This window comes from Anomaloglossus baeobatrachus, chromosome 6 (genome assembly GCF_048569485.1).
Source record: "Anomaloglossus baeobatrachus isolate aAnoBae1 chromosome 6, aAnoBae1.hap1, whole genome shotgun sequence".
Lineage (NCBI taxonomy): Eukaryota > Metazoa > Chordata > Amphibia > Anura > Aromobatidae > Anomaloglossus > Anomaloglossus baeobatrachus.
In genome coordinates, this window is record NC_134358.1 from 561,408,348 (window position 1) to 561,552,526 (window position 144,179).

Genomic DNA, 144,179 nt, shown 5'->3' on the forward strand with positions numbered 1-144,179 from the left:
GAATTAGAAATGGGGCATTTCTCAACATTTTGTCCCATTCTTCCAGTACATCTGTTTATTGTACAAAACCATTGCAGCTGCAACAGTCATCTGGAGCATATTATATTATTACCTTTATATATAGAAGGATTTATTATAACACTGCTCCCTATGTACAAGACTATAACTACTATAATACTGCCCCTATATACAAGAATATAACTACTATAATACTGCTCCCTATATACAAGAATATAACTACTATAATACTGCCCCCTATGTACAAGAATATAACTACTATAATACTGCCCCCTATATACAAGAATATAACTACTATAATACTGCTTCCTATGTACAAGAATATAACTACTATAATACTGCTCCCCATGTACAAGAATATAACTACTATAATACTGCTCCCTATGTACAAGAATATAACTACTATAATACTGCTCCCTATGTACAGGAATATAACTACTATAATACTGCCTCCTGTGTACAAGAATATAACTACTATAATACTGCCCCCTATATACAAGAATATAACTACCATAATACTGCCCCCTATATACAAGAATATAACTACTATAATACTGCTTCCTATGTACAAGAATATAACTACTATAATACTGCCCCCTATATACAAGAATATAACTACTATAATACTGACCCCTATATACAAGAATATAACTACTATAATACTGTCCCTATGTACAGGAATATAACTACTATAATACTGCTTCCTATGTACAAGAATATAACTACCATAATACTGCCCCCTATATACAAGAATATAACTACCATAATACTGCCCCCTATAGTAGTTATATTCTTGTACATAGGAGCAGTATTATAGTAGTTATATTCTTGTACATAGGGAGCAGTATTATAGTAGTTATATTCTTGTACATAGGAGCAGTATTATAGTAGTTCTTGTATATAGGGGTCAGTATTATAGTAGTTATAGTCTTGTACATAGGAGCAGTATTATAGTAGTTGTATTCTTGTATATAGGAGTCAGTATTATAGTAGTTATATTCTTGTACATAGGAGCAGTATTATAGTAGTTATATTCTTGTACATAGGGAGCAGTATTATAGTAGTTATATTCTTGTACATAGGAGCAGTATTATAGTAGTTCTTGTATATAGGGGTCAGTATTATAGTAGTTATAGTCTTGTACATAGGAGCAGTATTATAGTAGTTATATTCTTGTATATAGGGGTCAGTATTATAGTAGTTATATTCTTGTATATAGGGAGCAGCATTATTGTAGTTATATTCTTGTACATAGGAGCAGTAATATAGTAGTTATATTCTTGTACATAGGAGCAGTATTATAGTAGTTATATCCTTGTATATAGGGGTCAGTATTATAGTAGTTATATTCTTGTATATAGGGGGCAGTATTATAGTAGTTATATTCTTGTACATAGGGAGCAGTATTATAGTAGTTATATTCTTGTACATAGGAGCAGTATTATAGTACTATGTACAAGAATATAACTACTATAATACTGCTCCCTATGTACAAGAATATAACTACTATAATACTGCCCCCTATATACAAGAATATAACTACTATAATACTGACCCCTATATACAAGAATATAACTACTATAATACTGTCCCTATGTACAAGAATAGAACTACTATAATACTGCCCCTATATACAAGAATATAACTACTATAATACTGCTTCCTATGTACAAGAATATAACTACTATAATACTGCTCCCTATGTACAAGAATATAACTACTATAATACTGTCCCTATGTACAGGAATATAACTACTATAATACTGCTTCCTATGTACAAGAATATAACTACTATAATACTGCCCCCTATATACAAGAATATAACTACCATAATACTGCCCCCTATGTACAAGAATATAACTACTATAATACTGCCCCCTATGTACAAGAATATAACTACTATAATACTGGTTCCTTGGGAAGCTTCTTTATCCACATATTCTTATTCATAGCTCCTATTGTCTTCAGGCCTTCTTTCTTGCAGTAGGATCATTGTGTAATGTCCTCGGATATAATTGTGCAGTTTGCGCAGTGTTTTTTATTAGTGTAATATGGTACTGTTCTCTTACATTTCCCGTCCAGCAGACGTTATGTGGGAATTATTCTGCAGCCGGTTTTGTCTCTAGAGATGGAGTCGGAGCAGTCACGTCCTTGTCACAATCAGATAAAACCGCAAAATGCGGTTCTGCTAACTTAAGGGGGGGGGGGTGGAGGTGACCTGTCCGCGGGGAGCTGTAATATCGTCTGGTGTGTAATGGGAAGCCCGACACGGCCCGGAGATGGTTTTCACACTATTTCTGAGCTGTAAGTTACAAATCCACCGCTCCCTCCCCCGGGACAGAGGAAATAAGACTCTTAAATTACATTTATCCGTGAGTGTTGCGACAGGTTTATTTATGAAATCCAAGACCTTCTCGTCTTTGGGGCTCATTGTAAATTTATATGGAGCTTTTTTTTTTTTTTTAATTGGAAACTTTAAGCAGAACATTTTTTTTACATATAGTTCCAAAAGACTTTTTGATATGTATAAACTGGTGTTCATAAATATACATTATTTCTCCAAAAAGGTCATAAATGATCTACCTCGGTATATACAACATAGTATACTTCTGTTTCCAAAGTACAGGGTCAGAAGTTAAAATTTATAAAACCAACCATAACAAAAGAATATAATAACCTACAGCTCCCGACTGTATATAACCTTCTCTGATTTATATATGTATCCTCAATTGTAAAAGACCATAGACTCCCCTGAGCTCCATGTGTCCCCATCTTATTGAACGTCCGAGGGCGTCCTCCATTGCTGTTTTGCCAAAAGGAGATAATAATAATGGGACTCGTCCACACCATGTGCCATACATCCGTGTTTTAGGTGCGGCATCATGGGCTGTGTGTTTTTTGGTGCAGGGCACAGCTTTTCTTCTCCCAGCAAAGTCTATGAGAAGTTAGAAATGGCGTGTGCTTCTTTTTTTGTCCTTGCAGTTTTGGGTGCAGAAAAAGGAAGCGGCACGTCACTTCTTTGTGCGTTTTTAGCCCTTCCTGCCATTTGTTTTAAAGATAAAAAAGGGTCCGGCTTATAATCCGGTGGTGCCTTACCAAAGGGGGGGCAGTAGCAGTGGTGGTGGATCGGGGGTCACAGGAGGCAGGGGCGGTGGTAGAGCACGGTGATACTGCGAGCGGTGCAGCAGGCGGGTGTGCCAGATGCTGTTCCAGAAACTGTCGGCGGTGACGGCTGGGCTTGGGCTGTGGTGGCGATTTGGCTGGGACCCGCAGGAGCTTCAAATAATGGCGCCCGGAGCTGGCACGTGCGCAGATTGAGTTCTTGGCTCGATGACAAGCCGAGATCTCATCTGCACACACGCCACCTCCAGGCGCCATGTTCCTAAAGTCCGCTGCTTGGGAGATTAATGGGCCGGAGGTGGCACATGCACAGATGAGATCTTGAGCCGGGAGATCTATCTGCGCACACGGCGGCTCTGGGCGGCATTATTTGAAACCCTCACTGCCTGCAGCTGCCGCCGCAGACCCTGCACGGCTGCTGCGGATTCCCCCTGCACGGCTGCTGCGGATTCCCCCTGCACGGCTGCTGCGGATTCCCCCTGCACGGCTGCTGCGGATTCCCCCTGCTACGGAACTTTGGACCAAATCCAAACTTTTGAAGGCATGCCTCCAGGAATGGCCATTCCCCCAAGGCATAAGCATTCATGGCGTCTTAGGAAGCCAGTTACTAGGTTGTAAGGAGCTATACTGGATTGTCCCCTTCTAATATTAACGGAAGTGCTTTTGCCTGGCTAAATCCCGTCTGGTCACTTCTCATGTGTGTATTGTGTAGTTCACAGGACTTCCAATTTGCGTCTTCTGTCCTTGTCCACATTTGGTGGGACCATTCAGTTGTGTATACCGGAGCACAGGGAGGGTGTGAGACTTAGGCACTTTGGCGTAGTACCGGGCATCTCCACGTCCAAAATAGCCAACATTTGCCTCTTTAAAGGTTTGTAAGTAGAATATCTGTGGGATAAACAAGGAAAACAGAGAATGTAGTGAAAAAGCAAGAGGAGAACATCTAGACTCCATGATGTTATCCATGGGAGGATCTTTATCAATGGTCTACTGTAAGTGGACTAGTTTTTGCCACAATTATGTGTTTAATCTGGTGTAAATACCGCTTTTTTTTATTGAATCTGGTGTTGCTTTTATTTTGTTTTTGCGCTTCTCTATTCCTGAGATATGGCCCCCTTTTATATAAATATGGTCTTTTAGCCAACTGGGTGTGCACCTCAAGAGGTCACCCATAAAGAACTTTTTTTGTTGACCACGCCCACTTGTCTAGAAAAACTAGATTTTTAATACAGGGAGGAGGGCACTGTATCTCAGAAAACACTGATTTATAGGGAGTTGTGTAAAAAAAAAAAAAAAAAAAAAAAAAATCTTCCTAACAAAAACATTGCCACACAGATCTACAGGTTTGTTTGCAGAATTTCATATCTGTCCCATTAATTTTAACCAATCTGAATTGCAATACCAGACACAACCTGTGCACTGGGGTGGCGCTGTTTTTGCATAACAGTAGTTTTAATAATTTTGATAACCCTGTGGCCATAGAAGGCGAGATACCACCTCCAATTATTGTCTACCTGATGGAATTTTCTTTTAATTCTCCATTTATTCTTCTTAGCTCCAGGAGGCACTCGAATCGATGATGGAGACAAAACCAAGGTGACCGTTCACTGTGTGTTTGGAGCAAATGAGGACTATGAGACCTTGCGAAATTATGCCCAGGTAAAGGCTGTGTGTCGGGAGGGCCTGCCACCCCAGGACAGCCATGACCCAATGTTTTATTTTATATTATTTATTTTTATTTCTTTTATAATAATATTATTATTATTATTATTATTATTATTATTATTATTATTATTATTATTATTATTATTATTATTATTATATTTTCCTTATTTTTTTTATTTTATTTTTTTTCCTTATTTTTCCTTTTACTTTATTATTTTTAATTATTGTAATTAATATTATTGTTATATTTTTTATTTATTTTTGTTACGATGTGCCCCCTATGTTTACGCTCGAGCTGAATACATACAATACCGCAGCTGAGTTTCCTATTTATAGCAGGTCAGAGGACTGGTTCTTGTCCTGCTAATGTGGTATTGAATTATTATTTATTTATTTTTTAAGGTTTTTGTTTTGTTTTGTTTTTGTTGTTTTTTGTTGTTGTTTTTTTTTAGATTTAAAAAAAAAAAAAAAAAAGTTATAAATTATTTGCCAGATTAATGTAAGTTCACTTTATCTTGTGTATGAATGAACTCAAGATGCTCTTTACTGGGCACGTCACGTGGACACCTCTGGACGGTTTGGTAATTTTCCCAGGGTTTTGTACAACAGAATGCACCTTAGTTGTATTCGACGTAATTCCTTTGCACCCTACAACTCGCCTGTCCTCTTTTTTTTAATTTCATTTATTTTTCTAGGTCTTTAGCAAACTGATCAGAAGATATAAATATCTGGAAAAAGCGTTTGAAGATGAAATAAAAAAGGTATGGAGGGACCTAAATCCTTAAAGGGATGGATTGTAAAAAGATTGGAAGCAATAATTTAGAGTGAGTTGCAGTACCAAATACAGCCACTAGGAGGTGTGGAAAAAAAAATGAATGGATGAGGTCATCAATTCGGACCAACCTGATATTTGCGGCCCATCCTAAGGATAAATTGTCACTATTCTATTTCTGGAAAACCCTATTTAGTCGCTGGTTCTCATTTACAATTTTCCTCTACAACGCTGTCTGCCAGTCCCCCTTTGGAGCAGAGCTGGGCTGGCCCTCCACCCCTTCGTGCATGTTTCGGATTTGCTTTCCATAAACCATGCACACCAGAATGGGATAACGTTTTTTTTTGTCTCGTTACAGCTTCTGCTTTTTCTCAAAGCGTTTTCCGAAGCGGAGCAAACCAAGTTAGCCGTGCTCACCGGCATCCTGCTGGCCAGTGGAACGCTGCCGGCCACCATATTAACAAGCCTGTTTACCGAAAATATAGTCAAAGAAGGTACGAAGTATATACCATGAACATCTGCACCTTTTTTGCTTTAGGTTTCTTGGATATATTTCAGCTGTTATACTCCAGTCACCACCAAAGCTGCAGGGAGAATTCTTCTTACTGTCAAGCACCATGTGCCGATCATGTTATACATTTTACAATAATAGAGCAACAATTGGCCCACGCCCATGACTCCTTATGTATTGTCCTGTCAGTACAGAGATCCTGGGACTGGAAGTGGCCGTCACATTGGGACTAATTTGTATGTGTATGTCATACACTTACTGTATAGAACTCTTCATGGTGGGAAGATTCAGGCGCAGAACCTTTTACTCCATGAATATCAGTCTGGTATCAGCATTCCATGTCCAGTACATGCTAACATAGTATAAGAAAGACTCGTCCACAGCCTCTTATTGTTTCTTCTTGCTTATTTAGGTATTTCTGCTTCTTTTGCTGTAAAACTCTTCAAGGCATGGATGTCTGAGAAGGATGCGAATTCTGTGACATCGTCTTTAAGAAAAGCCAATCTGGATAAAAGACTACTAGTGAGTATAAATCTGTAAATTTAATGTAGCTAAATGTCCACTACTATAATATTGCTCCCTATATACAAGACTATAACTACTATAATACTGCCCCTATATACAAGAATATAATTACTATAAAACTGCCCCCTATGTACAAGAATATAGCTACTATAATACTTCCCCCCCCCCCTATATACAAGAATATAACTACTATAATACTGCCCCTATATACAAGAATATAATTACTATAATACTGCCCCCTATATACAAGAATATAATTACTATAATACTGCCCCTATGTACAAGAATATAACTACTATAATACTGCCCCCTATATACAAGAATATAGTTACTGTAATACTGCTCCTATGTATAAGAATATAACTACTATAATACTGCTCCCTATGTACAAGAATAGAACTACTATAATACTGCCCCTATGTACAAGAATATAACTACTATAATACTGCCCCTATGTACAAGAATATAACTACTATAATACTGCCCCTATGTACAAGAATATAACTACTATAATACTGCCCCCTATATACAAGAATATAGTTACTGTAATACTGCTCCTATGTATAAGAATATAACTACTATAATACTGCTCCCTATGTACAAGAATATAACTACTATAATACTGCCCCTATGTACAAGAATATAACTACTATAATACTGCCCCTATGTACAAGAATATAACTACTATAATACTGTCCCCTATATACAAGAATATAACTACTATAATACTGCCCCTATGTACAAGAATATAACTACTATAATACTGCCCCTATATACAAGAATATAATTGCTATAATACTGCCCCCTATATACAAGAATATAACTACTATAATACTGCCCCCTATGTGCAAGGATATTACTATAGTACTGCTAACCCACCTGTTTCATCATGACATTCTTATGAAGATGCAGAAATATGTTATATACACAAATATAATATATATTGTACGGTCACACCAGTATATGCCTTCCTCTGATCATTGCCTTATTGATGCCTTAGGAGCTGTTTCCAGCCAATCGGCAGACAGTTGAACATTTCTCTAAGTATTTCACTGATGCCGACCTGAAGGAGCTGTCTGATTTTCTGAGGGTCCAGCAATCTCTGGGAACACGGAAGGAGCTGCAGAAGGAGCTGCAAGAACGTTTGTCTCAAGAATGTCCAATCAAAGAGGTAACATTGTTACTAGTATCTACACACACAGTGACTTGGCGGTATGCACATAATACTGCCGTGTAGTGTACAAATAATATATTACTATACAGAGCTGTAGTAACTGCCAACATTTAAGCAGCATACAAGGCTCTAGCCACCATACAAGTGCCCTCAGGATACCGCCATACCAGGCCCTTGTTTTCTGTAATAATTGTGCTAATATGCACATATCACATAATAATTTCTTTTTATATACCCTCATAATACTACCTTACGGTGCTTCTTCAAATAATGTGACTGTTCCAGTGTCTGTACAGTAGACTCCGATGTACTACCAAAACGTGGCAAGGTGTAATGTGCAATACATGGTATACCACCATATAGTGCTCTACTAAACTGATATTTATGCTACTGATTCTAAAACTGCCACATGGTGCGGTAATTACTCTGCTGGCGCCCAATTAATGCCTCAATCCACTGCCCATGTAGTATCCTCATATAAAGCCCTTTTTCGAGTCTCCCAGTACTAGCATAAAACCGCCATAGTGTGCAATATTTATTACATACGTGCCCATATAGTGCCATAGATCAGTGCCCACATAGCAGTGAAGTTGTAGATTCCGTATTTTTCGGTGACTTTGTGAACAGAGAAGAATTTGTTTAGAAAAGTTTCACTTTTGTCATCTGATCTATATTAGATAGTGATGTACCTAAAAGAGGAGATGAAACGTAGCGATATCCCCGAGCCGGCCGTGATCGGGCTCCTGTGGACCTGTGTGATGAACGCCGTGGAATGGAACAAGAAAGAAGAGCTGGTGGCGGAGCAGGCGCTGAAGCATCTGAAGGTGGGGAATTAAGGGAGGATCCACCCCTCGGGGTGCGTGTATGTATGTATGTATGTATATAATATAATGTATGTGTGTGTGTGTATATATGTATATGTATGTATATGTATATGTATTATGTATTTATATTTATAATCTCTATTCTTGTCACACCCACCCTGTCGGCAGAACACCCATCACTCTGACCACAGAAGAGGAGAAGTGAGAGGTTAAGGATATATGTTTGCCCCATATTTGACTAGTTTATTTATTGTTTTGTAAATTCCTTTTTAATTTTTCAGTATCAAGGCTGTAGGAAATAATTCATGACATTAACTTCATGCACCATTGCACAGCCCTTAGAGACAATGCAGGAACCTTTCCTCGTGTTATCATTCCCTCTAATTCAAAGCAATTCAATGTCCTCTCTTCATAGTACATCCTATAGGGACCCCAGGGGATTTATCAAAAATTATTTTCCTCTTGTTATCATCCATCTTTCCAATACCAAACTTTCTCTCCTTGAGAGCCTCCAGGGATTTTGGGGGAATACAGGAACCTTTCCTTTTGTTATCACCCTTCTTACAGGCATTTCTTCCCTTAAGAGCCTTCAGTGACCCAGAGGGACTAGAGAAACATTTCCTTTTGTTATCTTCCTTAAGCAGATATTTATCCCGTGCAAGCCTTCAATGACCCAGAGGGAATACAGGAACTTCTTCCTTTTATCACTCTTAAAGGGAATTTGTCAGCATGTTTTTGCTATAGAAGCTGAAGCTAGCATGCTGTAAGGGTTGAGACAGAAAGCTCAAGCATGCCTGTGTTGTCACAGTCAGATCTTTTGTTTATTTGCTGTGTTTGTATTGGCAGCCAAACCTTTTATCATTGTTGTGACTAGCTGGCTCCTGCCATGCTGCCCGGCATGCCGCCTCAATTTATTGACACCTCAGTCAATGTACAATCTCTATAGAAAGCCTTGTGTGTGCAGAGACAGCTCTCTGGGCTCTGCTACATGACTACAGCTAAAAATACACATTGTGTCAGAAGGGCTACAGCAAGTAATCTAAGTGATACATCATCGGATTCAGAATCTCTTTGCTTAAATTATGCTGCTCTCAGATGAGGTTGCAAAAACCTGCTGACAGATTCCCTTTAAATAGATATTTAGCCCTTGAGAGCCTTCAGTGACAAAGAGGAAATACAGGAACTCTTCCCCTTGTTATCATCCTTTAAATCGATATTTAGCCCTTGAGAGGTTTCAGTAACCCAGAGGGAATGCAAGAACTTTTCCTCTTATCACCCTTTGAGCAGATATTTATTCCTCGAGTGCCTCCAGAGACCCTCTTGTTATCATCCTTAAGCAGATATGTATCCCTTGAGAGTCTTCAATGACAGAGAGGGAATACGGGAACTTTTCCTTTTGTTGTCACCCTTCTTACAGGAATGTCTCCCCTTTAAAAGCCTCCAGGGGAAATACAGCAGCTTTTCTTCATGTTGCCAGATATGGGGTACATATGTTCCTTGAGTGTCACATTTAGGAAGGGAGGGGAATTCAATTCATTTTTACTAAAGTGAGAACATCATCAGTTGCACGTGTATTCACTCTCTGCATCTAATCAGGACATTTCTTACATTTCTGCGATCCTATACATCCGAGGGACAGTGGAGTTTTCATGATTTTTGTTTTTGAAGATTTATGTGCACAAACATTATGCAAAGCTTGAACTTTTATAAGGACATCATTTGTATTTTTGGGGGGAATAAAAGGCATGAATAATGTGCTGCGGAATTGCATGAAGTTAAAGTAGTGTAAGGCTATGTGCCCATGGGACTATGTAGCTGCGGATTTTTCTGCATCAAAATCCGCAGCTTTCTCGCAAAATCCGCAGGAGCGGATTTGCTGCGGATTTTGCGTTGGTTTTGTTTTTTTTTTTTTTTCCTCCTCCAATTTTAAAGGCAAAATCCGGATGATCCGCAACAATAATTGACATGCTGCAGATTTTTCCGCACGCACGAAAATCCGCTCGATTTCCGCTGCGGAGAAATCCGCAGCGTGGACACAGCATTTCCAAAATGCCATAGAAATGGCTGTGGAGTAGCTGTGCTGCAGATTTCTTTTTCGCTCCTAATTGGGAGACCCAGACAATTGGGTGTATAGCTATTGCCTCCGGAGGCCACACAAAGTATTACACTTAAAAGTGTAAGGCCCCTCCCCTTCTGGCTATACACCCCCAGTGGGATCACTGGCTCACCAGTTTTGTGCTTTGTGCGAAGGAGGCAACACATCCACGCATAGCTCCACTGTTTAGTCAGCAGCAGCTGCTGACTATGTCGGATGGAAGAAAAGAGGGCCCATACTAGGGCCCCCAGCATGCTCCCTTCTCACCCCACTTCATGTCGGAGGTGTTTGTTAAGGTTGAGGTACCCATTGCGGGTACGGAGGCTGGAGCCCACATGCTGCTTCCTTCCCCATCCCTTTTTACAGGGCTCTGGGTGAAGTGGGATTCTATCGGTCTCCAGGCACTGAGACCGTGCTCCATCCACAGCCCCTGGTATCTGCTGGACATGGAGCGGAGTATCTTCAGGGACATGGCCCTGCTACATGGAGGTACTCTGTGTCCCTGTGGGGACCGCGCAGACACACGGCAGCACTGCTGGGTGTGTTAGTGCGCCAGGGACAGCGGCGCTGTCCGCACTAGTGCCATCGCACACCACAGCGTTGCTGGGTGTGTTAGTGTATTGGGTGACTACTGCGCTAACCGCCGCTGCCACTTTTATTTAAGGCGCCGCTGGGATTTGTGGTGCGCCGGGGACTTCCGCGCCGGCCAGCACTGATATGCCGGCCGCGCTTATTAACTCGAGTCCCCGGCTTCTGGGCCTAGTCTCCCTTCGTTACCGCCCACAGGCCTGACAGTCAGGGTAGGGGCGTGACGCTGCATAGCACAGCAGCGCTGAGAGCTGGAGTATGTTTTGCATACTCCACCCCTCTCACTGTGTGCACTGTGAAACCGGATTCCCGCACTTTCTCAGGCACGCCCACGGCTTCCTTCTCTACAAGGACGCCGGCAGCCATTAGTGTCAGTTTCTGTACGATACAGAGACAAGTGTGGAAGACCCTGGCATTCTGATAGTCACACAATCGCTGCAACAGGCGTTAAGCAGCACCTGTGGTGCTAACCCCACTAGTGCAGAAGTGCACTTATAGATATGCTTGTACTATATACATTGCACTGTTTGGTCGCACGTTGTATATACCCTCCTGGATTGTGCGGAGGAGTTATCAGCATATTCTCTGTGTAAAACAAAGGTGCAGAACCACATGTTTTTCTATGCAGCCGGTACAGCATGTACGGCTATACGGCCGGCAGGTTACATAGACCCCCATTATGTCTAACTCAGCCGGAGTCTCTGCTAATGGCCAGAGGATGAGGACGGTGTCTGCAGTATTTACTGACAGATTTTCTGAGACTATGGCTATGATACTAGAAGCCTAGCAGTCCGGTCATGTCTCTCACAACATGGGCACTGTTGAATCATTGATCCATGGCCCCCCTCAGTGTGAACAACTAACAGCTCCGGGAATGTCACACGCATCCCAGAGTCACGGCTCTGCACAGACGTCAGTCCCAGACAGCCTAAGCGGGCTCACTATGAGCGGCCCTCGGTTTCTTCAGGGTCCTAGCAGAAGGACTCTCTGTGTAATGAGGCGGAAGTAGCGGCTCAGGATTCTGATCCTGAGACCGCTCTCAATCTGGATACACCTAATGGTGACGCCATAGTGAATAATCTTATAGCGTCCATCAATAGAATGTTGGTTATTTCTCACCCAGCTCCTCCAGTGGAGGAGTCAGCTTCACGTATTTTTCTGGACCACTCCCTTCAGAGAGGCAGTCCAGGAACACCACACTTATCCAGATATGCGCTTCTCCAAACGGCTTAGGATACACGTTATCCCTGCCCCCTGACGTGGTCAAGGACTGGACCCAGTGTCCCAAGCGGCATCCTCCAATCTCCAGGCTTGTAGCTAGATCCATAGTTGCAGTGGGAGATGGAGCTGCACTTAAAGATGCCACTGACAGACAGATGGATCTCTGGTCTAAATCCATCTATGAGACTGTCGGCGCACCGTTGGCCCCAGCATTCTCATCCTTGGGGCACTCCAAGCTATTTCAGCTTGTCTTACACAGATTGACACGGTTACACGTACATCTGTGCCGCAGGTGGCATCCTTAACCTCTCAAATGTCTGCATTTGTTTCTTACGCGATTCAGGTTGCCCTAGACTCTGCGAACCGTACGGCAGTAGCCTACGCTGCTCCGTGTTTTTAAGCAGAGCCTGGTCTGCTCGTTAAGTGAATGGAAGGCAGATTCTGCTTCCAAAAAAGGTTGCTTAACCAGTTGCCTTTTTCTGCTGACCGACTGTTTGGTGAGCGTTTGGATGTAACCATTAAACAGTCCAGGGGTAAGGATTCATCCTTTCCTCAGCCCGGACACAACAAACCCCAACAGAGCAGGAGGCAGTCGTGGTTTCGGTCTTTTCGAGGCTCGGGCAGGTCCCATTTTTCCTCGTCCAATGTGGACTCAAGAGGATCAGAGGAGCTCAGATTCTTGGCGGGCTCAGTCACGCCCAAAAAAGAGACAGTCTGAAAACCCGCTTCCAAGGCGGCTTCCTCATGACTTGCGGCCTCCTCTCTCCGCATCCTCGGTCGGTAGCAGGCTCACCCGCCTTGGCGATATTTAGCTGCCATAGGTCAATGACCGTTGGGTGTGAGACATTCTGTCTCACGGGTACAGGATAGAGCTCACTTCTCGTCCTCCAACTCGATTCTTCAGAACTTCTCCACCTCCCGGCCGAGCCGCTGCTCTTCTGCAAACAGGGTGCACTCTATAGGCAGAAAGAGTGATGACCCCCGTTCCTCTTCAGGAACAAGGTCACGGTTTCTACCCCAAATTATTTGCGGTGCCTATAAGACCGGGCCGTTCCGTCCCGTTCTGGATCTAAAACTGCTCAGCAAGCTCGTGGACACCAGGCGGTTCCGGATGGAATCCCTCCGCCATGTCATCGCCTCAATGTCCCAAGGAGATTTCCTAGCATCATTAGGCATCAAGGATGCTTATCCACACGTGCCGATTGATCCAGAGCACTAGCGTTTCTACGCTTCGTTATAGCAGACGAACACCTTCTGTTCGTAGCTCTACCTTCCGGCTAGCGACAGTCCAACTGGTCTTCGCCAAGGTCAGGGCAGCAGTAGTCACAGTCCTGCACTCTCAGGGTCACTCTGTGATCCCATATTTAGACGATCTACTTGTCAAGGCACTCTCTTAGGAAACATGCCGACACTGCCCGAACGTTGCGCTGGAGACTCTCTAGAGTTTTGGGTGGATCATCAACTTTTTGAAGTCAGATCCGACCCCGACCCTATCGCTAACATATCTAGGCATGGAGTTTCATACTCTCTCAGCGATAGTGAAGCTTCCGCTAGACAAACAGCATTCACTACGGGCTGCAATCTCTTCTTTAAGAACCAGTCGCACACATTGAGACGCCTCATGCACTTCCTACGTAAGATGGTAGCAATGGAGGCAGTTCTTTTCGCGCAGTTTCATCTGCGTCCACTACAATGTGACATTCTCCGCCAATGGGACGGGGAGTCGACCTCCCTCAACAGAGTCGTCTTTCTTTCTCAGGCGGCCAAGGAATCTCTACGGTGGTGGCTTCTTCCCACCTCATGGTCAAAAAGAAGGTCCTTCCTATCCCCATCCTGGGCGATAGTTACGACAGACGCGAGTCTATCAGGGTGGGGAGCAGTTTTTCTCCACCACAGCGCTCAGGGTACGTGGACTCAGCAAGAGTCCACCCTTCAGATCAATGTTCTTGAACACAGAGCAGTGTATCTTGCCCTACAAACCTTCCAACAGCAGCTGGACAGCAAGCAAATCCGACTTCAGTCGGACAACTCCACAGCGGTGGCATACATCAACCACCAAGGAAGAACGCGCAACCGGCAAGCCTTCCAGGAAGTCCGGCAGGTTCTGATGTGGGTGGAAGACACGGCATCCACCATATCCACAGTTCACATCCCAGGCGTGGAAAACTAGGAAGCTGACTTCCTAAGTCGCCGGGGTGTGGCCGAAAGGGTATGGTCTCTTCACCCGGACGGGTTTCAGGAGATCTGGCGCCGCTGACAGAGGCCGGACGTCGATCTAATGGCGTCACGGCACAACAACAATGTGCCAGCTTCATGGCACGGTTTCACAATCATCGAGCTCTGGCGGCAGACGCCTTAGTTCAGCATTGGTCGCAGTTCCAGCTACCTTATGTGCCACCTCTGGCATTGTTGCCCAGAGTGCTGCGCTAGATCAGGACCGACTGCGGCCGCGCCATCCTCGTCGCTACAGATTGGCCGAGGATGTTGTGGTTCCCGGTTCTGTGGTGCCTCACGGTAGGCTAACCGGGGGCACTACCAGACCAATCAGACTGGCTGTCTCAAGGGCCATTCTTCCATTTGAATTCTACGGCCCTCAACCTGATGGTGTGGCATTGAGTCCTGGCACCTAGTGTCGTCAGGATTACCTCAGGACGTGGTTGCCACCATGAGACAGGCTAGCATACCAACGTCCGCCAAGATTGACCACAGGACGTGGAAGATATTCTTATCTCGGTGCTCGGCGCATGGTGTTTCTCCCTGGCCGGTTGCATCGTCTATGTTTCCTTCCTTCCTGCAATCTAGGTTGGAAAAAGGGTTGTCGCTCAGTTCCCTTTAGGGACAAGTCTCAGCGCTATCTGTATTTTTTCAGAAACGACTTCCTCAGGTACGCACGTTCCTACGGGGAGTTTGTCGTCTCAGCACTCCGTACAAGCGGCCGTTAGAGCCCTGGGATCTGAACAAGGTTCTAATTGCTCTCCAGATGCCGCCTTTCGAGCCTTTGAAAGAGGTCTCCCTTCCCGCTTTTCTCGGGAAGTGGCCTTCTAGTAACGGTCTCGTCTCTTAGGAGAGTTTCCGAGCTAGCAACGATCTCATACAAATCTCCCTTCCTGGTCCTTCACCAGGACAGGGTAGTTCTGCGTCCGATTCCGGAATTTCTCCCTAGGGTGGTATCCCACTTTCATATCAATCAGGATATCACCTCACCTTCTTTGTGTCCTCGTCCAGTCCATCAATTTCAGAAGGATTTGCATCTGTTGGTTCTGGTGAGAGCACTCAGGTTCTACTTCCCGCATGGCGCTCCTGCGCCACCCGGATGCACTCTTTGTCCTTGTCGCTGGTCGGCGTAAACAGTCGCAAGCTTCTGAATCCACCCTGGCTCGGGGGATCGAGGAACCAATTCTTGAAACCTACAGTTCTACTGGGCTTCTGGTTCTCTCAAGGCTGAAGGCCCATTCTACCAGAGCCGTGGGTGCATCCTGGGCATTACGGCACCAGGCTACGGCTCAGCAGGTGTGTCAGGCACCTACCTGATTGAGTCTGCATACTTTTACCAAGCATTTTCAGGTGCATACCTACGCTTCGGCAGACGCCAGCCTAGGTAGATAAGTTCTTCAGGCGGCGATTGCCCACCTGTAGGAAAGGGCTGTTTGACGGCCCTATCACGAGGTATTCTTTTACCCACCCAGGGACTGCTTTTGGACGTCCCAATTGTCTGGGTCTCCCAATTAGGAGCGAAAAAGAAGAAGGGAATTTTGTTTACTTACCGTAAATTCCTTTTCTTCTAGCTCCAATTGGGAGACCCAGCACCCGCCCTGTTTTCTCGGGGTTTTTCTGTTTTTTCGGGTACACATGTTGTTCATGTGGTATGGTTCAGTTCTCCGATGTTTCCTCGGATTGAATTGGTCTTTAAACCAGTTATTGGCTTTCCTCCTTCTTGCTTTGGCACTAAAACTGGTGAGCCAGTGATCCCACTGGGGGTGTATAGCCAGAAGGGGAGGGGCCTTACACTTTTAAGTGTAATACTTTGTGTGGCCTCCGGAGGCAATAGCTATACACCCAATTGTCTGGGTCTCCCAATTGGAGCTAGAAGAAAAGGAATTTACGGTAAGTAACAAAATTCCCTTCTTTCGGAAAATCCGCGGCTTTTCCGCGAGAAATCCGCGCATTTTCTGCAGCGTGGGCACATAGTAGCCTTAAGCATTGGTTGGCATGTTAACAGTGCACCCCAAAAAATGTGTGTGGGCGTAGAAAATTAATATTTCATCATTTTAGGTTTTGTGACAAATATGAAAAAAGTGTTTTCTCAAGCTAAGTTCATGGTTCACCCAGTTCTCTAATATACAGGGTGGTCCAAAAGTAGGTGGACAGTGTGTGTAATAGGGTTATGAAGGGGGAGATTTATCAAACATGGTGTAAAGTGAAACTGACTCAGTTGTCCTTAGCAACCAATCAGATTCCACTTTTCATTCTTCACATACTCTTTTGAAAATGAAAGGTGGAATCTGATTGGTTGCTAAGGGCAACTGCGTCAGTTTCACTTTACACCATGTTATAAATCTCCCCTTCATAACCCTATTACACACACTGTCCACCTGCTTTTGGACCACCCTGTATATATCGGGTTTATGACACAGTGGGGCTCAAAATGTTGATAATATATTTTATGATGAAATGCAACATTAAGAGATACAGTACATGGTCACATGTCAGCGCCTTGTCTTTCAGCAATACGCTCCTCTGCTGGCCGTGTTCAGCACTCAAGGCCAGTCCGAGCTCGTCCTGCTTCAGAAGGTTCAAGAATACTGTTATGACAACATCCACTTCATGAAGGCCTTCCAGAAGATCGTAGTCCTGTTCTATAAAGGTGAGAGATGAAGAAAATGGTGTAAGAAATGTAACTGTACTTAGTAGGTATAGCCTTCTGCACAGGGGCAGTATTATAGCAGTTATATTCTTGTATATACAGGCAGTATTATAGTAGTTATATTCTTGTACATAGGGGGCAGTATTATAGTAGTTATATTCTCGTACATAGGGGCAGTATTATAGTAGTTATATTCTTGTACATAGGAGCAGTATTATAGTAGTTATATTCTTGTACATAGGGGCAGTATTATAGTAGTTATATTCCTGTATATAGGGGCAGTATTATAGTAGTTATATTCTTGTACATAGGGGCAGTATTATAGTAGTTATATTCTTGTACATAGGGGCAGTATTATAGTAGTTATATTCTTGTACATAGGGGCAGTATTATAGTAGTTATATTCTTGTACATAGGAGCAGTATTATAGTTATATTCTTGTACATAGGAGCAGTATTATAGTAGTTATATTCTTGTACATAGGGGGCAGTATTATAGTAGTTATATTCTTGTACATAGGGGCAGTATTATAGTAGTTGTATTCTTGTACATAGGGGCAGTATTATAGTAGTTATATTCTTGTACATAGGAGCAGTATTATAGTTATATTCTTGTACATAGGAGCAGTATTATAGTAGTTATATTCTTGTATATAGGGGCAGTATTATAGTAGTTATATTCTTGTACATAGGAGCAGTATTATAGTAGTTATATTCTTGTACATAGGGAGCAGTATTATAGTAGTTATATTCTTGTATATAGGGGGCAGTATTGTATTAGTTATATTTCTGTACATAAGATTGGCATAGGTAGGAGTATGTTTGTTTGGATTTTCTCCATAACCCGCCCTGTTATTATCCTGAATAATAGCCTCTTTTCTCCTGCATTAGTGGTGAGAGCTGTGGTATGTCGGTATACAATGTGGTCTCAGCTGTAATATTCTGATACAATTTCTGCCGGATGATAATGGTTAAAACCTTGCAGAATGGAGCAGCTGCTAATTTCCTGATTGTCTATTAATGACGATATTCGCTTTTTATTTGCACATTTTTGTCCCAATCATAATAAAATCTGCTATTTTATGTTTTAAAGGGCCATTAAACTTTAAAAAAAAAATAAAAAAATCTAGCGCCATTCTCTGCTTGTTTTTGTTCTGTCTTTTTCCATTTTGTAATCTAATAACAAGAACAGTAGAACTTCTGTGTGTCTCTATTCTTTTCCCCTCTAGTGCTAATTATTGAGTGAATTGATGCATTGGGGGCAGAGTTCAGGCCTCTTATTAGCAACTAGGAGGAAACCTGCCCTTCTAGTTATTCTCTCCAGAGTAATATTGTCCAATATACCTTGCAGTTGTGTTTTTTCGATGTTCCGGGTCACACGGTGCGGTGTACTTACTTTATGTTGTGTTGGATTTCAGCGGACGTCCTGGGAGAAGAAGCCATTCTGAAGTGGTACAAGGAGGCGCACGTCGCCAAGGGGAAAAGCGTCTTTCTTGACCAGATGAAAAAGTTTGTGGAGTGGTTACAAAATGCAGAAGAAGGTAAAGCGAAATCCGCCACTAAAACGTATTGGGGTGGATTCCATGCACCACATGTATTGTGTGTGTTTTTACAGTTTGTTTTTTGTTCAAATAGTTTTTTTCACATTTTTTGATAAATATGGGGAAAATAAATAATAAATTTTAGGAGCTTGTTTTGGCTAGAAGGCAACTTTTGTGGCTTTAATGAGAAGGGGCGCAGCTTACATGCTAGAACATGCACCAAAATGCTGCAAACGTTTCTTACAAAAAGGTGGCAAAATAATTCATCCAACAGGTAGCGTTAAGTCCGCAGCCCTGATTCATTCAATCCTTCTGTCGTGACTGCGCTCGTCCCGCCCTTCTGTCGTGACTGCGCTCGTCCCGCCCTTCTGTCGTGACTGCGCTCGTCCCGCCCTTCTGTCGTGACTGCGCTCGTCCCGCCCTTCTGTCGTGACTGCGCTCGTCCCGCCCTTCTGTCGTGACTGCGCTCGTCCCGCCCTTCTGTCGTGATTGCGCTCGTCCCGCCCTTCTGTCGTGACTGCGCTCGTCCCGCCCTTCTGTCGTGACTGCGCTCGTCCCGCCCTTCTGTCGTGACTGCGCTCGTCCCGCCCTTCTGTCGTGACTGCGCTCGTCCCGCCCTTCTGTCGTGACTGCGCTCGTCCCGCCCTTCTGTCGTGACTGCGCTCGTCCCGCCCTTCTGTCGTGACTGCGTTTGTCCCTTCCTTATTTCTGTCGTGACTGCGTTTGTCCCTTCCTTATTTCGTTCGTTTTGTGTGTGTGTGTGTGTGTGTGTGTGTGTGTGTGTGTGTGTGTGTGTCCATTTTATTTATTTTTTTTTTTTTGTCTAGAAAGGCTAAATAACATAACACATACAGACAGTGCGTGGCAGGCAGACTGTTGAAGGGACCCATCAACCTGGAGCCTCTGTGCAGTTTCTAGAGACCACATGTAATGGAGCAGCAGATTGATTGATACATAGGTTTATGGAAAAATATTATCTCGAACTTTTGTGTGACATTGATTAAAATCCCTTCTCATTCTGGGTTTAGGAGTCAAGGGGGCGGTCCTAATCGGTAACTGCCAGCCTCAGAAAGAGATTGCTTTTGGTCACTGATTAGGACCACCCACTGGACTACGAAATCCAAAATAAGGAATTCAGTGAATGCGATACATAGTCTGTCAATGTGACCGGTTCCCTTTAAGCCGCACTTTGGGTAACTGTCGACCAATAGCGATTTTCTTGTGACTCCACCATATTTGCACAGATTACCCCGTGCCTCTGTATTTCAATGAGTAGGGGGGAAAGTGATTGTTTAGACTTCTTTAGCACCTGTTTTATCCTTTTTAGGAAAAAGGATTGGGCATGTTGTTATCCCGTATGTCTGATCCTCCGTTCTTCTCCTAATTTAGTCTATGTGCATATATATCCAGGGGTGGGATTCAGCCGGTTCTGTCCGGGGTGGGATTCAGCCGGTTGTTAAAATAGCAGCCGGTTCCCCGAACTGGCAAGAAACAGCTCTGGCGATCTGGTTCCCTGTATTCACTTGTGTTAGTGTCTTTAAGACACTAGCACAAATGAATCCCCGTTCCTCCGTATGTGCCGCACTTCCGGGTACAGTGCAGCCTGTCTGCTCCCTGACCCGACGTGCTGACGCTGCAGAGGTCATGCCAGTGTGAAGAGGTAGCTCCTCCTCCTGCCGTCTGTCAGCGGCAGTGTGCCTGCAGAGAGCCACAGAGGACAGAAGACACAGGAGAGGCCGTCGGTGCTTGGAGCAGGTAAGCGCTCAGTGAGCTGAAGATGCAGGGAGAGGAGCCGCATAAGAGGGCAGCTATATGAGGAAAGGGGCCGCATAAGAGGGCAGCTATATGGGGTGAGGGGCCGCAAAAGATGGCAGCTATATGGGGTGAGGGGCCGCAAAAGATGGCAGCTATATGGGGTGAGGGGCTGCAAAAGATGGCAGCTATATGGGGTGAGGGGCTGCAAAAGATGGCAGCTATATGGGGTGAGGGGCTGCAAAAGATGGCAGCTATATGGGGTAGGGGCTGCAAAAGATGGCAGCTATATGGGGTGAGGGGCTGCAAAAGATGGCAGCTATATGGGGAGAGGAGGCTGCATAGATGGGAGCTATATGGGGAGAGGAGGCCACATAAGATGGGAACTATATGGGGAGAGGAGGCTGCATAGATGGGAACTATATGGGGAGAGGAGGCTGCATAGATGGGAGCTTTATGGGGAGAGGAGGCCGCATAGATGGGAACTATATGGGGAGAGGGGGCTGCATAGATTGGAGCTATATGGGGAGAGGAGGCCACATAAGATGGGAACTATATGGGGAGTAGAGGAGGCCACATAAGATGGGAACTATATGGGGAGAGGAGGCTGCATAGATGGGAACTATATGGGGAGAGGAGGCTGCATAGATGGGAGCTTTATGGGGAGAGGAGGCCGCATAGATGGGAGCTATATGGGCAGAGGAGGCCACATAAGATGGGAACTATATGGGGAGAGGAGGCTGCATAGATTGGAGCTATATGGGGAGAGGAGGCTGCATAGATGGGAGCTTTATGGGGGAGAGGAGGCCGCATAGATGGGAACTATATGGGGAGAGGAGGCTGCATAGATTGGAGCTATATGGGGAGAGGAGGCCGCATAGATGGGAGCTTTATGGGGGAGAGGAGGCCGCATAGATGGGAACTATATGGGGAGAGGAGGCCGCATAGATGGGAGCTATATGGGGAGAGGAGGCCACATAAGATGGGAACTATATGGGGAGAGGAGGCTGCATAGATGGGAACTATATGGGCAGAGGAGGCCACATAAGATGGGAACTATATGGGGAGAGGAGGCTGCATAGATTGGAGCTATATGGGGAGAGGAGGCCGCATAGATGGGAGCTTTATGGGGGAGAGGAGGCCGTATAGATGGGAACTATATGGGGAGAGGAGGCCGCATAGATGGGAGCTATATGGGGAGAGGAGGCCACATAAGATGGGAACTATATGGGGAGAGGAGGCTGCATAGATGGGAACTATATGGGGAGAGGAGGCTGCATAGATTGGAGCTATATGGGGAGAGGAGGCCGCATAGATGGGAACTATATGGGGAGAGGAGGCCGCATAGATGGGAGCTATATGGGGAAAGGAGCGCATGGGATAAGATCTGCTGGGGAAAGAAGCCATAATGGGATGGGATTTGTAGGGGAAAAGGAGCCACATGGGAAGGGATATGTAGGGGGAAAGGGGCCGTTATGGGATGGAATCTGCAGGGGAAAGGGGCCATTATGGGATGGGGTCTGCAGGGGAAAGGAGCCATTATGGGATGGGGTCTGCAGGGGAAAGGAGCCATTATGGGATGGGGTCTGCAGGGGAAAGGGGCCATTATGGGATGGGATCTGCAGGGGAAAAGAGCCACATGGGATGGGATCTGTATGGGGGAAGGTCGTCCGTTCCAATGTTAGCAGGGCTCATTTACTAATTTTTTTAAAAAATTGTAGAAAAAATGTTTATTACAATAAGACTGACAGTGACTGGAGCAACTTGTACTGGACAGGAGAGTGACGGTAGAGGAGGGGAAGGAGGGGAAAGAGATTATACTTGAAATTACTTGTATTTTTTTGGTTGAGGAAAGTGCGTGTAAATGGGTGTGGTTATAGAATGGGTGTGGTTTTCAACTGGGCGGGGTTTACGAAAACCTGTTGTTAAAAATGTGAATCCCACCCCTGTATATATCCCATAAACATGAGAAATTAGTAGGATTTAAAATCTTTAATTACCAGTGTGCTGCCACCTAGTGGCCATCAATGATTTCTGTTTATTTGGAGTTTTTTTTTTATAACAAGTTATAAACTCACTTAGGATCTGCAGCTGCATCCCCCTCCTCCCCTTACAGCTCCTGTACCACTTTACTAAATGTGTCCCTCAGTATCTATTATGTTCTCTGTCTTCTAGAATCGGAGTCCGAAGGAGAAGAGAACTGAGCAGCGGCGGCCCGGTCTGTAGACGAGCGGCATCAATGTCGCCTTTCCCCGGAGTCTACGAGCTACAAGTCGTCCGTGTTATCTAGGAGAACCGGTTTAGAATTGGTGCACTCAGGCAATTAGATCCTGCATCTGGACGTCTACCTCTGGTCAGTCTTGTGATCTTAGGCCAAGCCATCCTCCCGGGAGCCATGCTCGGAGGGCGCCGCGCCTCCATGGACTCCTCCTCCTTGTTACTTCCTCCAAGCACCGAATGAACAGCACAGTCCCGACTCGTGTCCAGGTCTCTAGTGTGTGCTCGTAGCTCAGTATCGGCTTGTGGATGTCATATAAGATTAACCCTTTTTTTTTTCCTGTTTTGAATAAAGGCTTTTTATCTTAAGGGTGCTGTCTGTGACACCATATTCCTCCATTCTTCACTTCTCCTTCCTCTGGACGGAGACCCTCTTAAAGTGGTTCAACTACCGCAAAAAACATTGCAGGAAGATTTTATAAGTGGGAACGAAAAGTGGCGCTTAGAGCGGGTCATGCCAAATATTTCCAAGTGCCCCACCTACTTATATAGGACACACTTAACCCAAATAGGAAACGTTACCACCTTCACTGCACCCCAAACTAAATACACCCCATAAATAGATATCAACTCCCATCTGAGACCCCCTGGACAGACCATAATTATACATTATTGGCTACTTCTGGAAGCCCCATACACCATAAATCCAGCAGAGACCGAGAATGCGCTCTTCCCATGTCCTTCTAGTTCCAGAGCCCACTGTTGGGATCATTGGGTGTCCCAATAGTCAAACCCCCGGCGAGCAACACGTTATCGCCTAGCCTCTGGATATGGAATAACCTGTGTTCAGTGGTCGTGAGACGGGAGCCCCCCCTGTGTACAGCGGTCTCGAGCCGGGAGCACCCTGAGTTCAGCGCACGACCATGTGCCAGTATTGCAGTACCACACATCACTCCTCTGAGTGCTGCAGCCAATCACGTGGCTCATAAGTGTAATTCTCATTAGTTGAATATAACCTATGAATTGTGGCTCAACAGTAAAATTTGAAAAATTATCTAATGACCATGTATTTAATAAAAATGATTGAAAATAATTTGTCCAAAAGAAGATGGTAAACTAAGGGTACCATCACACTTTAGCGACGCTCCAGCGATCCCACCAGCAATCTGACCTGGTCAGGATCGCTGGTGTGTCGCTACATGGTCGCTGGTGAGCTGTCAATCAGGCAGATCTCACCAGTGACTAGTGACCAGCCCCCAGCCACCAGTGACGCGTGGAAGCGATTTGACCAACCAAGCGCTTGGTTACCCGATATTTACCTTGGTTACCAGCGCACACCGCTTAGCGCTGGCTCCCTGCACTCCTAGCCAGAGTACACATCGGGTTAATAAGCAAACCGCTTTGCTTATTTACCCGATGTGTACTCCGGCTACTTGTGCAGGGAGCAGGGAGCCGGCACTGACAGCCTGAGAGTGGAGGATGCTAGTAACAAAGGTAAATATTGGGTAACCAAGCAAAGGGCTTCGCTTGGTTACCCGATATTTACCTTGGTTACAGCTTACCGCAGGCTGCCAGATGCCTGCTCCCTGCACATTCAGATTGCTGCTCTCTCGCTGTCAAACACAGCGATGTGTACTTCGCAGCGGGAGAGCAACATCCATAAAACGAACCAGGGCTGTGTGTAACGAGCAGCGATCTCACAGCGGGGGCCAGATCGCTGCTCAGTGTCACACACAGCGAGATCGCTAATGAGGTCACTGTTGCGTCACAAAAACCGTGACTCGGCAGCGATCTCGCTAGCGATCTCGCTATGTGAGAAGTACCCCTAAGGCAGAGGTTCCCAACTCCAGTCCTCAAGGCACACCAACAGTGCATGTTTTCAGGATTTCCTTAGTATTGCACAGGTGATAATTTAATCACCTGCAAAGGTGCTGAATCCAACACCCATGCAATGCTAAAGAAATCCTGAAAACATGCACTGTTGGTGTGCCTTGAGGACTGGAGTTGGGAACCTCTGCCCTAAGGTGAGTCCTGTAATCAGTCAGTGTGTATTTACAGAGTGAAAAGTAGTCACTGTGCTGTTTGGTATCATGGTGTGTACAACTAATGAAAATGTCTTTGATAAAAATGATTGAAAATAATTTGGCCATAATGAGATGGTATACTAAGGTGAGTCTGTAATTAGAATCACAGGCGTCTACAGACATGTAATCAGTCAGTGTGTATTTACAGGGTGAAAAGTAGTCACTGTGCTGTTTGGTATCATAGTGTGTACTGGACTGAACATGGAGCAAAGAAAGCCCAGGAGAGAATTGACTCCAGAGATTGGATAGAAAATCATAGAAAAACATGTTGTATGGGTATAAGACCACCCCCAAATAGCTTGATGTTCCTGTGTTTTGTTTATCGAAAGCCAGAAGTCGTGCTCGATATCTAAGTGCGACAGAAAAAGTGCACTAGGATGCTGGTCTATTACCAACAGGAGAAAGGCGCCTAAACCATTCCCCAAGCCAGAAGGTCACCGCGAGGGTCAGGGACTAGTATCCTCCCCTTGCCGAAGCCAAGGAAAGGCCCAACCTTGTTCCTAGTATCTCCGCAGGCTGCCACCACACGCGAGAACAAGGAGCTGTCGGCTGTCAGTTCCCCTCTCTTTTTTGAGAGGGGAGCCAAGGTTCAGGGAAGGTGGCGGAACCTACAGGCCACACCTCATACGTGAATTGGATCAGTCTACTAGGACGGCCGGTGCCACAAAACAACCTTTACGAAAGATCCAACACAAGGCAGAGAAGCTGCAGAGGGGAAAACTGGTGAAAAATGCAAAATGCAGGTCATATAATAGCTAGAAATAATGGGATTCCTCTTCTGCACACAACAGCTTATTTTGAAGTCTCCAAAAATGATGGGTACGATCAAAGGACATTTCGGGAACTACAAACATTTTTGCAAATTCCACTTAGAACAGACAATATTATACCAAAAAAACACCCGAAACATGAAAACGAGGCCCACACCCTGCACCGCCAGCAAAATGTGATAGCGATGGCTCAGAATGCAGAAAAACAAAATATGCAGAGTCCTTCAGACAATTGGAGCTGTGTCCTGAAGGGTTAAACTTGACAAGTCCCTGTATTATAGGAGACCATTTAATTATCCGTTCCCTAATATAAGCAGAACATATGCTGGCGCCAATATACAGTAGTGCCATACCGTGGCACTATAGCGGAATGTCCGGAATGACATTTTTAGGCTGGACGTCTCTGCAGTTCTCTGTGTGCTCCATCACATGAGCTTCTGGGTAGAATAATTCTGCTGGGAACATCAGGTAAGAAAGTGAAGACAATATCCAAAATTTAAGGCCATCTTGTTAGATTTTGGAAGCCACCAAACCAGTGTCAGTTTCATATAGGAACAGGGGGGATGTAAGTGTACCGCCCCCGTGCCAGCAGCCGGGCTTCTCTGATCCGGATCCGCAGTGTGGCTCGATGGATCTTCCTGACCCGGGAGTCGTGCGGACACTTTGAATAAAAGGGGACGTATTTGTACGGGATTTACCGTAATCACTCTGTGACGCCACCCACGGTGTGTGGTGAGATGTGGCACCAGCACTGATGTTATGGGGTACCCGGGGGCGATGGGATGGCAGCTGGATATTAACCGCTCCGGGGGTAGGGATGGATGCCCCAGGGCCGTGTCTCTGTGCTGAGGATGGTGATTGCAGGGGCCGGCGTGCCTGGTCAGACCGGGGGATAATGGTGTACTCACAGTCAATGAATCACACAAGTCCAATCGGTAAACCAAGGTGTCGTTGGTCGGCCGCCGCGGCCGGGTGTATTCTGGTCCCTCACCCGGGGTCATGGTCTGTGTCACTTTCCTCTGCACTGTTTTGGTGTTTGTGGACTTCCCGGTATGGAACACTGGAGTCCGCTCCCGGTACTTTTATTGGGAGCCTTGCCCGCTGACGCTGGCCCTTGGGATCTACCGGGCCCTGGCGGATGCCCTATCCCCCGCGATTGGCTGTTGTTTGCTTTTGGGACTTTGGTTGGGACAGGACCTATAATCCTGCCCTCAATTTGTTAATTAGCGAGGCCATTGGTTCCGGTCCTGGATTCAGGGTCGAGGTACCCCCTATGTGCACGGTTTCCGGGTCGGTTCTCTGGTATCTGTACCGGCGGGCTCCTACCCTGTCCCGGTCCACCTCGGATCTCCGGCTGCCGTCTTACCATCTCCTGTCAGACACGGACCACTGTCTGCCATCTAGCCAGCACGCTGGGGCTCCAACCCCGACGCCTTTGATCTCTGACTTGGCTCTAGAGCGTCACTTTCTCCTCTACTCCTGCTCCACTCCACTCGACTCAGAACTCAAAAACTACACTCTACTAAACTGACTGTTTTCCCGCCCCGGGTTCTCCAGACCCCTGGGTGGGCATTCTCCATCCGCCTGGTCCCGCCCACTGTTGAGCCTGTCCTTCCCTGGGGGGGGGGGGTCTAGGGTTTTAGTTTGCATGATGTAACCTGGTGAGGGATGGTGTTATGCGGGGGCCTATTCTATGTGTGACCACATGGCGGTGCCAGGGCGCCCTATAAGCCTATCTGCCGGCTGTCAGTGAATATGTGCATTCTGCAATCTTTCCATCCTCACCTAATGCTACTAACAACTGAGTTTTTGTTAGAATTGTATCCATTGTAGAGTCCTTCACTCCAGACTCCTCTGTCTTACCTAGGTTTATACATAGTTTGTTACAAATCAAGATTTATGGTGCTAATGTGTTACTCTCCAGTCCAAAGTCTCCGCAGAGAGCTTCACTGTTTTGAATGTTACATGCGGTCACAGACACTCAGCCAGCTACCATCTATAGACCTCATCATCACCATCGGACAGCAGATTATAGTTTCCATATAAAGCTGATTTTCTGCAAATTTACCAGAGAAACAACATATGGACTGTTATGGGGCTGGAGGTAGGAAGGTCCACAATGTTGAACCTATTATGATACTGCCTTGAAGGCTACTTGCATCTGCCACAAGGGGGAGCTAATTTCATGTAAATGTATACAACCTTCATTGAATTTAACACAAGCTATATAAACCTGTATGTAGTGAGCTCCCTCTAGTGGTGGCTGTATAAACCTGTATGTAGTGCGCTCCCTCTAGGGGTGGCTGTATAAATCTGTATGTAGTGAGCTCCCTCTAGTGGTGGCTGTATAAATCTATATGTAGTGAGCTCCTCTAGTGGTGGCTGTATAAATCTGTATATAGTGAGCGCCCTCTAGTGGTGACTGTATAAATCTGTATGTAGTGAGCTCCCTTTAGTGGTGGCTGTATAAATCTATATGTAGTGAGCTCCTCTAGTGGTGGCTGTATAAATCTGTATGTAGTGAGCTCCTCCTAGTGTTGGCTGTATAAATCTGTATGTAGTGAGCTCCCTCTAGTGGTGGCTGTATAAATCTGTATGTAGTGAGCTCCCTCTAGTGGTGGCTGTGTAAATCTATATGTAGTGAGCTCCCCCTAGTGGTGGCTGTATAAATCTGCATGTAGTGAGCTCCCCCTAGTGGTGTCTGTATAATATGTATGTATTGAGCTCCCCCTAGTGGTGTCTGTATAAATCTGTATGTAGTGAGCTCCTCTAGTGGTGGCTGTATAAATCTGTATGTAGTAAGCTCCCTCTAGTGGTGGCTGTATAAATCTGTATGTAGTGAGCTCCTCTAGTGGTGACTGTATAAATCTGTATGTAGTGAGCTCCTCTAGTGGTGGCTGTATAAATCTGTATGTAGTGAGCTCCCCCTAGTGGTGATTGTATAAATCTGTATGTAGTGAGCTCCCTCTAGTGGTGGCTGTATAAATCTGTATGAAGTGAGCTCCCTCTAATGGTGGCTGTATAATATGTATGTATTGAGCTCCCCCTAGTGGTGGCTGTATAAACCTGTATGTAGTGAGCTCCCTCTAGTGGTGACTGTATAAATCTGTATGTAGTGAGCTCCCTCTAGTGGTGGCTGTATAAACCTGTATGTAGTGAGCTCCCTCGAGTGGTGGCTGTATAAACCTGTATGTAGTGAGCTTCCTCTAGTGGAGGCTGTATAAATCTGTATGTAGTGAGCTCCCTCTAGTGGTGGCTGTATAAACCTGTATGTAGTGAGCTCCCACGAGTGGTGGCTGTATAAACCTGTATGTAGTGATCTCCCTCTAGTGGTGGCTGTATAAATCTGTATGTAGTGAGCTCCTCCTAGTGTTGGCTGTATAAATCTGTATGTAGTGAGCTCCCCCTAGTGGTGGCTGTATAAATCTGTATGTAGTGAGCTCCCCTTAGTGGTGTCTGTATAATATGTATGTATTGAGCTCCCCCTAGTGGTGGCTGTATAAATCTGTATGTAGTGAGCTCCTCTAGTGGTGGCTGTATAAATCTGTATGTAGTAAGCTCCCTCTAGTGGTGGCTGTATAAATCTGTATGTAGTGAGCTCCCTCTAGTGGTGGCTGTATAAATCTGTATGTATTGAGCTCCTCTAGTGGTGACTGTATAAATCTGTATGTAGTGAGCTCCTCTAGTGGTGGCTGTATAAATCTGTATGTAGTGAGCTCCCCCTAGTGGTGACTGTATAAATCTGTATGTAGTGAGCTCCCTCTAGTCGTGGCTGTATAAATCTGTATGTAGTGAGCTCCCTCTAGTGGTGGCTGTATAAATCTGTATGTAGTGAGCTCCCTCTAGTGGTGGATGTATAAATCTGTATGTAGTGAGCTCCCTCTAGTGGTGACTGTATAAATCTGTATGTAGTGAGCTCCCTCTAGTCGTGGCTGTATAAATCTGTATGTAGTGAGCTCCCTCTAGTGGTGGCTGTATAAATCTGTATGTAGTGAGCTCCCTCTAGTCGTGGCTGTATAAATCTGTATGTAGTGAGCTCCCTCTAGTGGTGGCTGTATAAATCTGTATGTAGTGAGCTCCCTCTAGTGGTGGATGTATAAATCTGTATGTAGTGAGCTCCCTCTAGTGGTGGATGTATAAATCTGTACGTAGTGAGCTCCCTCTAGTGGTGGCTGTATAAATCTGTATGTAGTGAGCTCCCTCTAGTGGTGGCTGTATAAATCTGTATGTAGTGAGCTCCCTCTAGTGGTGGCTGTATAAATCTGTATGTATTGAGCTCCTCTAGTGGTGACTGTATAAATCTGTATGTAGTGAGCTCCTCTAGTGGTGGCTGTATAAATCTGTATGTAGTGAGCTCCCCCTAGTGGTGACTGTATAAATCTGTATGTAGTGAGCTCCCTCTAGTCGTGGCTGTATAAATCTGTATGTAGTGAGCTCCCTCTAGTGGTGGCTGTATAAATCTGTATGTAGTGAGCTCCCTCTAGTGGTGGATGTATAAATCTGTATGTAGTGAGCTCCCTCTAGTGGTGACTGTATAAATCTGTATGTAGTGAGCTCCCTCTAGTCGTGGCTGTATAAATCTGTATGTAGTGAGCTCCCTCTAGTGGTGGCTGTATAAATCTGTATGTAGTGAGCTCCCTCTAGTCGTGGCTGTATAAATCTGTATGTAGTGAGCTCCCTCTAGTGGTGGCTGTATAAATCTGTATGTAGTGAGCTCCCTCTAGTGGTGGCTGTATAAATCTGTATGTAGTGAGCTCCCTCTAGTGGTGGATGTATAAATCTGTACGTAGTGAGCTCCCTCTAGTGGTGGCTGTATAAATCTGTATGTAGTGAGCTCCCTCTAGTGGTGACTGTATAAATCTGTATCTAGTGAGCTCCCTCTAGTGGTGGCTGTATAAAACTGTATGTAGTGAGCTCCCTCGAGTGGTGGCTGTATAAACCTGTATGTAGTGAGCTTCCTCCAGTGGAGGCTGTATAAATCTGTATGTAGTGAGCTCCCTCTGTATGTAGTGAGCTCCCTCGAGTGGTGGCTGTATAAACCTGTATGTAGTGAGCTTCCTCTAGTGGAGGCTGTATAAATCTGTATGTAGTGAGCTCCCTCTAGTGGTGGCTGTATAAACCTGTATGTAGTGAGCTTCCTCTAGTGGAGGCTGTATAAATCAGTATGTAGTGAGCTCCCTCTAGTGGAGGCTGTATAAATCTGTATGTAGTGAGCTTCCTCTAGTGGTGGGTGTATAAATCTGTATGTAGTGAGCTCCCTCTAGTGGTGACTGTATAAATCTGTATCTAGTGAGCTCCCTCTAGTGGTGGCTGTATAAAACTGTATGTAGTGAGCTCCCTCGAGTGGTGGCTGTATAAACCTGTATGTAGTGAGCTTCCTCCAGTGGAGGCTGTATAAATCTGTATGTAGTGAGCTCCCTCTGTATGTAGTGAGCTCCCTCGAGTGGTGGCTGTATAAACCTGTATGTAGTGAGCTTCCTCTAGTGGAGGCTGTATAAATCTGTATGTAGTGAGCTCCCTCTAGTGGTGGCTGTATAAACCTGTATGTAGTGAGCTTCCTCTAGTGGAGGCTGTATAAATCTGTATGTAGTGAGCTCCCTCTAGTGGTGGCTGTATAAATCTGTATGTAGTGAGCTCTCCCTAGTGGTGGCTGTATAAATCTGCATGTAGTGAGCTCCCTCTAGTGGTGGCTGTATAAATCTGTATGTAGTGAGCTCCCTCTAGTGGTAGCTGTATAAATCTGTATATAGTGAGCTCCCTCTAGTACCGTAGTGGCTGTATAAATCTGTATGTAGTTAGTTCCCTCTAGTGGTGGCTGTATAAATCTGTATGTAGTGATCTCCCTCTAGTGGTGGTTGTATAAATCTGTATGTAGTGAGCTCCCCCTAGTGGTGGCTGTATAAATCTGTATGTAGTGAGCTTCCTCTAGTGGTGGTTGTATAAATCTGTATGTAGTGAGCTCCCTCTAGTGGTGGCTGTATAAATCTGTATGTAGTGAGCTCCCTCTAGTGGTGGATGTATAAATCTGTATGTAGTGAGCTTTCTCTAGTGGTGACTGCATAAATCTGTATGTAGTGAGCTCCCTCTAGTGGTGAATGTATAAATCTGTATGTAGTGCGCTCCCCCTAGTGGTGACTGTATAAATCTGTATGTAGTGAGCTTCTCTAGTGGTGACTGTATAAATCTGTATGTAGTGAGCTCCCTCTAGTGGTGGCTGTATAAATCTGTATGTAGTGAGCTCCTCTAGTGGTGGTTGTATAAATCTGTATGTAGTGAGCGCCCCCTAGTGGTGACTGTATAAATCTTTATGTAGTGAGTTTCCTCTAGTGGTGACTATATAAATCTGTATGTATTGAGCTCCCTCTAGTGGTGGCTGTATAAATCTGTATGTAGTGAGCTCCCTCTAGTGGTGGCTGTATAAATCTGTATATAGTGAGCTCCCTCTAGTGGTGACTGTATAAATCTGTATGTAGTGAGCTCCCCCTAGTGGTGACTGTATAAATCTGTATGTAGTGAGCTCCCTCTAGTGATGGCTGTATAAATCTGTATGTAGTGAGCTCCCTCTAGTGATGGCTGTATAAATCTGTATGTAGTGAGCTCCCTCTAGTGGTGGCTGTATAAATCTGTATGTAGTGATCTCCCTCTAGTGGTGGCTGTATAAATCTGTATGTAGTGAGCTCCCTCTAGTGGTGGCTGTATAAATCTGTATGTAGTGAGCTCCCTCTAGTGGTAGCTGTATAAATCTGTATATAGTGAGCTCCCTCTAGTGGTGGCTGTATAAATCTGTATATAGTGAGCTCCCCCTAGTGGTGGCTGTATAAATCTGTATATAGTGAGCTCCCCCTAGTGGTGGCTGTATAAATCTGTATGTAGTGAGCTCCCTCTAGTGGTGGCTGTATAAATCTGTATGTAGTTAGCTCCCTCTAGTGGTGGCTGTATAAATCTGTATGTAGTGAGCTCCCTCTAGTGGTGGCTGTATAAATCTGTATGTAGAGAGCGCCCTCTAGTGGTGGCTGTATAAATCTGTGTATAGTGAGCTCCCTCTAGTGGTGTCTGTATAAATCTGTATATAGTGAGCTCCCCCTAGTGGTGACTGTATAAATCTGTATATAGTGAGCTCCCTCTAGTGGTGGCTGTATAAATCTGTATGTAGTGAGCTCCCTCTAGTGGTGGCTGTATAAATCTGTATATAGTGAGCTCCCTCTAGTGGTGTCTGTATAAATCTGTATGTAGTGAGCTCCCTCTAGTGGTGGCTGTATAAATCTGTATATAGTGAGCTACCTCTAGTGGTGGCTGTATAAATCTGTATATAGTGAGCTCCCTCTAGTGGTGTCTGTATAAATCTGTATATAGTGAGCTCCCTCTAGTGGTGTCTGTATAAATCTGTATATAGTGAGCTCCCCCTAGTGGTGGATGTATAAATCTGTATATAGTGAGCTCCCTCTAGTGGTGGCTGTATAAATCTGTATATAGTGAGCTCCCTCTAGTGGTGTCTGTATAAATCTGTATATAGTGAGCTCCCCCTAGTGGTTGATGTATAAATTTGTATGTAGTGAGCCCCCTCTAGTGGTGACTGTATAAATCTGTATATAGTGAGCTCCCTCTAGTGGTGGCTGTATAAATCTGTATGTAGTGAGCTCCCTCTAGTGGTGGATGTATAAATCTGTATGTAGTGAGCTTCCTCTAGTGGTGGCTGTATAAATCTGTATGTAGTGAGCTCCCTCTAGTGGTGGCTGTATAAATCTGTATGTAGTGAGCTCCCTCTAGTGGTGGCTGTATAAATCTGTATGTAGTGAGCTTCCTCTAGTGGTGGCTGTATAAATCTGTATGTAGTGAGCGCCCTCTAGCGGTGGCTGTATAAATCTGTATATAGTGAGCTCCCCCTAGTGGTGGATGTATAAATCTGTATATAGTGAGCTCCCTCTAGTGGTGGCTGTATAAATCTGTATATAGTGAGCTCCCTCTAGTGGTGTCTGTATAAATCTGTATATAGTGAGCTCCCCCTAGTGGTTGATGTATAAATTTGTATGTAGTGAGCCCCCTCTAGTGGTGACTGTATAAATCTGTATATAGTGAGCTCCCTCTAGTGGTGGCTGTATAAATCTGTATGTAGTGAGCTCCCTCTAGTGGTGGATGTATAAATCTGTATGTAGTGAGCTTCCTCTAGTGGTGGCTGTATAAATCTGTATGTAGTGAGCTCCCTCTAGTGGTGGCTGTATAAATCTGTATGTAGTGAGCTCCCTCTAGTGGTGGCTGTATAAATCTGTATGTAGTGAGCTTCCTCTAGTGGTGGCTGTATAAATCTGTATGTAGTGAGCGCCCTCTAGCGGTGGCTGTATAAATCTGTATGTAGTGAGCTCCCTCTAGTGGTGGCTGTATAAATCTGTATATAGTGAGCTCCCTCTAGTGGTGTCTGTATAAATCTGTATGTAGTGAGCTCCCTCTAGTGGTGGCTGTATAAATCTGTATATAGTGAGCTACCTCTAGTGGTGGCTGTATAAATCTGTATATAGTGAGCTCCCTCTAGTGGTGTCTGTATAAATCTGTATATAGTGAGCTCCCTCTAGTGGTGTCTGTATAAATCTGTATATAGTGAGCTCCCCCTAGTGGTGGATGTATAAATCTGTATATAGTGAGCTCCCTCTAGTGGTGGCTGTATAAATCTGTATATAGTGAGCTCCCTCTAGTGGTGTCTGTATAAATCTGTATATAGTGAGCTCCCCCTAGTGGTTGATGTATAAATTTGTATGTAGTGAGCCCCCTCTAGTGGTGACTGTATAAATCTGTATATAGTGAGCTCCCTCTAGTGGTGGCTGTATAAATCTGTATGTAGTGAGCTCCCTCTAGTGGTGGATGTATAAATCTGTATGTAGTGAGCTTCCTCTAGTGGTGGCTGTATAAATCTGTATGTAGTGAGCTCCCTCTAGTGGTGGCTGTATAAATCTGTATGTAGTGAGCTCCCTCTAGTGGTGGCTGTATAAATCTGTATGTAGTGAGCTTCCTCTAGTGGTGGCTGTATAAATCTGTATGTAGTGAGCGCCCTCTAGCGGTGGCTGTATAAATCTGTATGTAGTGAGCTCCCTCTAGTGGTGGATGTATAAATCTGTATGTAGTGAGCTCCCTCTAGTGGTGGCTGTATAAATCTGTATGTAGTGAGCTTCCTGTAGTGGTGGCTGTATAAATCTGTATGTAGTGAGCTCCCTCTAGTGGTGACTGTATAAATCTGTATGTAGTGAGCTCCCTCTAGTGGTGACTGTATAAATCTGTATGTAGTGAGCTCCCTCTAGTGGTGGCTGTATAAATCTGTATGTAGTGAGCTCCCTCTAGTGGTGGCTGTATAAATCTGTATGTAGTGAGTTCCCTCTAGTGGTGGCTGTATAAATCTGTATGTAGTGAGCTCCCTCTAGTGGTGGCTGTATAAATCTGTATGTAGTGAGCTCCCTCTAGTGGTGGCTGTATAAATCTGTATGTAGTGAGCTCCCTCTAGTGGTGGCTGTATAAATCTGTATGTAGTGAGCTCCCTCTAGTGGTGGCTGTATAAATCTGTATGTAGTGAGCTCCCTCTAGTGGTGGCTGTATAAATCTGTATGTAGCGCGCTCCCTCTAGTGGTGGCTGTATAAATCTGTATGTAGTGAGCTACTCTAGTGGTGGCTGTATAAATCTGTATGTAGTGAGCTCCCTCTAGTGGTGGCTGTATAAATCTGTATGTAGTGAGCTCCCTCTAGTGGTGGCTGTATAAATCTGTATGTAGTGAGCTCCCTCTAGTGGTGGCTGTATAAATCTGTATGTAGTGAGCTCCCTCTAGTGGTGGCTGTATAAATCTGTATGTAGTGAGCTCCCTCTAGTGGTGGCTGTATAAATCTGTATGTAGTGAGCTTCCTCTAGTGATGACTGTATAAATCTGTATGTAGTGAGCTCCCTCTAGTGGTGGCTGTATAAATCAGTATGTAGTCACTTCATCCTCCCACTTTCCCACCAAACCTTCATTAGTGAAAATGAAGAGCCTAATGAAAGGTATAAAAGGTTCATATACAGATTAAGCAGCTTTTGGATTTTTAGCTGACAGCTTTGTCTCCCAGCACCTCCATACACAGGAACGCTCGGCTCGTCTGGGCCCTCCAGTCTGCTGCTGTCTGAGTCTTCGCAGTAGATTATCTCCGTGCAGAACAATAAGATTGTCCGATCTTTATCTATCCCGGTCGATGAGCTGAGACTCCCATACACATTAGAGGGTTTGCTGTTCCTGACGGCTTTTATCCTATATGTTGGCATTAATGGGGTTGTACCTTACAAAAAACTTCTACCTGGGTGCTCAGGTGTTTAAGCCCCCCAAAATGAGCTAAATTTACCCTCCCCAGGTCCAGCATCTCTGCCATTGCCCTGGTTTATGTTGTTTGGCTGCAGTGGGGATGTCATGGTGACAGCGCTGCAGCCAATCTCTGAGCTCTAATGGACATTCCCTGAAGATCTGGTCACAAAGGTGGACGATGCCATAGACAATTATGAGAAAGACAAAGGGCAGGCGCCGAAGCCCCAAAACTCACCTGCAAGCCAATTATAGAAAGAATCTCTGCATCGGTAACCAGTCCCATACATCTGTCCGGGGTTGTAGTCGCATCATGTGTGTACAGAGGCGTAACTCCGAGCTCGCGGACCCCAGTGCAAAACATCCAACACAGGCAGCGCCCCGAATCATCGCAGATCTTTAAGGCTGAGTTCACATTTCCTGCAATCATGTGTTAGGCCGGCGTCCCACGCGCGTATATCTCGCACGTGCTTCACGGTGCATCACCCGTCACTGACTCTCACGCTGCTCACAGGAGCGGGTCAGCTGCATAGAGATACATGCAACCGACCAGCTCTTGTGACGGTGACGCGCCGTGAAACACGTGTGAGATATACACGCAGTAATCGCAAGTGGGATGCCGGCCTTACAATGGATCCTGCAGAGATCCATTGGCAAAATGATCATTTTTTTTAACATTGGAGTCTATGGAGAATGGATCCGTTAACTGATCGCTATTTATCTTCCATTAGAAATGGATCTTGGAAGAAAAAAACGGATCCTTTAAAACTGCCAGAAAAACGTATGGCTTAGGCTAGGTTCACATTTCCGTTGTTTTGTATCAGTCACATGCGTTGCTTGACGCTTGTGACTGATGCGTTGTACAACGGATGACAAGAATTGGAATTAGAAAGCGGATTCCGTTGTAAAACGAGAGAGAGAGAATGATCAGCTGATCTCCCGGCCGCCGGCTAATAAGAGCGATCAGCTGATCTCCCAGCCGCCGGCTAATAGAGCGATCAGCTGATCTCCCGGCCGCCGGCTAATGAGAGCGATCAGCTGATCTCCCAGCCGCCGGCTAATGAGAGCGATCAGCTGATCTCCCGGCCGCCGGCTAATGAGAGCGATCAGCTGATCACCCGGCCACCGGCTTTTGCGAGCGATCAGATGATCACCCGGCTTCCGGCTATTGTGAACGATCAGCTGATCGCTCTCAAAAGCTGGCGGCCGGGAGATCAGCTGATCGCTCTCATTAGCCAGCCGCCGGGTGATCAGCTGATCGCTCATAGAAGCCGGCCGCCGGGTGATCAGCTGATCGCTCATAGAAGCCGGCCGCTGTGCGCTCTCATTAGCCGGCCGCTGGGTGATCAGCTGATCGCTCTCAAAAGCCGGCGGCCGGGAGATCAGCTGATCGCTCACAGAAGCCGCCCGCCGGGTGATCAGCTGATCGTTCACAGAAGGCAGCTGCCGGGTGATCAGCTGATCGTTCAGCCGCCGAGAGAGAGCATGCGCAGCAAAATCCTAAGGATTCCGCTGCTCAAAAAACGTTACTCTCTGCGTTCCTGCCACCCGATGGTCAGTTGTTCTAGGACTGATCAGTCAGGCGGAAGATGCAACGCACGGGCATGAGTCACAATCCGCCGCTCATATAACTCTATGAGAAACAACGGACTGTGCCAAACGGATTGCGTTGTTTATCAGAGCGTCGGATTGTGACTGATAATAAACAACGAAAAAGTGAACCTAGCCTAAATAGGAATCAGTTAATGGATCCGTTCTCCATAGACTCTAATGTTAAAAAAAATAGATTCTGCAAAAATCCGTTATTTAACAACAGACAGAAAAGTTGTGTCTGCAGAACTTTTTTCCAATGGATCTCTGCAGGATCTGTTCTAATGGATGATTACTGAACATGTGAACTCAGCCTTAGGCCTCCAACACACTCACGTGAAAATCACGCACGTGTCGCGAGACACGTATTTACCCTGCGTGTTGCGTGTAGGTAAGTACGTGTCTCTGGTACGTATAAAAAAATGGCATACACGGACCGGCGGCACCTGAGTGTGTCGGAGGCCTTAGGGTATGTGCGCACGTTGCTTTTTACCTGCTTTTTACCTGCTTTTTTGCTGCTTTTTCTTCTGCGCTGTTTAATGCCAAAATGGATGTGTTCTTCTATTCAAGCAAAGTCTATGGGAATTTGGGTTTCTTGTCCGCACTGTGCAGTTCAAACTGCAGCCTTTTTGGTGCAGAACTTTGGTCAAAAACTCAGCTTTGCAGTGCAAAACCCAAATGGCAAAAACAATTCACATGTCAGTTGTTTTTGCCATTTGGGTTTTGCACTGCAAAGCTGAGTTTTTGACCAAAGTTCTGCAACAAAAAGGCTGCAGTTTGAACTGCATAGTGCGGACAAGAAACCCAAATTCCCATAGACTTTGCTTGAAAAGCAGAACACAACCATTTTGGCATTAAACAGCGCAGAAGAAAAAGCAGCAAAAAAGCAGGTAAAAAGCAACGTGCGCACATACCCTTATAGTAATAGTCTCTTATATGGAGCAACATTACCTTTTACCTGTGCGATTGCAGCCCCTGCCCCTATTATAGTTGCGCCCCCTGTGTGCATGGATTTTTGCAAGCCCTAATGAATGCAACAATTACATAAAATGCTTGCATAAACTAAAGTGCAGCAATTGCATTCGATTCTGGACATAAAGGAAGGAGTCACCTGGGTTACATTGTAACAAGTGATTCACTGGCAGTAGAGGGCGCATTTTCCGCTGTGGCCGGCAGAGGGCGCACTTCCCCCGCAGCCGGCTGTTATAATAGGTCTATATGTAAGAGAAAGAACCACCCTCCTCCTTTATTCTCCACCTAAGACAAGAGGTGGGGAGACATTGGTCACAGCTGTCGCATCCCACAGCTCCGCAGACCTGTCCTCCCTCTGCTGCCCCAGGACCAGCACACAGGGAGACAGAAACTTGCAAGCAGCCAACATGGTGTGTGGAGGCTTCACCTGCTCCAAGAACTCCTTGTGTGTCCTCAACCTGCTGTATATTGTAAGTATTGGGGTCCCCCCCTCCTCACATAGAGATGGTGGGGTTACTGCCAGCACCATGGCCCTGGTGGGGTTAGTTCTAGCACCATGGCCCTGGTGGGGTTAGGGCTAGCACCATGGCCCTAGTCTCCTGCTCTGCACCTGCCTCCTCCATGCATCACTGTGGGGCAGGTCCCAGCCTCTGCCTGGATTGGGTTACATCAGAGGCAGATCAATATCCTGCTTGATATACAGGATATTGTTACCAGCCTGGTATTTTTAGCTCAGATCCCTGGTGCAGGAGATGAGGGGCTTCTGTCATGGTCCATAAACTGCTCCTACTCCAATGTGTGTGTGTATATATATATATATATATATATATATATATATATATATATATATATATCTCATCTGTGTATACAGCATACACCTATATACTGCATGTATGACTAGCAATTTCAGCATTACACCAGCACTATCAGTTTCCAGTGTTTATGTATCTCTGTTGTTTGTACTTGATACATTGTATCCATTTATGTTTTGTCTATTGTTTCCAGACTCATTGCTTATATAAACCAATGTCTTTCCATCTAAGGATCTGTATTGTTTGGATATCTAAGGGCCTATAGGCCTGTACTGTGTGTCCGCACGCCCTGTATGCAGTCCTGTATGGGATTGCTGATAAAGGAGAATGTGGTGCAGTATGGAGGCGTTCTATGGCGGCACATGGGGTGTATAGGGGCTGATAAGGAGCTATAGACTCCTCCTTGTGCTGCCAGCTTTGTGCACATGGCTCTGCCTCAGTCCAGTGTTACTTCAGTGATTTATACTGTTCATTCAGATATTGTTTTGTTTTTTTTTTTTTTTTGTTTTTTTTTTTGCATACTGGGGGAGGGGGATGGATCGGGGTTTTTTTCTTCAATATTTTGGATCTGATTTCAATCTATTTTTTTGGTCAGTTTTGTCTACTTTTGCCATCAGTGTGCCTCTGCCTCAAGGCCTCATTGAGGTGATTTTTTTTTTTTTTTTTTTACATGTGCCCATTGTAATCTATGGAGGTGATCCCACTATCTGTGTTTTACTTGCAAACATAGTGGCTGTGGTGTGGATCTCCTGACTGGAGCATGAAAGCTTCTTCTATTTCAATAAGGCTGTGGCGCTTGGGTCAGAAGAGCAGTGGTAAATCTGTGCTTTGCGGTTTGAGATTGAATGAATGAAATTGGGCTGTTTGGTGGCTCAGTGGTTAGCACTGTATGGTGGCTCAGTGGTTAGCATTGCAGTCTTGTAGCGCTGGTTTCCTGGGTTCAAATCCCACCAAGGACACCATCTGTAAGGAGCTTATGTTCTCCCCATGTTTGCATGTGTTTCCTCCCCACACTCCAAAGACTTAGTAATAGGGAATTTAGATTGAGCCCCAATGGGGACAGTGATGATGACGTCTGTAAAGTGCTGTGTAATTAATAGCGCTATATAAGTGAGTAAAAAAAAATAATAGATGGCTGCATGATCCATGAGTGTCAACAAAATCAACATGTCTGTATCAATCTCTCCATGGCCAATAATTGGGTCTGGACGGATTCCGTGCATGTGTCCTCAGTGGTGCACATTTGGGCTCATGCAGATGTCTGATCTTGGACGTGGTTCTCGTCCAGTGTCACAGCCTCATAGAAATATATGAAGTCATTGCCATGCTCCGATCTGGAGAGCCGCGGCCAGTCTGTGAATTGTGGTCCAAAACTGGATCAATTTGCACAGATATCTGCATGAGCCTTATCTAGCAGGAAAAGCTGAGAATTTTTAGGGTGTGTGTTTGATGGTTTTTGTCTTTTTTTTTTTTTTTTTTTTTTTTTTTTGATACAAGAAAAATGGATGCCACACTGATCATAAAAAAACGGACCCGTCCCAAAAATGTCTGAGAATCAGATTGATGGGGAAAACGTTTTCTATTCTTGTACACCCAAAAAAAGCTGGAGGTTTTATGTCATCTGTTGGATTCCATTTTCATCCACCTTCTTATCATAAATTTGTTCTACTTGTATGGCGTAAAAAAAAAAACAAAAAAAAAAAAAAAAAAAAACTCTGATTTCCTAAGTTTCTAGGCGCTCCGTTATATCTGGGCCAGGATTTGGGCATGAGGTGTGCGGCCAGTATTACCTAGAGCAGATATTGGTTATCCGTCAGTTTCTGGGCTGGAGGAGTACGCCCCATGTCTGAATACCTGGCCTGACCAGTCTGTGTGCAGGAGGCATTAGGAGCCTCATTACTTTTGGGGCTCATTCAGACTAGGGTGTCTTTCATCCATGTGCGCAGCGACGCACACGTGGACCGATTGTAGCCAATGTGTTAGTACATGGTGGACTCTCTGCATGGACTGATGGACATATAAGGCCTTGTGCGCACGCTGCGTTTTTTCATGTTATTTTGGGTGCAGTTTTGGTCCCCACACTGCATGCATTTCCTTCCCCAGCAAAGTCTGAGATTTAATTTTTGTTGTGCGTACGTTGTATTCTTTTTCTCTTTTTTTTTGTGGGCGTGCTAATGAATGCGCAGCGTCACAGGATGATCTCACTCACCTCTCTGCCGCGCGACACTCTTTCGGCTCCGTGCACATGACCCCGGAGTTTCGGTCATGCGCACTATGAAGCTCGGTGTACGCGTCCTGGCTCCATAGTGTGCATGACCAAAACTCCAGGGCATTAACATGCTAATGGGGGGGACTAGCAAGGGAAGCAACGCCCAGGGGACTAGTCCCCGTGCTCATTAGCATACAGTAAAAGATCTTTAGAAATACTTTTTCTGCAGATCTCTTTATCTATGCTAGTGTATACAGGGACGGTTAGGCAGGGATTAGCAATATCCACCCAGAGCTGCTCGTGGTCCAGGGGACACATTGCACCTGACAGGTTCCCTTTTAAATGGGCTTTCCCATCTGATTGTTTCTATTAGGTGGGAAGGTGCACTTACATCTTTGGCCGCCATGATGCAGAAGTGCCTGTGCTTGGTTTGAACAGTCATTCTGTACTGACGCACCCTTTTTAAATTTCCACCCCCTCCTCCTATAGTTTAGCTGGACCGCCGCATAGGGGTCTGTTCTGCCTGGTTCCCTGTAGATTCACTATCAGCGGCTGCGATCGTCGCCCTCCCTCCTGCGTCCTGTGATTTCCAGCCCTCCGCCTGGTATCGTCTGTGATGTAGCAGAGTGGGGTGGGTTGTATTTCACCTGAATAATTGAGCACGGTTGGCTTCGTCCTCGTCTCAGGTCTCCGGCCTGAGCAGTAATAGAAGAAAATGGTTCTAGAGCATCTAGGAACTGCACTGTATTCAGTTATTGCCTGGAAACCATCAACAAGCAGGCAAAGGGGTTGTAGCCTTATTTTTATTATGGTTTGTGTTATGGAGTTTGACAGACCCTAAACCCATTTGTGCAGGACCCCATGATGCACTTTCTGAGACGGATCCGCCCTGGCTCCGCCAAGTGTGGCGCGCGCGAGACGGATCCGCCCTGGCTCCGCCAAGTGTGGCGCGCGCGAGACGGATCCGCCCTGGCTCCGCCAAGTGTGGCGCGCGCGAGACGGATCCGCCCTGGCTCCGCCAAGTGTGGCGCGCGCGAGACGGATCCGCCCTGGCTCCGCTAGCACCGCCAAGTGGGGAGCAACTGACATAACTGGGTACTGTATGGCAGCACAGGGCATTATTCTACATATTGCTACTTGGCGTAATACATAGTGGTACCAAGAAGTAGAACAGCAGCTTGTTGATGGTTTCCATTTATTACAATGCATGGCACAGAGTAAAACTAATTGAATAATAAAGAAAAAAAGCAGTACAAAGAGGCTCCATGTAACTTTTCCTCTCTATACTTCCAAATTAATAAGATGGGGTGTAGATTTGGGTAAAATGGGCGGTGGGCACAATTAACATATAATTTAATCTGGGCCTAGAATACGATCCATGGCTCTACTGCTAGATCCTTATGATGCAATTCCTTGGTATAACGCTATCTTCTCCCGGCCACGTCATGGGGCAATAATCCAGATGTAATAATGACATGTGGCAGGCTGTGATCGCAGTGTTTGCTCAGGACGAGGCGGAGGAGCCGGGTATTTGCTTTGCCGTCACCGGTTTTGCCGCTTTTCTGGGCTAAATTCTTGATAATATTATATATGCAGTAAATGCAGACTCTTCTGATGTGAATTCTGCAGAATGTGAGCGGTCCCTGTGCACCCCGCCGGGCTGCGGACCTGGTCTGTCCTGTTTGGTGACATTGCTGCCATACCTGCTGGATCCAGAGCCAGGTTATACCATGCAGAATAAAGGCTCAGTTCTTACTATTCCGGGCAGTTCTATTACAGATCTCTTCTAATATGTTACATCAGCCATTTATAGGTACCAAATAGTCACAGCGTCGTCCCCCCCCCCCCAACCTTCCCAGCAGGGCCGAGACCCCGCTCCTTCACTTCACCCCCTCCTGATCCAGTTCTGGAGAGATCCGAGTGGCTTTAGCCAAAGGCTAAGAAACTGCTGACTACCTGTAGCCTTAAGCCTCATAGCCAGCGCCCAAATATTCAAAACTGGAGTAACCCGGCTAGTTACACCACCATCGGCCTGTACACAGCAGCACAGAGTATTTCAGAGGCTGATGGTGAAAAGGAGAGTAACCTGTCCAGCTACTGAGCTGCAGTAAGGCTGCACCGCATAGGGGGATGAAAGTAGAAGGTGACAGCAGAGCAGAGTATTTCAGGAGACTTCTTATATCATGGTTTCTCCAATAGGATAATGTACAGGACCATACGTGAGAAGAAAGGAGACGATGGAAGGTCACAGCAGCACAGAGTATTTTAGCAGATAATTGTACTGCTTGTCATGAGGCAATGACATGTCCAACAGGGCAGGAGAAGGGGCAGCGATTTCAAGGGAGGCAGCAGCACAGAGCATTTCAGGAGAGGAGTATGTAGCAGCACAGAGCATTTCAGGAGAGGAGTATGTAGCAGCACAGAGCATTTCAGGAGAAAAGTATGTAACAGGAGAATTCTAAAACTTACAGAAGTGCCGTGACCAAAGCAGGGGATGAACCCCCGTATTTGCTCCATTAGATGTCACCCAGCTTTCCAAGAGTCCTGCATGATACAAATGACTTAACATGCTATGACACTGCATAAAGAATTTACCATTCAAGGTTTTGATGAAGTGTGGAAATGTCAGAAAGTAAAACTTCCTCCTAGCGTTTACCTGGGAGCAGCCGGTCATATGATGTCTGTCGTGTGACGGTGACGGAGTGCGAGAGGAATCACATGATATTGTATAAACTACTATATAGCGGGGAGAGATATATAGAATATTTGGGTGCTGCTGTATTGTCTGACTGTATGTATGGCTGCTGCTGTATTGTCTGACTGTATGTATGGCTGCTGCTGTATTGTCTGACTATGTATGGGGGGGCTGCTGTATTGTCTGACTGTATGTATGGCGGCTGCTGTATTGTGGCAGGCTATATACTAACAAAAAGTTGAGATGTGATTTTTTTTTTTTTTTTTTTTTTTTTTCAGGTGAAATTTATGTAAAACCTAAAAGGTTCCCGCTACAGTGACATTTTATCACGAAAGTATGCAATTTAAGTAGAAGCGGCAATGGTGATTTCCTCATCTCACACTTTTTTTTTTTTTTTTTTTTAGAAGAAAAGCCAACACCAGTGTTGAGTACACCCCTCCACCCCCTACAAAAAATGTCACTGTCCCAATAACTTGTCATGTTTCCTTGAGCATCAATTCCAGCTGACAGCGGCGCCTCCTGCTGATCACAAGTGGAGTTATTGTCTGCAGAGGCATGGCATCCCACTCTTCATGACGGGTGGCCCTCAGGTCATTGAGGTTCTGGGTTACAGAGTTACGGTCTCTACACAGCGACTCAGCTGATCCCATAGGTTTTCTATGGGATTCAGGTTTGGAGAAAGTGCAGCCGCTCCATGTGAGACCCCCACCCCCCAATCTCCAGCAGCCATTTCCTGATGATGTGACCACGATGAGCTGGAGCATTGTCCTCCATGAAGATGAGATTAGGCCGGTGTTGTTCATGCAGAGGCACAATGACTTGACTAATGATGTTATTCCGGTAGAAGGGCACCATTCACAGTGTATGGTCGTTCTGTACTGATTAGACACACCGGCCCACACTGGGTGATGCCGTGGCTGATGCATAGCGCTCTCCTTGACGCCTCCAACATTGCTCTGATGGCCATCGTTTTAGCGTGAATCAGCGCTCATCACTGAACAGCACTGAGGCCACTGGTCCCTCATTTAATGTAGATGACGCCTGTGCCTGGTGGCGGGGTCAGGTACATAGATGACGCCTGTGCCTGGTGGCGGGGTCAGGTACGTAGATGATGCCTGTGCCTGGTGGCGGGGTCAGGTACGTAGATGACGCCTGTGCCTGGTGGCGGGGTCAGGTACCCTTTTAGGTCGTCTAGCACGCAGACCACTATGATGTAAATGGTTTTGGATGGTCTGATGTGACACTTGGTACCTCTCACCTCCTTTTAAATGTGACTGGAGTTGCGTGGCATTCACCATCCGGCTCCGACAGGCATTGTTCATAGTGACGCGGTCAACAGTTTGGGATAAGGCCAAATGATGTCTCTGCCTTTTCTGTGACTCTTTAAGTCTCTCTGTGTCTCTGTACAACCTGCTTGTGACACTCTAAGCTCAGTGGCTACTTCCATCTGTGAACATCCTGCTTGAAGCCTCACGATGGCGCGGTACTGCCGATCTATTGTCAGGTGTCATCTTGATCTCATGATGTCAAAATGTGAACAGCGTGATGAGGAGGACAACAACCAATTCCTTTCTATACCCGTCCACAGGCTTCTTATTCCTCTCACTTGGAATTTCGGACTCTTCTTTATAAACTGCTCCAGGTCTCTCATATCTAAAGGCGTCTTATCCCAACATCCATTTAAAGATCTCTCCACAGGTGTCAATGGGATTTAGATCCAGATTCATTGCTGTCACTTCAGAACTCTCCAGAGCTTTGTTTCCACCCGTTTCTGGGTCTTCTTGAAGTATTTGGGGTAATTGTCTTGCTCAAGACCTATAACTTAGGACCCAAACACCGCTTTCTGACACTAGTTACTATGTTACGATCCAATATCATTTGGTAATCTTCAGATTTCATGATATTAAGGCTCCGTTACACGCGTTGATTTATCGTGCGATCGCACCCGCCCCCATTGTTTGTGCGTCATGGGCCATTTTTTTGCTTGTGGCGCACAGTCGGTAACCCCCTGTCACACGCACTTACCTCCCTAAAGACCTCGCTGTGGGCGGCGAACATCCTCTTCCTGAAGGGGGAGGGACGTTCGGCGTCACAGCGACATCGCGCAGCGGCCGCCCAATAGAAGTGGAGGGAGGAGATGAGCGGGACGTAACATCCCCCCCACCTCCTTCCTTCCTTCCTCATTGCCAGCGGCCGCAGGTAAGTTGTGTTCGTCATTCCCGAGGTGTCACACGGAGCGATGTGTGCTGCCTCAAGAACGACGAACAACCTGCATCCAGGAATGTGACCGATATTTTGAAAATGAACGACGTGTCAACGAGCAACGATAAGGTGAGTATTTTTGCTCGTTCACAGTCGCACGTAGCTGTCACACGCTACGATATGTCAAACGATGCCGGATGTGCGTCATGGAATCCGTGACCCCAACGACATATCGCCCGATATATCGTAGCGTGTAACGGGACCTTTATGCACACAGTTAAGGCACCAAAACAAGCCCAAAACATCTATGACCTCCACCATACGTGACTGTAGGTACCGTTTTCTTTTCTTTGTATGGCTCATTCTGTTTTCGGTAAACAGTAGAATGATGTGCTTTACCAAAAAGCTCCATCTTGGTCTCATCTGTCCACGAAATTCTTTCCCAGAAGGATTTTGGTTTCTCGCATACATTTTGGCCAACTGCAGTCTAGCTTTTTATTTCTGTCAGTAATGAGGTCCTCCTTTGTCACCTCCATAGCATTTCATTTCATTCAGATATGGACAGATAGTTTGCACTGACACTGATGCCCCCGAGCCTGCAGGAAGGTTTGAATTTCTTTGGTCCTTGATTGATGCTTATCCACCATCCAGACTATCCTGCTTTGAAATCTGTCATCAATTTTTCTCTGCCGTACACTTTTTGAATATGTTGTGAACTGTGGACAAAGGAACATCAAGATCTCTGGAAATGGACTTGTAACTTTGAGATTGTTGATATTTGTCAACAATTTTGGTTCTCTTCTCTTTCTGTTCTCCATGCTTAGTGTGGCACACACAGACACACAATGTAAAGATTGAGTCAACTTCTCCCCTTTTATCTGGTTTCAGGTGTGATTTGTGTGTTTTTTGTTGTTTTTTTTTTGCTTTTTTTTTCATATTGCCCACACCTGTTACTGGCCACAGGTGAGTTTGAACGAGTATCACAAGCTTGAAATGTCGCGGGCGGAGGAGGGGACGCCGCGCTCTCCCACTGCTCGGGTCCGGCTGCGGCCTGCTGCTGCTCGGTGGCTCGAGCGATGGGCCGGATCCCGGGGACTCGAGCAGCGCTCCTCGCCCATGAGTGAAAAGGGATTGGTTTTTGGGATTGTTTATTGTCCGTGACTCCACCCACGGTTGTGGTGATTGTGTTGACACCACCGCTGCTCTGTATGGGGATCCTGGGAGCGGTGACAGGGAGCCGCTGAGTTGTTAGTTCTCCCCTCCGTGGGTAGGGGGTAGTTGTCCCGGGGCCCAGTGATGAGGTGAGTGATGAGGGATGGCGGGGCCGGTGCAGGGCTTGGTGGGGTGCAGGGACGCGGGGGCAGCGCTGTGCCTTACGGCACAGTGGTACTCACTCAGCCTGAGACAGGGACACAGTTCTCGGTAAAACACACGGCTGGAAAGACTGTTCCCACCGTGGCTGCAGTTGCTTTTCCCCAGTAGTTGACGATCCCTTTTCCTGCACCTAAGATGGTGATGGTAGCGATGGGTTCCCACCGGTAACCCGCTCCCCGACTTGGATATGAGCCGGAGGAGCCCCTCTTTGCCCGCAGGCGCTGGCCCTGAGAAACTGGTGCCTTGGCGGAGGCGGTGTCTCTCTCTAACGGTTGGACTGTTGCCTTCAATCGGGACTTGGCTGTTGGGAGACCCAGAGGTCCCCTTCACTGACTGATTTGGCAAATTCACGGCGACTCCTAGCCTTGCCGGGATCCGAAAGGCCCCTGCCAATGGTGCTGACTGCTCTTCGTATACCGCTCCGGTACCGCCGGGCCACCACCCGTCCACGGTCCTTCCAGCAACCTCCAAGCAGCCTCTCCTGCAGACGGTCACCGCCGTCTGCTGACCTTGCTGTTCTCAGTCCGGGGCACACACCCAGACCAACTTCAGGCTTTCTCAACTGTCACCTTTTCTGTCACCACTCTCACTGTTCTCCTTCTCCTTCCTCTCCCTTTGAACTCTCCACTTAATCTCTAACTGCTTCCACTTCCTCCTCCTAAACTCATCTGCCTGGTTCTTCCCGCCTCCAGGACTGTGAACTCCTCGGTGGGCGGAGCCAACCACCTGGCCCACCCCCTGGTGTGGACATCAGCCCCTGGAGGAAGGCAACAAGGATTTTAGGTTAGCCTTGGTGTTCCTAACTGGGGTGTAGGGTGTGGTGGTGTCATGACCTGTGACCCCTGGCTTGCCCAGGGCGTCACAGAAACAAAGTTGTTTACCCACAATTTTGGAAAGGTGTCATCAACTTTGTCCGTCACATTTTGGGGTTTTGTATGAAATTGTCCTATTGGCCTTTTTTTCTTTGTGGGTGTTCTAATACACACAATGAAACACGTTTATAACTAAACTGTATCGTGACTTGCTATATAAGTGTACGGGCACTGCTGTTTCATGGCTGGCTATATAAGTGTACGGGCACTGCTTTATCATAGCTAGCTATATGAGTACAGGCACTGCTGTTTCGTGGCTGGCTATATTAATGTACGGGCACTGCTTTATCATAGCTAGCTATATAAGTGTACGGGCACTGCAGTTTCGTGGCTGGCTATATTAATGTATGGGCACTGCTTTATCATAGCTAGCTATGAGTACGGGCACTGCAGTTTCGTGGCTGGCTATATTAATGTATGGGCACTGCTGTATAGTGTGAATTGTATACTATAAGCTCTTATTTTATGTTGGTGTACTAGTTTCTGAACACTGATGTATGGCTGATAATTTTGCAGCAGATCATGTATGCTTGTGTAGATGGGCACTGTTGTATGGAGCTGCCGTACTAGCAATATATCTGGTATACAGTAGGTACTGCTCAGAGGACTGATGTTGCTAATGCTGTTCTATGACACTAATATCTGGTCATGTGCTGCTTTGGCTCGGGGCTGCTGTGGACCCACGTGGTAATGACACTATTTCAGCAGTAATATGGGGTTGGTACTGTTCTTTCTGCCATTATATACTATTGGCACCACTGGATGGGCACTAGGGCCGGTTGGGTGATTGTAACGTGAGGGCCCTTGGCGCTTCGGGGCATTCCTGGTCCGTGTTTGCTCACCACTTGTGCAGTCGCCTCTCCTGTGACGCGTGGAAAATACCTGATATCTGATAACCAGGAGGAAATAATCCGCCTCCTCCTGTATCGCGCCCCATGGTGACATGTCCGTGTGCCAGGCCTGCTGCGGTGTCATTACTCCTGCCCTGGCGAGTGACGCTCACGCCTGACCTGATTTATGCTGTAAACCTTTATAACTGAACAGTTCCTTATATCTGGTGTTTTTTACCTAACATGGACCCAAAATGGTCAACAATGGGTCATGTACCAGCAGTGTCGTCTAATGAGAAACCGTGCAAATTTATCTAAATGGCCTGAAGTCTGGTGACTTTGCGGTAATAACTTGTAACTGATATCTCTGTACAGATGTTCTGGTTGCTATGCATGAAAACTATCCTCTGTGACATTCTGGTTGCTATGAGTGACATCTGCATCTCTATGGAGACATTGTTTTTTACGGGTAACCCTAACCTCTCTATAGTGACTTTTTGATTGCTATGGGTACAGCATCTCTATGGTGATATTCTGGTTGCTATGGATAACACTAGCATCAATCATGACAGTTTGGTTGCTATGGGAGATGCTAATATCTTCAGGGTGACGTTCTGGTTGCTATATGTGAACCTAGCATCTCTGTGATTAATTGCTATGGGAAACGCTAGCATCTTCGTGCTGCTCTGGTTGCTATGTGTGAACTTAGCATCTCTGTGATAGTTAGTTGCCATGGGAGACAGTAACCTTTTCGTTGTGACGTTCTGGTTGCTATGGGTGAACTTAGCATCTCTGATAGTTTGGTTGCTATGGGAGACTTTAGTATTTTTGTGGTGACATTCTGGTTGCTATGGGTGAACTTAGCATCTGTGATGGTTTGTTGCTATGGGAGACAGTAACATCTTCGTGGTGACATTCTGGTTGCTATGGGTGAACTTAGCATCTATGATGGTTGCCATGGGAGACAGTAACATCTTCGTGGTGACGTTCTGTTTGCTATGGGTGAACTTAGCATCTCTGTGATAGTTTGGTTGCTATGGGAGACTTCAGTATCTTTGTGGTGACATTCTGGTTGCTACGGGTGACAGCATTTTTTGTTTACAGCTGGTTGTACTGGAGAAGGTTTTCCTCCATTCTCCCCTCACTTTCCTCCGCTCTGTTCCCACAGTATCAGCATTGACATCACCCGTCCGGCCCGCGGCATCATCCTTGTGTGGATGCGCACGCAGTCGTTTCCATGGAGACAGCCTGCACCATTCAGCCATTGTGGATGCCTCTGAAAGATTCAGTCACCCATTCACAAATGGCTTTGACAAGGGGTTAAGTATCGGTGTCACATTTCACATGGTGAATGGAGGGGCACTGTGCAAGCGCCGGGCCTGGGAACGTGGATCCCACAGACCCCTGGATGGACCCCGGTCTCTCCACAATCTGTCATTCAACATTCAAATCCCATTATCACCCATCTCTCTCTGACTCTGGAGTGGAACGTCTCCTAATAATCCAGCCGCTCCTGCAGAGATGTATAACCGGGCCACCGGTTCATGGATGTGGGCGGCACGGTGGCTCAGTGGTTAGCACTTTAGTCTTGTGGTGGCTCAGTGGTTAGCACTGCAGTCTTGCAGCACTGGGGTCCTGGGTTCAATCCCACCAAGGACACCATCTGCAAGGAGTTTGTAAATTCTCCCCGTGTTTCCTCCGGGTTCTCCGGTTTCCTCCCACACTCCAAAGACATACAGATAGGGACTCTAGATTGTGAGCCCCAATGGGGACAGTGTTGCCATCGTATGTAAAGCGCTGTGGAAGTAATAGCGCTATATAAATGAATAAAATTATTATTAATAATAATAATAATATTATGTGGGAAAGCTGGGTGACGACAGCCTTACTAGCCATCGCTGTCCTCAGCCTGGCCATGTATAATAGGTGCACGTCCCCCTTCATCATATTCTGAAACAAATACACCCCCCCTAAAATAAACGCAGACCAGACCCCCCCCCTAAACTAATATATATCCTGTGTGTAGAGTAATGTTATACCCAGCGGTTGTAAGCCCGGAATAGCCTATCTCCATTCTTTAATGGCATTTTAATCTTTATCACAAATCGATAGTACATGTAAAATTAAAAAAAACAATGTAATACATCTTATTAGCGAGATCCGCTTCTTTCTCCCCTTAAACTGATCAATCCTTCTCGCTTCATAGGTAAAATCTGCATTCAGTGAAGACTTATATCCACCCCCCATTACTGATAAAGGAGATGACGGTTGGTTCTCATAACATTCTATGGAGAACTTAGGCTGCTTTCACACCTCCGGTTTTAGCAGTGCGGCTAAATCCGGCTCTAAAACCTATGCAACGGATGCGGCGAAAAAAACGCATCCTTTGCATAAGTTTTTACATGCGGCCCGTCCGGTTTTTGCCGGTTGCGGCACGTTACTGAGCATGCGCAGTGCAAAAAAACGCATGCGGCGGCCGGATGCGGTTTTTGCCGCATGCATTGGAAAAGCGCCGGATGCGGTGCGATGCTTTTTTTTTGCCTGATAAAAAAAAAGTGCTAGGCAACGTTCCATCCGGTCGCCGCATGGGCTAAATATGCCGCATCCGGCAAAAACCGGACCGAACCAAGGCCATGCGGCACAATCCAGCACTAATGAAAGTCTATGAGGAAAAAAACGCAACCGGCGGCAAAAAAAAATAACAGTTGCGTTTTTTCTGCCGGATTGTGCCGCACAGCAAAAACCGGATGTGTGAAAGCAGCCTTGGGCTGTTGCACGTTGCGCTTTTATTGCTTTTTTTGCTTGCAGATTTTCACAAATCTGCAAGGAATTCCTTATACTAGCAAAGTGTATGTGAATGTTGAAGTGTAGTGCACACGTAAAGGATTTTTTCCTTGCAGATTTGGTGGCAGAAAAAATCTGCAAAATGTCAATTCTTTATGCGTTTTCACCATGGGAAGCAATGTGGGGTGGGGGATACGCATTGAAAACTCATTTTAAAAAAAAAAACGCACTTTTTCCTGCCAAGAAATGCAGATTTGGCGCAGAAATTTCTGCAACGCGTGCACATAACCTTATTGTATTTTCAAGAGCACTTTGAGCAGAATGTCTGTCGCCCTCTAGCCCCTCCCCATATCCATAGAGTTTCCAAAGCACCAACTGTCATCTCTTCGCTCAGTATTCGGAAAGTCTCTCTTCACTGAGCACAGATTTAACCCATGAATCGAGAATGAAAGATCAGTCCAGAAGGACAGAGATAAGATGACTTCTTTGATAAGATGTAATACAAAGTCCCTTATATTCATTTGCACTATTGATGAAATAAAAATGAGAACGACAGTTACTCCTTAAAGTGATATGCACACCATGTCCTTTTATACATACTTTTTGGTTTGTGGTTTTTTTTTTTGTTTTTTTTTTTTTAATTTTTAGTATCACTATCTAACCTCAACTTTTATATACTATATGACCATCACACTTATTCATTCTGCTTTCTTACAGTCTTGCGTGGCAGTGTTACATAATTGTCTAATGATACTTTACCAGCTTAAATTTGCCATTCAGGACCCTTAGAAAGCTGAGTGATAGAGGATGAAGGTGACATTCGTTGACACCCAGCTTTTCCAAAAAAACATCACAGACGAGAACTTTTTTCTTTATCAGTTTGGTCTTTGTGCAGAATGTGGAATTTCCAGCCGCTCCGGCATCCGATGACCTTTGTGAATGAGGACGGTGACTAAGCTGCTGCTTTATTGGGCTGTAATTCCGGGTTCAGACAGAAGCGGCCATTGTCCCCAGCGGACAGTTCTGAGCTGGATTATGCTATTTCAGCATAATTATTTTTGTACTATCTGCTCTTTCTATGGCAACAGAGATGAGATTTGCCTCTGATTTTAAAATATTTTTCAATTGAGAACGTGTCAGTAAATGCACAAAGAAACAGATTTGCAATCATAGAATCTTGACTTTTTCGAAGCAACTTTTCACACGTAAAAGATGGATGTCCTTGTACTGATCAAGATGTCAATGTTCTCCATTCACAGCCACAGCCAGTTGGTTCTGACTTGGTAGAAGCAGAATTCGTTTTTTGTTTTGTTGGTTTTTTTTTGTTTTTATGTGTGTAGTGTACGTGTGGGTATACATATATATATGTATGTGTGTGTGTATATGTATATATATATATATATATATATATATATATATATATATATATATAATGTATGTATATGTATGTGTATATATATGTATGTGTGTGTGTATATATATATATATATATATATATATATATATAATATATATATAATGTATATGTATAATATAAAAAAAATTGTGAATAGAGGATAAAACCTCCTATTAATAAAAAGTAGAACAGGAGAAGTAAAAATTACTTGTATAGTTTGTTATTTCAATTTTAAAGGCTGTTTTATATGTTTGCAATTTATTTGCCTCTGTGGATGTACAATGAAACAAATAATATTGATTGTTCCTCCTATGTCTACAGCTCCTGTGCAGACTACAACAAATGTGTAGTCTGATTTTGTTTTCATCTTACTCCACTTCCACCTCCCTATCATCTATTTTATATAAAAATAATTCCAGCAGTTGCAGACTACACAAGGTCTGTAGTATGTTACCATGGTACTACATAGACCTACATAGTTTGTGATGACACCAAACTATGTAGGATATTAAAAAGGGACTTTGATAGTGCAATATTACAAAACGATATGGATAAGATGTCGGAATGGGCAAACGCTAGTCAGAGGAGATTTAATGTTGATAAATGTAATGCACCTAGGACGGAGTAATCCTATAGCTGTGTATACATTAAATGGAAGTAAACTCGGGACTACAGAACAGGAGAAGGACTTGGGGATTCTCATTACAAGTAAGCTGAGCAGCAGCACTCAATGTCAGGCAGCAGCTGCAAAAGCAAACAAGATTTTAGGGTGTATATAAAAAGAGAGATTAGATCCCGTGATCCCAACATATTGTTACCCCTCTATAAATCACTTGTAAGGCCACATCTGGAATATGGGATCCAGTTTTGGGCTCCACATTTTAAAAAAGATATTCAGAAGTTAGAGTCAGTTCAAAGGCGGCAACTAGATTATTACAAGGAATGGAGGCCGCCTGTATGAGGAGGAATGGAGGCCGCCCGTATAATGAGTAATGGAGGCCGCCTGTATGAGGAGGAATGGAGGCCGCCCGTATAATGAGGGGGAAAAAGGTGTCTCAGAGGAGATCTCATCTATATGTATAAATACATGTGTGGTCAATATAAAGGACTGGCACATGACTTATTTCTTCCGAAGACAATACTAAGGACCAGGGGGCATTCACTGCGAGTGGAATAAAAGTGATTCCGGCAGCTAAATAGGAAAGGGTTCTTTACAGTTAGAGCAGTCAGACTGTGGAATACACTACCACAAGAGGTAGTAATGGCAGATACTATAACAGCTTTATATCAGGGCTGGAGGATTCCTCAGTACACAACATTGTGGGTTATAAATGACTTCATAACAAAATGTAGAATTGGTGGAGGACGGTTTAACTAGATGGAGCGGGGGCTCTTTTCAACCTAAGTAACTATGTTTTTGATTTTTGAATCGAGAGACCCATAACCAGGTGGAAGTAATGAGCAAGGTTCTGCTGTAGGACTGTTATTACAGCGTCTGTGGGTCGTCCTATGACCTGACGGGTTTTCTGGTCCCTCTTTTATCCTGTTCCAGAGGAAATTCTGGAAATATCTGTAGGGGAGCAGGACATCCTTTCCAGCCTTGTAATGTACGTGATCCAAGCAATCTGTCACTGGGCGCTGGGCAAGAGCAGGAAACATAGAGGTTTTACTTTCTTTCTTTAAGCAAACGCACAGATCTGGTGTAGCAGAGCTGAACGTGTCACTGCAACCTTTGGTATTTCATTGTTTGTGCATCGCTAAGAGGATGTCAGATCGTGCAATGGGAAGTTCTGAAACTTGTTTTTAAAACCCTCCATAGTTAAGATCTCTGCATGTCCTCCTAATAGGAATGTGCATGCTTCCACCTATATGGGGAGCAGTGCTGATGTCACCGTGATGATGATGTCATCGTGCGAAGTCAGAGCCACGAGTCATGGACGTTGTCATTCAGGACAAAGGACAGTTTCAAATGACTCTGTCCTGATCAGAGGTTATAATAATCTAACAGGTGTGGTTATAATGTAACAAGTTACACGTATTATAACTTTTGTTACATTTATTAACTGCAGTCATTTTACTATAACTCCTAAGTTAATATGATAATGTAACAAAAGATGTTCTATTGGAAGATATTTAATTTCTTGTCTGAGGTCTTCTAAGATGGTACGATGGTACATGACAGCCTTCACTCCTAAATAGTGTTGAGCGGACCCGGACTGGCAAAATCCGGATCCGCACGGTTTGAGCGGCAGATCCAAGTCCGACCCGGACGCGGGATTCCGGGTGCACGATCCGGATCCGTTTTTTTTTTTTTTTTTTTTTTGGTCTGTCTGTCTGTCTCTTGTCCCGGGTTCCGCTCCCCATTCACATATATGGGGCCGGATTCCGGATCGGATCCGGATTCTTTCTCAACCCGCCGCGGATCCGCCAGACCAGGATTATTGGCAGCCCGCTCAACTCTACTCCTAAATTACATATATACCTAGATAAATGTGCTGTCCCTCTGAAGGAACCGATGACCAGATGAAGTATAACAGTTGACCGTCTTCATCAGTCCCATAGACTTGGCATGGAGTGGTCGTGCCTCTTCATTTACTCGATGATCACAATCCAATGTGGGTCCCAACAATAGGACCTCATGTGAATGAGTTTTGAATGCAGGATAAACCTTTTAAGCAGGAATACATCTGTCCTCCTTTCTTTACAGTAACTTGTCAATTTGCCATTCAGGAGTCTGGAAAAGCGGAGTGCCCTCTGCAGTCACACACATAACAATAATCTCTTGTTTTCTAGATGGTCAGCCTCCTTCTGATTGGTATTGCCGCCTGGGGGATCGGATTTGGTCTCATCTCCAGCTTGCGAGTGGTCGGAGTCGCCGTTGCTGTTGGGATCCTCCTGTTTCTCATTGCCCTCGTAGGGTTAATTGGAGCCATTAAACATCATCAGGTGTTACTGTTCTTTGTATCCTTTCACGCTTGATAATCATATGTTTCATAACACGTGTGAACTTTATAACATCACTTTCTATAATATATGCAATGTCAGGAAATTCTGCAAACAAGGCGTTGATCTTAATCTTAAGATTACAGGCTATTTTCAATGATCGGGTGCACTGTGGGAATGTAATAAGCTGAAACAGATATACCTGCATTCGCCAGTAGGGGGAGCTAACTGCACAACATTCAGTTTGTGGCATTCAGATTTATATAGCTGCTATGAGCTCCCTCTAGTGGTGGCTGTATAAATCTGTATGTAGTGAGCTTCCTCTAGTGGTGGCTGTATAAATCTGTATGTAGTGAGCTCCCCCTGGTGGTGGCTGTATAAATCTGTATGTAGTGAGCTCCCTCTAGTGGTGGCTGTATAAATCTGTATGTAGTGAGCTCCCTCTAGTGGTGGCTGTATAAATCTGTATGTAGTGAGCTCCCTCTAGTGGTGGCTGTATAAATCTGTATGTAGTGAGCTCCCTCTAGTGGTGACTGTATAAATCTGTATGTAGTGAGCTCCCTCTAGTGGTGACTGTATAAATCTGTATGTAGTGAGCTCCCCCTGGTGGTGGCTGTATAAATCTGTATGCAGTGAGCTCCCTCTAGTGGTGACTGTATAAATCTGTATGTAGAGAGCTTCCTCTAGTGGAGGCTGTATAAATCTGTATGTAGAGAGCTTCCTCTAGTGAAGGCTGTATAAATCTGTATGTAGAGAGCTTCCTCTAGTGGTGGCTGTATAAATCTGTATGTAGAGAGCTTCCTCTAGTGGAGGCTGTATAAATCTGTATGTAGAGAGCTTCCTCTAGTGGTGGCTGTATAAATCTGTATGTAGAGAGCTTCTTCTAGTGGAGGCTGTATAAATCTGTATGTAGTGAGCTCCCTCTAGTGGTGACTGTATAAATCTGTATGTAGTGAGCTCCCTCTAGTGGTGACTGTATAAATCTGTATGTAGTGAGCTCCCTCTAGTGGTGACTGTATAAATCTGTATGTAATGAGCTCCCTCTAGTGGTGGCTGTATAAATCTGTATGTAGTGAGCTCCCTCTAGTGGTGACTGTATAAATCTGTATGTAGTGAGCTCCCTCTAGTGGTGACTGTATAAATCAGTATGTAGTGAGCTCCCTCTAGTGGTGGCTGTATAAATCTGTATGTAGTGAGCTCCCTCTAGTGGTGGCTGTATAAATCTGTATGTAGTGAGCTCCCTCTAGTGGTGGATGTATAAATCTGTATATAGTGAGCTCCCTCTAGTGGTGGCTGTATAAATCTGTATGTAGTGGGCTCCTCCTAGTGGTGGCTGTATAAATCTGTATGTAGTGAGTTCCTCTAGTGGTGGCTATATAAATCTGTATGTAGTGAGCTCCCTCTAGTGGTGGCTGTATAAATCTGTATGTAGTGAGCTCCCTCTAGTGGTGGCTGTATAAATCTGTATGTAATGAGCTCCCTCTAGTGGTGGCTGCATAAATCTGTATGTAATGAGCTCCCTCTAGTGGTGGCTGTATAAAGCTATGAGGTCTTCCTAGTGGTGGCTGCAGGCATATTTTTATTTTGTTTTTCCTTTTTTTTAACCTCTGGACTTCAAGGGGTTATTCCTTTTCAGAAAATCTCCATCCTCAGATGCAGTTTGTTATAAAAGCTTGTCCATGGTGCTGCCCCCAGTCTCGGTGAGCTCAGTGTAGACCAGTGCATCCCATACCCAGTCCTCACGGCCCCCAACAGGTCATGTTTTGGGGATTTCCTTGTTGCACAGGTGATGCGTTGATAATGATTCAATCACCTGTTCAATGCTAAGGAGATCCTGGAAACATGACCTGTTGGGGGCTGTGAGGACTGGAGTTTGGGAAACACTGGTGTAGACGAAACGCTCCTTTTAGAGCTCATTGATTGGCTGCAGCGCCACTGTGCAAAGAATGTGATGCAGCGCTACATGAGCACTGTGGACCCTTCATTTTTAGGATTGTAGGGGGTCCCAAAATTGATATGCCCTCCCCCTCCCCTCCGCCATCGATTATAAATTCATGACATATCCTAGTGATACATTTGTCATTTTATCATACTTGTTGTTGAGCATTACTTTTCGCCTCTACGCTTGGCACTGTGTGGCGGTATATTCCCTCTGCGTCTGTATATTGTTCCCCGCTCAGACAAAGCCACGATATCTGCTACAATAAACCTTTTACAGAAACAATTCCCAGAGAGACTTACAACACGTGTGACTGGTTACAATGTATAGTGCGGCGTGTCGTAGCTGCCCCGGGCGGTGCGGGCGCGAGGTGCGGCCCTGACTCACCTGTTTGATTAGTGGGAGCAGCTGCAGGTACAAAGCACACAGCGCGGGGCCGCCATGTGGCGGATACAGGCATTCCTCTGACACGGGACAGGTACAAGTGATGGTTTTGGAAGGGGGGTGGGGGGGGTCCATTTTGGAACCTTCTGTTAAAAAAATTATGGCTGTTCTCCAGAAATCGTGCTCTAGGACAGAGGTCCCCAACTCCAGGCCTCAAGGCCCACCAACAGTGCAGGTTTTTGGGATTTCCTTAGTATTGCACAGGTGTTAATGTAATTACATGCCCAGGTGCTGGTTCCAACAGCAGTGCAATGCTAAGGAAATCCTGAACACATGCACTGTTGGTGGGCCTTGAGGACTGGAGTTGGGGAACCCTGCTCTAGTGCACAGGTTGTGTCTGGTATTGGAAATTACTTTATTGGATCTGAGGTGCAATTCCAGACCCATCCTGTAGACATCGGTGGCGCTGTTGTAACAAGGTATTGATGGTTTCCTAATCCGGAACTACTACTTTAACCTCCTAATGACTGCAGCTATAGAGAAGACGAGGTGGTCACGTATCATTTCTCTCCTGAGGAGTAAAGTCTGTGTATCCTGCCGCTGCCGCCATTAGTCCTGGTGCTCAGGTGTTCACTGTGTGACTGGTCGCATCATCGGGCTGTTAAAAAGTTCTTTCCAATATATCCAGAAATGTCTGAAAAATTGGACAAAAGGGAAAGGATTAACATATTTATGATGCGTAATTAATCAGTGTCCATAAATATGAGAAGCCTAGACGCTTGCTGTAAGTGAATAGAAACATTGCTGAGAGCCTGCGCAGGGCTCTTACTTCTCACAGCTGAGGCCTCGTTACAGTCGTATCCACTCTAACCCCAGACTGATACATGTCACCTGCACTGATACATTGTAACAACCCATCAGCCCGGACCCCAGACTGATACATGTCACCTGCACTGACACATTGTAACACTCCACCAGCCCGGACCCCAGACTGATGCATGTCACCTGCACTGATACATTGTAACACTCCACCAGCCCGGACCCCAGACTGATACATGTCACCTGCACTGATACATTGTAACACTCCACCAGCCCGGACCCCAGACTGATACATGTCCCCTGCACTGATACATTGTAACACTCCACCAGCCCGGACCCCAGACTGATACATGTCACCTGCACTGATACATTGTAACACTCCACCAGCCCGGACCCCAGACTGATACATGTCACCTGCACTGATACATTGTAACACTCCACCAGCCCGGACCCCAGACTGATACATGTCACCTGCACTGATACATTGTAACACTCCACCAGCCCGGACCCCAGACTGATACATGCCACCTGCACTGATACATTGTAACAATCCACCAGCCCGGACCCCAGACTGATACATGTCACCTGCACTGATACATTGTAACAATCCACCAGCCCGGACCCCAGACTGATACATGTCACCTGCACTGATACATTGTAACAATCCACCAGCCCGGACCCCAGACTGATACATGTCACCTGCACTGATACATTGTAACACTCCACCAGCCCGGACCCCAGACTGATACATGTCACCTGCACTGATACATTGTAACACTCCACCAGCCCGGACCCCAGACTGATACATGTCACCTGCACTGATACATTGTAACACTCCACCAGCCCGGACCCCAGACTGATACATGTCACCTGCACTGATACATTGTAACACTTCACCAGCCCGGACCCCAGACTGATACATGTCACCTGCACTGATACATTGTAACAAACCACCACCAGCCCGGACCCCAGACTGATACATTGTAACACTCCACCAGCCCGGACCCCAGACTGATACATGTCACCTGCACTGATACATTGTAACACTCCACCAGCCCGGACCCCAGACTGATACATGTCACCTGCACTGATACATTGTAACACTCCACCAGCCCGGACCCCAGACTGATACATGTCACCTGCACTGATACATTGTAACACTCCACCAGCCCGGACCCCAGACTGATACATGTCACCTGCACTGATACATTGTAACAATCCACCAGCCCGGACCCCAGACTGATACATGTCACCTGCACTGATACATTGTAACACTCCACCAGCCCGGACCCCAGACTGATACATGTCACCTGCACTGATACATTGTAACACTCCACCAGCCTGGACCCCAGACTGATACATGTCACCTGCACTGATACATTGTAACAATCCACCAGCCCGGACCCCAGACTGACACATGTCACCTGCACTGATACATTGTAACAATCCACCAGCCCGGACCCCAGACTGATACATGTCACCTGCACTGATACATTGTAACACTCCACCAGCCCGGACCCCAGACTGATACATGTCCCCTGCACTGATACATTGTAACAATCCACCAGCCCGGACCCCAGACTGATACATGTCACCTACACTGATACATTGTAACAACCCACCAGCCCGGACCCCAGACTGATACATGTCACCTGCACTGATACATTGTAACACTCCACCAGCCCGGACCCCAGACTGATACATGTCCCCTGCACTGATACATTGTAACAATCCACCAGCCCGGACCCCAGACTGATACATGTCACCTGCACTGATACATTGTAACAATCCACCAGCCCGGACCCCAGACTGATACATGTCACCTGCACTGATACATTGTAACACTCCACCAGCCCGGACCCCAGACTGATACATGTCCCCTGCACTGATACATTGTAACAATCCACCAGCCCGGACCCCAGACTGATACATGTCACCTGCACTGATACATTGTAACAATCCACCAGCCCGGACCCCAGACTGATACATGTCACCTGCACTGATACATTGTAACAACCCACCAGCCCGGACCCCAGACTGATACATGTCACCTGCACTGATACATTGTAACACTCCACCAGCCCGGACCCCAGACTGACACATGTCACCTGCACTGATACATTGTAACACTCCACCAGCCCGGACCCCAGACTGACACATGTCACCTGCACTGATACATTGTAACACTCCACCAGCCCGGACCCCAGACTGATACCTGTCACCTGCACTGATACATTGTAACACTCCACCAGCCCGGACCCCAGACTGATACATGTCACCTGCACTGATACATTGTAACACTCCACCAGCCCGGACCCCAGACTGATACATGTCACCTGCACTGATACATTGTAACAATCCACCAGCCCGGACCCCAGACTGACACATGTCACCTGCACTGATACATTGTAACACTCCACCAGCCCGGACCCCAGACTGATACATGTCACCTGCACTGATACATTGTAACAATCCACCAGCCCGGACCCCAGACTGATACATGTCACCTGCACTGATACATTGTAACACTCCACCAGCCCGGACCCCAGACTGATACATGTCCCCTGCACTGATACATTGTAACAAACTCCAAGCACAGTAGAGTTGTGTTGCTGATGGCTTCAGCTGTCAGGATTGTCTGGTATCTTCTTAGTGGATGGGGTGCACATACTTTCCCTTTCCCCCGGGTGTCGTCAGTAATTCTCGTCGCTGTATTGATGGTGGTCACATCCTTGACTCGTTGCGTGCAGTACATGATCATCCTCTTCCTGGTGTTTGTGGTCCAGTTCTCGGTGTCGTGCGCTTCCCTGGCCTTGAACCGTGACCAGCAGGTAATTACCCCATCATCATAGAGTAACTGGTGCGACTGGAGGTGACGCCTGACGCACCGGTAGATGTGGCCTCGAATCTGAGGACTAAATGTCCCATCAAAGGGAACAATCTATAGTTCCAGATTTTCATACATGCCCTTTCTGCTGCAGAATGAGCTTCTGGAAGTTGGGTGGAACCACACCGCGACCGCGAGACAAGACATCGAGAAAAACTTCAACTGCTGCGGATTTCACTACTTCAATTACAACGACACTTGTCCCGCAGTAAGTGTACGCAGCACTCGCTGCAAAGTGCAGGGCGCGCTGCTCCCTATACCAGAGCGCTGCGTCTCCTGGCTGCCATATTGCAGACCTTTCTTTATGCATTTTTCCTCTTCCAGGCTTGCTATGTATCTCAGGATTGTATAACATGTGGATCTATCATTGAGAAGCACGCGGAGGACGTCCTCAAAGTGGTGGGAGGGATCGGCTTCTTCTTCAGCTTCACCGAGGTGGGTCCATTATGCAAAATGATACACATTACAGCTGTCTCTGTGCTTATTCCAGCATTCAATATGTACAAATTTAGCTGATTTTTATTTCTAGATGTCCTGTGATCACAGCAGCCTCTGCAGTTATTCCAGAATTCATTATGTAGAAATATAGCTGATTTTTATCTGTCCTGTGATTGCAGTACCTATGCATTTATTATGTAGAAATATAGCTGACTTTTTCATTTCTAGCAGTCCTGTGATTACAGCAGCCTCTGAACTTATTCCAGCATACACTATGTACAAATGTAGCTAATTATTATTATTAGCTGTCCTGTACTTAAAGTAGCCCCTGTGCTTATTCCAGCAGTCATTATGTGGAAATGTAGCTGATTTTTATTTCCAGCTATCCTGTGATTACAGCAGCCTCTGCTCTTATTCAAGAAATCATTATGTAGAATTGTAGCTGATTTTTATTTCTAGATGTCTTGTGATTACAGCAGACTCTGCATTTATTACAGCATTCGTTATGTAGAAATGTAAATGATTTTTAATTCTAGCTGTCCTGTACTTACAGCAGCCTCTTCTGTATTTATTCCAGCATTCATTATATAGAAATGTAGCTGATTTTTATTTCTAGACTTGTTGTCCTGTACTTACAGCAGCCTATGCACCTTTTCCAGTACTCATTATGTGCATATGTAGCTGATTACCTGTCCTGTACTTCCAGCAGCCTCTGCGCTTATTCCAACATTATGTAGAAATGTAACTGATTTTTGTTTCTAGGTGTCCGGTACTTACAACAGCCTATGCACCTTTTCCAGCATTCATTATGTAGAAATGTAGCAGATTATTAGCTGTCCTGTACTTCCAGCAGCCTCTGCGCTTACTCCAGCAGTCATTCTGTAGAAATGTAAGCAAGGATGGTTGACCTTAGGGAGATCAACATCCAACACCGCGGAGACACCATCACATGTTTCTCAACGCAGTGATTCTAGAGCAATGCCCGCTGGGATGAGGGGCAAATACCCCGAAATAGCTGTCTGTGGATGGATACCATGTTTGGCATAGGTGGTCTTCTTGACTGGAGACTGCCCTTCCCGTGGTTGTTCCTTCCTGGTGAAAGACCTGGCTAGTTTCCTGCCAGTGTTGAGAAACATGTGATGGTGTCTCCGCAGGCTTTCTTATTCTGTAGAAATGTAGCTGCTTTTTATTTCTAGCTGTCCTGTACTTCCAGCAGCCTCTTCTCTTATTCCAGCATTCATTATGTAAAAATGTAGCTATTATTATTATTATTATTATTATTATTATTATTATTATTATTATTAAAATCAGCTACATTTGTACATAATGAATGCTGGAATAAGAGCAGAGGCTGCTGGAAATACAGGACGATTATTATTATTTATTATTATTTAATATTATTATTATTATTATTTATTACTATTATTATTATTCCTGTATTTCCAGCAGCCTCTGTGCTTATTCCAGCATTCATTATGTAGAAATGTAGCTGATTTTATTAATAACAATATTATTAGTCCTGTACTTCCAGCAGCATCTGCACTTATTAATAACTAGCATTCATTATGTAGAAATGTAGCTGATTTTGATTTCTAGCTATCCTGTACTTCCAGAAGCCTCTGTGCTTATTCCAGCATTCATTATGTACAAATGTAGCTGATTTAATTAATATAATAATAGTCCTGTACTTCCAGCATCCTCTGCGCTTATTCCAGCATTCATTATGTACAAATGTAGCTGATTTTATTAATAACGATATTATTAGTCCTGTATTTCCAGCAGCCTCTGCGTTTATTAATAACTAGCATTCATTATGTAGAAATGTAGCTAGATTTTGATTTCTAGCTATCCTGTACTTCCAGCAGCTTCTGTGCTTATTCCAGCATTCATTATGTACAAATGTAGCTGATTTTATTAATAACAATATTATTATTAGTCCTGTACGTCCAGCAGCCTCTGCACTTATTCTAGTGTTCATTATGTAGAAATGTAGCTGATTTTATTAACTGTTATTATTAGTCCTGTATTTCCAGCAGCCTCTGCGCTTATTAATAACTAGCATTCATTATGTAGAAATGTAGCTAGATTTTGATTTCTAGCTATCCTGTACTTCCAGCAGCCTCTGTGCTTATTCCAGTATTCATTATGTACAAATGTAGCCAATTTGTTATTTATTATTATTATTAATTATTAATAATAATAATAATAAATAACAAATTGGCTACATTTCTACATAATGAATGCTGGAATAAGCGCAGAGGCTGCTGGAAGTACAGGACTAATAATATTATATTCGTCCTGTACTTCCAGCAACCTCTGCGCTTAATAACTAGCATTCATTATGTAGAAATGTAGCTGATTTTTTAATATAATAAAATAATAATATTATTATTAATAATAATAATAATATTATATTATTATTTATTATTATTATTTTATTATATTAAAAAATCAGCTACATTTCTACATAATGAATGCTAGTTATTAAGCGCAGAGGTTGCTGGAAGTACAGGACGAATAATAATAATAATAATAATAATATAATATTAGTCCTGTACTTCCAGCAGCCTCTGCGCTTATTCCAGCATTCATTATGTAGAAATGTATAATCTTGTTACAATATTCTGTTCAGATTCATTTTGTATCAAAGAACAAGATCTTGATGAAATTTTTCCATTTTTAATCCTTTTTTCTTTTTTTCTAGATCCTTGGCGTTTGGCTGACTTACAGATACAGAAACCAGAAGGACCCCCGGGCCAACCCCAGCGCGTTTCTTTGATTGTAGTCCCTTTTTCTAAGACTCTCCCTTCTCTGCTGAATACTCTGCAGCTCCTCTGATTGCTGTGGTTGGTTTTGTTTTTGAAGGACTAAACTTCAGCTTTTTTTTTCCCCTTCCTTTTTAAATGGGATGTAAATAATGTTTAAGTCAAAAGCTTGAAGGAAAAAAATAAGACCCAAAGGACACAAAAAACTTGATAAAAACACAGCAAGTAACCAGTGATGAAGTAATAAAACCCCGCGAATCATCTGTAGATCTGATATCAGTTGCTATTCTGTGACTATTACGTGGTCATTCCTGTATAATTTACAATTGTCCTGTTTTTTTGTTTCTGTGATGGGTCGTTTTTTGGGGTGGGGGTGTAAGCGCACCCATTACTGGTATTCTTTCTGGATTTTGTGGGTTGGGGGAGGTCATTTTCTTCTAAGATGTTAAGGCAAATATTTCTGGATGGTAACTTACATTTCATCATCATGGGTCCCGAAAATAACTTCTGTGGAGGGGGCTCTGTGCATGGGTGTGAATGAGGCCTAAATCCACTGCAATCGCTGCACACAGGTAGTGGGATTAGTATTGAGGGGCCTGTTACTATTATTGTAGCCCCCGATTACTGCTGAGTAATTGAATCCCAGTTTCCTAGAAAATACTTGACTTCCGGTCTGGGTGACCGCTATGTTGGTACATGTGCCTACGTGTCCAGTGGTGGTCTCCGGATATCCAGTATGCTATACACTGGACTGCCTCTTCTTAGTTCAGACTTGTTTTTGTTCCGTCCTTCTGTGCCTACATGCACAGGTATCTGTATTGCCCCCCTGTATGCTATACACTGGACTGCCTCTTCTTAGTTCATAGACTTTTTTTTTTTTTTTTATTCCATCCTTGTATGCCTACATGCATAGTAGAGGTCTCTGGATGTTTATGCTATACACTGGACTGCCTATTCTTAGTGCATAGACTTGTTGGTTTTTTTTTTGTCCTTGTGTGCCTATGGAGGCCCTGTATGCTATACACTGGACTGCCTCTTCTTACACAGACATGATTGGAATCCATGCTGTGTGACCTTCATCTTAGTCAGTGCGCCTAGATGTACAGTGGAGGTCACCTGATGTCCTATATGCTATACACTGGACTGCCTCTTCTTAGTCCACAGACTTGTTTTATGATTTATCCCAGGGTCACAACTTTAGGGGCTGAGGCTAATTCTTAGCATTTGCTTACTCAGTCCTATGCTCTTAATTGAAAAGGTATGTGTGTGTGGAAACCCCCACATAAATATGTAATTGGGGGGATGCACTTTGGAACTGAAAAACCCCAATTTTTTTATTTATTTTTTTTTTTCCCCTGTTTTGTGCTTTTAAGCATTTTTCAGGGAGGATGTAATACTTGGGGCTCCCAGGTCCAGATTTGGAGCTTTATTAAACCTCTGTCCTATAGAATTCCCAATGATCAGAAATCTCGCTGCTTTACAATAAAACACAAGGAAAAAAAGTCACTAATTGTGTCGGACACCGGTGACGCCTGTGAGCAAAGAAGCCGAAAAGGGGCCACTCGGCAGAGGCGCACCACTGCTTTGTGTCATTTGTTTCAAAGAGTCATTTTCATTTTTGTAAGTAGTGAGAAAAATTTTTGGAAAAAAAATTTTTTTTTTTTTTTTTTTTAATTCTGCAAGATTCTCATTTCTAGGACATTTGAGGACAGGTGACAATCCCTGGAGTTTATGGCACTGTATCGGTTCTGTGGTTTCTGCTGCTTTATTTAAATTTTTGTTTTATGATGTTTTGTTTTCTTGCATAAATTTGAATAAAAATAAATAAATAAAAATACGATGGCAATTGACTGGCACCTGGGGGGCTGGACTTTTGTTGGACTGTCAGGTTTACAGGACCGTTGACTACTATATTTATATCTGAAGATGACTTGAGCAGGTTTTTGCCCCCCGCTTAGAAGAACACTAATCAAAACTGATACATTGTATTCTACCTACTGCATTGTCTGGGGAATGCTCCGCCCCCGAGGAGCTGCATTAGTCCTAATTGTGTGTTATTTAAAAAAAACAACCTTGCCTCTATCTGTTCTAACCTTTTAATTATAACCTTGGGACTCTCCACCCCTCCTAGGTGATGCTGTACCAAGGCCGGTATCCTCTTTTTTTTTTTTTTTTTTTTTTTTTACAGCAGATGTGCGCTCACTTCTTCAGAGACTATCACCCCCTTCTTTACAAAATCTTAAGACTTATTTAAAGGAACCGTGATAAATTCAGGCAACCTTCCCTGAGTAGCATTAAGGGAAGTGGGGTAGGACTAGAATACTGGTTTGGGTTTTTTTGTTTTTTTTTTTGCTTTTTAGAGGAATTTTTTTATGTCATTGTACTGCACTATAGATATTTTTAGGGTTCCTATCATTTCATTAATTCCATGATTTCACCCCTTTATAGTCTACAGCAGTAGTGCATTAATAGAAATGGCGCCCCCTCTTCTTCAGGCTAAACGTGGTATTGCAACTTATTCCCATTCAAAGGAATTGGGCTGAACTGTATTATCTGACGCTGCCTGAGGACAAGTGTGGTGCCGTTTCTGGTAGAAAATAACCCCTTTATATAATACTTTTGCGATTTCCTTATCGACGAGCAACACCCTATCCTTAAAGGGAAACAGCAGCCTGACAGGAAAAGACATAAGGAAAGTGATCAAAATCTAAGGCTTCATTCATTTCTTTAGGATTTCAGTTCCCTTGTTGTTGCCAATAGAGGGCAGCAACAACATCTATTCACATATTTTAGTTGTGCACATGTCGCCCTCTAGTGGTGAAAACAAGTATGACATGTTGGGAATTCAAAGAAGGCCGCAGTGCTAGAGAAATGGAGGACCAGAGAATTATCAACTAAATTAGGAAAATGTTCCAAATCATTGTAAAATAAAATTATAATGGAAGAAGCACCATGATATGTTAAAAATAAAATGTGTGCCCCACTTCAGCCTTGCATTAGGTAGCCTGGATCGATGCTCTGCAGACTGGTTTCAAAACTTCAACCTCAAGCATAGCCTTTTCTGGGAGTTGTAGTTCCACAACGGTTGAGGACCACTATATATATTTTCCTTTTGCACCAGACCTGTTCTATTGTATGTGATGGATCTCCCGACAGAGGGACATTGATGTGTCGCACGACCTCTTGTGATGTCTCAACTACTGCCCCCAACATTGCGCCCCTATTATTTGTTTCATGTTTGTATTTCAGTTGATATTATTGTGGGTGTTCTGTCCAGTTTTAATGCTGTGAATATGGGTTTTCTTTTTCTTTTTATTTTTTTAGTTACAGATCTCGATTTGCACTGCAGAAATAACTGGTAAAACTAAAATAAAAATAAATCAATAAGAATCTCATGTCTTCATTGCATTCTTTGGGTGCCTTACCTATGATGGCCATACTGTGTAATTTGTCTTTTCTAGGGCAAGATTTAGCCTCTTTTTAAGAGAATATATGCCATGATAGCGCTTCAGCGGGGGAGGTCCCTCTTTGGATCCGCCCCCTAGGAGCCAGAAGGCAAGGATAACCATGAAATACATGGTTATCTTCTACGATTGGGCACTGTGTAGTATCCTAGTCGCAGGGGGGGGGTAAATATATATTCACATTCCCTAATAGTAAGCTGGCTGCCAGCTAAGAGTGCCAAAAAAACCTCTTTAAGATGCCAAAACTCATGTTCCATTAACACAAAAACAATCGTATTTATAGTACAAATATAATGTGCAGCAAAAAAAAAAAAAAAAATGGATGGGGCCATATACCAGTAAAGGGACATATATATGAGAGTGGGGGACAAAGATACTAGCATGGTATGAGAAAGCTGGGTGCTGAGGGAAGGAGGCTCTTTCCCTGAGCACCCAGGTTTTTTACGCTCTGATATCTCTCCAGCGGAGCATGAGAAAGCTGGGTGCTGAGGACAAGATGGATATCTGAACATAGGAAAGCTGGATGCTGCTGATAGAGGGATTTCAGAGCATGAGAAAGCCGGGTACTGAGAGAAAGAACCAAGTGTCAGTGTAATTGTCCTTTATCCCAAGGGGGGAGGTGAGGGAGGGGGCCTAGGTCCAGATTTTGCATCGGACCCAGGCCCATCGAACTCTAGTTACGCCACTGGACCATGGGTCTGCTGACCCAAACTCGGAGCCTTCTATTTACCTATGAGGCTGATACTCATTGCAGGCGGTGCATGGACTATTAAACATGTATGCCTGACTTCAGCTTTGAATATATGGGGCCCTTTTCTCCAAGGGCCCCATGGCAGCTGCCTTTCCAGCCTCTATTTTTTTTTTGTTGTTGTTTTTTTTTACACCCTTGGTAAGGAAGTAAATACAGATGTTGTTTTTCTATGGAATTTGTGTCTTTGAACATTGGGGGCGCTGTTTTTCTAGCATTTCATAGGTTGTGTTTGGTATTGCAGCTCAATTCCAATCATTTGAAAGAAGCTGAGCTATAGTACCAGACACAACACACTGACAGTTGTGGCTGTTTTTGTACCGACCTGGTGTTGGTAGGGCTGCTCGGATCCGGGATCGTGGTGGCTCAAGGGACCTGGACCCGGCTTGGCAGACACTTGGATCCATGAAAAGGGGGTATTTACAGGGAATAAGTTTGTGGCGCCAACTGGGGGTCGCGGTAATGGGAGTACCGCCGCTGCTGATGGGAGTACCGGGGCAGATGGAGTTAAGCAGCCTGATATTAGTCCCTCCATAGGTAGGGAAGGTCCCGGGCTCAGGGGTGTTGGTTATTTGGGAGCGCAGCGTGCAGGGCTCAGGGTACTCACTGTGGGTAGTCGTGGTGCTGGATGAGGATTATAAAGTAGACACACACAGTGCGAGTAAACAAAGTCCTCTGTGTGCCACAGTCACTGCGGGGAGCCCCGTCCAGGTGTCCGGTGTCACTTGATAGTCCGGAGCCCACCTCCGTGTACAATTTAATTGTCTGTCTGTGGCCCCGCGCCTTGAAGCTGTTAGGGCCCCGCTCACTTTGTGAAGAGTAGCTGTGCTCTTGGGAGCTGGCACTTGGGACTTCAGTGGGCTGCTTTTGGCTGGAAAACCCTGTCCCCCGCGTTGTGCTGATGCCCCCAATCTCTGAGCTCTCTGGGAAGGTCCCTGAAGGTCTCCTTCCTCTGAAGGTCAATTGTCAGGATGTTGAATCTGCTCCTGACCTAGGGTCCTGTACCCCGTCGTGCTCGGTACCGGTCAGTTTCTTTTGGGCTTGCTGGTGCCGACAGTTCTCCTAGACTATGTCCGTTGCACCCCTTTCCAATGTCACTGCCACCGGTCCCAGACTCCTCCTGGGTAAGGATACAGTACCCTGTGGCACCCTGATGTACTCAGGGGCGCCACATTTTTCTAATCCCACTATACAATCTGTTTAAGTGTTCACTTTATTTTTTTTGAGCAATGTATATATCTATTTAAACATATCCTATATACACACACTGCTGAAAAAAAATAAAGTGAACACAAATACCATTCTGTTTCAAACGTTACCTTTATTTTTTATTCAGCAGTGTGTGTGTGTGTGGGTGTGTATATAGATATGTTTAAATAGATATATAGATACATACATTGCTCAAAAAAATAAAAGGGAACACTTATACCATTCTGTTTAACATATACTGAAATATATATATATATATATATATATATATATATATATATATATATATATATATATATATATAATTATATAATCTTTGACCTAGAAGAGATTTAACTCCCAAGGGGAGTGAATACTTTTATAGGAGCTATATTCCGCACTCTCGCCTCACAAACATGTACATTCCATAGGCGCAAGTAATGAATAACCGCAGGCACCTTCTGAGTCCATTTCAGCCAAGAATGCACAACGCGCCGTCATAAATAACCAGAGGTTGATTTTATTTTTTATAAAAGGGTCAAGAGAATTTTCACATATTACCGGTATTTAGAAAAACAAAAAAAAAAGCGGCTAAATCTTCCAACACCGCTACTTGTGTGTCAAAATATATATTATATCATTGGTCGCATCCATACAATGAATATTATTTATATACAGATAGAGTCTCTACAGCTCGGTCTTCAGGAGAGTTTGCGCCTTCTTCATGTTTTCAAATACTGGAAACAAAAACAAAAAGCCTGTGTTAATTTCTTTATTTGGAGAAAACCTGGTAATCTGGGGGCCTCATGACTAAGATCTCAAGGGCCACACCATAAGCACCCTTAGAAACTGTCTATACATGTAATGGGTCCATAGACTTAAGTGTTTATAAAAAAAAATTGCAACTTTTTAAAACTTATTTTTCTCCATTTCTGAGTTGTTTTTTTTATTTTTTCTGCTTGCTGTCAGTGAATGTTTAATGTACATCTAAAGACTTCGACATTAACACACTCAAAATTATAAATGTCTAAGCCCTAATCCCTCATGGTAGGAGATGATAGTTGTTACTATTTATTAGATACCGTTGACCCGGAAAGGAAACATTGGGGTAGATATTAGTTTGAATGGGGCTGAGGAGAGTAGTGGTAGATATGAACTTTAATAATCCGAGATATATGTATATCAAAATATAAAAAATAGTAAAAATAAGTGTAAAATATTTCCCAAGCTGCAATATTTGCCTGTAATTTTACCTTTATTCCACTAGGTGGTGACATTGCATTTTCAAAATTTTTAAATCTTTAGTAGTTTTGGGTTTTTTTAAAAATAATTAATGGAATATGAATTGAATTAATGCAGGAGAAAGAGCAATGGATAAAGTTCTCATTTCATGGGGAGGGCTTTTGAAGGAAACATTTCTGTGCTTCCATAGTCTAAAAGCAGCAAAAAAAAGTTGTTTGCAAAAGTATTGGCGCACCTCACACAAAGAGAAATTTAGAGTTAATTGTACTATTACTACAATATTCATAGTGGTGAAGAGGGGTCAAGATGGAACTTGCAATCCTTAATGATCTATAGCGGGGAGGGGGCAGATTTAATATTCCTTCTACCATATTATGGTGAATTAAAAATAAATCTTAACTAGCATTAACAGGTTAAAAAAAAAAAAAAAAGCTGTGCTCAAATATAATGCATCTATAAAAGCACATAAGAATACTGAACTAGAATTGTATTACCTGCAGCCACCACTAGGGGGCGCTCACTATATACATAGGAATCCAGCTCTCATTCCCGTCTGTATAAAGCCGAATGTAAAGAGCTCCCCCTTGTGGTGGCAGCTTTGTATAGCTCAGTAACATTTCTCTTCTAAGGAAAAAGGCAGGCGTAGTGCCTGCGCGCACTAGATCACCCCCACGACGGCCAATAATGTAATTACTTACGAAGATCGATGTCTTCTGGCTCATATGTGTAACGATGGTTGGAATATTTCCCAGGAATATCGGCTCTGACTACAAGGGAAGGATCTGTGAAAAAGACACAAAAATATGAACGGAGTTTTTTTTTTCTTATTCGCATCTGGTAATTCAGAAAGTCTGATCAAAGATAAAGTGCAACATTTATGTTTCATATTCTTTACTTCTCTGGTATGTAAATATCTGCACAGGATCTGTAGACACGGTTATAGTCCGATTCTGCAGGATCAGAAACACAAGAGTGCGGGATCTACACCGCACAGGGATATAGTGTGCAACCATCGAGCACCATGTCATGTAGGACAATCACATTGTGGAGGGAAGTGCAGCTCTGGAGTATAATACAGGAGGTAACTCAGGATTAGTACAGGATCAGTAATGTAATGTATGTACACAGTGACTGCACCAGCAGAATAGTGAGTGCAGCTCTGGAGTATAATACAGGAGGTAACGCAGGATCAGTAATATATGTACATAGTGACTGCACCAGCAGAATACTGAGTGCAGCTCTGGAGTATAATACAGGACGTAACTCAGGATCAGTAATGTAATGTATGTACACAGTGACTGCACCAGCAGAATAGTGAGTGCAGCTCTGAAGTATAATACAGGAGGTAACTCAGGATCCGTAATGTAATGTATGTACACAGTGACTGCACCAGCAGAATAGTGAGTGCAGCTCTGGAGTATAATACAGGAGGTAACTCAGGATCAGTAATGTAATGTATGTACACAGTGACTGCACCAGCAGAATAGTGAGTGCAGCTCTGGAGTATAATACAGGAGGTAACTCAGCATCAGTAATGTATGTACACAGTGACTGCACCAGCAGAATAGTGAGTGCAGCTCTGGAGTATAATACAGGAGGTAACTCAGGATCTGTAATGTAATGTATGTACACAGTGAGTGCACCAGCAGAATAGTGAGTGCAGCTCTGGAGTATAATACAGGAGGTAACTCAGCATCAGTAATGTAATGTATGTAGAAAGAAATTGAGATCATCTGTTCACAGTAACCCTATCCTATGATATTATGGGTTTTCTCTGGTGTCTATAGGGGCAGGCTTTGGTGATATATAGTATCAGTTTATATAGTATTTCGGTAGTTCCCTTACATGGACTCTTATGTTGAGAGACATTCTACTTACCAACAAATACAATCTTTGGCACGTACTGTCCGTCCAGAGCGAGGTTTTTATCTGTGGGGTCATACTGAGAAAGAAAGGAATAGATTTAATGGAGACCCTCCTACTGTTTGTGTTTACAGCTCCTCTGCAGACCTATGTATCATCGCTGCCATCATTCTCTGTAATCTCCATCTGTCCCTCTTTTGCCTGTAGGCGATCAGAAAGAGGAAGGAGAGTAACATACGACTACGTGGATTGTTTGCAGTCTGTAACCATGGATACACAAGTCTATAGGGGCTGGGAGTATAAAGCAGTATTTCAAGTCACGGTTATTATAAAAAATAAAAATCGATTCTATTTAGTTATTGCAGTCATTTAAAAGAATGTTGCATAAGTATACACACCCTCTGAACATGAAGTCAAACTTGAGCGTTTTCAAAATGTTATGGTCTTGTGGGAAAAATATTTCTCTTGCAAGATCAAAGGCTGAAACGAATTCAATGGCGTTTCGGTCTAAGGGGAACAAATGAGGTCTTGTCTCATTTTCTCCAGCTTTTTGTTAGAGCAGGTGGACTGTGAGAAAACGATCCCGATCTGTGGAGTGAGGGAAGGCCGGCACCAGGTCCATTACACAGGATGTGCAGCGCCAGGACCGCAGGGCTAGCACGGAGGATGACCCTACAGAGGAGGAGGAGGACCCTACAGAGGAGGAGGACGACCCTACAGAGGAGGAGGACGACGACCCTACAGAGGAGGAGGAGGACCCTACAGAGGAGGAGGAGGACCCTACAGAGGAGGAGGATGAGCCTACAGAGGAGGAGGAGGACCCTACAGAGGAGGAGGAGGAACCTACAGAGGAGGAGGAGGACCCTACAGAGGAGGAGGAGGACCCTACAGAGGAGGAGGAGGACCCTACAGAGGAGGACGACGACCCTACAGAGGAGGAGGAGGACCCTACAGAGGAGGAGGAGGAACCTACAGAGGAGGAGGAGGACCCTACAGAGGAGGAGGAGGACCCTACAGAGGAGGAGGACGACCCTACAGAGGAGGAGGATGAGCCTACAGAGGAGGACGACGACCCTACAGAGGAGGAGGAGGACGACCCTACAAAGGAGGAGCATGACCCTACAGAGGAGGAAGATGACCCTACAGAGGAGGAGGAGGACCCTACAGAGGAGTACAGACACTACAGAGAAGGAGGAGGACCCGACAGAGGAGGAGGAGGACAGTACAGAGGAGGAGGGTGACCCTACAGAGGAGGAGGGTGACCCTACAGAGGAGGAGGGTGACCCTACAGAGGAGGAGGAGGACGACCCTACAGAGGAGGAGGACGACCCTACAGAGGAGGAGGACGACCCTACAGAGGAGGACGACGACCCTACAGAGGAGGACGACGACCCTACAGAGGAGGACGACGACCCTACAGAGGAGGACGACGACCCTACAGAGGAGTACAGACCCTACAGAGGAGGAGGAGGACCCTACAGAGGAGGAGGAGGACCCTACAGAGGAGGAGGAGGACACTACAGAGGAGGAGGGTGACCCTACAGAGGAGGACGACCTTACAGAGGAGGAGGAGTACCCTACAGAGGAGTGCAGACCCTACAGAGGAGGAGGACCCTACAGAGGAGGAGGACGACCCTACAGAGGAGGAGGAGGACCCTACAGAGGAGTGCAGACCCTACAGAGGAGGAGGAGGACCCTACAGAGGAGGAGGGTGACCCTACAGAGGAGGAGGGTGACCCTACAGAGGAGGAGGAGGACGACCCTACAGAGGAGGAGGAGGACGACCCTACAGAGGAGGAGGACGACCCTACAGAGGAGGAGGACGACCCTACAGAGGAGGAGGACGACCCTACAGAGGAGGAGGACGACCCTACAGAGGAGGAGGACGACCCTACAGAGGAGTACAGACCCTACAGAGGAGGAGGAGGACCCTACAGAGGAGGAGGAGGACACTACAGAGGAGGAGGGTGACCCTACAGAGGAGGAGGAGTACCCTACAGAGGAGGAAGACGACCCTACAGAGGAGGAGCATGACCCTACAGAGGAGGAGGAGGACCCTACAGAGGAGGAGGACGACCCTACAGAGGAGGAGGAGGACCCTACAGAGGAGGAGGAGGACCCTACAGAGGAGGAGGATGAGCCTACAGAGGAGGAGGAGGACCCTACAGAGGAGGAGGAGGAACCTACAGAGGAGGAGGAGGACCCTACAGAGGAGGAGGAGGACCCTACAGAGGAGGAGGAGGACCCTACAGAGGAGTACAGACCCTACAGAGGAGGACGACGACCCTACAGAGGAGGAGGACGACCCTACAGAGGAGGAGGACTACCCTACAGAGGAGGAGGACGACCCTACAGAGGAGGAGGACTACCCTACAGAGGAGGAGGACGACCCTACAGAGGAGTACAGACCCTACAGAGGAGGACGACGACCCTACAGAGGAGGAGGAGGACGACCCTACAAAGGAGGAGCATGACCCTACAGAGGAGGAGGAGGACCCTACAGAGGAGGAAGATGACCCTACAGAGGAGGAGGGTGACCCTACAGAGGAGGAGGGTGACCCTACAGAGGAGGAGGAGGACGACCCTACAGAGGAGGAGGACGACCCTACAGAGGAGGAGGACGACCCTACAGAGGAGGACGACGACCCTACAGAGGAGTACAGCCACTACAGAGGAGGAGGACCCTACAGAGGAGGAGGAGGACACTACAGAGGAGGAGGGTGACCCTACAGAGGAGGAGGGTGACCCTACAGAGGAGGAGGAGGACCCTACAGAGGAGGAGGAGGACGACCCTACAGAGGAGGAGGACGACCCTACAGAGGAGGAGGACGACCCTACAGAGGAGGACGACGACCCTACAGAGGAGGAGCATGACCCTACAGAGGAGGAGCATGACCCTACAGAGGAGGAGGAGGACCCTACAGAGGAGGAGGAGGACCCTACAGAGGAGGAGGAGGACCCTACAGAGGAGTGCAGACCCTACAGAGGAGGAGGACCCTACAGAGGAGTGCAGACCCTACAGAGGAGGAGGAGGACCCTACAGAGGAGGAGGAGGACCCTACAGAGGAGTGCAGACCCTACAGAGGAGGAGGACCCTACAGAGGAGTGCAGACCCTACAGAGGAGGAGGAGGACCCTACAGAGGAGGAGGACGACCCTACAGAGGAGGAGGAGGACCCTACAGAGGAGTGCAGACCCTACAGAGGAGGAGGAGGACCCTACAGAGGAGGAGGAGGACCCTACAGAGGAGGAGGAGGACCCTACAGAGGAGTGCAGACCCTACAGAGGAGGAGGAGGACCCTACAGAGGAGGAGGAGGACCCTACAGAGGAGGAGGAGGACCCTACAGAGGAGTGCAGACCCTACAGAGGAGGAGGAGGACCCTACAGAGGAGGAGGAGGACCCTACAGAGGAGGAGGGTGACCCTACAGAGGAGGAGGGTGACCCTACAGAGGAGGAGGAGGACGACCCTACAGAGGAGGAGGAGGACGACCCTACAGAGGAGGAGGACGACCCTACAGAGGAGGAGGAGGACACTACAGAGGAGGAGGGTGACCCTACAGAGGAGGACGACCTTACAGAGGAGGAGGAGTACCCTACAGAGGAGTGCAGACCCTACAGAGGAGGAGGAGGACCCTACAGAGGAGGAGGACGACCCTACAGAGGAGGAGGACGACCCTACAGAGGAGGAGGAGGACCCTACAGAGGAGGAGGAGGACCCTACAGAGGAGTGCAGACCCTACAGAGGAGTGCAGACCCTACAGAGGAGGAGGAGGACCCTACAGAGGAGGAGGGTGACCCTACAGAGGAGGAGGAGGACGACCCTACAGAGGAGGACGACGACCCTACAGAGGAGGAGGACGACCCTACAGAGGAGGAGGACGACCCTACAGAGGAGGGAGGACGACCCTACAGAGGAGGAGGACGACCCTACAGAGGAGGAGGACGACCCTACAGAGGAGGAGGAGGATCCTACAGAGGAGGAGGAGGAGGAGGACCCTACAGAGGAGGAGGAGGAGGAGGACCCTACAGAGGAGGAGGAGGAGGAGGACCCTACAGAGGAGGAGGAGGAGGAGGAGGAGGACCCTACAGAGGAGGAGGAGGACCCTACAGAGGAGGAGGAGGAGGAGGACCCTACAGAGGAGGAGGAGGAGGAGGACCTTACAGAGGAGGAGGACCCTACAGAGGGGGAGGAGGAGGACCCTACACAGGAGGAGGAGGACGACCCTACAGAGGAGGAGGACGGCCCTACAGAGGAGGAGGACGACCCTACAGAGGAGGAGGACGACCCTACAGAGGAGGAGCGTGACCCTACAGAGGAGGAGCGTGACCCTACAGAGGAGGAGCGTGACCCTACAGAGGAGGAGGACACTACAGAGGAGGATCCTACAGAGGAGGAGGAGGACCCTACAGAGAGAGGAGGAGGAGGAGGAGGACCCTACAGAGGAGGAGGAGGAGGAGGAGGAGGACCCTACAGAGGAGGAGGACCCTACAGAGGAGGAGGAGGACGACCCTACAGAGGAGGAGGAGGAGGACCCTACAGAGGAGGAGGAGGACCCTACATAGGAGGAGGAGGACCCTACAGAGGAGGAGGACGACCCTACAGAGGAAGAGCGTGACCCTACAGAGGAGGAGGAGGACACTACAGAGGAGGAGGGTGATCCTACAGAAGAGGAGGAGGAGGACACTACAGAGGAGGAGGAGGAGGATCCTACAGAGGAGGAGGAGGACCCTACAGAGGAGGAGGACGACACTACAGAGGAGGAGGACCCTACAGAGGAGGAGGACCCTACAGAGGAGGAGGACCCTACAGAGGAGGAGGAGGAGGACCCTACAGAGGAGGAGGAGGAGGACCCTACAGAGGAAGAGGAGGACCCTACAGAGGAGGAGGACGACCCTACAGAGGAGGAGGAGGACCCTACAGAGGAGGAGGAGGGTGACCCTACAGAGAAGGAGGAGGACCCTACAGAGGAGGAGGAGGGTGACCCTACAGAGAAGGAGGAGGACCCTACAGAGGAGGAGGAGGAGGACCCTACAGAGGAGGAGGAGGAGGACCCTACAGAGGAGGAGGAGGAGGACCCTACAGAGGAGGAGTACAGACACTACAGAGGAGGAGGACGACCCTACAGAGGAGTGCAGACACTACGAAGGAGGAGGACGACCCTACAGAGGAGGAGTACAGACACTACAGAGGAGGAGGACGACCCTACAGAGGAGGAGGACGACCCTACAGAGGAGGAGGACGACCCTACAGAGGAGGAGGACGACCCTACAGAGGAGTGCAGACACTACAGAGGAGTGCAGACACTACAGAGGAGGAGGACGACCCTACAGAGGAGGAGGACGACCCTACAGAGGAGGAGCACGACCCTACAGAGGAGGAGTGCAGACACTACAGAGGAGTGCAGACACTGCAGGGAGGAGGACGACCCTACAGAGGAGTGCAGACACTACAGAGGAGGAGGACAACCCTACAGAGGAGGAGGACGACCCTACAGAGGAGGAGGACGACCCTACAGAGGACGAGGACGACCCTACAGAGGACGAGGACGACCCTACAGAGGAGGAGGACGACCCTACAGAGGAGGAGGACGACCCTACAGAGGAGGAGGACGACCCTACAGAGGAGGAGGACGACCCTACAGAGGAGGAGGACGACCCTACAGAGGAGTGCAGACACTACAGAGGAGGAGGACGACCCTACAGAGGAGTGCAGACACTACAGAGGAGGAGGACGACCCTACAGAGTAGTGCAGACACTACAGAGGAGGAGGACGACCCTACAGAGTAGTGCAGACACTACAGAGGAGGAGGATGACCCTACAGAGGAGTACAGACACTACAGAGGAGTACAAACCCTACAGAGGAGGAGTACAGACCCTACAGAGGAGTGCAGACCCTACAGAGGAGGAGGACCCTACAGAGGAGGAGGACGACCCTACAGAGGAGTGCGGACACTACAGAGGAGGAGGACGACCCTATAGAGGAGTACAGACACTACAGAGGAGTACAAACCCTACAGAGGAGGAGGACGACCCTACAAAGGAGTGCAGACACTACAGAGGAGTGCAGACCCTACAGAGGAGGAGGACCCTACAGAGGAGGAGAACCCTACAGAGGAGGAGGACGACCCTACAGAGGAGTGCGGACACTACAGAGGAGGAGGACGACCATATAGAGGAGTACAGACACTACAGAGGAGTACAAACCCTACAGAGGAGGAGGACGACCCTACAAAGGAGTGCAGACACTACAGAGGAGTACAGACCCTACAGAGGAGGAGGACGACCCTACAAAGGAGTGCAGACACTACAGAGGAGTACAGACCCTACAGAGGAGGAGGACGACCCTACAGAGGAGGAGGACAACCCTACAGAGGAGGAGCATGACCCTACAGAGGAGGAGGACAACCCTACAGAGGAGGAGGACGACCCTACAGAGGAGGACGACGACCCTACAGAGGAGTGCAGACACTACAGTGGAGGACGACGACCCTACAGAGGAGTGCAGACACTACAGAGGAGGACGACCCCATGAAGGAAGAGAACCACCCCATGAATGAGGAGGATCTTACTGAGGAGGACGACCCTACAGAGGAGTGCAGACACTACAGAGGAGGAGAACGACCCTACAGAGGAGTGCAGACACTACAGAGGAGGAGGACGACCCTACAGAGGAGTGCAGACACTACAGAAGAGGAGGACGACCCTACAGAGTAGTGCAGACACTACAGAGGAGGAGGACGACCCTACAGAGGAGGAGGACGACCCTACAGAGTAGTGCAGACACTACAGAGGAGGAGGACGACCCTACAGAGTAGTGCAGACACTACAGAGGAGGAGGACGACCCTACAGAGGAGTGCAGACACTACAGAGGAGGAGGACGACCCTACAGAGGAGGAGGACGACCCTACAGAGGAGTGCAGACACTACAGAGGAGGAGGACGACCCTACAGAGTAGTGCAGACACTACAGAGGAGGAGGACGACCCTACAGAGGAGGAGGACGACCCTACAGAGTAGTGCAGACACTACAGAGGAGGAGGACGACCCTACAGAGTAGTGCAGACACTACAGAGGAGGAGGACGACCCTACAGAGGAGTGCAGACACTACAGAGGAGGAGGACGACCCTACAGAGGAGGAGGACGACCCTACAGAGGAGGAGGACGACCCTACAGAGGAGTGCAGACACTACAGAGGAGGAGGATGACCCTACAGAGGAGTACAGACACTACAGAGGAGGAGGACGACCCTACAAAGGAGGAGGACGACCCTACAGAGGAGTGCAGACACTACAGAGGAGGAGGACGACCCTACAGAGGAGGAGGATGACCCTACAGAGGAGGAGGACGACCCTACAGAGGAGTGCAGACACTACAGAGGAGTGCAGACACTACAGAGGAGGAGGACGACCCTACAGAGGAGGAGGACGACCCTACAGAGGAGTGCGGACACTACAGAGTAGGAGCATGACCCTACAGAGGAGGAGGACGACCCTACAGAGGAGTGCGGACACTACAGAGGAGGAGCATGACCCTACAGAGGAGGACAACGACCCTACAACCAAACACTCATCAAGCTCTGTGTCATCTCTTACAATCCAATTTCAGGGACTTTAGTGGATTTTAAAGTGAATATTTTTGTTTTCTTTATTGCATCATTGTAGTTTTTTATTTAGTTAAAATTTTATAACTGATTTTTTACATTTTTGTTATTCATTTATTTATTTTTTTATATATTACTCTATTGAATAGTTTTTGTATGTTTTACATTTATATCTGTCACCCACTTTCCATCTTCTTTATTTTATCAATGTTCATTTTTAATTAATACAAAAGCTAATTGTTCTTGTCCTGTGACATTTATTAACCCTATGAGATTTTGGCATTACTTTTATAGACGGCTTTTTTTTTTTTTTTTACTTACAATAACATTGAGGAGCACAAATCTGTCTGCGAGTTTCTGAATTCCCTTGTGTTCAGCAAATGCTTTCTTCAGGGCTGTAAGACAGAATCAGATTTCCTTATGCAATAATTGAGACACAAAGATAGAGAGAAGTGTTAAACCGGTGTGTATGTACAGTCAACACCAGAGGGAGCTCAGGAGCTTCCTGCATACACATTGATCTCAATAATATCCCCGTATGGTGTAGGATTAATGTTCCTCATTATAGTATGGTGCAGGATTAATGTTCCTCATTATAGTATGGTGCAGGATTAATGTTCCTCATTATAGTATGGTGCAGGATTAATGTTCCTCATTATAGTATGGTGCAGGATAATGTTCCTCATTATAGCATGGCACAGGATTAATGTTCCTCATTATAGCATGGCACAGGATTAATGTTCCTCATAGTATTGCACAGGATTAATGTTCCTCATTATAGTATGGTGCAGGATAATGTTCCTCATTATAGCATGGCACAGGATTAATGTTCCTCATTATAGCATGGCACAGGATTAATGTTCCTCATTATAGTATGGCGCAGGATTAATGTTCCTCATAGTATGGGGCAGGATTAATGTTCCTCATAGTATGGCGCAAGATTAATGTTCCTCATTATAGCATGGCGCAGGATTAATGTTCCTCATTATAGTATGGCGCAGGATTAATGTTCTTTATTATAGTATGGTGCAGGATTAATGTTCATTATAGTATGGTGCAGGATTAATGTTCCTCATAGTATGGTGCAGGATTAATGTTCCTCATAGTATGGTGCAGGATTAATGTTCTTCATTATAGTATGGCGCAGGATTAATGTTCATTAAAGTATGGCGCAGGATTAATGTTCTCCATTATAGTATGGTGCAGGATTAATGTTCCTCATTAGAATATATAATTATTAGATCTGGAGCTTTTCATAGATTGCTCTGCAGCTCATTCACTTTGCATTTGTTTGATTAATTGATATAAATAAACTTTTTTACACTCTGCAGCATTTTTTCTACACTTGCCTAAAACCTTTGCACAGAGGGGTGTATATTCCTGGCGCACGGTCATCTTACCTTGAGAGTGCGGGCAATCTTCCCTGTGGTTAATGACTATCAAAGGTTTGTTTCTGCAACAAGAGGGTGATAAGAAATTAATTTTCAGTAAGAAAAATGTAAATTTTAAAATATTTATATATAAATGTCTTTAAATTAAAAATAAAATTAAGTAAAAAGAAAAAAAAAAAGAGAAATGTATTTAGGGTACAATAGGGGAGGACCTTTACACCTCCTTGTACACAGAGCCCTGTGTGAGCCTGGCCTCAGTATAGGTCAGCACTATATTATGACAATGAGGCGCTAGGTGGCGCCATCGAGCCAAAATCTCTGTAGTCATCTCCCGCGACTGCCCTGATACTCACCCGCTTTTGGCTTTGAACAACGCTTCCTCATACGTCTGAACCCAGTCAAGGTTGTCGCCCCACCCTGCAGGGAGAGATAGGACGTTATCTGACGGATTGTGTACTTAGTGACGGCATTATGCACAGGGAAGTGGACACCAACGTAAATTACAGGACGTTTTCTATAGAAGTCATCCACAAAAGAGTTAATGACTTTAGAAATATGTTTATTTTTATATAGAGAAACAGCGCCACTCTGGCCTGCAGGCGGTGGCTGGTATTGCAGCTCAGACTCATTTATTCAAGTGGTGGACCATCATGGTCAGTGGTCAGAAGGACATCACCAGCCAGTGACTTGGACCCCCAAACCTGGACTATGGGTGCACTTGGGGGTCACATACAAGGCATATACATGTAGCAGAGCTGAATATGTCAGGACCAATATAATTGACTTTCAGGAGAAGTATCAAGATGACACATAGTGACACATAGTGAGCAAAATAGTCTGACGGTTCCACTTTAAACTTAGTAAATGTAGCAGAGCTGAGATTGTCAGGGGTTTAGTATTTGAATTCTAGATGTAGCAGTGCTGAATCAGTCAAAGTCTAGCTTGTCAGATGAGTAGAGCTACATTTGTCAAGCGAAGCACAGTTGAGTTTGTCAGATGCAGCAGAGCTGAATTTGTCAGATGTATCTCGTAATGTTATGGTGGGTGGAGGGTTTTCTTAAAGGGACTATCTGGATTGCACTTGGCCCCCTGCATAACTGACAACCATTTAGTTGGAGTTCTTTTAAGAGTAACCGCCACTTTAATTTTTATTTTCTAAAATTAATAACACACATGAAAATAAGAAACTTTGTAATATATCTAATGAGAGAAATCCGCTTCTTTCTCCTCCTGGACTGATATTTTACACTGAATTCGGGGGGGGGAGGGGAATCTGTAAAATCTGCTTTTACTATAGACAGATTTTCCCATTAGTGGCAGCTGGTGCTCATGAAATTCTATAGAGAATGGGGGAGGTTGAGGCAAAAACAGAAATTCTGCTGCAAGTTCTCCTGAAACAACAGTTACTTTTTTTTTTTTTTTTTATAAATGTAAAACTGTAACTGTCTATTTGGGAGAACTTGCAGCACAATGTCTATATTTGTCTCTAGCTCCTCCACCCACTCTGTAGAATTTTTATGACCATCAACTGTAACTGTCCATTCGGGAGAACTTGCAGCAGAATGTCTGCATTTTCTTCTAGCTCCTCCACCCTCTCCATAAAATTTTATGCACACCAACTGTAACTGTTAATTTAGGAGAACTTGCAGCAGAATGTCTATATTTGCTTCTAGCTCCTCCCCTCTCCATAGAATCTTATGCACACAAACTGTAACTGACCATTCAGGAGAACTTGCAGCAGAATGTCTAGATTTGTCTCTAGCTCCTCCACCCTCTCCATAAAATTGTATGCACACCAACTGTAACTGTTAATTTAGAACTTGCAGCAGACTGTTTATATTTGCCTCTAGCACCTCCCTTCTCCATAGAATCTTATGCACACCAACTGTAACTGACAATTCAGGAGAACTGTCTATATTTGCCTCTAGCTCTTCCACCCTCTCCATATAATTTTATCGACACCAACTGTAACTGTCAATTTGAAAGAACTTGCAGCAGAATGTCTATATTTGCCTCTAGCTCCTCCACCCTCTCCAAAGAACTTGATTGAGCACCAACTGTAATTGTTAATTTGGGAGAACTTGCAGTAGAATGTTTATATTTGACTCTAGCTTCTCCCTTCTCCATAGAATTTTATGATCACCAACTGTAACTATCAATTTGGAAGAACTTGCAGCAGAATGTCTATATTTGCCACTATCTCCTCCTCTCTCCATAGAGTTTTATGAGCACCAACTGTCAGATTATATCTTACCAATGGGAACATTTTCTTCATTGACTATAAGGGTTTACAGAGTGAAAGAGCATTCCAGGAGTAGAGCGAAGCAGGTTTTTCTAAGAAATATTACAAACTTTTTATTTTTATAAACACTATTGCTTTATCAAAAAAATAAAATGACGGTTCCTCTTTAACCTTGGTAAATGTAGCTGAGCTGAGATTGTCAGGGGTTTAGTATTTGAATTTTAGATGTAGCAGTGCTGAATCTGTCATAGTGGAGCTTGTCAGATGAGTAGAGCTATATTTGTCAAGTGAAGCAAAGTTGAGTTTGTCAGATGCAGCAGAGCTGAATTTGTCAGATGCATTTCAGTTGTTATGCTGAGTGGAGGGTGTTCTTAAAGGGACTATCTGGATTGCACATCCCTTTAACATATAGGTCTGTTACAAAACCCTCATACAAGGGATGCATCAAACATGGCTCACTGCCCCAGAGGGCCAGCAGAATTCACTGATTAACGCAGGTCCACACAGTGTGAACAACTTCTTTAGCTCTGCTTCATCTGCATTGACATAATACAACTGGCAAAGTTTGCATTGAAGCATTGTAATAGTCATGTATTTTACCTCTGGAGAGAGTCTGAGGTTTGACGGTCTCGGTCTTTGTTTTGGGGGTCTCATCCTTGGCCAGAGAGAGCGAGGTAGTGACAATGACAAGAACCACGGACTTCAGTGCGGTCTTCATGATGATTGCTAAAAAGAAAAACAAACCTATAGTCAGCCTGGTGCAGTCAAATGGTCTTGTAAGGTTATATCTGTGCTGTGGGGCATCTTTTGCCATGTAATAGTCTCATACTGTTCCTCATGGGTGGAGCTAAGGGGAAGAGGGTGGGGCTAAATATCTGATCCTGTGATGTGGCTGTGGGGATCTAAATTATCTCCAAAGTAGCCAGATTTGGATTTTTCTTAGAACCACCGGATCTTTTATCTTTTGCCCTGTTTCATAGAATTTCATCCACCTTTTCTCAGTTACCTTTGGTTAAGCTGACATTTTTATTATCTTTCAGGTCCCACGCAGCCACAGACTTATAAAGACGGTAATTTCAATATTAATGTTTTATTAAGTAATTGCTGAGAGTACAATTCACTAATATCATACAGAACACAGCTCCTTGTGGGAGGTTCACTTTAATCCCTTTGCCCCGCCCATGAAGAAGGGAGCTGTGATGCTCCTCCCCTGAGCAGCCATTCTATACTCTTGATACAATATTTCTATCATAGACTTAAAGGGATAAACTGTAACTAAAAACCAAAAACTACTAACAAAAAAGAAAATCCCCTATTATTATGAGTATTTGATGACAATTCCCAGAGGAGAATCACCCAGCTCTCTCAGACCTCAGACTGGCAAGTCTGTTGAGATATGAACTATGTAGTATACAGGAAGCTGGGAAAGCTCGGTGACCACCATTATATCTCCCCAAGAGATTGGGATGAAATTCCTCAATGTCCAGTTATACAGTAAAACCTATTAATTTGGATTCTAGGAAAGCTGGGTGGTACCCATCACAACTGGGATGAGGATAGTCACCCAACTATTCCATACTTTTGCCAGGAAAAATCTGTGTAATCATAGAGTGAAATAAGAATGTATCAGTGTATAATAGGCAGTCAGGAGTTTGGGAAAGCTGGGTGACAATCAGCAGAGCTCACATAAGGATAGTCACCCAACTGTTCCAAACCCTTGAATGGAAAATCAGTGCAATCATAGAGAGAAATAAGAATGTATCAGTGTATAATAGGCAGTCAGGAGTTTGGGAAAGCTGGGTGACAATCAGCAGAGCTCACATAAGGATAGTCACCCAACTGTTCCAAACCCTTGAATGGAAAATCAGTGCAATCATAGAGAGAAATAAGAATGTATCAGTGTATAATGGACAATCAGGAGCCTAGGAAAGCTGGATGACAACCATCACAATAACATAGACAGTCATTGTCATACAACTTTTCTAGACCACTGAACGGCAAATCTATCTAGCATATATTAAAATAAGGGTATATAACTTTTGTAATGAAATATCAGAAGCCTAGAAAAGCTGGGTATCAACTACTACAACTCCAATAGATATTGATACTCACCTTTTTTAGACCCCTGAATGTCAAGCCTGTCCAGCTATGCAGTGATTTGGGAGTGTTCCCTTATAATGGGCAGTCAGGAAAGCTGGGTGACAACTAAAGGAGCTCATAGGGGAATGATCACCCAGCTTTTCTGGACCTTTATGAGCAAACCTATCTAGTTATAAAGCAATAGGAGAGTGTATAATACAGTCAGGAGCATAGGAAAGCTGAATGACCGTCATTACATCTAGCATAAAGATTGTCACCCAACTTTTCCATACCCCTGAATGGCAAATATGTCTAATGGATAATCAGGAGCCTACAAAAGTTGGGCGACAACTATTACAACTCCTACTCACCTTTTCAAGACCCCGAACACAGTTGTCAGTTGTGACAACTATTACATCGATACCCCCATTTACAAGACCCCAAAAGGGCAAATCTGCAGCAGAGAATGGGGCTATACCATCGGCTGACAACCCTTTGCGCGAGCTGATGATGACGGTATCGGTTGTCACCCAGCTTTCCTAGAAACTGATACAGCTAAAAATATAATTTTTAACCCCCTAAAATGTCAGAAATGGGCGACGCCAAGAATTTCTGCCATGCACGATTTCCCTCCTGGCACGAGCAGCGAATTCCGGACGTCCCGGAATAAATGGAATATGGCGTTAATTAAAAGCCAGTCTCCATGGCAACGTGGAATTAATGTATCCAGTAGAGAATTCGAATCGCTTCTTTGTATCAGATCTGATCCCGGGACAGTGAACGTCTGTTACTTCAGGCAGCGTCTCCATTAATTGCCGTAACTTAATACTAAGTCCCCGAAAGAATGGGACAATTGAATAGCAGCGACTCACCTGCTCTCCGGTGCCAGGGACGGGTTACAGCCAGGAGTCAGTTACCTGCCGGAGCGCACCTGTGCTATATATACACACCTGGGCACACCTGTGCCCTCCCCCGCATCTCCATATAAACGCTGTGTACACTACTCACATTATTACAGAGGGGATGGACACTCCCTCGAAGCCCAGGAATCTACAGGGAGGCGGCACAGGTAAACGGGAGATTCGCCCTAAGGCTGATCTGTTCTTGTGCGATTGGATACAGTGGCCATGAGCGTAGAATCCGTAAACTGCTGTCAGTACACGGATGAATATAGTGGCACCAATCAGAAGAGGGATCGTAAAACAATAAGACGTAATGTAATCAATCATCCTGCAGCGCCCCCACAGGGGGGAAGAAGTATTACACGGAAACCATTTATATCCAAGTCATAACTGCATCTCAGTAAGTGCAGAAACTTTCCAAAACCCCCCAAAACTGGGTGTTTCTGCTCCAAAACCTCAGAAAAAAAACAGTATTCGATTATCCTGCAGCGCCCCCTCAGGGGGAATGAGGTATTACACAGTGTCCATTTATATGCAAGTCATAACTGCGTTTGGATATGTCCAAAAACTCTCCAAATCCCCATAAAAATGGGTGCTTCTGCTCCAAAAACTCCTAAAAAAAACCATTCAATCATCCTGTAGCGCCCCCACAGGTGAAATGAAGTATTACATAGTGACCATTTATATCCAAGTCATAACTGCATTCGTATATGTCCAGAAACTCTCCAAATCCGCCCAAAACTTGGTGTTTCTGCACCTAAAACTCAGAAAAAAACAGTATTCGATTATCCTGCAGCGCCCCCACAGGGGGAATGAAGTATTACACAGTGTCCATTTCTATCCAAGTCACAACTGCATATGAGTAAGTACAGAAACTCTCCAAATCCTACCCCCCCCAAAACTTGGTGTTTCTGCTCCAAAAACTCCTAAAAAAACCCCATTTAATCACCCTGCAGCGCCTCCACAGGGGGAATGAAGTATTACATAGTGTCCATTTCTATCCATGTCATATCTGCATTGGAGCACGTGTACACACAGAGTTTTTGATGAGTTTTCGGAGCAGAAAAGTTCCAAATCCCCCCTAAAAATTGGAGTTTCTACTCCAAAAACTCCTAAAAAAAAAATGTATTCCTCCAAAAAGAAAGGTACACTTAATATCCAATGTCTACTTTGGGCAAAAAAGACGAGGAATCTGAACATAAGACCCCCTCCCCTTTAACAACACAGATTTCCATAACGGGGTGTAAGGAAATGAGATTACTAATCTGGATTTTTCGTAAAACGTTTGTGCTTTCTGAAGACGAGTCCAGTGCGCGTCTTATTAGGGGGATGTGGGGATCAATTCATTTATTTCTGTATTTATTCTGCTGATAATATTTAAAAATACCTCAATCTTCTACTTTTGACCCCCCCCATTCATGAGCCGAAACAGAAAGACCCACCCTGTAATATCACATTTCTGCTATAGTGGGCGCCGGAGGGTCAGTATGGGGTTGGCACCGGCTGCCCCTGGCATCACCGGCTGCCCCTGGCATCAACGGCTGCAGGGATCTGATCCAGGAGACTTGTGCTGGCTCAGCCCCTGTCATATCACATTACTCTAAGCTTACCTGTATTTCAGGTGACTGTCCAGAATAAGCTGTCCTGTGAGTCTATGAGAAATAACACAATTTCTGGCCGTTATATAACTTTCCTCCTGCATTCTTCACCAGTTTTCAATCTGATATTTTCACTTATCTCTGAGCTAGTGGGTAGAGACGGGCTGCTATAATGTCTCCCATGACATGAGGGATTCCTGATCTTCTGTCTCAATGTAGCACACGTTCAAAAGCAATAGCAGAATGAAGGACATTATACATCAGTACTGAGCAGTGTAGCTGTGAATACAGCTCTGGGGGGTGAGATAAAACATTTACTAGAAAGCAACAGCATGGAGGGCAATATACATCAGTACTGAGCAGTATAGTTATCAATATAAATCTGGTGTGAGATAAAACACTAGAAAGCAGCAGCATGCAGGACAATATACATCAGTACTGAGCAGTGTAGCTCTTATTACAGCTCTGTGGTGGGATAAAACACTTACTTGAAAGCAGCAGCATTGAGGACAATGTAAAATCAGTACTAAGCAGTGTAGCTGTGAGTACAGCTTTGGGGTGAGATAAAACACCAGCATGGAGGACAATATACATCTATACATAAGTACTAAGCAGTGTAGCTATTATTGCAGCTCTGGGGTGAAATAAAACACTTACTAGAAAACAGTTGTATAGAAAAGAATATACATCAGTACTGAGCAGTGTAGCTATGAATACAGCTCTGCGGTGAGATAAAACACTTATTAGAAAGTATCAGCATGAAAGATAATATATATCAGTACTGAGCAGTATAGCTATTATTACAGCTCTGGGGTTAAATCGATACTTACGGGAAAGCAGCAGCAGCATAGAGAAGAATAAACATTAGTACTGAGCAGTGTAGCTGTAAATACAGCTCTGGGGTGAGATAAACACCTACTAGAAAGCAGCAGCATGGAGGACAATATACATCAGTACTAAGCAGTGTAGCTGTGATAGGTGTGAGATAAAACACTTACTAGAAAGCAGCAGCATGTAGTCAATATACATCAGTACTGAGCAGTGTAGCTGTGAATACAGCTCTGGAGTGAGACAAAACACTTATTAGAAAGCAGCAGCACAGAAGCAGGGATCTGTCAGTAATTCTCTGCCTTCCACTCGATTCTCCATAGACGTCTAGGACTTCAATAGGCAGCAGTAATTTCACCCGCCCCCCCTCCCCAGTGATCTGGCAGCTCATCTTGTCTTGAGCATGATAGATAGCAAAGGAGAAGTGGCTCAGAAGTGGATAAAGAAGCAGATCTCTCATAGGAGATATATTACTACTACTTCTGATACATTTGCTTGCAGTATTAGGCTAAAGTTTTTTTGACATGTTCAAAAATAAATTATATTTTAAAGGAAACGGCTTCAGGAAGTGCTCCTTTTTTGCTGTTTTTTTTCCAGTTTTTATCACATGCCGTACAGTCGCCACATTTGCCCTTTGGTGGAAATTAAAAAGCAGATCCGTGAGAAAATTCTATATGGACACAAGTGCATTATGGGAAATACAGCACGGAAAATGACATTTTCTGAGTGTGAACAGCGCATAGCTCCACTATACAGACCGCATACGGCCGTGCATCCTCTGGAATGTGCAGATTTTCTGTACACAGACCAAGAAAGCAACAACTACAGAGGAAACATTTTACATTTCTTTACTTCAGTTTTTGAGTTTCACAAAATTTCTTCCAAAAATCTCCTAGATGTGTTAGGCATTTTACTATAATTGTACGATCAAGAAGTATTCAATCCCCCCACTCCATTTTACTTTTTCATGTTGTATTGTGCGTGAGCACAGAATCTCATTGTATCACTATCCTTTTATGTTTGAAATAATCAAGAAAAAAATACTTTAAAAAGTCCATGAAAACATCAATACTTTATACAGTCACTATCATCAAGTCTCTGAGGCCATATTGTATGTATCACCCCATGCACCATATATTGATTGTTAATGCTATATGATTAATGGTGGACAGATCATTCTACAAACACACAGAATCACCATGACTCACCTTCTTTAGGTCAGATATAGAACAAAGCTTTGATGAAATACAAAAGAGAATTTAAGTTTATAACAAAATCATAGTCTGAATTGCATATGAAAATAAGTGGAACCGCCATGGGCGCAGAGGTGTGTGATAGACCCATAGCGGTACCTCTCTGCCATTATCTTATCCTCAAATTATAATGGTCTTGTCCTTTCTTCTTTGTGATTTTTCAAGCTATGTCTATCTATCCATCTCTACATCCATCAATCAATCTATCCCTCTCTCCATCTATCCATCAATCTATCATTTTATCTCATATACAAGTACAAATATTTATTGAAATACGAGAATTTAAGTGTATAACAAAATTAAAATCTGAATTGTACATGAAAATAAGTGGAACCGCCATGGACACAGAGGTGTGTGATGGACCCATAGCGGTACCTCTGTGACATTATCTTATCCTAAAATTATATTGGTCTTGTCCTTTCTTCTTTGTGGTTTTTCAAGCTATGTCTATCTAGCAATCTCTCCATCCATCAATATATCTATCCCTCTCTCCATCTATCATTTTATCTCATATACAAGTACAAATATTTATTTAAATACAATGAGAATTTAATTGTATAACAAAATCAAAGTCTGAATTGCATATGAAAATAAGTGGAACCACCATGGGCGCAGAGGTGTGTGATGGACCCATAGCAGTACCTCTGTGACATTATCTTATCCTCAAATTATATTGGTCTTGTCCTTTCTTCTTTGTGGTTTTTCAAGCTATGTCTATCTATCCATCTCTACATCCATCAATCTATCCCGCTCTCCATCTATCTATCCATCAATCTATCATTTTATCTTATATACAAGTCCAAATATTTCTTGAAATAAAATGAGAATTTAAGTGTATAACAAAATCAAAGTCTGAATTGTACATAAAAATAAGTGGAACCGCCATGGTCACAGAGGTGTGTGATGGACCCGTACCGGTACTTCTCTGCCATTATCTTATCCTCAAATTATATTGGTCTTGTCCTTTCTTCTTTGTGGTTTTTCAAACTATGTCTATCTATCCATCTCTACATTCAATCAATCTATACATCCCACTCTCCATCTATCTATCATTTTATCTCATATACAAGTGCAAATATTTATTGAAATACAATGAGAATTTAAAGTGTACAACAAAATCAAAGTCTGAATTGCACATGAAAATAAGTGGAACTGCCATGGGCGCAGAGGTGTGTGATGGACCCATAGCGGTACCTCTTTGCCATTATCTTATCCTCAAATTATATTGGTCTTGTCCTTTCTTTTTTGTGGTTTTTCAAGCTATGTCTATCTATCTATCCATCAATTTATCTCATATCCAATGAGTATTAGTTCCATTCTCCCTGAATGTAATCATGAACATACCTCTTGCCTCTTAAAATGACATTACATTTGAATGTTACAGAAATTCTGGCACCGATCACTGGTAAATATTGAATATGTGGCTTTACAATGACACTTTATTTTAGAAGCCTCGAGGATTGGTTTGTAAACAGTTTTCACATGCATTTATTTATCTAAGCTGAGTTTCAGTAAATATTTTACTCAGTTTGATTTTTACAGGCTCTTTTGTTTCCCTACATTGAAGCTGCAGAATCAGTTAACTGAGAATTCGTCAGTGAGCTCATTCTGAGCTTGTAATGCTTTTAAATAGTGACCCAATATTAGATTAGGGGGGAGGGGGTTGCAATTCCAGGCACCAATCAGCTCATAAAAGGGGCTTCAGTCCCCCAGTGAGCTGCTTGAAGCTGTAATACCAGGTGCAGCCATTACAAGGTGTGTGGCGCTGTTCTTGATAAAGAGGACGTGGTGATTGTCAGAGCACAACAACCCCATTTATTAGCTAATGACGTCCCCATGTATGCAATGCCCACGAGCAGCTGCACAGTTTGCCCATATTGTATGCTTGCTCCTGTCTGGGAACCATGGGGGAAACACCGATGCAGGGATACAAATCTCCCCCTCCGCCGCCGGCTACGTCACTGTGACCCTATGGCCATATCTAATCCTGGCATTTGAGCTTGGCAGCCTTGGTCATGCCGCGGCATCATGCGTGCCACCATAGGCTCCTATCTGCAGTTACCGGGTGCAGAAATGTAGTTCCTGACTCGAGGTTAATCATTGATAAGTCGCCCAGCCCTGGATTGTCCAAAGTGCACAACTCGTGACGTTTGAGCATTCAGAATAGATTTCAAAGGACCGGAGCGCGACTACATAAAGACATCAATCACCGCAGGATGGAAAGTTCTGCAGATGTCTGGTAGACTTTGGGCCCAATTCATTATTGCATATTTAAAAAAAAAAAAAAAAATAAATCTGGCAATATTTAGGAAGTTTTCAGATTTTTACATCTCTGTACATCTCAATTGCAACTTTTTAGAGAAAAAGTCAAAATTTGTTGCAAATTTACCCCAGTCCCATCTCTCTTGGAGTGACTTTGGTGCAATTACACTGTGTGCAGAATTATTAGGCAAATGAGTATTGTGATCCCATGATGCTTTTTATACATGTCGTCCTACTCCAGGCTGTATAGGCTGTGAGCCAACTACCAATGAAGTAAATCAGGTGATGTGCCTCTCTGTAATGAGGAGGGGTGCGGTGTAATGACATCAACACCCTATATAAGGGGGGCTTCATTATTAGGCAACTTACTTTCCTTTGGCAAAATGGGTCAGAAGAGAGATGTGACGGGCTCTGAAAAGTCCATATTGTGAGATGTCTTGCAGAGGGATGCAGCAGTCTTGAAATTGCCAAACGTTTGAAGCGTGATCACCGAACAATCAAGCGTTTCATGGCAAATAGCCAACAGGGTCGCAAGAAGCGTGCTGGGCAAAAAAGGCGCAAAATAACTGCCCATGAATTGAGGAAAATCAAGCGTGAAGCTGCCAAGATGCCATTTGCCACCAGTTTGTCCATATTTCAGAGCTGCAACGTTACTGGAGTATCAAAAAGCACAAGGTGTGCCATACTCAGGGACAGGCCAAGGTAAGGAAGGCTGAAAACCACCACCTCTGACCAAGAAACAGAAGATAAAACCTCAAGACTGGGCCAAGAAATATCTGAAGACTGATTTTTCACAGGTTTTATGGACTGATGAAATGAGAGTGACTCTTGATGGGCAGATGGATGGGCCAGAGGCTGGATCAGTAAAGGGCAGCTCCACTCCGACTCAGACGCCAGCAAGGTGGAGGTGGGGACTGGTATGGGCTGGGATCATCAAAGAGGAACTTGTGGGGACTTTTCGGGTTGAGGATGGAGTGAAGCGCAACTCCCAGACCTACTGCCAGTTTCTGGAAGACAACTTCTTCAAGCAGTGCTACAGGAAGAAGTCGCTATCGTTCAAGAAAAACATGATTTTCATGCAGGACAATGCTCCATCACATGCATCCAACTACTCCACAGCGTGGCTGGCCAGTAAAGGTCTAAAAGATGAAAAACAATGACATGGCCCCCTTGTTCCCCTGATCTGAACCCCATAGAGAACCTGTGGTCCCTCATCAAATGTGAGATCTACAGGGAGGGAAAACAGTCCACCTCTCGGAGCAGTGTCTGGAGGCTGTGGTGGCTGCTGCACGCAATGTTGATCGTAAACAGATCAAGCAATGACAGAATCTATGGATGGTCGCTGCTGAGTGTCATCAGAAAGAAAGGGGGCGATATTGGGCACTCATTTTTTTGGGTTTTGTTTTTGCATGTCAGAAATGTTTATTTCTAAATTTTGTGCAGTTATATTGGTTTACCTGGTGACAATAAACAAGTGAGATGGGAATAGATTTGTTTTTTATTAAGTTGCCTAATAATTCTGCACAGTAATAGTTACCTGCACAGACAGATATCCTCCTCAGGTTCTTGTGCTACAAATTTTCCCCATTTTCAAGATCTCTGCTTACTGTCAGGAAATGGGAATACCGCCATTTAAAATCATAAGGCTGCAAACTAACAGAGTAATGCTTTACAGATGAAGGGTTTGTTACAATTGTATTCTTATATTATGTTTTGCTCCAAAAGATGCACTAGGGCTTATTTTCAGGGGATGTCTCATATTTTTTCCATGAACAACAATCCATATTTTTTCCAGAATATTAAAAAATAATATTTATTCAAATATAATCATATCACATTCCGGATTGTCAACATAACTCTCCAAACCCTGTGTGTAACATGTGCATCCTTCCGTTTTTTTCCCCTTCCTTCTACTTGAGTGAGTGCAACTGTTCTTTTGGATATTGCATGTCATGTTCAGTTTGCACCAGTTCAGACTATGAGATTAGGAAGTGTGGACAATTCTTCTATTTTGTATTATGGAGTCATGTCCTTTGTCTGTTCCTCCTCCCCGTTACTTCAGGTGTTTTAATTTTTCTTTTCTAGCCCAAATAAGGTCAGTTTGGAGACAAAGACAGGCATAAAATTAGAGTAGGACCCAGATGAGAGTTACACCTTGGCGTGGTAACTGGGCACATGTAAATTTGGCCATTGTTCTTTGCTAAGTAAGGCCGCTTTCACATGGCGCTTTTACTTATGTTCAATGTTTTGTACCATTTTTGGGCGCTTTCTGTAGGCGGGCACTCGAACGTAGTCTATCTGCCTGTCCACCTGCAGAAAGCGCCCAAAAATGGTGCAAGACAGAGCACACGCTGCCTCCGTCTGCTTCATTACAGTCAATGGCCCTGTTGGCGCATGTGTCCGAAACACATTTTGCGAGGGTGTTTGGACAGAAGCTCCGACAGGACCAGTGACCATATGTAATGCGCAATGTGAAAGTGGCCTAACTCTTTTTTTTTTTTTTTTTTTTAAAAATCTTTTGCATTTTCTGGGCAGTAATGCATACCCACACTCCAATGTTCACCATTTACACCTTTACATGAGTGCAACTGTTATTTTGGATATTATATGTTATGTTCAGTTTGCACCAGTTCAGACTAGAGGTTTAGGAAGTGAAGGCAATTCTTCTATTTCTTCTTAAGCCTTAGACTCTTAAGAAATCTTTGGGAACAACATGTCACAAAGGTCCTTAAGCAGTCTTATTATTATTATTATTATTTATTTATAGCGCACCATTAATTCCATGGTGCTGTACATGACAAGGGGGTTACATACAGAATACATATACAAGGTACAATAGACAGACTGGTACAGAGGGAAGAGGGCCCTGCCCTTGCGGGCTTACAATCTATAGGACTATGGGGAGGAGACAGTAGGTGGGGTGTAGATTGGGCGGCAGCTCCGCACGGTGGATATAGGATATAAACGCTGGGGCTCCTAGGAGATTGGAGGCCCTGTGAAATTGCCCAGTTTTCTCTCCCTTTCCCCTAATGCCAGTCCTGCACACCAGTTTGTCTCCTGTTTAGGTCTTTTAGACTCTTTCAGTTAAGAGACCTTTGATCACATGACTTAGAATTCACCATAGGTCCTTAAACAATCTTATCCTCGGAATACAAATGTTGGGGTCCTTAAGAGAGTGGGGTTCTTCCCCTAACGCTGACTCTGACTGTAATTGAGGCTTATTTTTAGAGTAGGGCTTATATTTCAAGCATTCTCCAAAAATCCTGTAAAATCATGCTGGGGATTATTATCCATCCCTCTATCTATCCATCCATCCCTCTATCTATCTATCTAACTATCTATCTATCCATCCCTCTATCTATCTATCCATCTATCTATCTATCTATCCCTCTATCCATCCCTCTATCTATCTATCCCTCTATCTATCCCTCTATCTATCTATCTATCTATCTATCCCTCTATCTATCCCTCTATCTATCTATCCATCCATCCATCCCTCTATCTATCTATCTATCTATCTATCTATCCCTCTATCCATCCCTCTATCTATCTATCCCTCTATCTATCTATCTATCTATCCCTCTATCTATCCCTCTATCTATCTATCTATCTATCTATCCATCCATCCCTCTATCTATCTATCCATCTATCTATCTATCTATCTATCCCTCTATCCATCCCTCTATCTATCTATCCCTCTATCTATCCCTCTATCCATCCCTCTATCTATCTATCCCTCTATCTATCCCTCTATCTATCTATCTATCTATCCCTCTATCTATCCCTCTATCTATCTATCTATCTATCTATCTATCCATCCATCCCTCTATCTATCTATCTATCTATCTATCTATCTATCCCTCTATCTATCTATCCCTGTATCCATCCCTCTATCTATCTATCCCTCTATCTATCTATCTATCCATCCATTCCTCTATCTATCTATCTATCTATCTATCCCTCTATCTATCTATCCATCCATCCCTCTATCTATCTATCTATCCATCCATCCATCTATCTATCTATCCATCCCTCTATCTATCTATCTATCTATCTATCTATCCCTCTATCTATCTATCCCTGTATCCATCCCTCTATCTATCTATCCCTCTATCTATCTATCTATCCATCCATTCCTCTATCTATCTATCTATCCATCCATCCCTCTATCTATCTATCCATCCATCCCTCTATCTATCTATCTATCCATCCCTCTATCTATCTATCTATCTATCTATCTATCCCTCTATCTATCTATCCCTGTATCCATCCCTCTATCTATCTATCCCTCTATCTATCTATCTATCCATCCATTCCTCTATCTATCTATCTATCTATCTATCTATCTATCTATCCCTCTATCTATCTATCCCTCTATCTATCTATCTATCCATCCATCCCTCTATCTATCCCTCTATCTATCTATCTATCTATCTATCCCTCTATCTATCTATCTATCCCTCTATCTATCTATCCCTCTATCTATCTATCCCTCTATCTATCTATCTATCCCTCTATCTATCCCTCTATCTATCCCTCTATCTATCTATCTATCTATCTATCTATCCCTCTATCTATCTATCCCTCTATCTATCTATCCCTCTATCTATCCCTCTATCTATCCCTCTATCTATCCCTCTATCTATCCCTCTATCTATCCCTCTATCTATCCCTCTATCTATCTATCTATCCATCTATCTATCTATCCCTCTATCCATCCCTCTATCCATCTATCTATCCATCCATCCCTCTATCTATCTATCCATCCATCCCTCTATCTATCCATCCCTCTATCTATCTATCTATCCATCCATCCCTCTATCTATCCCTCTATCTATCTATCTATCCCTCTATCTATCTATCTATCCCTCTATCTATCTATCCCTCTATCTATCTATCTATCCCTCTATCTATCCCTCTATCTATCCCTCTATCTATCTCTCTATCTATCTATCCCTCTATCTATCTCTCTATCTATCTATCCCTCTATCTATCTCTCTATCTCTCTATCTATCTATCTATCCCACTATTCATCCATCTCTCTATCCATCCCTCTATCTATATCTATCTATCTATCTATCTATCCCTCTATCTATCTATCTATCCCTCTATCTATCCCTCTATCTATCTATCTATTCTATCTATCCCTCTATCTAATACCCATTCTCTATCTAACCAAGCAATATATTTATTTTTTTCATATATAACTTTTTTCAATATTTACAATCATAAAAAAAAAATAAAAAATTCCACCAACAGCAACAAAACATCCCCCTTATCGCCAGCCTGGAGACCTGATTCCTGCATCAGAGCTGCGGTGCCAGGAGTGGTCACCTCTAGGACAATGGCTTCTGCAGCGCTGAATCATCAGATCCTGGCCTGAATTACATCCGGGAGGAGATTTCTGCTCACAATAACTGAGCAAATAACAGTAAAAATATTCTCAAATGAGAAGGTAAAAGAATATATCAGAAAAGTGAAAAGAAATGATAAAGCTGCAGGGATGGTCCACTTCTAAGAAAATGTACCGTAATTATTGGCCGACGTGCTGTTGATCAGATATAATCTGTGGGGGAATCTAGCATAGTGCTCATATACCCAACAGACCTCCTGTATTTAGAGGTGTTATCAGGCATTGTACAGGAGGGGGAGGAGGTGAGCTGTGACATCACCTATTGTGAATGGTGGATCCTGTGTTATCTACTGTATATGGAGGTGCTGTCATTGTAAAGGAGGAGGAGGTGAGCTGTGATATCTGTTGTGAATGGTGGCTCCTGTGTTATATATTGTATACAGAGGTATTATTAGACATTGTACAGGAGGAGGAGGTGAGCTGTGATATCACCTATTGTGCATGGTGGATCCTGTGTCATCTACTGTATACAGATCGGTTAACAGTCATTGAACAGGAGGAGGAGGTGAGCTGTGACATCACCTATTGTGTATGGTGCATCCTATGTTATCTACTGTATATAGAGGTGTCATCAGTCATTGTACAGGACGAGGTGAGCTGTGACATTACCTATTGTATATGGTGGATGCTGTGTTATCTACTGTATATAGAGCTGTTAAGTCATTGCACAGGAGGAGGAGGTGAGCTGTGACATCCTCTATTGTGAATGGTGGATCCTATGTTTTCTACTGTACAGTATATAGAGGTGTTATCACTCATTGTACAGTTGGAGGAGGAGGTGAGCTATGACATCACCTATTGTGAATGGTGAATTCTGTGTTATCTACTGTGTAGTGATCAGTAATTGTAATTCTGTCTGTGATGATAATGAGACTGCTGTAAACTCTTACTGAAAGAACAGGGCTTGTGAGTATAAAAAGGCTCCAGTGACCAGTTTGAAAACTGCGAGATTTCTATTTCTTATTTTTATTAAAGATTGTTAGATATGTAAATATTTTTAACAAACCAGTGCCGAAATGTGTTTTTTTCTAAATACATATAATTAAAACTTTGATTCATACACCAGGTCATTTTGCGATCACGGCTTCCCATTACCCAGGACTGCGGCTCTCGTCTTTCACCCGTAACTTCTATCAATCTAAATCCCTGTAATTACGGGTTGCTCTATGTCACTAATTAGTCTCTAAAACCCGGCAATTAAACGGGATTTCCTGTCAAAGGTGATATTACCGAAAATCCAAAAGTCAATTTTCCTAAACAATATTTTACTAAATATTAGTGTTATAGCCCCTGATCCAGCAGCCACATCGATAGTCATAGCCGCCGACCGCAGCCCTGCAGGAATCCTCCACCTGCTGTAATTGTCAGCTCCTGGGGTTTCTGACATCAGGGACGGCACGGGGGTGGGGGGGGGGGTTCAGAGATTAGCACTCATGCTTTATAGCAATGGGGTCCCAGGTTCCAATCTGCAATGAGTTTGTTATGTTCTCCTTGTGTCCTGTAAGTTTCCTCCCACACTCCAAAAACTGATTGGGAATATAGATTGTGAGCTCCAATGGGGAGAGTGATGATGATGATGATGTCTGTAAAGCGCTGTGGAAATAATAGGCAATGCATAATAAATAAGGTGGATGTTCTCCCGGCTCCCCTCTATTGGCCATGGACCAGCGTCCTCCAAATACTTTTGATCATCTCTAGCAAATAAATTTTGCTAAGTTAAAAAAACAACAACAAAACAGTCTGACCCCCTATTATTGCCAAATTGAAACAACAAACATTAGAAGAAAAAAGCTTGACTGATCATGCTATTACTTATTATGATTCCAGCTACAGTGACATATTCCCCAGCACTTTAGGATATATGCACATGATGAAGAAACGCTGCATCCTCTACACAACATGTCCTCTTCTGCGAGGCCGCGAGTGTTCTGCACAGGACACCGCAGCTGCCCGTGCACACGATCGGGGTTTGGGGCCCTGCAAACGTTGTGTGTTTTCTCCCTGTGAAAAACATTCGTGTCTCCACAGCATAAACTGACTTACTGCGGCTCAGTTGTTCAGGGGAAGGTACAAAAAGTTGTCTCAGAGATTTAACCTGTCAGTTTCCACTGTGAGGAACATAGTAAGGAAATGGAAGAACACAGGTACAGTTCTTGTTACGCCCAGAAGTGGCAGGCCAAGAAAAATATCAGAAAGGCAGAGAAGAAGAATGGAGAGAACAGTCAAGGACAATCCACAGACCACCTCCAAAGACCTGCAGCATCATCTTGCTGCAGATGGTGTCACTGTGCATCGGTCAACAATACAGCGCACGTTGCACAAGGAGAAGCTGTATGGGAGAGTGATGAGAAAGAAGCCGTTTCTGCAATCACGCCACAAACAGAGGCGCCTGAGGTATGCAAAAGCACATTTGGACAAGTCAGTTACATTTTGGAAGAAGGTCCTGTGGACTGATGAAACAAAGATTGAGTTGTTTGGTCATACAAAAAGGCGTTATGCATGGAGGCAAAAAAACACGGCATTCCAAGAAAAGCACTTGCTACCCACAGTAAAATTTGGTGGAGGTTCCATCATGCTTTGGGGCTGTGTGGCCAATGCCGGTACCGGGAATCTTGTTAAAGTTGAAGGTCGCATGGATTCAACTCAGTATCAGCAGATTCTTGACAATAATGTGCAAGAATCAGTGATGAAGTTGAAGTTACGCAGCAGATGGATATTTCAGCAAGACAATGATCCAAAACACCGCTCCAAATCTACTCAGGCATTCATGCAGAGGAACAATTACAATGTTCTGGAATGGCCATCCCAGTCCCCAGACCTGAATATCATTGAAAATCTGTGGGATGATGTGAAGCGGCTGTCCATGCTCGGTGACCATCAAACTTAACTGAACTGGAATTGTTTTGTAAACAGGAATGGTCAAATCTACCTTCATCCAGGATCCAGGAGCTCATTAACAGCTACAGGAAGTGACTAGAGGCTGTGATTTCTGCAAAAGGAGGATCTACAAAATATTATTGTCACTTTTATGTTGAGGTGCCCATACTTATGCACCTGTCAAATTTAGTTTAAATGCAGATTGCACATTTTCCGTTAGTACAATAAACCTCATTTCAATCCAGAAATATTACTCAGTCCATCAGTTATTAGATATATGACACTGAAATAGCAAAAACCCAAATTGTTATAAAGAAAAAAGGTTAACATTAATAGGGGTGCACAAACTTTTTCATATGACTGTAACTGCTATAATACTGCCCCATATATACAAGAATATAACTACTATAATACTGCCCCAATGTACAAGAATATAACTACTATAATACTGCCCCTATGTACAAGAATATAACTACTATAATACTGCCCCAATGTACAAGAATATAACTACTATAATTCTGCCCCAATGTACAAGAATATAACTACTATAATTCTGCCCCTATGTACAAGAATATAACTGCTATAATACTGCCCCCTATGTACAAGAATATAACTACTATAATACTGCTCCCTATGTACAAGAATATAACTACTATAATACTGCCCCCTATGTACAAGAATATAACTACTATAATACTGCCCCCTATGTACAAGAATATAACTACTATAATACTGCCCCTATGTACAAGAATATAACTACTATAATACTGCCCCTATGTACAAGAATATAACTACTATAATACTGCTCCCTATGTACAAGAATATAACTACTATAATACAGCCCCCTATGTACAAGCATATAACTACTATAATACTGCCCCTATGTACAAGAATATAACTACTATAATACTGCTCCTATGTACAAGACTATATCTACTATAATACTGCCCCTATGTACAAGAATATAACTACTATAATACTGCCCCTATGTACAAGAATATAACTACTATAATACTGCTCCTATGTACAAGACTATATCTACTATAATACTGCCCCCTATGTACAAGAATATAACTACTATAATACTGCCCCTATGTACAAGGATATAACTACTATAATACTGCCCCTATCTACAAGAATATAACTACTATAATACTGCCCCTATGTACAAGAATATAACTACTATAATACTGCTCCCTATGTACAAGAATATAACTACTATAATACTGCCCCCTATGTACAAGCATATAACTACTATAATACTGCCCCTATGTACAAGAATATAACTACTATAATACTGCCCCTTTTTACAATAATATAACTACTATAATACTGCCCCTATGTACAAGAATATAACTACTATAATACTGCTCCCTATGTACAAGAATATAACTACTATAATACTGCCCCCTATGTACAAGCATATAACTACTATAATACTGCCCCCTATGTACAAGAATATAACTACTATAATACTGCCCCTATGTACAAGAATATAACTACTATAATACTGCCCCTATGTACAAGAATATAACTACTATAATACTGCCCCTATGTACAAGGATATAACTACTATAATACTGCCCCTATCTACAAGAATATAACTACTATAATACTGCCCCCTATGTATGAGAATATAACTGCTATAATACTGCCCCTATATACAAGAATATAACTACTATAATACTGCCTCCTATGTACAAGAATATAACTACTATAATACTGCTTCTATGTACAAGAATATAACTACTATAATACTGACGACACAGCACAGTGGGCGCAATCTACATTGCTTTAGCTCTGTGCGGAGATGCAGACCACAATCAATGAGGCCCATTATACAGTTTGCAGGGCTATGTGGGGGCCATTATACAGGCTGATAGGCAATTACACATCTAGGGTATACTATATGGCGGTATACCGTACATAAACCTGGATTCGCACTCACCTTGTTTTAGGTTTTATCCTCTTCCTTTGTTGTTGCAGATGACTGACCTTGGATGGAATGTGAAGATTTTCTGAAAACCATTGTGGATGGAACAAAAGGTCCAAAAACTGAAGACAATGATCCCCTGTAATGCTGTAATATAATACCGCAGGGTGAGCCTCTTATTACACCGTAGCTTCCCGCTACACACTGTCAATCATATCTGGTTCCCAAAGGTCAGATCTTTAAACTCACTGAGTTTCTAAGGAACAAATGATCTCGTCCAGGGCGATGATCAAACCAAACAATCTCTTTAGAAAAAACAAAAAACAACATTATATTGTGTCTGGAGCTTTGTTCCTATATTATGGAATTGTAATATAAGCGATTTTCTGCTATTGTGTTGGTAATGCCATAAAGTTGGGCCTTCTGTTGGATGATAGCTTTTGTTGGCTCCTTTAGTGGGGTATATGGCCATACAGCATATAAATAGCCAAAAACAATACAATACATAATAAATGCTACATGTGGTGTATAATAAATAACACCGCCATATAATGGAGAAAGAACACTTTCATACAGTTTCCTAAATAATGTTTTATTCATCATTCACTGCAAAAAAAATATCCTTTACAGTGTGTATGTAAAAACAGTGCTAATAACACCTAATACAGCACCCACATAATACCGCCACGCTGTGACCTATTGAGTCAATATAAAAAGGTAAAATAAAATGCTATATACAGTAGTGCCAACATCATACACTGTAAAAATATTATACTGTACAGTGTTTAAGTAACAGTGCCATGTGATGCCTTATATCACTATACAGTTTTTACAAAATACCGCCAAACTGTGACCAAATGCATAAATACTCTAACGACAATACTATATAGCTTTGACAACATATACTGCCAAAAATCATATACTGCAAAGTATTTCATTAACTGTACCACATGATGGCTAATATCACCATATAGGACTCGCATAATACCACCACACTGTTGGATTGGAGAGCAAATCCACATTGATATCGTAGGGTTGTAGGCAGGGCCATAATGAAGAAGGTGGCACACTGACACTGCCGCGTATTTTACCAGAAGTGCTCTGCGGTTCAGAGACCTGCGGGCTCATGCGCAGTGACGTCGTGCACTCCCGGTGTCTGGGTCGCTGAAGTCAGCTGCTGGCCTTTCCGACAGATGTAGAGAAAGCTGCATATAATGGGAGCTGGGGAAAGTTAGAAGAAATGTTTGTTAAAAAAATTAAAAAAAAAAAATGAAAAATATAGAGCAGTTGTAATAGAGCAGCAGTAGGGGGACATTATTACAGTAAGGGGCCCAGGATAGAGGACATTATAATAGGAAGGGGCCCAGGAGAGAGGACATTATAATAGGAAGGGGCCCAGGAAAGAGGACATTATAATAGGAAGGAGCCCAGGAGAGAGGACATTATTATAGTAAGGGGTCCAGTATAAAGGACATTATAATAGGAAGGGGCCCAGGAGAGAGGACATTATAATAGGAAGGAGCCCAGGAGAGAGGACATTATTATAGTAAGGGGTCCAGTATAAAGGACATTATAATAGGAAGGGGCCCAGGAGAGAGGACATTATAATAGGAAGGGGCCCAGGATAGAGGACATTATAATAGGAAGGGGCTCAGGAAAGAGGACATTATAATAGGAAGAGGCCCAGGATAGAGGACATTATAATAGGAAGAGGCCCAGGATAGAGGACATTATAATAGGAAGGAGCCAAGGATAGAGGACATTATAATAGGAAGAGGCCCAGGATAGAGGACATTATAATAGGAAGAGGCCCAGGATAGAGGACATTATAATAGGAAGGAGCCAAGGATAGAGGACATTATAATAGGAAGAGGCCCAGGATAGAGGACATTATAATAGGAAGGGGCCCAGGATAGAGGACATTATAATAGGAAGGGGCCCAGGATAGAGGACATTATAATAGGAAGGGGCCCAGGATAGAGGACATTATAATAGGAAGAGGCCCAGGATAGAGGACATTCTAATAGGAAGAGGCCCAGGATAGAGGACATTATAATAGGAAGGAGCCAAGGATAGAGGACATTATAATAGGAAGAGGCCCAGGATAGAGGACATTATAATAGGAAGGAGCCAAGGATAGAGGACATTATAATAGGAAGAGGCCCAGGATAGAGGACATTATAATAGGAAGGAGCCAAGGATAGAGGACATTATAATAGGAAGAGGCCCAGGATAGAGGACATTATAATAGGAAGAGGCCCAGGATAGAGGACATTATAATAGGAAGGAGCCAAGGATAGAGGACATTATAATAGGAAGAGGCCCAGGATAGAGGACATTATAATAGGAAGAGGCCCAGGATAGAGGACATTATAATAGGAAGGAGCCAAGGATAGAGGACATTATAATAGGAAGAGGCCCAGGATAGAGGACATTATAATAGGAAGGGGCCCAGGATAGAGGACATTATAATAGGAAGGGGCCCAGGATAGAGGACATTATAATAGGAAGGGGCCCAGGATAGAGGACATTATAATAGGAAGAGGCCCAGGATAGAGGACATTCTAATAGGAAGAGGCCCAGGATAGAGGACATTATAATAGGAAGGAGCCAAGGATAGAGGACATTATAATAGGAAGAGGCCCAGGATAGAGGACATTATAATAGGAAGAGGCCCAGGATAGAGGACATTATAATAGGAAGGAGCCAAGGATAGAGGACATTATAATAGGAAGAGGCCCAGGATAGAGGACATTATAATAGGAAGGGGCCCAGGATAGAGGACATTATAATAGGAAGGGGCCCAGGATAGAGGACATTATAATAGGAAGGGGCCCAGGATAGAGGACATTATAATAGGAAAGAGCCAAGGATAGAGGACATTATAATAGGAAGAGGCCCAGGATAGAGGACATTATAATAGGAAGAGGCCCAGGATAGAGGACATTATAATAGGAAGAGGCCCAGGATAGAGGACATTATAATAGGAAGGAGCCAAGGATAGAGGACATTATAATAGGAAGAGGCCCAGGATAGAGGACATTATAATAGGAAGGGGCCCAGGATAGAGGACATTATAATAGGAAGGGGCCCAGGATAGAGAAAATTATAATAGGAAGGGGCCCAGGATAGAGGACATTATAATAGGAAGGGGCCCAGGATAGAGGACATTATAATAGGAAGGGGCCCAGGATAGAGGACATTATAATAGGAAAGAGCCAAGGATAGAGGACATTATAATAGGAAGAGGCCCAGGATAGAGGACATTATAATAGGAAGAGGCCCAGGATAGAGGACATTATAATAGGAAGAGGCCCAGGATAGAGGACATTATAATAGGAAGGAGCCAAGGATAGAGGACATTATAATAGGAAGAGGCCCAGGACAGAGGACATTATAATAGGAAGGGGCCCAGGATAGAGGACATTATAATAGGAAGGGGCCCAGGATAGAGAAAATTATAATAGGAAGGGGCCCAGGATAGAGGACATTATAATAGGAAGGGGCCCAGGATAGAGGACATTATCATAGGAAGGGGCCAAAGATAGAGGACATTATAATAGGAAGGAGCTAAGGAGAGAGGACATTATAATAGGAAGGAGCTCAGCATGGGGGATATTACACTGTGTGCAGAATTATTAGGCAAATGAGTATTTTGATCACATGATTATTTTTATACATGTCGTCCTACTCCAAGCTGTATAGGCTGAGAGCCAACTACCAATGAAGTAAATCCGGTGATGTGCCTCTCTGTAATGAGGAGGGGTGCGGTGTAATGACACAACACCCTATATAAGGGGTGCTTAATTATTAGGCAACTTCCTTTCCTATGGAAAAATGGGTCAGAAGAGAGATGTGACGGGCTCTGAAAAGTCCACAATTGTGAGATGTCTTGCAGAGGGATGCAACAGTCTTGAAATTGCCAAACTTTTGAAGCGTGATCATCGAACAATCAAGCGTTTCATGGCAAATAGCCAACAGGGTCGCGAGAAGCGTGCTGGGCAAAAAAGGGGCAAAATAACTGCCCATGAATTGAGGAAAATCAAGCTTGAAGCTGCCAAGATGTCATTTGCCACCAGTTTGTCCATATTTCAGAGCTGCAACGTTACTGGAGTATCAAAAAGCACAAGGTGTGCCATACTCAGGGACATGGCCAAGGTAAGGAAGGCTGAAAACCACCACCTCTGACCAAGAAACATAAGATAAAACCTCAAGACTGGGCCAAGAAATATCTGAAGACTGATTTTTCACAGGTTTTATGGACTGATGAAATGAGAGTGACTCTTGATGGGCAGATGGATGGGCCAGAGGCTGGATCAGTAAAGGGCAGAGAGCTCCGACTCCGACTCAGGCGCCAGCAAGGTGGAGGTGGGCACTGGTATGGGCTGGGATCATCAAAGATCAACTTGTGGGAACGTTTCGGGATGAGGATGGAGTGAAGCTCAACTCCCAGACCTACTGCCAGTTTCTGGAAGACAACTTCTTCAAGCAGTGGTACAGGAAGAAGTCGCTATCGTTCAAGAAAAACATGATTTTCATGCAGAACAATGCTCCATCACATGCATCCAACTACTCCACAGCGTGGCTGGCCAGTAAAGGTCTAAAAGATGAAAAATAATGACATGGCCCCCTTGTTCCCCTGATCTGAACCCCATAGAGAACCTGTGGTCCCTCATAAAATGTGAGCTCTACAGGGAGGGAAAACAGTGCACCTCTGGGAGCAGTGTCTGGAGGCTGTGGTGGCTGCTGCACGCAATGTTGAGCGTAAACAGATCAAGCAATGACAGAATCTATGGATGGTCGCTGCTGAGTGTCATCAGAAAGAAAGGGGGCTATATTGGGCGCTCATTTTTTTGGGTTTTGTTTTTGCATGTCAGAAATGTTTATTTCTTAATGTTATGCGGTTATATTGGTTTACCTGGTGACAATAAACAAGTGAGATGGGAATAGATTTGGTTTTTATTAAGTTGCCTAATAATTCTGCACAGTAATAGTTACCTGCACAAACAGATCCTCCTAAGAAGCCAAATCTAAAAACCCCTCCAACTGCCAAAAATATTAAGCTTTGATATTTATGAGTCTTTTGGGCTGATTGAGAACAAAGTTGTTGATCAATAATAAAAAAAAAATCTCTAAAATACAACTTGCCTAATAATTCTGCACAGGGTGTATAATAGGAAGGAGCTCAGGATGGGGACTTTATTATAGGGCGGCCCTTGGGCCAAACACATTATTACATGAAGGGGCCCAGGATGGGGAACATTTCATACAGGATGGCACATTACTTTAGGAAAGGACTAGGATGGGAGACATTTAGTTTAGCAATGCAGCCAAAATGGGGGACATTATTACAGGAAGGAGCCAGGATGAGGGACATTAACATAGGAAGGGTCCCGGAAGAAGGGGCTCATGATGGGGATATATTTACAAGAGAGGCCCATTATGACAGGACAAGGATCATGATGGGGCACGTATTTACAGGAAGGAGCCAGGATGGGGGACATTATATCAGGATGGAGATATTACTACAGGAAGGAGCACAGGATGGAAGAAATGTTTACAGGGAGGGGCCAGGACACAGCACATGACGGGGACATTATTACAGGGAGGGGCCAGGACACAGCACATGACGGGGACATTATTACAGGGAGGGGCCAGGACACAGCACATGACGGGGACATTATTACAGGGAGGGGCCAGGACACAGCACATGATGGGGACATTATTACAGGAAGGGGCCAGGACACAGCACATGACGGGGACATTATTACAGGGAGGGGCCAGGACACAGCACATGACGGGGACATTATTACAGGAAGAGGCCAGGACACAGCACATGACGGGGACATTATTACAGGAAGGGGCCAGGACACAGCACATGACGGGGACATTATTACAGGAAGGGGCCAGGACACAGCACATGACGGGGACATTATTACAGGGAGGGGCCAGGACACAGCACATGACGGGGACATTATTACAGGAAGGGGCCAGGACACAGCACATGACGGGGACATTATTACAGGAAGGGGCCAGGACACAGCACATGACGGGGACATTATTACAGGAAAGGGCCAGGACACAGCACATGACGGGGACATTATTACAGGGAGGGGCCAGGACACAGCACATGACGGGGACATTATTACAGGAAGGGGCCAGGACACAGCACATGACGGGGACATTATTACAGGAAAGGGCCAGGACACAGCACATGACGGGGACATTATTACAGGAAGGGGCCAGGACACAGCACATGACGGGGACATTATTACAAGAAGGGGCCAGGACACAGCACATGACGGGGACATTATTACAGGAAGGGGCCAGGACACAGCACATGACGGGGACATTATTACAGGAAAGGGCCAGGACACAGCACATGACGGGGACATTATTATAGGAAGGGGCCAGGACACAGCACATGACGGGGACATTATTACAGGGAGGGGCCAGGACACAGCACATGAAGGGGACATTATTACAGGAAAGGGCCAGGACAGAGAAAATGATCGGGACATTATTACAGCCAGGAGCAGAGGATGGGGGACAGGTTTACAAGAAGGGATAAGGATGAGGGACATCTATATAGGAAGGGTCCCAGGATGGGGAACATTATGACAGAAAGGGGTTCAAAACGAAGGACATTATGACAGGAAGGGACTCATGATGGGGGGGGGGGACATCAATACAAGAGAGGCCATTATCATAGGAAGAGGTCCAGGATAGAGGACATTATGACAGGAAGGGGCCCAGGAGGAAGGACATTAGAACAGGAAAAGGCTCATGACGGGGGACATGTTTACAGGAAGGGGCCTGGATAGGGGATATTATACCAGGATGCGACTCGTGATGGAGACATTATTGCAGGAAGGTGCGCAGGATGGAAGAAGTGTTTACAGGAAGGGGCCAGGACAGAGGACATGATGGGGCTATTATTACAGGAAGGAGCCCAGGATGGAGGACATGATTACAGGAAGGGGTCAGGACTGAGGACATTATTACATGGTGGTTGAATGCATATCTTTAAAGGATCTAGAATGATGCAAGGGCCCAAAACATCAGACAACATGCAAGTGGGGGCCTAAATCCAAATTTTGCACCAGGGCCTATCATACTCTTCTTACTCTCGATACACTAGAGGTTGTAGTGCGCAGTCAGCAGAGTGCAGGCAGTACTCCGGGCAGCCTGTATTCTGCATGGCGCTGCCCCCTGTACAATCGCTCAGCATACACTTCCCTGATCTGTGACCAGTCACTCCCGGGCCGCTCCCTGCAGACCTGGGACACCTCAGCTTTAGTGAATGACGTTCCGGATCCTCTTGCGCTGACTCGCCGTTATTGTGAAGGCGCCTGTAACGTGTCGTGTCCGTGCGGGAGCGCTGAGGTGTCCTAAACTCCGCTCTCACACGGGCTATATGGTCTTTGTTCTCATCTTGTACAAATATTTGCTTGTGTCATAATAGGAAATATACGGAGGTTGTCAGCGTTCACATCTGCTGGAGCGGCCAACACCCTGCTGGCCGGCGAGGCGGATCTGCCGGGATCCTGTTCCTCCAGTTCACCGGCCGCACATTAACTACTTTATACTCAGATCTCCCGGGGTTTATGTTACTGAGAAATAAGACGATACTGGGGGAGTCAACATGGCTGTGGGGGGTAAGGGGGATCTGTGGAATCCATGGATGACGCTCTGTTATGGGGGATCTGTGGAATCCATGGATGACGCTCTGTTATGGGGGATCTGTGGATGATGCTCTTATGGTGGGGGGGGGGGGGAATCTGTGGATTACACTAATGGGGAACGGGTGATCTGTATATGACGCTCTGTTATAGGGGGGGATCTCCGAGTGATGTTCTGTTATAGGGGATCGCCAAATGATTCTCTGTTATGGGGGATCTGTGGCTGATGCTCTGTTATGGGGGATCTCTGGATGACGCTCTGTTATGGGGGATCTCTGGATGACGCTCTGTTATGGGGGATCTCTGGATGACGCTCTGTTATGGGGGGGGGTTCCGAATGATGCTCTGTTATGGAGGGGATCTGCGGATGACGCTCTTATGGGGAATCTGCGGATGACGCTCTGTTATGAGGGGATCTGCGGGTGACGCTCTGTTATGAGGGGATCTGCGGGTGACGCTCTGTTATGAGGGGATCTGCGGGTGACGCTCTGTTATGAGGGGATCTGCGGGTGACGCTCTGCTATGCGGGGGATCTGCGGATGACGCTCTGCTATGGGGGATCTGTGGATGACGCTCTGCTATGGGGGATCTGTGGATGCCGCTCTGTTATGGGGGGGATCTGCGGATGATGCTCTGTTATGGGGAATCTGCGTATGACGCTCTGTTATGGGGGGATCCCCGAATTATTCCCTGTTATGGGGATCTACAGATGAGGCTCTGTTATGGGGGATCTCCAAATGATGCACTGTTATGGGGGGGGGGATTTGCGGATGACGCTCTGTTATGGGGGGAATCTGCGGATGACGCTGTTATGGGGGGGGCGGGATCCCCGAATGATTCCCTGTTATGGGGATCTGCAGATGAGGCTCTTATGGGGGGGGGTCCGAATGATGATCTGTTATGTGGGGGATCTCTGGATGACGCTGTTACGTGGGATCTGCAGATGACGCTCTGTTATGGGGGATCTGTGGATGACGCTCTGTTATTGGGGGGGGGGGGGATGTCCGACTTATGCTGTTATGGGGGATCTGCGGATAACCCTCTCTAATGGGGGGGAAACTACGAATGATGCTCTGTTATGGGGGGATCTCTGAATGACACTCTGTTATGGGGGGAACCTGCAGATGATGCTCTGTTATGGGGGAGGGGGGGGATCTGTGGATGATGCTGTTATGGGGGATCCAAGTGGGTGGCGTGACTGTTGTATGGCAAATAAATCCTTTAAACCCCAACTTTTGGAGAGGAAAAAAAATTGGCGTCTGGGGTCCCTTCTTGCAGACAGATTGGATTCAGTCATTTGTACAAGAATGTTTTTTTTATAATTTTATTTTTTTATCTTTATTTTTTAATTCTTTATTTTCTAGATTTCACAGAACGACCGAATAGAACCTGTGATTAGTGCGGCTGAGCGCGGCTGGAGACATTCGTCCAGGTTTGTTTTTGGAGGCTTTGGATTGAACTATATGAGCAAATATTGATACAAAATCCCTCGAAATTTGTGCTCTATCCTGGAGATCCGAGCGCTGGATCCTCCACTGATCCCGATGGATCCTAGGTAAATAAAGTGGAGGGTCGGGGACATGCAGGACCGCTGCTTCAGTAACCAATGGGAGTATTATCTGCACCAGTCCTATAGATAGGGCTCCGTTCACACTGGGGACTATGGTGCATCATTCTCGGGATCTGCGGCCATGGCTCAGCTCAGAATCCACAAACACCATCAAATAAAATTGTGCATCCACCACTAGATGGCGCTCCAGAGCTTACTGTATACTATCCTATAGAGGGTGAAACATTCAGTGTAAAAATAGAAATATCAGAAAACATTGACTCCGTTCTGCAATAAAAAGTTATAAAAGACCCCAAAAATCCAAAATGGGGGGGGAACTGGACTTCTGTCTAGATCCCTTTTGTGGCATTTCCTCCCACGCGGGGCTCACAGCTCGGTCTGAACGAGATGTAACGCTTTCTTCATGTTTTCTATCACTAGGAAAAAAATAAAATAAAGAAGGGTTAGAAGATTAGATGTCCTTTGTTGGATACCGCTTTAAACCAGCAGGGGGCAACAATGACCACAGGAGAAAAAGAGAATATGAAATGTGTGATCCGCTCCTCAGGGGCGGGGCTTATAGAAAAAGTAAAATATTGCAATATTCAACAATACAAACCTATGTAATAAATTTAGGAATGGTTAGGGGTCTGAATGCTGAGACCATCCATGACTAAAGGGATCTGCTGAACCTCCCCTTTAAGAATTTCTTTATATTTGGAGCCTAAGTAATTAAACTTATTAAAAAGTTAATAAACTTTTCTTTGTACATCACTTTTTCAACATCTCTGAATGTTGTTAGAAATTAGAAACATTCTTGTTTAGAAAGAAAGGTCATGGACATAATATTTTTGGGTTGTGTGCCCCTTTAAAAACTTGGATATCTGATCATTATAGAGATGCTGGAATAATCCAGTTTAGGTTAGTGCTCCCCTGCAATACAGGAGATCAGCTAAGCTGCTAGGATGGTACCTGAACACAAGCTTGCTGACTGTTTCCACAAAACAATGAGCAGAATTATGAATGCAGCTCTGGAGTCAATTATGCTGTAGCTTTGGGTTGTGTTGGATGTTACATGTGACTTACACACGGGTACGTCCTGAGGTTCATACGTGTAACGACGATTGGAATAACGTCCGGTGATGTCGGCCCTGACTGTAAGGGAGGGATCTGCAAGAAGAAGAACAGAACGGCTCGGTGAGCGAACACCCGCAATCATACAACAATATGGCAGCTCTCCCTATGGCAGCCATGGGGCCCCAGGAGAATAGGGCCCATCCCACATGTTGGAGCGAGCCTCATATTTAATCACCCCCGTGACCACCTGCCGGTAGCTGCTACATTTTGTATCAATTTGTAAAAAAAAAAAAAAAAAAATACATTGCAGAAATAATTAATTTTATGAGTATATTTTGGCAGATTGGACATTTACAGATACGGCATGGGTTTATTTTTATACACATTTTTATTAATTGGGAAAAGAGAAGTGATAAAAAAAAAATATATATTCTTCTTTATTTTATCCCCCACAAACTTCTTTCCTTTGTAGACTTAAATCCTCGTTGTCATTTAAAAAATGAAACCGGGGTGATAGCAGCTGGATCTGATCGCTGCTGGACGAGGCAGACGCCGGCTGCGGGGGGACGAGGCAGACGCCGGCTCTGGGGGGACGAGGCAGACGCCGGCTGCGGGGGGACGAGGCAGACGCCGGCTGCGGGGGGACGAGGCAGACGCCGGCTGCGGGGGAACGAGGCAGACGCCGGCTGCGGGGGAACGAGGCAGACGCCGGCTGCGGGGGAACGAGGCAGACGCCGGCTGCGGGGGAACGAGGCAGACGCCGGCTGCGGGGGGGACGAGGCAGACGCCGGCTGCGGGGGGGACGAGGCAGACGCCGGCTGCGGGGGGGACGAGGCAGACGCCGGCTGCGGGGGGGGACGAGGCAGACGCCGGCTGCGGGGGGGACGAGGCAGACGCCGGCTGCGGGGGGGACGAGGCAGACGCCGGCTGCGGGGGGGACGAGGCAGACGCCGGCTGCGGGGGGGACGAGGCAGACGCCGGCTGCGGGGGGGACGAGGCAGACGCCGGCTGCGGGGGGGACGAGGCAGACGCCGGCTGCGGGGGGGACGAGGCAGACGCCGGCTGCGGGGGGGACGAGGCAGACGCCGGCTGCGGGGGCGACGAGGCAGACGCCGGCTGCGGGGGGACGAGGCAGACGCCGGCTGCGGGGGAACGAGGCAGACGCCGGCTGCGGGGGGGACGAGGCAGACGCCGGTTGCGGGGGGGACGAGGCAGACGCCGGCTGCGGGGGGGACGAGGCAGACACCGGCTGCGGGGGGACGAGGCAGACGCCGGCTGCAGGGGAACGAGGCAGACGCCGGCTGCAGGGGAACGAGGCAGACGCCGGTTGCGGGGGGGACGAGGCAGACGCCGGCTGCGGGGGGGACGAGGCAGACGCCGGCTGCGGGGGGACGAGGCAGACGCCGGCTGCGGGGGAACGAGGCAGACGCTGGCTATAGAGTGCAGCCTGTATTTGCCAGGCATGGAGCGTGCTCAGCTCTGGAGCACTCAGTATTCGGTATACCTGCACCTGACATGGGACGCACCAGTAGCTCAAATGTTTGAGACATGATTAAAGGGCTTTCCCTACTCTTGGAGAATCTAATATGAAGAATATAATAATTTGGAGTCACTGCTTCCACTCACCAATAAATAGGATCCTGGGCACATATTGACCATCGGGCGCCAAATTTTTATCTGTCGTCTCGTGCTGGAAAATGAAGTCTTATCTTGAGTTTTACTCTGACATTATACATAATGCAGAAACATCTCCCTCCTCCCCCATCACCACACATTTATACAATAGCAACTCATCTGCAGGAATCAGAGACCGGCACTGGGATAATACCCACCCAACATATATTTCCCACCTGCCATATTTCCTTTTTATGGGGTCATATATGGAAATGTGCCCCAAAGTGGAAGTTTCATAAAGCTTTTCTGGCACCGGATGGGTGCTTATTTTTAACTAGAAGGTGGTCCGATTCTAACGCATCGAGTATTCTAGAATTTATTGTGTAGTTAATGTATGATTTTTGTTATATATATAGATGTTGTTGTGTGTAGTTGTCAAGTGTTTGTGTAGGGGCTGAAAATGTTCTGGGTGGTGTCTGGGTGGGGGTGAGAGCGCTGTTGTTTGTGTGTTGCGTTGTGTGTGGAGTGCTGTGTGTGTGTTCGTTGTGTGTGGAGTGCTGTGTGTCTGCAGTGTTGTCTGTGTGTGGTGCTGTGTGTGTGTGTTGCGCAGTTTGTGGGTGTGGGGTGCGTGTATGTGTTTTGGGGGAGGTATGTTTTGTGCAATGTGTGTGTTGCGCGGTATGTGCGTATATTTGTGTGTGCCGCAGTGTTTGTGTGTTGTGTGTGTGCGGCGTTGTCTGTGGGTGTCACTGTAGGGGGGTGTTTGTGGTTCCCGGTGTGTTGTGCGGTGAGTGTGTGGCGGTGTGTGTGTTTTGGGGGGAAGTGTGCACCCCCCATCGTGCGCCATCCCCCATGCTGCACACCCCCATGCTGCGCACCCCCCATCGTGTTTCATCCCCTTATTCTGGGCACCCCCCATCGTGTTTCATCCCCCATGCTGCACCCCCCATCATGCTCCATCCCCCATGCTGCACCCCCCATTGTGTTTCATCCCCCCATTCTGGGCACCCCACATCGTGTTTCATCCCCCCATGCTGCACCCCCCATCGTGTTTCATCCCCCCATTCTGGGCACCCCCATCGTGTTTCATCCCCCCATGCTGCACCCCCCATCGTGCTCCATCCCCCATGCTGCACCCCCCATCATGTTTCATCCCCCCATTATGGGCACCCCCCATCGTGCTCCATCCCCCATGCTGCACCCCCCATCGTGCTCCATCCCCCATGCTGCACCCCCCATTGTGCTGCATCCCCCATGCTTCACCCCCTATCGTGCTCCATCCCCCATGCTGCAAACCCCTCAGAGAGGAGTATAATAGGAGGAGTATAATGGGAGGAGTTGTCCTGGGGGAGGTGTACAGGTGCCCAACGTGTGCGGGGGGCGTGGCCTAGCACCATAGTGTGAGGGGGCGTGGCCTAGCACCATAGTGTGAGGGGGCGTGGCCTAGCACCAGTGTGAGGGGCGTGGCCTAGTGCCATAGTGTGAGGGGGTGTGGCCTAGCGCCATAGTGTGAGGGGGCGTGGCCTAGCGCCATAGTGAGGGGGCGTAGCCTAGTGGAATAGTGTGGGGGCGTGGCCTATCGCCATAGTGTGAGGGGCTTGGCCTAGCGGCATAGTGTCAGGGGCGTGGCCTAGTGACATAGTATGAGGGGCGTGGCCTAGCTGCATAGTGTGAGGGGCGTGGCCTAGCTGCATAGCGTGAGGGGGCGTGGCCTAGCTGCATAGTGTGAGGGGGCGTGGCCTAGCGGCATAGTGTGAGGGCGTGGCCTAGCGCCATAGTGCAGAGGCGTGGCCTAGCTGCATAGTGTGAGGGGCGTGGCCTAGCGGTACCGCGTGAGGAGCGTAGCCTAGCGACACCGCGTGAAGGGCGTGGCCTAGCGGCACCACGTGCGGGGGGCGTGGCCTGGCCAGACGGCCACTCTATGTGGGGGGCGGGGCCAGGCCGAGCCCAGCGGCCAAACCGACGGTTGTCACTGTAAGGACACAATTTTGGAGCAAGACAGACAGACAGAATAAGGCAATTATATATATAGATGTCAAATATCACATATCAAAATCCTGCCCCCTGCAGTCAGGGAGGGGCGCTGCTTTCCAAGCTTGTGTAATTCTGGGGGGAAATGGTGTAAAAATCAAACATGAGTGTTTCTCCCTTACCATGAGGTTCAGCATGATGAAGTTTTCCTTTGCAAGTTCCTGGATTTCTTCACTGTCAGAAAACGCTTTCTTCAGGGCTGAGAGAAACGATGGGACAATTTATGTATTATATCACACAAAGGGTTAACCCGGCCGCCATGTGTTATGTGTGTGTCCTGCACCGCGGGCGATCAATATAGAGAGGAAACAATGTACAACGGCAGAATAGTGAATGCAGCTCTGGAGTATAATACAGGAGGTAACTCAGGATCAGTAATGTAATGTATGTACACAGTGACTGCACCAGCAGAATAGTGAGTGCAGCTCTGGAGTATAATACAGGAGGTAACTCAGGATCAGTAATGCAATGTATGTACACAGTTTTTTTTTGTATGTACACAGTGTCTGCACCAGCAGAATAGTGACTGCAGCTCTGGAGTATAATAAAGGATGTACAGTGCCTTGCGAAAGTATTCAGCCCCTTGAATTTTTCAACCTTTTCCCACATTTCAGGCTTCAAACATAAAGATAAAAATGTTAAATTAATGGTGAAGAATCAACAACAAGTGGACACAATTGTGAAGTTGAACAAAATTTATTGCTTATTTTAAAACTTTTTTAAAAAATAAATAACTGAAAATTGGGGCGTGCAATATTATTCATCCCCTGTAAGTTAATCCTTTGTAACGCCCCCTTTTTGCTGCGATTACAGCTGCAGTCTCTTGGGGTATGTGTCTATCAGTTTTGCACATGGAGAGGCTGAAATTCTCGCCCATTCTTCCTTTGTAAACAGCTGGAGCTGAGTGAGGTTGGATGGAGGCGTTTGTGAACAGCAGTTTTCAGCTCTTTCCACAGATTCTCAATTGGGTTCAGGTCTGGACTGTGACTTGGCCATTCTAACACCTGGGTACGTTTATTTGTGAACCATTCCATTGTAGATTTTGCTTTATGTTTGGGATCATTGTCTTGTTGGAAGACAAATCTCCGTCCCAGTCTCAGGTCTTTTGCAGACTCCAACAGGTTTTCTCCAAGAATGGTCCTGTATTTGGCTCCATCCATCTTCCCATCAATTTTAACCATCTTCCCTGTCCCTGCTGAAGAAAAGCAGGCCCAAACCATGATGCTGCCACCACCATGTTTGACAGTGGGGATGATGTGTTCAGGGGGATGAGCGGTGTTGCTTTTACACCAAACATATCGTTTGGCATTGTTCCCAAAAAGTTCTATTTTGGTTTCATCTGAGCAGAGCACCTTCCTCCACATGTTTGGTGTCTCCAGGTGGCTTGTGGCAAACTTTGAACAACACTTTTTATGGATATCTTTGAGAAATGGCTTTCTTCTTGCCACTCCTCCATAAAGGCCAGATTTGTGCAGTGTACGGCTGATTGTTGTGCTATGGACAGACTCTCCCACCTCAGCTGTAGATCTCTGCAGATCATCCAGGGGGATCATGGGCCTCTAGGCTGCATCTCTGATCAGTCTTCTCCTTGTGTGAGATGACAGTTTGGATGGACGGCCGGGTCTTGGTAGATTTGCAGTGGTATGATTCTCCTTCCATTTCAATATGATCGCTCGCACAGTGCTTCTTGGGATGTTTAAAGTTGTGGGAATCTTATTGTAACCAAATCCGGCTTTAAACGTCTCCACAACAGTATCACGGACCTGCCTGTTGTGTTCCTTGGTCTTCATGATGCTCTCTGCGCTTTACACAGAACCCTGAGACTATCACAGAGCAGGGGCATTTATACGGAGACTTGATTACACACAGGGGCTTATATTTATCATCATCAGTCATTTAGGACAACATTGGATCATTCAGAGATCCTCAATCAACTTCTGGAGGGAGTTCGCTGCACTGAAAGTAAAGGGGATGAATAATATTGCACGCCCCAATTTTCAGTTTATTATTTTTTACAAAAGTTTAAAATAAGCAATAAATTTCCTTCATCTTCACAATTGTGTCCACTTGTTGTTGATTCTTCACCAGAACATTAACAATTTTATCTTTATGTTTGGAGCCTGAAATGTGGGAGAAGGCTGAAAAATTCAAGGGGGGGCGAATACTTTTGCAAGGCACTGTAACTCAGGATCAGTACAGGGTAAGTAATGCAATGTATGTACACAGTGACTGCACCAGCAGAATAGTGAGTGCAGCTCTGGGGTATAATACAGGATGTAACTCAGGATCAGTACATGATCAGTAATGTAATGTATGTACACAGTGACTACACCAGCAGAATAGTGAGTACTGCTCTGGAGTATAATACAGGAGGTAACTCAGGATCAGTAATGTAATGTATGTACACAGTGACTGCACCAGCAGAATAGTGAGTGCAGCTCTGGGGTATAATACAGGAGGTAACTCAGGATCAGTAATGTAATGTATGTACACAGTGACTGCACCAGCAGAATAGTGAGTGCAGCTCTGGAGTATAATACAGGATGTAACTCAGGATCAGTAATGTAATTAATGTACACAGTGACTGCACCAGCAGAATAGTGAGTGCAGCTCTGGAGTATAATACAGGATGTAATACAGGATCAGTAATGTAATGTGTGTACACAGTGTTTCTATATATATTTTGGCACAGATTTTAGTACTGTAGACAATGATTATCTTTTATGGTTAAATCACTTTAGTAATCAAATAAAACAATTTTCTCCATAGATGATTTACCTTGACAATACTGACAATCTTCTAAATGATGAATCACCATAAGGGGTTTGTTACTGCAAGAGAACAGCACAGGTCAGCTCTGCTGAGTATTCAAAGAAAACTGCACCGAGGAATAAACTTTACATATACGAGTATATTTTTGTGTGTTCAGGATGTAAAGTTTGACCATTCCTAATTTACTTATTTGGCTTCTTTGCTCCAGGATTTTCTTATTATTGTGAAATATTCCTAATCTACGTCTATGTGACAGGAGCACGGATTCGGTCTATGGATGGGCAGAAGGATTAACCCTTTAATACTTGAAAAACCTAAAAGTGCAAACAGTAAACAGCCAGCATATATGTTATCTAATAGGAAATAATTATTGAAAAATATAAATAAAACAAATAAATAAATAAATAAATAATAGATAAAAAGGGGAAGGTCACACAAGACTTAAAGGAGAACCCATGTGTGAAAAAGAGACATTTCACCACCAGGAAGGCTTCTAGACCTATATCCTTAGTCTGCATTTTGTGTTTTTTTGTGGCATGCTTTCCTATCGCTTTCTGGATAATTCTTGGTATTCTATCTGGTATATCAGGAGGTAACTTTTCAAACATTCATATGACATTTGTCTGCTGCGTTTTTTTCTGGATCCTGTACATTATAATCATTTCCTATATTTCCCCTTCTATTGAATTTACCATTTTCCCCATTTGATGGCTCATTGTCGCCATCTTGTGGGCTTCTTTGGTATTACTTTGTGACAATTAATACTGTTTATTGTCTTTATGGGGTAATTGTCATTTAAATGCTCATGGGTTCTCCTTTAGGTCGGGTCTTCTGTGTAACCTTCCCCTTTTTTATTAGTTTTTATTTTTTCAATAAATATTTATTATTATATTACATATTCTTTAAACTTTTACTTTTTTCTTGATTTTTTTTAGTACAACCTTATATCTTCTGACCAATTACAGATTCCCTTTAATTCTTGGTACCAACATTGGAGACTTGAATAAAATGACATTCAGAGCAGAACTCAAGATTCTGCCAATGTCCAGTAAGGCTGTGTGCAGACATTGCATTTTTGATGGTTTTTTTTTTTTCTTTTTTTCAGTGCAGATTTGTCACAAAACCTAAAGACTTTTCCTGATGCCAAAAAAGTGAATGAGAATCCCGGAGTTTCCCGCACACATTAAGCATTTTCTCCTTGCAGATTTGGTGCAAATTTCATTCTGCAGGATGTCAATTCTTGCAGCGTTTTTTGCCGCAGATTTCACCTATACTAATGAATGGGAAAAATCTGCACTGTAAACGCATGTTTTTTGCAGCTGCATTTTTCCTGTTAAGAGATGAAGAAATTTCTGAACCAAATTTAAAATAATAAATAAAAAAAAAAAAATAAATAAATTGGGAAATCTGTCACTAGAGTAAAATGTAAAGCAACTCTCCAGTTTTATTATTTGTACCATTGAAACTTCTGAAACTTAATAATTAACATCATTGAGATCTCCACTTGTTTCTTATCATGTCCAGGTTGATAGCGCTCACGTAAACCGGTATAACGTACAATATATTCTACTGAATACTACAATCTGATGTCTGTCTTTCACCTCCTGGCTTATGAGAGTCCCCGGCTGCTGCTTTATCCCTCCCCTGTGCTTTACACTGCAGCTCTGCTTGCTCAGATTGGCTGCGGTTTATATATCTAAGCACAATATGAGGTCAGTGCACTTCAAGCTTGTACTACAGGAAGGACAGAAAGAAAATAAAACTACAATAACCAATATGTCAAGGAGAAAAAGAAAAATCAGTAGACAAGTGGGTGGAGCTTGTATAAGAGGGTGGGGCCAGGAGCGCACCAATTATAGCCCGAGACTCAGATGACCGCTCTGGAGGATGTTCAGGCCGGTATAAGAATATATTGACCGGCCAACCTCATACATGTGAATAGGACCTTACAAATGTTTCCCTCAAAGTGCGCCCTCTGATGGTGGGTGGTGTGAGCTGCAGGCGTGCATTGCCCCTTTAAGACCTCCAGTGGCGCCCCCTTCATACCTCTTCTTGGTATTGTACAACCCTTCTTCATAGGTCTGGACCCAGGTGATCCCATCTCCCCAACCTAGAAAAAAAACACAAGAGAAATTGAGCCAAATCTTCACGGGATTCTGTTTTTTAAATGTATTTTAACCCTGTAATTCCCAGACTGGAGACACCAGACCTCTGGATAGCGTCTGTGGTGGGCGGATTTCCTTCTTCACCTCCATAGCCACATTGGAGGAGAACGTGATGAGGACGAGGGACACAGCGGTCAATAATGGCAGGAACATGGCGTCTCCTGTAACGAGAGGAGCTCATCAGAATGTGGACGGCCTGAACGTTATAATGACGATGGCCATTAGATCATTCGCCCCATCACACAGAGATATCACTGTAGCCCTCACAGGGACGGTGCAGCAATGTACTGGGGGACACATACCCCTTGATCTTCCGCCAGTGATGGCACATACTTTAAAAATGTCTTCTGGACAATGCTCTGCAAGATAAATGCATAAACAGCTTCTGGACAATGCTCTGTGAGCTAAATGCATAAATAGCTTCTGGACAATGCTCTGCAAGCAAAATGCATAAATAGCTTCTGGACAATGCTCTGCAAGGTAAATGCATAAACAGCTTCTGGACAATGTTCTGTGAACTAAATGCATAAACAGCTTCTGGACAATGCTCTGCGAGCTAAATGCATAAACAGCTTCTGGACAACGCTCTGCAAGCTAAATGCATAAACAGTTTCTGGACAATGCTCTGCGAGCTAAATGCATAAACAGCTTCTGGACAATGCTCTGCAAGGTAAATGCATAAACAGCTTCTGGACAATGCTCTGTGAGCTAAATGCATAAACAGCTTCTGGACAATGCTCTGCAAGGTAAATGCATAAACAGCTTCTGGACAATGCTCTGTGAGCTAAATGCATAAACAGCTTCTGGACAACGCTCTGCGAGCTAAATGCATAAACAGCTTCTGGACAATGCTCTATAAGCTAAATGCATAAATAGCATCTGAACAATGCTCTGGGAGCTATATGCATGAACAGCTTAAGGGCAAAGCTCTGCAAGCTAAATACATAAAAACAGTTTCTGGACAATGCTCTGCAAGTTAAATACAAATAGCTTGTAGACAATTCTAAGCAGACTAAATACATGAACAGATTCTGGACAATGCTCTACAACCTAAATACCACTCAAAATGTACCTGTCGGAATGCTATAATGTATCAATCTAGAGTACAGTGCTGACTGATCAAGTCAGATTAACAAAAAATGGAAAACCCCTTTAAACAGGACCTGTCAGCAGTCAAAAACAATGAAGAACTATTTTTTAAAAAATAAATAAATGTAAATCACACGATTCCAATGACATGGTAATTTATATTTAGTGATAACCTTAATGGTCTTTCTTTACTAAGGGGTTGTTCACCATGGGATCTTCTGGGGCATCTTCATGCCGCTCTGCAATATTACCCTGTGACACAATGTATCTACAATACAGTGTAACAAACTAGCAAAGATGTCTCCAACTCACAGAGCGTTGTCTATATTGGATACAATTGTATCCACTTCTCAGCAGATATCAGGACCGGATATACAGGATTAGGCGGCTTTCACACTACGTTTTTTTAACATGCGTCATGAACGTTTTTTTGCTGTAAAAGTAGATCCTGTTTTTACAAAGAAAAACGCATGTGTTATTTTACAGGATTCTGTCACTTGAAGTTTATGGGCGGGCATTGAAGTCATGTGATCGGGAGTGAGGGGAACTGAACATGATAGACTGGGAGCCAGCATCTGACAGCTGCAGACGCTGGTAACCAAGGTAAACATCGGGTAACTAAGCGAAGTGCTTTGCTTGGATACCCGATATTTACCTTGGTTACTAGCGTCCGTAGCTGCTAGGAGCCGGGCTGCCTGATCCCTGCACACGTAACCAAGGTAAACATCGGGTAACTAAGCGAAGCGCTTTGCTTGGATATCCGATATTTACCTTGGTTACTAGCGTCAGTAGCTACTAGGAGCCAGGCTGCCTGCTCCCTGCACACGTAACCAAGGTAAACATCGGGTAACTAAGCGAAGCGCTTTGCTTGGTTACCCGATATTTATCTTGGTTACGAGTGTCCGCCGCTCTCAGGAGAGAGAGGGAGGGGGAGAGTCTGACCACGCCAGGCTGGTTTCTGTGCATGCTCAGTAGAGCAAGCAGGATCCTGTTTATCAGCATGCCAGCGTTCACATGCGTTTGCATACAGTATAGTCAGGATCCAGTGAAAAACAGTATTTGGACGCAGCTCAAAAACGCTGCAAGTAGCGTTTTTGAAAAAAGTTAAAAAACTGCAAGTTGCTGGATCCTCACTATAACGCACGCAAACGCAGGTGAACGCATGTTGACACAAGTCCATTGCAAATGCATGGAAATGAAAACGCATTTGCACTGGATCCGTTTTTGCGTTAAAAAAACGTTCATGACGCATGCTAAAAAAACGTAGTGTGAAAGCCGCCTTACTACCTCTGAATGGAAACCGGAATGTTCTCATTCACTGACAGCAAAAACTTGAAAACGATAAAAAGTATAAAAATAGATTAGGAGGTTTCATTTATATAGCGATTAAGTTTTATTTAAAAATATAAACAAACTATGGCCTCGATGCATTATTGCATTGGAGCCTTTTTATTTTTATCCAGTATTTTCTGCTGTTTGAAGCGGAAATAAAAAAAACCAAAACTTTTTTTTAACCTTTTTTTTTTCTCTAAACGTCCAACCTTCAGGCCGAGGTTTTTGTTTTCCAGATATTTGAAGCAGATTTGGCAATTGACATTTGCTAAAAAGTGATTTTATGTACACAAATTTTGACCAATTTTGCAACTTGCAACTTTTTACTCTGAAAAAAAGAATTACAAAAAAAAAAAAAAAAAGACTAAATGAGCATTTTTAATTTGGCACAAAATTTATAAAGCGTGTGCCCCATTTTAAAGAATTTAGCACAACAAAAAATGTCATCGACTACCACAAGACAAAAAATAAAAAAAAAGTCAGTTGAAAAACAAAACAATGTGGTTTCAGAGCAACAGCTTCGAAATAAAAATGTCGCACACGGAATCAGCTGCAGACCTTTTACCTGATAAATTGCTGATGGACAAATGAGGGAATCACCCATGTAGCCTATTAAAGAGGTTCTAAAATAATTGTCCAATTACCTTTGGCCACTTAAAAAGAGGCAGATACAAATTAAAGAGTTTCTCTTCCTCCTCTGACTGCATATTGTGGGTTCACAGTAACAGTTTAAAAAAATGCAAATGCAGCACTCGGAATCAGCTCCAGACCTATTACCGGATTAACTGATAATGGAATAAGGAGGGAATCGTTCTTGCAGCCCATTAAAGAGCTTCTGAGATAATTTTCCAATTACTTTTGGTATTTGAGAAAGAGCCAACTATATATATATATATATATATATCAACAATCTGTAATTCCTAAACGTTTCCTCCAATTAGGATGTGAATCCCCTTAAATTAAAGCTCAGAGGCCGCACAGATGGGGCCCAGGGACTAAGATTTTTAGAAAGGAGGCAACCCCTTTAAACTAATTCGAACCCAAATCGAATGTAGCAAAGCAATACATTCTGAATATTCCTGCAACCTTTACCTTAGAAAGTATATAGGTGGAAAGAATGCTATCAATAATTCCAAACCGGTAAAACAAGCCCCGGTGGGTGGAGGGTGGGGGTGGGGGGGCGAAAGGGGGGCAAATCTGCCCTTCTACTGGTAGTCTTTAAAAGCTAGAACCACAAATCCCAGCAGAATAAGGTAAGAATTGCTGTGTATCATTGTAACGAAGAAAAAAAAAGATAAATAATGGAAATGGTAAATAAATAAAAAATGAAAGCTCCAGGACTCACGGTTAGGCGTGCCTCCGCTGTATGCTCACTGACTTATCCCCGTCCAGATAACATGGTTTTATAGCCGCACATTGGACAGGTGACCTCCGCCTACACGTTACTATGGCAATAAGGAAATAAAGTTTCCTTTAAAAAGAAAAAAAAAAGTTTAAAGAATTTTTTTTTGTTCTTGCTGGTTCCCATGAGTCCGCTCTTCCCGGGCACAGAGATCAAATGTCATTAAATTAGGGAACAGCTAAAAGGATCCAGTGTGTGCGGCTCAGGTACACGGGGATGGGCCGATCTCTGCGAAATTCAACCCCGAGAGGGTGTGGGAGAGGGGGGCAAAGAAGAGAGGAGGATTGTATGTGTCCATTGTATGCGGTGCGGGGAGAGTCGCCATTCATTAGAGTCAGGAGATGGAACGATACGAACATTATCTGAGATCCAGAAACATTGTATAAAAATACAGGAATCCTCACACAATAAAGAGGCGGCAAAATAAACGGGATCAGGGGCCGCACTTTACAGAGATCCCCAGCCAGAAGCAACAAAGTATACAAGACCTCAGAGAAAAACAATATATCTAGTGGAATACCGCCGCAATGTACAATGATATGACTGATATAAACCTGTCCTTATGTATTCTGGTAACAGGCAGTATAACAGTTATATTCTTGTACATAGGAGCAGTATTATAGTAGTTATATTCTTGCATATAGGGGCAGTATTATAGTAGTTATATTCTTGTACATAGGGGCAGTATTATAGTAGTTAGATTTTTGTACATAGGGGGCAGTATTATAGTAGTTATATTCTTGTACATAGGAGCAGTATTATAGTAGTTATTTTCTTGTACACAGGAGCAGTATTATAGTAGTTATATTCTTGTACATAAGGGCAGTATTATAGTAGTTATATTCTTGTACATAGGGGGCAGTATTATAGTAGTTATATTCTTGTATATAGGGGCAGTATTATAGTAGTTATATTCTTGTATCTAGGGGCAGTATTATAGTATATTCTTGTACATAGGGACAGTATTATAGTAGTTATATTCCTGCATATAGGGGCAGTATTATAGTAGTTATATTCTTATACACAGGGGGCAGTATTATAGTAGTTATATTCTTGTACATAGGAGCAGTATTATAGTAGTTATATTCTTGTACATAGGGGCAGTATTATAGTAGTTATATTCTTGTACATAGGGGCAGTATTATAGTAGTTTCTTGTGTTTAGGGGCATTATAGTATACAGTTGAAACCCTTTGTTTCCCTCTGCTCTCTATAAAACACACATCTGCATTTTTTTCCCTCCGCTCTCTATAAAGACACATCTGCAGGTTTTTCCCTCCACTCTCTATAAAGACACATCTGCAGGTTTTTCTCACTATCTGACATGAAATCAGAATAAACCTTTCCAGTTTTCGGTCAATTAGCAACCAAAATTATTTCTATTGCCAAATGCCAGAATAATGAGAGAGAGAGAATGTTTTCAGGCATTTTTCTTCCTTGCTGCACAGTGACGTTCCCTCCATATCATTAGTATTTGGTGGCATTGCTCTTAAACTGTGACTCGGTGGAATTGTTTTGGATCCTTCCAGAAGCTTCTCATAATAGTTGGTGGAATATGGGCTGATTCCTCCTGACCGATCTGGTGTAGCTCAGCCATGTTTGGAGGTCGCCGCTCGCTCTGGCCTTTTCAGCTTTGCCCATAAATTTTCAATAGGATCGAGCTCAGGGCTTTGTGATGGCCACTCCAAAACATTGACTTTGTTATCCTTAAGCCACTTTGTAACCAGTTTGGCAGTAGCTTCGGGTCATTGTCCATTTGGAAGACCCATTTCCACGCAAGCTTTAAATTCCTGGCTGATGTCTTGAGATGTTTCTTCAGTATTGCCACATAATCTTCTTTCCTCATGATGCAATCTATTTTGTGAAGTGCACCAGTCCCTCCTGCAGCAAAACAACCCCACAACATGATGCCACCCCTGTGTGTCACAGTTGGGATGGTTTCTTAGGCTTCAAAGCTTCTCCTGTTTTCCTCCAAATGTTACAATGGTCATTATGGCCAAACAGTTCAATTTTAGTTTTGTCAGACCACAGGACGTCTCTAAAAATTAAGGTCTTTGTTCCTGTGTGCAGTAGCAAACATTAATCTGGCTTTTTTATGTTTCTTTTGGAGTAATGGCTTCTTCCTGCCAGAGTGGCCTTTCAGCCCATGTTGATACAGTACTCGTCTCACTGTGGATAATTACACAATCTTAGCTTCCGCCAGCATCTTCACAAGGTCTTTTGCTATTGTTATTGGGTTATGTGTGACGGGGTATGCGACAGAGCAGTAAGGGACACCAGACCGATGAACAATCCAAGAAGATTTAATGAGGCAGGGAGCATAAAACATCCAATATCAAATGGTTCTTTAGAGTCCACACAAAGGAAACAGATCTGGGGCAATCCGACGCCAAGGAGAATGCAACAGTCCTCAGATGCGTTCCCTAAATCCAGCAGCGTGGCAGCTGATCCTCAATGTCCAATCGTCCATGTACGAGCAAAGAGGAGCTGGCCTGAGCACAGGTCCTCGCCCTTCACCCAACAAAGCATAACTAAACTAAAAAACATGTGGCTGAATCTCCCACCTCTCTTTAGATCCACCCCCTTAACATTTGCTACTTGTAGCTACTAGTTAGAAAAAGGTTCCTAGACACAGTCTCCAGAGATTGTGTACTAGGGAAGCCCCCTGCAGAGAAAAATGTATATGCAACCCCCACCAAATCAAGGACAATAGCTACTGCTGAAGCCTGATTGCAATATGATACAGGCTGGGGGGATATAATGTTACAACCCCTTCCCCCCTCAATTTGTGTACGGACTAGTGACCTCAACAGGTCGCTTGTCAAGTACACGTAAACATGGCGGACCTGACTCAGGGCTCCTCTTGCCTGGCCAATCCGTCTGCATTTTGGTTTTGGCTGCGCCTTCTATATTGTATGGTAAAGTTATAGGGCTGCAGAGCCAGGCTCCATCGTAGTAAGCGTCCATTGTCCCCAGTGACTCTGTTCAGCCAGGTGAGGGGATTGTGATCAGTAACCACAGTGAATTCCCGTCCATACCGATACGGCCTTAGTTTCCTAAGGGCCCACACTACAGCCAGACATTCCTTCTCAACAGTTGCATAGGCCACTTCTCGGTCCAGCAGCTTCCTGCTGAGATAGACAATGGGGTGCTCGTCCCCAGCTGCATTCACCTGGCTGATGACAGCTCCCAGTCCATAAGCAGAGGCATCCGTTTGCACAATGAATCTCCTCTTGTAGTCTGGAGCAGCCAGAACAGGGTCACAGACCAAGGCGTCCTTCAGCCGGTTACAAGCCTCATCACAGGCTGGAGTCCAGATCACCAGCCGGGGCATCGTTTTCTTCGTGAGGTCTGTAAGGGGCTTGGCCACAGAGCTGAAATGAGGAACACATTTTCGGTAATAACTGGCAGTGCCCAAAAAAGCCATAACTTGTTTCTTGGTTTGGGGTGCAGGCCAGTCTCTAATAGCCTCGATTTTGGCAGGTTCAGGACGTAACTTCCCTCCTCCTACTCGATGCCCTAGGTACTGGACTTCCCCCATCCCCAATTGGCATTTATCAGGTCGAATAGTTAGACCTGCTGCGAGAATCCGGTCAAGAACAACAGCTACTTGATTCAGATTTCAGCCACACATGGGAGGAACGACGGCAATATCATCCAGGTAGGCAGAAGCGAAGTCGCCACATCCCCGGAGGATCTGGTCCACCATTCTCTGAAAGGTTGCAGGGGCGTTTTTCATTCCGAAAGGCATGTTTAGAAATTCATACAGACCAAAGGGGGTTATAAAAGCCGACCTTTCTCTACCTTCCTCCGTCAGGGGAATTTGCCAGTATCCCTTACTGAGATCCAAGGTGGTGACGTATCGTGCCCCAGCTAGCCGGTCTAGAAGTTCATCAATGCGGGGCATTGGGTAAGCATCACTGATGGTATGGTCATTTAGTCGTCTGTAGTCCACACAAAATCGAGTACTCCCATCTTTCCTGGGTACTAACACAACAGGAGAGGCCCAAGGACTATGGGAGGCCTGAATCACCCCAAGCTGTATCATCTCCTCCAGCTCATGCTGCATGATGTTTCTAACTGATTCTGGTACCTGGTAGGGAGCCTGTTGTATGGGACGGATGCCCTGAGTGTCCACATGATGTTGGGTTACTGATGAGAATTTGAGAAAGCAGCCTGTCTCTGATGGAGCACTCCCAGCATTTGTTTTTTCTGTAAGGAATCTAAGTGATCTCTCAGAGGAACCTGTTCCACAGTGGATGGGGTTCTGGCTGCTTCAACAAGATCAGGTAATGGCTCCTCATCCTCCTGACCATCTTCTGAAGCCAGCCGATAGCTTGCTATCATAGGTAATGTCCGGTCATGGTACTCCTTAATCATATTCACATGGACAGTCCTTTGTCTAAAGGTCCAGTCACACTAAGCAACTTTCCAGCGATCCCAACAACGATAGGGATCGCTGGTAAGTTGCTAGGAGGTTGCTGGTGAGCTGTCACACTGCGACACTCCAGCGATCCCACCAGCAACCTGACCTGGCAGGGATCGCTGGAGCGTGGCTACACGAGTTGCTGGTGAGCTCACCAGCAACCAGTGACCAGCCCCCAGCGCCGCGTGGAAGATGCTGCGCTTGGTAACTAAGGTAAATATCGGGTAACCAACCCGATATTTACCTTGGTTACCAGCGCACGGAGCTACACGTGCAGAGAGCAGGGAGCAGCACACACTGAGCGCTGGCTCCCTGCTCTCCTAGTTACAGCACACATCGGGTTAATTACCCGATTTGTGCTGCAGCTACATGTGCACAGAGCAGGGAGCAACGCACAATGCTTAGCGCTGGCTCCCTGCTCTCCTAGCTACAGCACACATCGGGTTAATTAACCCGATGTGTCCTGCAGCTACATGTGCACAGAGCAGGAGCCGGCACTGACAGTGAGAGCGGCGGAGGCTGGTAACAAAGGTAAATATCGGGTAACCAAGGACAGGGCTTCTTGGTTACCCGATGTTTACATTGGTTACCAGCCTCCGCAGAAGCCGGCTCCTGCTGCCTGCACATTTAGTTGTTGCTGTCTCGCTGTCACACACAGCGATCTGTGCTTCACAGCGGGACAGCAACAACTAAAAAATGGCCCAGGACATTCAGCAACAACCAACGACCTCACAGCAGGGGCCAGGTTGTTGCTGGATGTCACACACAGCAACATCGCTAGCAACGTCACAAAAGTTGTTCGTTAGCAGCGATGTTGCTAGCGATGTTGCTTAGTGTGACGGGGCCTTTAGACCCTGATCATCTAGAGCAAGAAGGCAAGTCGTTTAGTTTTCTGAGAACCCGGAAGGGATCCTCCCATGTCGTCTGGAGTTTATTTTGCCAATGGGGAACAATCATTAAGACTTGTTGTCCCTCTACAAATTCTCGATAGCGTGCTTTGCGGTCATACCATGCCTTCTGTCTGGTTTGAGCCGTCCGCACATGATCCTGAGCCAAACTAGCAAGTTGAGCCAGGGTTTCCCGAAGCTTGAGGACATATGGAACAACAGGGGTTCCTGTATCTTCAACTTGACCCTCCCAATATTCCTTTAGCAGAGTTAAGGGTCCTCTGACCTTTCTTCCATAGAGTAGTTCAAAGGGGGAAAACCCAGTGGACTCCTGGGGAACTTCCCGATAGGTGAACAGGAGATGGGGTAGGTACTTCTCCCAGTCAGAATCCCTGTCAGTGAAGGCCCTTAGCATATTTTTCAGTGTTTGATTAAACCGTTCACAAAGTCCATTGGTTTGAGGATGATATGCTGTAGTTCGAATTGCTCGTACTCCACAGGTGCGCCACAGACACTGCACCAACTCTGACATGAACTGGGAGCCTTGGTCCGATAAGATTTCACTGGGGAATCCTACTCGGGTGAAAATGGTAACAAGGGCCTCGGCCACCTTGGCTGCAGAAATACTTGACAAGGCCACGGCTTCTGGATATCGGGTGGCGTAGTCCACAACAGTGAGAATGTACTGCTTTCCAGATTTACTTGGTTTAGCCAGAGGTCCAATGAGATCGACAGCTACTCTTTGAAAGGGTTCTTCTATTATAGGGAGTGGTTGCAAGGGTGCCATTGGGTGATCTCCGGGTCGCCCTCTACGCTGACATATGTCGCAAGTTTGACAGAAATGCGCCACTGCTTGAGAAATTCCAGGCCAATAGAAAATTGGAGTCAATCGTCTCTCGGTGCGGGTTTTCCCTTGGTGGCCGGCAGTAGGAATGTCATGAGCAAGGTGTAATAGGGGAATTCTGTATTTCTGAGGAACAAATCAGCTGTTTGCTATAAGTCCAGGGCTTATCTAAGGAGTCAGCGTTGGTAACTCGATATAGAAGTCCATTTTCTGATACTTTTTTCCCCATTTTCTCCTAACTGCCCTACTTCAGCCCGAGCTCTAAAGCTAGCCAGGGTGGGGTCAGTCTCTACCTCTTGTCTAAACTTTATCCCAAGTGACATTCATGAGACCCACAAGAAGAATCACTCACCGGCTGTGACGGTAGTTTGGGTGGCCTCATTTCCATTGATGGGTTGAACACGTCCACATCTGCTGCTCTCTTTGCTTGACTTCTGGTTATCGCACCGACAAAGTGGCATTGAAGATCAGAAGAACGGGCGGCTGTGGCTCGCACCCCATAGACTCCTGGTAAGGAAGTCAACATATCAGAGTCACTTGGCAAATCATCAGGGCCTGAATCCAGCTCTTCTACTGAGGGTGTCTGTAGATAATGGACAGGCAAAGGTGGTCTGCAGCTGCTCTGCCTCCGAACACCTGGACAGTGAGCTTGCAGATGACCAGGCTGCCCACATCGATAACATCTGCGCTGTGTCTCACTCCTTCCAGTTTGCCTTCTGGAGAGGTAGGTAGGAGACTTTGGTGACTGATATTGAGGTGCAGGTGCTGGAGATGGTTGTCTAGGAGGTCGAGGAACATTGGGCACTGAAGGACAAGGAACCTCTGGTGTTGGGGAGCTGGTCATTTTTGCTGCCTCTGCTAGCAGCTTCTTCCACTGAGGTTTGATAGTGAGCACCTCATCAGCTAGAGCGGCAGCTTGTTCCACTGTCGCTGGTTTTCTCTCGCGCACCCATTCCCGGATCTCAGTAGGGCACTTGGCATAAAACTGTTCTTTTAGGATGACCTGGACGAACGTCTCCCAAGTTAAGGCCCCCTCTCCCTCCAGCCAGCGATGGCATACTTGTTTCAGTCTGTGGACATACATCTTCAAAGACACTTCCCCATCACAGGCTAACGTACGGAACTGAGTCCTATAAGTATCTGGGGTCACGGCATAATGTTCTAGAATGGTCTGGTTTATCTCCCATTACTCACAATTCCACTGAGGGTCCATAGCTCTATAGGCGTCGGCAGCTCCACCCTCCAAGAGGCCCACCAAGTGTCTGACTCGCTCTCTTTCTGGGACTTCCATTAATCAGCACTGAAGCTCAAAGTCCTGGAAGAAGCCCTCAATGTCGCCTGCGTGCTTGTCTGGCGCTTCTAGCTGTTTCCACAGAAAACCTCCTCTCCAGCAATGCCCTCTCTTGAGCTCTGCGAATAGCATCCATCTTATACTCAACGGTGACTTCGTCTCCAGGCAGTGCCATCTCCTCCTCATACCACACAACCCATTGACTTTTTTGGGTATTTACCTTCAGCTCCCCTTGCTGTGGAAATCCTTCCTCGGTGCCATCTTGCAGGCAAGCGTTTTCCAATGCCTCAATTAGTTGCTCCTTAGAGAGTCCTTTGTAGCCAACTCCTAATTCACGGTCCTTTGTTTGTAGGCTCACCACAGTCCAGTTCCTGTATCCTGAGGTTCTGGTTTCAGACGTTGATGGGCCGTTGTCCTCCATTTCTTCTGCTCTGATCCCACTGCTGCCACCAGTTTGTGACGGTGTATGCGACAGAGCAGTAAGGGACACCAGACCGATAAACAAGCCAAGAAGATTTAATGAGGCAGGAAGCATAAAACATCCAATATCAAATGGTTCTTTAGAGTCCACGCAAAGGAAACAGATCTGGGGCAATCCGACGCCAAGGAAAATGCAACAGTCCTCAGATGCGTTCCCTAAATCCAGCAGCGTGGCAGCTGATCCTCAATGTCCAATCGTCCATGTACGAGCAAAGAGGAGCTGGCCTGAGCACAGGTCCTCGCCCTTCACCCAACAAAGCATAACTAAACTACAAAACATGTGGCTGAATCTTCCACCTCTCCTTAGATCCATCCCCTTAACATTTGCTACTTGTAGCTACTAGTTAGAAAAAGGTTCCTAGACACAGTCTCCAGAGATTGTGTACTAGGGAAGCCCCCTGCAGAGGAGAACAATGTATATGCAACCCCCACCAAATCAAGGACAATAGCTACTGCTGAAGCCTGATTGCAATATGATACAGGCTGGGGGGATATAATCAGGGCCGGCGTCAGCACCCGGCAAACCCGGGCAAATGCCGGGGCCCTGGAGAGCCGGGGGGGCCCACTCGGCCTCGTCAGTTCTCCTGTCCCTTGGCCGGGGCCCACTCGCCTTTACAGTTCTGCGGTCCCCGGCCGAGTTCCGGGGACCGCAGTCCTCGGCAGCAATCTGCGGCGCCGTCACTTTAAGGCGCGCAGACATCCTCGTTTGAATTTCACCTGTGGGCGGAGCTACCGCCTTCTCAGTCCCACAGATGAAGGAGGCGAGCTTCTGTCCGGCGCTGTGTGGGCCCCCTCTCCACCGTGACCTAATCGGGTAAGTGCCCTCCCCGCCTCCCCATTATAGGCCCCGGTGAGCTGCTTCTACCCCCTGGATGTATGCCCTGGCCCCTGCCAATGCCCCCACCCGCCGATTCCGCGGGTGTGGGCCCCGCCGAGCCGCGGGTGTGGGCCCTGCCGAGCCGCGGGTGCTGCCAGTGCCGCGGGTGCTGTACCCGCCGAGCCGCGGGTGCTGGCCCTGCCGAGCCGCGGGTGTGGGCCCCGCCGAGCCGCGGGTGCTGCCGCTGGTGCTGTCCCCGCCAAGCCGCGGGTGTGGGCCCCACAGAGCAGCAGAGTTGTGTGCATTTGTCTGAATATAGCAGAGTTGTATGTGTTTGTCTGAATGTAGCAGAGTTGTATGTGTTTGTATGTAGCAGAGTTGTGTGTGTTTGTCTGTATGTAGCAGAGTTGTATGTGTTTGTCTGAATGTAGCAGAGTTGTGTGTGTTTGTCTGTATGTAGCAGAGTTGTATGTGTTTGTATGTAGCAGAGTTGTATGTGTTTGTATGTAGCAGAGTTGTATGTGTTTGTATGTAGCAGAGTTGTGTGTGTTTGTCTGTATGTAGCAGAGTTGTATGTGTTTGTCTGAATGTAGCAGAGTTGTATGTGTTTGTATGTAGCAGAGTTGTGTGTGTTTGTCTGTATGTAGCAGAGTTGTATGTGTTTGTCTGAATGTAGCAGAGTTGTATGTGTTTGTCTGTATGTAGCAGAGTTGTATGTGTTTGTATGTAGCAGAGTTGTATGTGTTTGTATGTAGCAGAGTTGTGTGTTTGTCTGTATGTAGCAGAGTTGTATGTGTTTGTCTGAATGTAGCAGAGTTGTGTGTGTTTGTCTGTATGTAGCAGAGTTGTGTGTGTTTGTCTGTATGTAGCAGAGTTGTGTGTGTTTGTCTGTATGTAGCAGAGTTGTATGTGTTTGTCTGTATGTAGCAGAGTTGTATGTGTTTGTCTGTATGTAGCAGAGTTGTATGTGTTTGTCTGTAGCAGAGTTGTGTTTGTATGTAGCAGAGTTGTGTGTGTTTGTATGTAGCAGAGTTGTGTGTGTTTGTCTGAATGTAGCAGAGTTGTATGTGTTTGTCTGTATGTAGCAGAGTTGTATGTGTTTGTCTGTATGTAGCAGAGTTGTGTGTGTTTGTCTGAATGTAGCAGAGTTGTATGTGTTTGTCTGAATGTAGCAGAGTTGTATGTGTTTGTATGTAGCAGAGTTGTATGTGTTTGTCTGAATGTAGCAGACTTGTATGTGTTTGTCTGTATGTAGCAGAGTTGTGTGTGTTTGTCTGTATGTAGCAGAGTTGTATGTGTTTGTATGTAGCAGAGTTGTGTGTGTTTGTCTGTATGTAGCAGAGTTGTATGTGTTTGTCTGTATGTAGCAGAGTTGTATGTGTTTGTATGTAGCAGAGTTGTGTGTGTTTGTCTGTATGTAGCAGAGTTGTATGTGTTTGTCTGTATGTAGCAGAGTTGTATGTGTTTGTCTGTATGTAGCAGAGTTGTATGTGTTTGTCTGTATGTAGCAGAGTTGTATGTGTTTGTCTGTATGTAGCAGAGTTGTATGTGTTTGTCTGTATGTAGCAGAGTTGTATGTGTTTGTCTGTATGTAGCAGAGTTGTGTGTTTGTCTGTATGTAGCAGAGTTGTATGTGTTTGTATGTAGCAGAGTTGTATGTGTTTGTATGTAGCAGAGTTGTGTGTGTTTGTCTGTATGTAGCAGAGTTGTATGTGTTTGTATGTAGCAGAGTTGTATGTGTTTGTATGTAGCAGAGTTGTATGTGTTTGTCTGTATGTAGCAGAGTTGTATGTGTTTGTCTGTATGTAGCAAAGTTGTGTTTGTCTGAATGTAGCAGAGTTGTGTGCATTTGTCTGAATGTAGCAGAGTTGTATGTGTTTGTATGTAGCAGAGTTGTATGTGTTTGTATGTAGCAGAGTTGTATGTGTTTGTATGTAGCAGAGTTGTGTGTGTTTGTCTGTATGTAGCAGAGTTGTGTGTGTCTGTCTGTATGCAGCAGACTTGTGTGTGTGTGTGTGTGTGTGTCTGTAAGTGTATATGACTGTATATATTTGTCTGTTTATATGTATTTTTGTGAGTTTGTCTTTAAATATGTATATGTTCGTATCGGTGTCTGTGTGTGGATGGGGCCCACTGGGACTCTTCCGCCCGGGGCCCACAAAAACCTGGAGCCGGCCCTGGATATAATGTTACAATATGCACATGTCTGACCAAAGCACCTTCATCTCTGGTACACAGAACCAGTCTCCTTCCTGAGTGGTATGATGGCTGGACATTCCCATCTTGTTTTTACTTGTGTATAATTGTTTGCACAGATGAATGAGGCTCCTTCAGGAATCTGGAAATTGCATCCAAGGATGAACCGGACTTGTGCAAGTCCACAATTCTCTTCCCATGATGCTACACAAAGAAGCCGTGTGTTTCAGGTGCATTAAAATACATCAACAAGTGCGTCTCTAATTAACTCAGATGTTGCCAATAAACCTATCAGAAGCTTTCAAAGACATGACTTCATCATATGGGCTATTTCATATTGTTTAAAGGCATAGTAATCAGTGTATGGAAACTTTTCACTTTGCAGAAAGTAAAAAAAATGCCTGAAAACATTCTCTCTCTCTCATTATTCTGGCATTTGGCAAATATAAATAATTTTGGCTCCTAATTTACCTAAAACGGAAAAGGCTTATTCTAATTTCATGTCAGATAGTGAGAAAAACCTGCAGATGTGTCTTTATAGAAAGCGGAGGGAAAAACCTGCTGATGTGTCTTTATAGAGAGCGGAGGGAAACTTCAGGTTTCAACTGTATATTGCCGATGAATAATTTTTTATTATAGACCAAATCTACGTGATATAAAAAAATTAAAATAAAATTCGCAGTATATACTAGTTTTTCCCCATTTTTGGGTCATTCTATGGATGTGCAGAAAAATAAAATAGGTCCTATAAAAAACCATCAGTATCGCATCATTTTTTCTTAAAGGGGTGGTTCACCCATTTTTTTTTTTCCCCCAATGATTCTCACTTACCATTGTCTGCAGCTTCTGCATTGGCTTCTGTTTCCATTTCTGGCACTGAGCGGCTCTATCCTGCACGCTCAGTGCCAGTCGCATGACCCCCTGGTGCTGTGGCCGCCGGCATCCTCTGACGTCCCGGCATTTCCGGGCTCTCAAACAAGACGGGTACGTCACAGGAGGCCGGCGCCACTCACAGTGATTGACTGGGCTGTGGGCGGTGACTACCGCACGTCACAGCCCAGCATCGAGGGGAGGATCCGGAGGACGCCAGTGTGGAGCGGTGAAGGCAGAGCGCGCGCTTACCAGCATTCAGCTGTGGGAGGTATGGGGCGCCAGTGTGGAGTACAGGGGGGGTTTCCTCCACTGAAATCCCCCCTGTCACGCAAGTATGTGATCACACTGTCCACCCGCCCGCTGTGCTCAGCTGTCAGGAGAGCGGGCGGTGTCGGCAGTGTGATCATATACTCCCACCAGCAGCACAGGTGACCGGACGCTGCATGAGACCAATCTGCTCCACTCTGTCACCTGCACAACAAGTCCCACAGTGGAGACAGTGACATGTAGCATCCGGTCACCTGCACAACAAGTCCCAGAATGGAGACAGTGACATGCTCTGCTCTGACACATAGTGTGCTGCATGTCACTGTCTCCATTCTGGGACTTGTTGTGCAGGTGACCGGATGCTACATGTCACTGTCTCCACTATGTGATTTCTGCTGCATAGTACCAACTGTATACACTCTCACCTGCACAACAAGTACCACAGTGGAGACAGTTAGTGACATGTAGCATCCGGTCACCTGCACAACAAGTCCCAGAGTGGATACAGTGACATGCAGCACACTATGTGTCAGAGCAGAGCATGTCACCAACTTGCTCTGCTCTGTCACCTGCGATGCTGCATGTCACCAACTAAGGGCAAGTTCACACAGTGCGTTTTTCGTGGCATTTTTGCGCGTTTTTCTGGTGCATTTTTACTCAGAAAACTGCATGACTTTGCTTCCCGAGTAAAGTCTATGCCATTGTGCGCACTAGGCGTTTTTGCTGCGTTTTTTACCACATTTTTGTGCTGAAAACGCAGTGACATTGTTTCCCCAGCAATGTCTATGGGTTTTCAGAAGTGCTGTCCGCAGACAGCGTTTTTTGTAGCTGCGTTTTTGTGTTGACCACAAAAACGCAGCATGTCAATTATTTCTGCGTTTTTCACTGCGTTTTTTACTCATTGAGTTCAATGAGATGTTCAACAACGCAATGAAAAACGCATATAGCTGCGTTTCTATGACTAAAAACGCAGCTATAAACGCAAGGGGTGGGTACTACAGTGACGTGTACAGGAAGAGGATTCCTTCTGTTGGTAAACACAGAAGCATGAATCCTCCCGATACCGTCACCGCTGCCTCCACAACCCGCCCGGTGCCATGTCAGCTCCGTGCGGCGCCATGTCTGGGCGGGAGGTGGAGGCAGCGGCGAAAACCAAAGTGAACAGTAGAAAAAAAAAATGTCATACTCACCTGTCTGCAGGGTCACGGTGCCATGTCCACTCCCAGCCCCTGTCTCGGTACCACCGCTCTGGCTGTGTGCAGTCTCCCCGGGGCACGTACGAAGCTTGCAGGACCTGGCGGTGGATCAGCTCATCGATTCTCGCGGTGTTGCCGGCTTTTTCGCGCCCGGCCGGCTATCAGCTGCTCCTGCCGTCAGGGGACTTCATCAGCTGATTACCGGCAGCTCCTGCAGCGATGGGACAGGATCATACTCCTGTCCAATCGATCGCTGCAGGAGCTGCCGGTAATCAGCACATAAGTGAGTATTTATTTTTTTTTTTTTCGACTGATGCATCAGCTGATTGTATAAAAGCTGATTATACAATCAGCTGATGTGTCATGTGATTCACGTAGTTTAACCTGACACATCATCTGATCGCTTTGCCTTCCAGCAAACCGATCAGATGATATTTGCTCCGGATTGGACGGCGCGGGACCCTAACCCAGGATTACTGCGGAGGGGGGTTTATTTCAATAAAGATGGAGTCACTAATTGTGTTGTGTTTTATTTCTAATAAAAATATTTTTCTGTGTGTTGTGTTTTTTTTTTTTTTATCATTACTAGAAATTCATGGTGGCCATGTCTAATATTGGCGTGACACCATGAATTTCGGGCTTAGGGCTAGCTGATAATATACAGCTAGCCCTAACTCCATTATTACCCGGCTAGCCACCCGGCATCAGGGCAGCTGAAAGAGTTGGATACAGCGCCAGAAGATGGCGCTTCTATGAAAGCGCCATTTTCTGGGGTGGCTTCGGACTGCAATTCGCAGTGGGGGTGCCCAGAAAGCTTGGGCACCCTGCACTGTGGATTCCAATCCCCAGCTGCCTAGTTGTACCCGGCTGGACACAAAAATTAGGCGAAGCTCACGTCATTTTTTTTTTAAATTATTTCATGAAATTCATGAAATAATTTAAAAAAAAAAAATAAAAGGGCTTCTCTATATTTTTGGTTCCCAGCCGGGTACAAATAGGCAGCTGGGGGTTGGGGGCAGCCCGTACCTACCTGCTGTACCCGACTAGCATACAAAAATATGGCGAAGCCCACTTCATTTTTTTTTTTCTTTTTTGGCAAAAAACTGCATACAGTCCGGGATGGAGTATGCTGAGCCTTGTAGTTCTGCAGCTGCTGTCTTCTCTCCTGCTTACACTAGTGAATGGAGGATGCTGAGCCTTGTAGTTCTGCAGCTGCTGTCTGCTCTCCTGCATACACTAGTGAATGGAGGAGAGCAGACAGCAGCTGTATCCAACTCTTCCAGCTGCCCTGATGCCGGGTGGCTAGCCGGGTAATAATGGAGTTAGGGCTAGCTGTATATTATCAGCTAGCCCTAAGCCCGAAATTCATGGTGTCACGCCAATATTAGACATGGCCACCATGAATTTCTAGTAATGATAAAAAAAAAAAAAAACACAACACACAGAAAAATATTTTTATTAGAAATAAAACACAACACAATTAGTGACTCCATCTTTATTGAAATAAACCCCCCTCCGCAGTAATCCTGGGTTAGGGTCCCGCGCCGTCCAATCCGGATCCAATATCATCTGATCGGTTTGCTGGAAGGCAAAGCGATCAGATGATGTGTCAGGTTAAACTATGTGAATTACATGACACATCAGCTGATTGTATAAAAGCCGATTATACAATCAGCTGATGCATCAGTGCAAAAAAAAATAAAAATAAATAAATACTCACGTCTGTGCTGATTACCGGCAGCTCCTGCAGCGGAGTCTGATCCTGGCCCATCACTGCAGGAGCGGCCGGTAATCAGCTGATGAAGTCCCCTGACGGCAGGATCAGCTGATAGCCGGCCGGGCGCGAAAAAGCCGGCGAGACTACGATCAGCTGATGCGTCAGGTGACTGCATCAGGTGATCCCCGGCCAGGTCCTGCAAGCTTCGTACGTGCCCCGGGGAGACTGCACACAGCCAGAGCAGCGGGACCGAGACAGGGGCTGGAAGCAGGCATGGCACCGGGACCCTGCAGACAGGTGAGTATGACATACACACACACATACACACTCACTCACACACTGTATATTATATATATATATTACACATATATACACATACATACACACACACACACACTGTATATACACACACACACATACACGCTCACACACTGTATATACGCGCACACATACACATACACTGTATATACGCACACACATTTTCTTCCCCTGGCTGTGTAGAGCTGCTGCTGTCTCTGTGTAATTGATCTCAGTGCACATCCACTGGGAAGAGGCAGGGAGGAGGGTTTGGGTGGGAGCAGAGTGGGTGTATTAGACACAGTGGGTGTGTTAGATAAGCCAGACACCGCCCTAGAGCCACAAAGAATTCTGGGACTTGTAGGAACTGAACACAGGAAGTCAGAGGAGAGATTAACCCCATCAGAGCTGGAGCCAGCAATGAGCATGTGCTGCTAGTGCACAATGAAAGGTAATTTTGCTGAAAAAACATAATAGATGTGTTGAGGGGCACATATTAGCAAGATTTATCAGAAAAAAAAAATCAGTTTTGGTAACTGGACAACTTCTTTAAGGATACTTTGCATTTCTTTTAGAAAGGAAACTGTAAATGGTTTTGCAAATTATCTGCTGTTAAAAAAAAAAAAAAAATTAATTATCTTCCTAGTTTTCCAGATGAAGCTCAGGATTTTGTTACATGCTTGTGTGAACCCGACCAAAGCAGGATAGGAAAAAAAAAAGTTTCAAATTTCATTCTTTCAATGAATTGAAGTTTTCTTTCGTGCTTCCAGGGGATAAAAACGTCTGAAATTGGGAGACCACCAGTAACGATTGTTGGCTTAAGTTCACATTCCCTCTCATGTACAATATGCTTTGTTTCAATTCCTTACAATTTTTGAGATTCCGTGTTCTCATTACTGCAGAAAACATCCGAAACATTGGGTTTTGGACAATCCTCTTTTTTTTTTATGGAGATGTGTAACTTTCTTTGTCGGAAAGAAGTTGCCTCTATTTGATGTAACAAGTTCACTACTTGTTGTGTGAGCCAGGACAGACAGTACAGTATTTGAGGAGAGTCTTTGCCCTCCTTCTTCCTCCTGTCAAACTGCAAACACTTGCAGGAGCAATGTAAACTTATAAGGAAAGGCAGTTCCAGCACCTACAGTACTGATCGAATGCTAATCAAGAACTGACCATGAAAAGGGTTGCAGAGCATGAGATTTCTTATCATTCCTCAACATATTCAAATAATAATAAATAATAATAATAATTTTGTGGGAGATTGTCAGGACCATGGTTCACTACAGGTTTTATGTAAAAGAACAGCTAAAACAAAGACTGAGAAAAATGTC

The 144,179-nt window shown here is 45.0% G+C and overlaps 4 protein-coding genes across 4 annotated transcripts in view; 2 read left to right on the forward strand and 2 right to left on the reverse strand.

The window, feature by feature from the left end:
* Positions 1-23,255, forward strand: part of BZW2 (basic leucine zipper and W2 domains 2) — a 45,075-nt gene extending 21,820 nt beyond the window's left edge. The window contains exons 4-12 of the mRNA XM_075315728.1: positions 4,694-4,797; positions 5,499-5,564; positions 5,934-6,069; positions 6,499-6,608; positions 7,612-7,782; positions 8,463-8,609; positions 17,239-17,377; positions 18,795-18,917; positions 22,845-23,255. Coding sequence (XP_075171843.1) covers positions 4,694-4,797; positions 5,499-5,564; positions 5,934-6,069; positions 6,499-6,608; positions 7,612-7,782; positions 8,463-8,609; positions 17,239-17,377; positions 18,795-18,917; positions 22,845-22,873 — 1,025 coding nt within the window. The 3' untranslated portion in view covers positions 22,874-23,255. The remainder of the gene's footprint in view (positions 1-4,693; positions 4,798-5,498; positions 5,565-5,933; positions 6,070-6,498; positions 6,609-7,611; positions 7,783-8,462; positions 8,610-17,238; positions 17,378-18,794; positions 18,918-22,844) is intronic.
* Positions 23,256-38,871: 15,616 nt separating this feature from the next.
* On the forward strand, positions 38,872-69,348 carry TSPAN13 (tetraspanin 13). Its single transcript, XM_075315729.1, has 6 exons — positions 38,872-39,079; positions 56,577-56,744; positions 62,619-62,699; positions 62,850-62,963; positions 63,080-63,190; positions 65,898-69,348. The coding sequence occupies exons 1-6, from the start codon at positions 39,017-39,019 to the stop codon at positions 65,970-65,972; spliced, it is 612 nt and encodes a 203-aa protein (XP_075171844.1). The 5' UTR covers positions 38,872-39,016; the 3' UTR covers positions 65,973-69,348.
* A 2,507-nt stretch (positions 69,349-71,855) lies between these two features.
* On the reverse strand, positions 71,856-88,749 carry LOC142244626 (anterior gradient protein 2-A-like). The gene is made up of 8 exons (XM_075316885.1): positions 88,652-88,749; positions 86,301-86,426; positions 83,812-83,875; positions 83,468-83,520; positions 82,389-82,462; positions 74,479-74,542; positions 73,299-73,382; positions 71,856-72,095 (listed from the first exon to the last, which is right to left on the reverse strand). The coding sequence occupies exons 2-8, from the start codon at positions 86,416-86,418 to the stop codon at positions 72,046-72,048; spliced, it is 507 nt and encodes a 168-aa protein (XP_075173000.1). The 5' UTR covers positions 86,419-86,426; positions 88,652-88,749; the 3' UTR covers positions 71,856-72,045.
* Positions 88,750-113,845: 25,096 nt separating this feature from the next.
* On the reverse strand, positions 113,846-127,561 carry LOC142244627 (anterior gradient protein 3-like). The gene is made up of 8 exons (XM_075316886.1): positions 127,502-127,561; positions 123,780-123,896; positions 123,617-123,680; positions 121,577-121,629; positions 118,921-118,997; positions 116,780-116,843; positions 115,163-115,246; positions 113,846-114,513 (listed from the first exon to the last, which is right to left on the reverse strand). Exons 2-8 carry the CDS (start codon positions 123,886-123,888, stop codon positions 114,464-114,466), a joined length of 501 nt encoding a protein of 166 aa, XP_075173001.1. The 5' UTR covers positions 123,889-123,896; positions 127,502-127,561; the 3' UTR covers positions 113,846-114,463.
* Between the last annotated feature and the right edge of the window lie 16,618 nt (positions 127,562-144,179).

Coding starts and splice junctions, on each gene's coding strand:
- LOC142244627 (XM_075316886.1), bottom strand. CDS start 123,888: ATGTTCCTGCCATTATTGACCGCTGTGTCCCTCGTCCTCATCACGTTC. Junction 123,681..123,779: donor ACCACAGACGCTATCCAGAG/GTCTGGTGTCTC, acceptor TTTTTTTTCTAG/GTTGGGGAGATGGGATCACC. Junction 116,844..118,920: donor TCATCATGCTGAACCTCATG/GTAAGGGAGAAA, acceptor TTCATTTTCCAG/CACGAGACGACAGATAAAAA.
- TSPAN13 (XM_075315729.1), top strand. CDS start 39,017: ATGGTGTGTGGAGGCTTCACCTGCTCCAAGAACTCCTTGTGTGTCCTC. Junction 56,745..62,618: donor ATCAGGTGTTACTGTTCTTT/GTATCCTTTCAC, acceptor CGTTGCGTGCAG/TACATGATCATCCTCTTCCT. Junction 62,700..62,849: donor CCTTGAACCGTGACCAGCAG/GTAATTACCCCA, acceptor TTTCTGCTGCAG/AATGAGCTTCTGGAAGTTGG.
- LOC142244626 (XM_075316885.1), bottom strand. CDS start 86,418: ATGAAGACCGCACTGAAGTCCGTGGTTCTTGTCATTGTCACTACCTCG. Junction 83,521..83,811: donor TTGTTCAAAGCCAAAAGCGG/GTGAGTATCAGG, acceptor CTCTTGTTGCAG/AAACAAACCTTTGATAGTCA. Junction 74,543..82,388: donor TTGTGCTCCTCAATGTTATT/GTAAGTAAAAAA, acceptor TTTCTTTCTCAG/TATGACCCCACAGATAAAAA.